At 37.7% G+C, this 144,179-nt stretch overlaps 4 protein-coding genes and 1 long non-coding RNA gene across 7 annotated transcripts; 4 read left to right on the top strand and 1 right to left on the bottom strand.

Moving 5' to 3' along the window:
- Positions 1–41,744: 41,744 nt before the first annotated feature.
- On the top strand, positions 41,745–45,438 carry LOC123878688. Its single transcript, XM_045926005.1, has 3 exons — positions 41,745–42,268; positions 43,486–43,698; positions 45,222–45,438. The coding sequence occupies exons 1-3, from the start codon at positions 41,849–41,851 to the stop codon at positions 45,396–45,398; spliced, it is 810 nt and encodes a 269-aa protein (XP_045781961.1). The 5' UTR covers positions 41,745–41,848; the 3' UTR covers positions 45,399–45,438.
- A 28,987-nt stretch (positions 45,439–74,425) lies between these two features.
- On the top strand, positions 74,426–129,328 carry LOC123881230 (ras-related protein Rab-37). 3 transcript variants are annotated; one of them, XM_045929927.1, is made up of 6 exons: positions 74,426–74,809; positions 78,732–78,890; positions 79,169–79,279; positions 125,111–125,219; positions 127,501–127,611; positions 128,126–129,328. In XM_045929927.1, the coding sequence occupies exons 1-6, from the start codon at positions 74,804–74,806 to the stop codon at positions 128,365–128,367; spliced, it is 738 nt and encodes a 245-aa protein (XP_045785883.1). In that variant the 5' UTR covers positions 74,426–74,803; the 3' UTR covers positions 128,368–129,328. The 3 variants fall into 3 exon arrangements, with proteins under 3 accessions (XP_045785883.1, XP_045785884.1, XP_045785882.1); XM_045929928.1 differs by lacking the exon at positions 74,426–74,809 and adding an exon at positions 74,912–74,959; XM_045929926.1 differs by lacking the exons at positions 74,426–74,809; positions 78,732–78,890; positions 79,169–79,279 and adding exons at positions 122,941–123,267; positions 123,623–123,733.
- On the bottom strand, positions 82,378–84,218 carry LOC123881229. Its single transcript, XM_045929925.1, has 3 exons — positions 83,902–84,218; positions 83,272–83,598; positions 82,378–82,792 (listed from the first exon to the last, which is right to left on the bottom strand). The coding sequence occupies exons 1-3, from the start codon at positions 84,032–84,034 to the stop codon at positions 82,398–82,400; spliced, it is 855 nt and encodes a 284-aa protein (XP_045785881.1). The 5' UTR covers positions 84,035–84,218; the 3' UTR covers positions 82,378–82,397.
- LOC123881232 lies at positions 97,788–112,138 on the top strand. Its single transcript, XR_006799437.1, has 3 exons — positions 97,788–97,912; positions 102,316–102,326; positions 112,128–112,138. It is a non-coding gene; the product is annotated as an uncharacterized LOC123881232 (long non-coding RNA).
- Positions 129,329–132,905: 3,577 nt separating the features above from the next.
- LOC123881228 (zinc finger protein Xfin-like) lies at positions 132,906–141,821 on the top strand. The gene is made up of 5 exons (XM_045929924.1): positions 132,906–133,252; positions 133,907–134,053; positions 134,140–134,220; positions 134,586–134,666; positions 137,317–141,821. Exons 1-5 carry the CDS (start codon positions 133,112–133,114, stop codon positions 141,577–141,579), a joined length of 4,713 nt encoding a protein of 1,570 aa, XP_045785880.1. The 5' UTR covers positions 132,906–133,111; the 3' UTR covers positions 141,580–141,821.
- Positions 141,822–144,179: the final 2,358 nt, after the last annotated feature.

The following is a 144,179-nucleotide window of genomic DNA, read 5'->3' as shown; positions in this document are numbered from 1 at the left end:
GTAGGTAATTTACGTACGGTGGGCTGCATACATTAGCAATTTACAGGATAAATAACAAGTTTTGGCGTGAACACCTATTTCTTTTTAGGCTTTTTATAACTTTCGTACTTACACGGAATGAATTTAAAAGAAGTTACTCGGCAGTTAGGGCTATCTAATGTCCCGATGGTAAAACTTAGCTACTACTTTATAAAAAGTTTCAGTTTCTCCTGACTTTTCTCTCTTCTATTGATATTTTCTTTAAAAAGATGTCGGCCTGTTAATTTTTCATAATTTGACAAAACTTATGTGTAGGGTAGTAGTTTTACGTTCTATGAGGTATCTACCAAATTTATAGGTTGTTTTAACTAGGTACTGGTAGGTAAGTAGGTACCTACTTCGGCTTCGCAACCCGGTCGGTTAGGTACTCAGTACTCTGGTTCTCTTACGGATCACCTCATTTCTGATTTTATCACGTGGAGAAACTCCAAGCATAAAACTCTGCATCATCGGCAGAGAGACTCTGTACTTTCTTATGAGGCCCATCGATACAAACATAATCATCCGAGACAGTCAGACTCATTGTAATATATGTTTTCACTACAAATCATATAAGATTTCCGTAACGTGTAGTTTGTCGTTGTCGTATGGGGCGATATCCTGTAACTTTGATAAGTTTAAGAAGTCAGCCTTATTATTGGGTGAAGGAAAACATCGCGAGGAAACCTGCATGCCTGAGAGTTTTCCATAACGTTCTCAAAGTTGTGTGAAGTCTACAAAATACTTGACCAGCGTGGTAGACTATGCCCAGACCCTTCTCATTCTGAGAAAAGACCGTGCTTATAGTAGTGAGCTGACGATGGGTTGATCATTGAGATACCTACTCTTTATCCATACTTCCATAATATACGGATACTAATATAGATACGAATAAGTATACTGATTTTACTAAGAATTAATATTATAAATGCAAAAGTGTGTCTGTCTGTCTGTCTGCTAGCTTTTCACCGCCAAATAATTTAACCGATTTTGAGGAAATTTGATAAGTAGGTATAGATAGCATTTGACGGCCAAATAATTTGACCGATTTTGAGGGGTAGTACGTACAGAGTTAGCTTACGTCCTGGGGACGGACATAGGCTAATAGCTTTTATCCCGGAATATCACAGAGTCCTTAAATGTCCATCCTTTTAATCGATTAATATGTTTAGTAAGTACTTATAGCTTGCGTCTCGGACGCAACAGGGGCTCGGGTGCATAAGCAACTTTTTATCCCGGAAAGAGTTCTCAAGGCATTCCCCATAGGTAAATGTAAAATTTTAGTAAGGAGTAGTTTGCGTTTGGTGCGATGTCGGTCGCGAGGGTCACAGTACGCTGGCGGCTGCGTAGGCAGCAATCTAAGCGTATTAGAGCGCGCGCCGTCGCGTGACGCGGGGGACGTTGACCGCGCCGCGCAGCAGTAAGCAGTCGCGGCAAGGGGCTCGCATACTGAGCGTTAGTGACGTTATGTGTTTATCTAAACATTTTTAGGATTCCGTACCTCAAAAGGAAAAACGGAAACCTTATAGGATCACTTTGTTGTCAGTCTGTCTGTCTGTCTGTCCGTCCGTCCGTCCGTCGTGTCTGTCAAGAAAACCTATAGGGTACTTCCCGTTGACCTAGAATCATGGAATTTTGCAGGTAGGTAGGTCTTATAGCACAAGTAAAGGAATCAATCCGAAAACCGTTAATTTGTGGTTACATCATTTAAAAAAAATTAAAATGTGTTTCAATTTTCAATATAAGATAACTAGGTATATTAAGACAGACGCCCCCCGGACGGACAGCCAACATCAAGCGAGTCCCTATAAGATCCAAAGGAGTCCAGCAGTGGGTGTCATCGGTTGATAATGATGAATTAAAATCAAATTAAACATTTTGTTTACGTTAAATATCCCTAGAATGATCAATTTGTTTAGTGGCATTATTCCAGTTTACAGAAAAATACGGTTCCGTGTGTGGTCAGCCTTATTAGTTGTTCCATTAACAGGGTTGTCTCTGGCACGATAACCATCCGCGTTGCATCAATGAAACCAGCGTCAGATAATTAGTGCTTTCCACTGCGCAATTGCGCTTTGACTCAGATAAAAGGATTACGATGGATTAACTAAAGTCCCCCCTAGCTGGATAGCTAACTTCAAACAAGACGCGGGGAGCTGCTGGATTCAGGTGGGGCAAGACCGTAGCCTGTTAAAGCACCTACAAGACCCAAGAGAGTCTAGATCGGATATCATCGGTTGATAATGATGACGATGGACGAAAATCTACGCTATTTATACATTTTGTACCAATTACATAGTATCCCTAGCATAATCAATTTATTTAGTGGTATTATTTCAGTTTCCAGAAAAATACCATTTCGTGTGTGGTCAGCCTTATTAATTGCTCCATTAACAGGGTTGTCTCTGGCACGATAACCATCCGCGTTGCATCAATGAAACCAGCGTCACATAATTAGTGCTTTCCACTTCGCAACTGCGCTTTGACTCAGATAAAAGGATTACTGAAGCACTTTCCTCCCTACCTGTAGTCTAATTAATTAATCTAATAAATTATAGTAATTGCATTGCGTAAATCGGGAAGTAGGTCTAATGTCGAAAAGATATAATTTTATCCTAGTTGGATTCTCGTTACCCCATAGATATCTTCAAATCTGTTCAGGCATTTATTAGAAGTTATGATGGAATAAAAAAACTCACATACAAATTACAAACATACATAAACACTGAAAATTTCATTTTTGGGCAGCGTGTAAAGAAAGAGTTTTGCATGATATGATGATGATGAAACCGGTAATGTAATTAATTTATATTAATAACATTAATTGACTTTATGATTGATTTTGACTCACTCCAAAGAGGTTTAGAAGTCGATATTGTGTAACACCCCTGAATCGCTTAGGTAGGTACTTCTTATCCAGTTACGCCTAGTTTGCATTTGCTCACTAGTGCCAAATGTAGTCGTTCACCCTGTGTGTCTATGCGTGTCTGATGCAAGACAGGAGCAACGACCGTCGCGAATCCAAAACGCAATAACGGTTCCGTCGTCGTCGAGTCTTCTAACCTCTAGAATCTAGATTGTCGTCTCAGAACAGATGTGCGAAGTGCGAACCTATGAGTTAAGAGTATGTATGAGTTACAGTATTTTTTTATTCATTTTTTATTTAGGTAAGTATATGGACGACAGGTTACAATAAATTTTGGTTACACAATGATATAAGTACATATTATTGCTATATTATAGACCCACTTAGTGATTACAACAACTTGCGATGTTTTTTTTTAAATAAAGAAGGGGCCTCCTGTGCCTCCGATGTGGCGGTCGGAGACCTTGTGCATCTTATAGGCACTATAGGGTTCTACTTTAGGCTGATTGACTGCGCCATCTAATGTGATTTAGTAAATTAAAGTTTTCGTGAACACATTTTTTTTTTGTGTGATAACCACAAATCCTCATTTTCGTTTTTTTTTCCTTTACTGGTGTTATAACCCTATAGGTTTTTTTGACAGACACGACAGACGGACAGACAGACAGACAACAAAGTGACCCTATAAGGGTTCTATTTTTCCTTTTGAGGTACAGAACCCTAAAAAAATAATGATCCACAGATTTAGGTACTCTACTATTACGTTACACATTTCAACAAAAGTGGGCATGTACTATGTAGGTAGGTATAGATATTAGTTTGTAGGAGTAGCGTAGTTCACGTCAGCACTAACATCACCAAATATTACATAGATCGTGATTTGTGGCAGCAAATGCAGGAGCAACGACCGTCGCGTCGCGAATTCGAGCTGGCAGCACCGTAGTAACGGTGTTCCAAGAGTATACCTAGTTAGGTAGGACGCCTAGATATTATTTTCTCAGATGCAGACAGCGATATTAACGACCGATATTTTATTTTACTTCATAATATCTATTCTAGATGCCTTGACATCTGGCCACATGCACCTTTTTTTCGAGAAGAAAATCTTCCTAAGATACCCGCTTGGGCTATGTGGGATTTTACCCACTAAAACCCCCTCGGCGGCCCTCCTCCGCCTTAATTTACTTTTAACTTATTTTTATTATTAAAAGTATTATATCCGCAGGTGGTAACGTATATACTTACGACGGTCACCTTCATATTAAGTTACTATGATACTACCTATTCTGTGTACTACATTATAGTACATTATAGTAGTAGTATAGTATACTACATTATAGTAACTTTTACTTGTAGGCAAGCGCGCTCCATCTTAGGCTGCATCATCACTTGCTAGCAGGTCTGATTGCAGCTAAGCGCTAGTCTATAAATTAAAAAAAAAACATTAGGGATATTATTGTGTAAATATAGCAATAAGGAGCTGGTAACAAAAACTGTGATTGATGAATTACCCCCTGTCGGAGTCCCGGCCCCGGCACACGCGGGGCACCGTTACCATTTGCATCGCGACGGTCGTTGCTCCGAATTAGCCAGCAATTTTGTACTTCACATTATGTTGCACTAACGATCTTATAAACAAATTCTGCCTTCGTAGGTATATAAGTACCTAAATACAATCGATCTCAGATCCGTTCCTAAATAATTATATCATCACTGGCAAGTAGCAACAGACACTCTGAAGAAATCTCCCCTCCTCATCCAAAATTCCTCAGTGCCTCTCCTAGGGAGGATTAGAGATGAATATGCTGTAAGAAGAGCCTACTTGGATTATTCAAGTTACAAGACAAGCATAAAGTGGCAGCTTTTCGTATCGGAAGCCTAGATTCTTTTTGAGAATTTATGCCCTTTCATATTATGAAAGGTACCCCATTTCTAGTTATCTTACTTTAAAAATTGAAAATACCCTAATTATTTGTTATTTGTTCATAAACACATTTTTTTATGTAACCATAAATTCACGATTTTAGGATTTTTTCCTTTCCATGTGCTATAAAACCTACCTACCTTCCCATGATTCTAGTTCAACGGGAAGTGCCCTATAGGTTTTCTTGACAGAAACGACAAACGGATAGACGGACAAACAGACAGACAGACAAACAAACAAACAACAAAGTGGTCCTATAAGGGTTCCGTTTCGCCTTTTGAGGTACGGAACCCTAAAAATTAGACTGGATACCTACCCGGACGACGGACTCCCCTCATGAGTTTCAAATGCGTCGCAGCACCGTCCTCAATACCAAGCTAAGAAAGAGACAAAATATTCACTTTTCACCGAGAGTAAGCGAGAGAGAAAACACCAGTAGAATCCGAGTAAATTGCTCCATGATTGGATAATTATTTTATTGATACAGTTAAATGGATATTGAAACAGACTCTCAATAAATCGAGGGAACAGTGATGTTGTAATTAAGTAATTACTGGAATACTCATCTAAGTTATTAATAGAACGAGTTACTTACATATCTATATGATTGATGTTGTTGGTTTATTGGTGACATACCTATAATTGAGTTTAAACTTATAATTATTATTAATGTTCCTAATGTTTTTGTAGGGACAGTAACTAATACCTACCCCTATTATCCATTTCCGAAACAAATCGAAAAGTTGGAAGGTATAAATAACGATTAAGTAGAATCTCCATCATTGAGAATTAGCTTAACTAATGCCCAGGCAGACTACACATAATTTTCAGTCAGATCACCTCTTGCTTCAAGATAAGAGTTCTCAACTCTCAAGATTTGCAGCGTGTGAAAAGTTACTCCATCAAAAGTATAGGAATCAAAAGAAAAAGTTGAACATAATATTATACCGTAAGTCGTAACAGATAAGACCATAGCCACATTAGCTTTTCCCTTTATGTTAAAAAGTTATCAGAAAAACAAGATGTCAACTCATAACTCCTTTCATGTGGGTATTTATTCGAGCGGCGCGCAATAAAAATCAAGAAAAACCATCAACTAACAGCTAAAATGAAGCCATGTTTGTGTAACAAAGAACGATACTAATTTGTGAGGCTAATTTTATTGGCATTTAAATTCTGAAATAACGAAGGGATACCGGACTAGATACGAACGAGCACAAGCTAAAATCAGCTTTATACCTGTAGATTCAAAGTGTAATTCCTTTTGCAGGGTAAACGACGGCCCCCATCAACAGAATAGTGTGAAAATTTTAGATTCACAGAACTATTTGTGAACGATCGTAAAATGCTTTCATTAGTGGCTATAATGAATGCGGAAAATTGTTTTTAGCAGCAAGAGAGTGGTAAAATTGCCGAAACACGACAGCAAAGCTTGCTTAAATGGTAAGAATATTGTCTGCTGAAAGAAAGCGATGATTTTTTGGTGAAGATAAAGGGTCTATCAGATCGTATTTTACAGGATATGATAGCGGTAACAACGCTTTGAATAGAAATAAGAAGATTAATAAACTTTTACGTCGTCACTGGTTTGGAATGCCCTTCCTATTGAGAGAAACCAACAAGAAATTCGGTATGGATTGATACTTGATCGTTAGGTATTATTTATGGGAAACATTTATAGCCAGAGAAGAAGATGAAGGAGAGAAGAGAAAGAAGGAGTCTTTGTAGAATACAGTTACTAAAATAGTCATACCAGCAAACAGATACAAAGCAATCAAAAACGATCGTTTAGCTGCAAGGTTGGCCACAAGAAAACCCTTTTCTGATCTGGTAAATTCTATCGACGATTCAAAAGCACTTGAAAAATGTTATTTGAAAAAATCTTTCTATTTCTTCTTCCGTCAGCAACGGATTGCATTCAGCTTCATATTCCTACGCTGGATCCAGGCGATGCAATACCGCGGAGTTAAGATGTCCTCCAAGAGATCAATGTCCAGCATTGGACATCTCTTGATTGACAACGACGTGGACTACCTACCTACTGTCTAGTCTTTGTGAGGTAAAACTGTTCAGCGGCACTTGTGATTCCCTGCACTCTCTTTCAGATTTTACGTAGGACTTTTTCAGCGACCATGGACGCCGACTTTGCCAATTAATCATGATGAGTTGGTATTCTTCTTGTTTGTGTCAGGTCAAGCATACTTTTCGGGCGTAAAGTCCGGAAGCCCTTCACGACGGGGTAGCGGCGATCATGGACAACCCCCGCCTCGTTGTGCAGGGCTTCCAGGCGGTAGACACGGGGAGTCCGGCTTTCAAAAGAAGCCAATCCTCGAGTCCAAACGCGAACCATCGTGTTGCTGAAGCGCATCAGACGGTATGTAGGGATCCTATTGGTCCCCTGGAGGAGGGTCCTCAGCAGACGCTATGGCTGGGTTGCGCGAACGTGTTTGACCCTCGTAGCACAACCACCAGAGGATGATTAGAACACCGTGGGGTTTTAGTCAGTAAGAGTCTGATAATTACCTCCGTGCCTCCCCGGCCGGGTATCCATGAGGATTTCCCCACGAAAAAAGTCAACTATACCTTTCTCTTCACTTCTATTTCTGTGAATCAAGTCAACGTTTTATCCTGCATAGAATGCTCGTGTTTTAATTTTTTTTTAACATTTTAATATTCGATGGCAGCTTTAAATATATTGTAGAAACTTAGACCGTAAGTAAGTATATAGAGGCAGCCCGCACGTTTTACCACCATTTTGTGGTTTGGATGAGCTGTTAAAACTATTTCGGGATGGCACCTATACGGGTCTGGCGTGTTTATACTACCCGTATTAGGATTGAAGCTTGGCAGGTTCCGATGAAGAATTAGGTATTCTATGTCGATGTTGGCAGATGAAAATTATGTAACACAGCAGGTTAGGAAGGGCCGGGGTCAGAAAATTCAGTTTCTCGTCAATTTCTTTAAAGGCAAGGCATCGCTATTTGTCATCACTTATGTCATCTCGTGAATTATGAATGCGTCTATGCAATGAGAAAGATATGGTTGAAATTTATCAGACATAAGGAGATCTGTATAGGAGAACCCGTTACCAGAGTAACCAACATTGCTCAGCAGGTTGCGAAGCTGAAGTGGCAATTGGCAGGGCATATAGTTTGAAAAATCGATAGATGTTGGGATACCAAGGTGCTGGAATGGCGACCTCGAATCGGAAAGCGCAGCGGTGGAAGACTCTTTACTAGGTGGGCAGACGACATCAAAGTGAGCCGCTGGATTCAGGCGGTGCAAGACCGTGGCGTGTGGAAGTGCCTACAAGAGACCTGTATCCAGCAGTGGACGTATATATCGTTTGACGATGACGATGATGATGATGATTGGCGCTGTCAGTATTGCATGGGGTTGCTAACTATGTGTACAGCCGAAGCAGTCAGTCAGTAAGCACGGTAGGATTTTCTTTCTACTGTTGCATCGATGGTTTTCTGTTAAAAACATTAGGTTTCACTTATTCCGATGTTTTAGTAACACTATGATAATAATATTGTCGTTTATGTAGGTAGGTATTTACGGCAAGAGTCCACTACTTAATACAGTTTACGTATAGTAAAGCATTTATCTTATCAACAGAACAGTTATCGGCACTTAAGTACTGACGCACTTGGCACTTCAAATTGATCCGCCTTGTTACGCTGATACTAGGTACGATAAATGCCCTAATCATATCATTGATTACAGTATACTACATTATTGTATACTAGTTGATCCGCCCCGGCTTTGCTCGGGTGGGCTTGCTTATTCCATAGACAATTGAAGCGACAATAAAAATGTTTTAATACAATAGTAAGTACACCTTGGACTTCGTCTGTGGTGGCGTTTGCTGGCGCGCGTGTTGTGACTTTTTGGAGTGTTTTTTGTTAGAAGTGGCCGGTTTTTGTGTTCTGCTGGTATTTATTGGTGGTGAAACTGACTGGGAAGCGCTCTAAAGTATGTCGGCGGGCGCCGGCACAGACGAAGTCCATACATACATATAGTTTCCCTAACTTGTAAATAACTACAAACTTGACATTGGCTAATCAGTGTAAAGCAAGACGAGAGAAAGAAAAAGTAGGTACACCTTCCTCGTGAAACAGCAACAAAAAAAATAACAGAAACATTCACTGATGATAAATTGGATCCCACTAGCAGCAGGGTAGGACCTAAGGTGGTTAAGGTTCCAAAGTCAGGAGCCTCCTCACAATGCATGCTGTCTCAAGAAGAAGGTGCTGTGATCTGTATTCTGCCCTTGATGCGATAGTTTCTTAGGATGTTGGTCAAAACTAAGGGACTATGTAAACCTTCCTCGTGAAATGTTCTGGATGACAATGAAACTCATGTAGATTTGCACTAGAGCTAAAATTAACCTACCAATTTTTGTTTTGCCGAAATCAAAACTATTCCTAGGTAAATGGATCCTCCGAGGATCTTCCGACTACCGAAAGCATACTTGACACTTCCATTAAAAATAAAGCCATTAAGTATAATATACGTAAAATTAGCATGTCGATTACATGATCTTGTAGATTATACCTACTCATCTCAAAATCGGGTGATTGTACGCATCTATAGAAGTTTTCATTTCAAAAACAACCAAGCAACCACGCGCTCAGGGTAGTTCGTATCAAAATGCAGAATTTTCCAGAATAAAATGGCTGTTCGCAACAAAACTGTTTGCACAAGTGGCGGCGGATTATTTTCATTTAGTCACGGCTGTAAGTACCTACCTCGTGTTATGAAACCCGCAATGCGCTCGAATTAATAACAGCATTCATGTGCTTCGTGTGGTGTAAACAATGGATGCAGTTTATTAATAAGCATAAGTAGTTATATCGGTTATTTGGATCGACTGACGCTGCGGCCGGATTGTCTTGTAGTTGTAACCACATCGGAAAATGTTTAGTAAGTAAGTACCTAAACTCAATTTTTGTCCGGTAGAAGGCTTCGACCGTGGTTATCATCTTACCGGCACAAACGAACACGCATCAACGCTTCCTCTAAAATATTATTTGCCTTTGATACCTGTCCCTGGTAGGCAAATTAGGTAGGTATACTATGAAACTGTTCTTAACAGGGCTCTCTCCGTCACTTACTCCGTACAATCGTAGTTCGAATTTCATTGGAATATTATTTCAAATTGGTTGCAAAGTACATGAAATTTTGAAGACATAATATGTAGGCTTTCGGTTTAAAATGGAGGAATACAATCTACGAGTTTCACAATTTCCGAAAATTCCACCGCCAAGGCCCCAAGGGGTTAAATAGACTAATATGAAAGTTTGTATGATTATAAGACCATTCCTCAAGCTACCATGTTCCAAATAGGTATAAGTAGGTAGGTACATATCTATGAAAATACGTACACCTACCTACCTCATTGGGTATATCCCACTAAAAATAAATATCAAATTGATATTTGATATTTTGATTTGAGAAAGGGAAGGGAAATTTAAACGTAATTTTCACAGGCAGGTGGGAGGGATAGATCTAGAAGCCTTTCTTCCCGATCCGTCCAGTACATTTTGAGCTGCGCGTTGATAGATCAGTCAGTCAGTCAGTCTCCTTTTCCTATCGGTAGATAGATTATAGTTTTGTATTCCAAACGTGGTGCTCACAAGTAGTTAATGTAACATCTAGTGTTTTTCACGGGTAAAGGTACCTTACCTACTTAGTTAATTTTTAGAGTTTTCTTTCAACTTAAGTAGGTTACCTATTTGGAAAAAAATGTATATAAATGTATACTTAAGGGGCATGAGGTCGCTTCCACCTTAATAGGGAAATGTCAAACGTAGATTTAGATTTTAGATCATAAAAACAACATCAAAGTAAGCGACACAAAACGTAGTAGGTATTTGTAACGTAAATAAAATCAATTTTTAAATTTTAACGTCTTTTTATTTCCTCGAATTTTACAAACGCCAGTCCCAAACATTTCATTCAGATGCAGTTATTTGAACATCTATTTTAATCTCTCGTTCAATTAAGTTCATTTTGCATTGAAGTAGAAAAATCACAGAATGAAAATTTAGTTGTTTGAGAATGGACTTAATTGTAATTTATTTTATGGTTCATTTTGGTTTGTTTTGAAGGTGATCACGGAATGACTACGCGTGTTGGGCTAATGACGCGTGAAATTGGCCGCCGCTCGATATCGTAGGCAATCTTTTCCTATTTTTTTTATATTTGTTATGCAAATTCAAATCATTTCAAATGTTTCAACCGCTATGAATAATAATATTCATTAACGTACCTATGTTTACAAAATACTAGATGATACCCGCGCTTGGTTTTTAGGGTTCCGTACCTCAAAAGGAAAAACGGAACCCTTATAGGATCACTTTGTTGTCTGTCAGTCTATCTGTCAGTCCATCCGTCCGTCGTGTCTGTCAAGAAAACCTATAGGGTCGTACTTCCCGTTGACTTAGAATCATGAAATTTGGCAGGTAAGTGGTCTTATAGCACAAGTACAGGAATAAATCTGAAAACCGCGACTTTGTGGTTACATCATTAAAAAAATCAAAATGTGTTTCAATCCCTTGTTGAAATCCCTTGGGAACCCTTTCATTTTTCGGGATAAAAATTAGTCCATGTGCGGGATAGCGCGGTTGACATGCGGGTTTGTGTGGCGTCCCTCCCGTCTCATACCCCGATTACCTCGTCGACCTGTCGCGTACTATACCTATACTACCTTTATTCAATGTGGGTACTACACGCAAATGACACAAACAAGTTTCACAAGCACTTTACTGTAGGTAACTACCGCTAAATCAGATAACAAACTCGCCCTCCGTGCTGTTAGGGAGGGTGAGGGGAAACACGTAAATGGGTGCGTTTTATTACTTCGAATATAGGGACTTAATTTATTAAAAAAAAAACTACGATCTAACTTCGATTTTCTCATTTGGAAAAATTACACCCTATATTTTTTTACCTACAACCTCCCCCTGAGGGGACAGAGCAGACTGGAAGAATTCATTTTGCTTGGCATGCACTAAGCCCAACGCATATTACCTATTACATACCTACTAGGTACATTCGTACCACAAACTAGTTAACATTGATACTGTAAAAAAAATTAGAACTTCAAAGCACTTTGATTACGCTTTTCTTCGATTTTTCAGTTAATTACCTACTGTTCAAGCGCATGCCAAAAGTCAATACACTCTCCTATTAATATATTTAAATTAGTTCCTATTAATTTAAGAGGAATGTCCAACATCCACATAAATTCAAGAGTTTCAGGATGTTTAGCGGAATTATGTAACCTATTATTTGGTTCAAATAAAGAAATAAAAAAATTCGCCGTAACAAGGCCGCACGTAAAGGGGTTTCCCTTCCTCGTTCGCTAGGTAGGCATGTTCTTGTTTAGTTTCCCCCCATTGTACGTGTTCTTGGAATAAGAATATACCTACAAAACCATTACAGGCTTTTTTGCTTAATCCATATCCATACTTAGTATTAAAATTGGAGTCTGTCTGTCTCTCAGAGCCGATGATCACTTCCCTCGCGAGGTAGAGATAGGCTTGCATTCTAAAGTCGGACATAGGGTAGGGTATCGTAAATATTATAAATTAGATGATGCCCGCAGCAAAATCCCGTGGGAACTTTTGATTTTCCAGGCAAAAGTAGCCTCTCCGTAATAGCCCGTCCCCAGGATGGTGCCGGGATGCAAGATATTTCTGTCGTAAAACATTTAAACAGATATCCTTTCAAAATCCCGTGGGATCACCAGGATTTAGAAATGCAATTCCTTACAGCATCAGGATTGAGGAGTTGGGTCCTCGAGGTCAACGACAAAGTCTTTAGTTTCTAAATCCCATCAGCATTGGTGGTCAGGTCCCCTGCAGCATCAGGATTGAGGAGTTGGAATCCAAATTTTTTATAGGACAATGTCACAAAGTTGCTCTATCGATTAACAAAAAAATTACGCAAATCAGTTCAGAAATCTCGAACAACTCCTTTTTTGAAAGTTGGTTAAAAAAGTAGTAGCCTATGTTACCTACTCCCTGATTAATCCTGTACTTGTCTGTGAAAGTCCTGTCAAATTCGGTTCAACCGTTCCGAAGATTAGCCCTTTCAACCAGACAGACAGACAGACAAAAATTTTAAAAACGTGTGATTCAGTGATAGTTATTTGAACCATAACATGAGCTTAATATGAGGTACTTAGTTATTTCCAAATTAAGTACAGACAGACACTTCAATTTTATTTAGGTATTAGTATAGATGCGAAAGTGTGTTTCTTTGTTGGTTTGTTGATTTGTCCTTCAATCACATCGTAACGGAACAACGGATCGGCGTGATATTTTGCATTATAATATGTAGATACCTACTTACTAGCTGTTAGTTAGAGACCTTGTGAGTGACAAAGGCTATATCTATTCTGGAAAATTAGAGATTTGACAGACACGACAGACGGACAAAGTACAAACAGACGGATAGATGGACAGACAGACAACGAAGTGGTCCTATAAGGGTTCCGTGTTTCCTTTTGAGGTAGGGAACCCTAAAAAACTAACCTAATTACAGCTGTCCTTGTGCAAGTGGGGCTCTAATACCTACCTACTACCTAGTTTATTTTTAAAATGGCTGCAACACACAGACAGACGGACAGGCAGATAGATGAGCTGGATGACTTTAATGTTTTATCGGAGTTCCCAGATTAACTTTAACTAGTTAATCTAAAATTAAAGGCTTATTCATTATTATTTCACTGACGAAAGCAGAAGTTCCTTACCCGTCCGCCAAAAATGCGGGGTGAATTCCCGGGAGGTAGCCCGGGATAACCGGTAACGTCGCGGCCCGGGAATTACACGCCCGGATGCGGTTACCGTAATTGGCAATCCCGCGTTAAGCTCCCAATTACCAACTTGGATTTCAATTTATTGCCCTTTCTGTCACTGTTTTTGTTAAGCGTAATTTATACCTACTTTATTATTTAGGTAAGTACTATACCTACATGATGGCCGCGCTTTCATCTGCGTGGATATATAAATTTTAAAATCTCGTGGGGACTTTTGATTTTCCGGGATAAAAAGGTAACTTGTATCCCGTCCCCAGGATACAAGATATCTAATGTGCCAAATAGATGATAATATTCGCATCTTTATCCACGTGGATTTAATTTTTCAAAATTTCATGGGAACTCTTTGATTTTCCGGCCGTTAAAGATGTAAGTTTTACTTAGACCATTTTTTGATGGGGGTCAAAATAGACGGGGGAATATGAAATTTCGGTAAATGTATTTAATATGTGCCATACATGATACGATATATTATGTACAATATATGTATTGTATTTAAACAACAAATACTGAAACCAGCGATTTATAAAACAGTTTGTACGTTGCGACCAAAACAAACGAACATTTTTTGGGGTTTTCTTTGACAGTTTATTGCGATGTTCTAGCTCGGAAAATAAATATTTCACACACCCAAAATATGATGTTCATAATAATGTACGGAACCCTAACAGAGCGAGGTCTGACTCGCACTTGGCCGGTTTTTCCTAAAAAATGGAGTAGGTAGGTATGGGTAGGTAAGTATAGAGCTTGGCCGGCACTTGAGTATAAAGGGGAGCACATATTATGAAATTGGTGTCACGTGCCGCATTGTCAGTGACTCCTCACTCAATATTATGGCGAAGTAATGTTATGTGCCTAATGCCTATACCCCAGTTTCTGTTCACTTGCACTGAGAGTTCTTTCATCTCTTTAAATAATGAGCAATTAATAAAAATATTGCCAAGCTGAAAGAAAGAAAATCATTGGTCCCAAATAAGCTTGAAATCACGGTGTAAAAATTAGATCATAATTATTTACATTAGGTATGTTATATTAATAAAAATTATAAACAATCGTATTTTAATCATTTGGATTGTTTTCCTACTATAGAAAATTGACGTGAGCCTGATGATGGAGACGACAGATGGGCACCAGAACTCTCTATTGGCATATGACAGGATAGTCGTATAATATGGAAATTATTAGACATATATATTTTGTTTTCATGCGTTATAAGTTTCAATTATTTTTACTACTTACCTACTTAAAAAACTTAGAATTTAAAACAGTTGTTGATTCACTATCTCAAAAATTAAATGGCCGAAACTTATTGATAGGACATTGGCTATCACTTCCCAATTATGTTTTTGTGTGGGATAGATAAGTACAGGAATTTGGCCAGCACTCGAGTATAGGGGCGCACATATAAATTGATGCCACGTGCCGCATTGTCAGTGGCTCCATAGCTCCATAGCTATCCAATAACATTTGTGAGATAATAATATTTATACTGTGTTTTTTTTTTGTTGTAATAATCTGAAACATGAACCATTGGCGATAATTTAGCTTTAACGTTGAAGGAAAACATTGTGTGGGAATCTGCTTGCCTGAAAGTTTTCCGTGATATTTTCAAAGGTATGTGAAGTGTGCCAATCCGCACATTTGAATTAAGCATTCATCAATTAAAAAATCTAACTGTTATTGTAATATTTCGTGTGTAAAAGCTTAAATGAGATTAGGTGCATTTCCAAAATAATTATTTTGTGCTTCGACACAACTTAAAAAGAAAGCAAAGTGATCGTCGAAGTGGTGAAAGTTAAGAAACATGGTAAACAATCAGAAAACGTTCACTCTTCAATAATAAAGTGTATTTAACAAGCTTTAGCACTTCGTACTGTCAAAAGTTCGACAGCCAAAGTTCCCCAACTCGTAGGAACAGAGGGGGAACAAAAAGTTGCCGAACTTGAAAAAGTTGTGAATGCACATGAACAACTTTATCCGTACAGCGAGTTAGTTATCTACATACCTACCTACCTATTTGTTATCTGTTTTGCCAATTTATATTCGTAGTATCGTCGTAAAAGTATTGACATTTCTTTCTTCATTTTGTGCCATGCGAAATTGAATATTAGTAGATATCATGTACCTAGAACTGATGTATAAACCTTGCAAGTCTCAATTAACTTAAATAATTCATTAGAACAAAATTACTGAAATAGGGGGAGATGACGCCTTTATTTCAAACTAATTGGCAGACAAAAATAAATAATAAGTATGTACTTACAAAAATATAGCTGTGATAGCCTAGTGGTTAGAACGTCCGCCTACTAATCGGAGGTCGGGGGTTCGATCCCGGGCACGCACCACTAACTTTTCAGTTATGTGCGTTTTAAGTAATTAAATATCACTTGCTTTAACGGTGAAGGAAAACATCGTGAGGAAACCTGCATGCCTGAGAGTTCTCCATGTTCTCAAAGGTGTGTGAAGTCTGCCAATCCGCATTGGGCCAGCGTGGCAGACTATGGCCTAAACCCTTCTCGTTCTGAGAGGAGACCCGTACTCAGTAGTGGGGCGGAAATGGGTTGACCATGATGATGATGATGACAAAAATATAATTCGACTTAATTAAATAAATTGCTTACACGGAGCACCAATTAAAAGCGGTTAACTATACCAGTTAATTGAATTAAGCAGTTATAAATTGAAAAATCAAACTTTTATTGTAATAAAGCGTGTGTAAAAGCTATCTGCTTGTAAAATGTGATGAGTCAATTGGATTTACGTTTATTGATGGTCATAATATATTATACGCGTCGAAGTTGTCTCAACACCAAGAGCCGTGTAATGGGGGGTGATAAAAATTTATGGACAGATGTAAAATGATAGCTTTGCACTCAAATATTGTGTTGAAGAGGTGATATTAATTCGATGTACGATAGATAATAAATTGTGTGCTACCTGATGTGTCTATTGACGAAGTTACAAAGAAACATTTAGAACCATCGAACTACTTAAAAATAGGTAGGTAAAATACGCTTTCGAATCTTTAACAAATTCTTCTCTTATGAAATGTATTATACAATTTTATTCTGACTCCATTTCTGTTTTTCCAAGTTTTTACACATTTGACTTTTTTATTGTGATTGAACTTTTTATGATTTGAAAAGAGCAACTGCTGAGTGTCTTGCAGGCTCTTCTCAGTAGAATCTTCATTCTGAACCAGTGGTAGAGTTACAGACGTAGCATAAATAAGGGGCATTAGTTGTCCTTCATGAAGTACCTAAATGATTTTTTTTATTTAGATACAAGTTAAAGCCCTTGACTGCGATTTCGCTTGGTGGTAAGTACCACCGATAATGCAGTCTAAGATAGAGGCTTAAAAGCGCCGTATGGCAGATAGGGTCTGCCTCTAATTGGTTTCCACTTTATAATTCTACGTGGCATAGTAAATCCTTCGGCGGCACCGCTTTGCTGATAGGTGGTACCTACCTACTAGGTACCTACCTATATCATCTTGTTGAATGTCATGTCTTAATATTTTTTTGTCGTAAAAATGTATTATGAGTTAAAATCGAACGGATACTAATCCGGTACTGCCCTTCGAAGCCGTGTTCACAACTGGTTGACGTAGGTGTCTAGTGGCATCGATCGTCCTTAGAGGGGGACACCTTCATACCACCACTCATATGCGTGAAAGAGACAAAAACCCACCTTCCACGAACAAGATAGCATCAAGAAACACGTCGGAAGAGCGAGACGACTCTGGCGCACCATCAATAAAAGATTTTTTATATTTTTTTTGTTCATTGTTGCCTTCTTATTTATTCATAACACCTTTGTCGGCTTTATGTCGCGCTCATTAAGCGGAATCGGTTTAAAAAGGCTTAAGGTGGCTTTTGAAGACGTACTGAGTTGTGACAAAATGATGATCTATTTACTGAAATCAAAACATATATATCTATATGTCCTACCTACGAAATCGTTGTGAACACCAAGAGCTTTAAGCTTTAAAGGACGATAAAAAAGAGTGAACCCAACATATTATTAAATAAGTACTCAGAAATAAATGCTGTATAAACTAAGTAAAACGTACCTAGGCACTTAACAATTATTTATACATTAGCTACATATCAGTAGCCAAGAATATAATAAACATTATTTTTATTGTTGTATGTATTCCAAATAAAAAGAAAAACAATAAAGAAGATTTTTGTTTTGTAATTTTTATATTTAAGTATTTAATAGCATTTGAGATTATTGTGATTGAAACTAGTGAAAATAGATAAGTGTATTCTAAGGTGATAAAGGAGATAGCATATAATATTATTTTGGAATAGACAGATTTTACACCTGGCATTAGAATGAATTCATACCAAAACGTGTTAAGGAATTACTACTACTAATGTCATAAATACTTATTGTTTAATATGCAAAAATGTTTCATTTTTCATGCGATCCATTGTAGGCCATCCTGTCGCATCACTTGATTTCGATATAATGTCTTGATCACCAAACGCACCTTAACGGTAAGTGGTTTTATGACGGTGAAAGAAATTATGACGTTTTTATAGCGCGTGTTATTATATCAATTAGACTGCCGAAGTACCTACCTGAGATAATTAGGCAAGGCCCGTTTTTTAGCACACGTAAAAAGTTACGATTAATTAAACTTTTTTGTTAGATGTGATTTATTAGCTAATTAATGGCATGTGTAATTTTATTACCTACTTAATAATTTTCTAATAATAATATAATGTTCTGTTGTTGGTTTAAAACACACTATAATATTATAAGGGTTGTGTGTATGTTTGTTACTTTTTCACGCAATAACTACACGCCGGATTTGGCTGAAATTTAGAAAGGAGATAGATTATATCCTGGATTAACACATTTTTACTGGCTATTTTTATTCCGGAAAATTATAAAGTTCCTACGGAATTTTTAAATACCTATATCCACGCGAAAGAAGTCGCGGGCATCAGCTAATAAATTAAGAGAAATGATCTTTGATTTTCCGGGATAAAAAGTAGCCTATATGTTAATCCAAGGTATAATCTATCTCCATTCCAAATTTTAGCCAAATCCGTCCGGTACTTTTTGCGTGAAGGAGTAACAAACATACACACAAACTTTCGCCTTTATAATATTAAGTGTAATTACGAGTATCGCTAAGAACACTCTCGATCAAGCCACCTTTCAAACAAAAACAACTGAATTAATCGGTTAAAAAAAACTAATAATCGGTTAATTCGTTAAGGAGCTACGATGCCAAAGACAGATACACAGATACACACGTCAAACTTATAACACCTCTCTTTTTGGGTCGGGGGTTAAAAATAATAAATCACCTTTCTTTAAATCGTATGTCGGAGTTTATTTAGTCACATCGATAACCAAAACGTACCTTAACGGTAAACGGTTTTACGATAATGAAGGTAAAGCTCGTGGCAGACTGGTAAGGTAATTATGACATGTTTACTACACATCACTTTTAATTAGACTGCCGAATTACCTGTTCCTTTCTCGTAATGTTCCTTTTTTGTCGTACGTGGTTAAACTGACCGGGTTAACGAGAAAAATGTGTAATTGACGCGATTTTTATCGTATCACATTCGTTGCAGTCACAAAAATCAGAATTAACGAAACAGTTTTTTTTAGCAAAAATGTGAGAAGGTGTAGTGAACCGAAAAAGAGATGACAATAAATCAAGTTTGCCTCGACGGGAACTTATTTATCTATTTATTTATTTTTATTCTTTTTTGCCATATTGTACTTATTTACCTATAAAGTTTTGAAGTTTTAAGTTTACTTAGAAATGAAATATGCTAAGGAACAAAATTTCATGAGGTTTTTGAAACTTGTTATTGAATCATTATACCTAATAAAAAATAGGTACAAAAATTAATTTTACCGTTTTAAAAATCAAGTCGTTTACGAAAAATTTGGATTAAAGATTCAAAACGCAAATATTTACCTAAATATTTGGTTCCATTCACTTTTAACATTTGAATAGCGTAAATAAGGATGACTGTTTCTGTCCAAAAAGGCAGTATGCCTTACAATTGTCTATGGGTAGGTACCTACCTAACTATAGTTTAATATTTATCCTGTGCATGGGCAGGAACGTGCTTCGGCGAGGCTGTCATAATATTTGCATTTTTCACCCGAACGGGGCATGGGCACCTTGCACAAAGTTAGATTTTGGTCTGACTCAAACAACCTGTTGAGTTATTTTGCTACTACTGATTCGGTGCTGCAATCTTTGCCGCTGTTGTGTTATCTGTTAGCGCTGCTTCAGTGCTAAAAAGTTAGTCGTTGTTGCGTTATCTGCTACTGCTGACGCTTAGGTTCTGAAACATTTAGCCCTAATTCGCACGAGCGTTAAAAAAGCGTTGCGTCAAAACCCGAGGTTGCGCTGAAAATACAAAGTGCGCGTTAAAAAAGCGTTGATGTGTGAACAGATACTTGGGAATGCATTTGTTCTATTTGAACGCTTTTTTTAACGGACGTTAAAAAAGCTCTCGTGCGAATGAGCCCTTACTGCTGTTGCATTATCTACTACTGCTGCTGCTCTTTTGGTGCCGAAATGTTTGCTGCAGTTGCGTTATCTGATGCTGTTCCTTCGGTGCTGAAACATTTGCCGCTGTTGTGTTATCTACAGCTGCTGCGGCTTTGGTGCTGATATTTTTGCCCTATTGCGTTATCTGCTACTGCTTAGGTGCTGACATGTTGCTTTACCGGCTGCTGCTTCGATCCTGAAATGTACAATTGTTGCGTTATTTGCTACTGCTGCTTTGGTGCTAAAATGTTTCACACTGTTGTCTTACCTACTATATGGTACTTGTTAATCTATAAGCTATAGGTATTTGCAGCGTCCTGTGGTTACTTATACATAGTCTTCATTTTTAAATAACTTTCAATAAAAAGGAGGGATAGGCACTCAATTCAGTGCGTATTGTTAAGTAACATCTCAGATAAAACCAGCGACAATCACCGGCCATCTAGTAAGTAGGTAGTGATTAATTCAATATGCAAATGTAAATGTCAGCGGCGTGCCAGCTCTTCCGACATCTATAATCTGGATTAATTAGCCGCCAGTCGGTTCAGTATTCAAAACGCGAACGAGTTTGTCCTCTTCGCGACAATGGAATAATAATGTTCAGGAAATAGCCCTGAGGCTAAAGCCCCGGTCACACTGGCAGCGCGTCGCTACAGACATAATATCATCGCACTATCGTGATAGAAAAAAACTCAAATCATAGTATACTTGGGTTGAAATCTATAGAGCGCACTTTGCTTACACTTAAGTTTCAATTAAAACGAGACAGATTTATGCCAGCGGTATAACGCTGTCGCGTTTTAACAGTGTCTTAAAGGTGCCCACGCACTTGAACTGAACTGCAGCTGAACTGCGCGTCGCGGCAGCGCCCTGCACGATATTCTCTCCAGCCGCAACGCGCGGCAGTGACGCACTACGCGGTACGTGCGTCGCGGCTGGAGAGAATATCGTGCGGGGCGAGACCTTAAATAACAAATTCAAAGTGCGCTTTAGATCTCACCTAAGTCCTAAATGTCCGCGACAAGTCGACAATCGACTTGGCAATTCACTAGAGATGTTACATCACACCAGGTAGTCGATCGATATCGAAAAAAATATTTGATACAAAACAAAATGAAGGTAAAATTAACAAACAAATCACCTATTTATTTAATATATTTTTTATTGATTACAGTCTGAATTAAATATGAAATTAGGGTAATATCGCTACATATTTAAAGGATTTTCTTCGGCACTGGTTTCTTCTACCTTTTTAATAAAATCTTCCAGACGGTTCCATCGCGCGCTTTGTGTGACTAGAGCTTCAATTTTGATCGCATTGTGTTTACTCATACTGCTGGAAATAAGTAGCACATAGACCCAATTAGTATGATTATAAGCTACTTAATTTCTATGATTCCTATAAAATTACCTGCTCTTGAAAGGATAATTCTTAAAAAAACCTAAATCCTAGTAGACAAAGTTGTACCTAGGCATCATCTATTCGGTAAGTACAGAGTTAGCTTAGGTACATATTGGAGACGGACATAGGCTACCTTTATCCCCGCGGGCGGGAAAAGATTTCCCGCGAGGTTTTTAAAAAAACACCTAGTCGCGGGCGTCATCCACTCGTACCTATATGCAGAGTGTAAGCAGAACGCTAGGAAAAACGAAGACAGGCGATAGTACCTACTGATGACTACTGATTACCTGACCTTACCTGATACCTTAAAATTTACGTTTTTTTTTAAGGTAAATTGCAAATATAACATCTGGTTGACGCTAGAGGTCGACGAACGTTCCGTAAATAGGCCACTCGAAGTCAATGCCGCGTCGTAGATCGGGCATTGACCCGAGTTTTGCACGCTATACAACGTGGGTTCGAAAAATACTATCACTCAAACTACAAAATAAGGCAAATGCTTATTGACTTTGATTTGCTTTGGTTATTGGCTATAGGAATGGTTATTGGATTGTGTTATCGTAGTTATATCACTGTATATTTCTTAGTCTTATAATTTATAGGTAGGTACATTGGAAGACAAAACCCGTGGTCTGGTGTTGTAAGAGATATCATTGAAGCGACACTTTCGCGAATGGCGGAGCGAAGTGAAACTCCGCTTTCTCCTGCGGTTTGCGCGGCGCACGCGCATCGACCGTGCACATTTCCATTTGGCAGCATGAAACCCGCGTCACGACTGACGAGCTCTCGTGGGAAACTACATCATATTATCTTACATTAACAATCACTTACATCTTCACTATATCCGTCTCGTGCGTAGGTACCTAGCCATGTCCTAATGTGTCACTTTGTATGTTTGTGTATGTTTTCGGCAAAACATTGGTGGTTTTTCTGGTGCTGAAAATCTGTTCAAGGGCGGTGGTAAGTAATCACTTAACACCAGGTGACTCGCTTGCTCGTTTTCAAAATTCAAAATATTTTTTCAATTAAACTTTTACAAGTAAGTACAAGTCGTCAAGAGCATCTACCACTTTCATTTATGCTTACCACATCTTTTGTTTGCTATATAAATAATGAAATTTATCTAATCACTAATCATGAAAGGAGACACTGACTAACTGATAAAATATCAACATACCATAAGTATAGGTATAGGTATCAAGCCAGAGGGTCTAAAAACTTTTAAATTTTCACATACGAGTAGGATCTCTCTGGAAAGCAGATTCTCAGTAGTAGAAAGAATTTTGAGGAATTCCAACGGCATTTTTAAAAACTAAATCTCACGGACTCACCGCTACACACGGGTCTCCACTCATGCTCTGTAGTGGACCGACGTTAAGCTGATGATGATGTTAGTTATTTAGATAGTGATCTTCGTCAAAATCTTTTCATACTACCCAATCTTTCTAATCCGATCTTAGTATCAGTTTATGTACCTATACCTAATGAAGTAGGTATACCTAATCAGCTAGATATTAGATTTGAAATGGATTGCTCCTCAGATTCTACAACAAATGAAGTCAGTACCTACTAGGTAATGCAGTGATTTGTTTCTTACTGAAAAATAAAGTATACGAGATTTAGGCCATCACAAATAAACACAATTGGTTGATTACAGGCAATTTGTTAAGAGGTTTGAGGTTATTCAAATCGCAAAGGTTAAATTCATTGTGCAACATTTGGGCAACGTGATGCTTAGCAAGTTTTGCGCCACGGCACGACCACGGCGATAGGTTTCTTCATCTGTTAGGCATTTAGGCAATTGCAACAATCTATTATTTAGGCAACTGACGAAAGAAGCTAGTAAAATATTTAAAACTACCTGACTTGCCACGGCTTCGCTCAGTTGCAATTTTTGAAAATCAGAGAGGGATCAGGATTGTCCACCATATTCCAAAAATCCTGAAACAAATGCCACCTACTTTTCTTCATAATTGTCCGAAAGCCCAAATATGTATTAATTTTCATAGAAGATAATTACTTTTAAAATGACGGACTTTCATTCCAACTTTCATCCCTTTTTCCGTGAGAAAAATCCGTCATGGATACCACCAGCCTACCGTATCAACGGCCGTGCTTCTTCTGGGTGTACCTTAGTAGCTTTAATAACAAAGCTGTCCCGAAGTGGTGTAGGCACCGGAATGACCTACCTAGGTACCTACTTACAGTAGTAGGTACACTTACTTAAGTGAAGTAATGCCACGCAGTTCCGTGCTCACCTTGGCAGATATGGGGAGGTTATTTTAGTCCGTGCGAGTGGACACACCCTACCAGCAGGCAGAAGTCCGTAGGGATTTTTTCCTCCCCCGAAGGAAAAAAAAGGTACCTACTTACAGATAAAACTGGTTATGTGTGGTTTCTTTTTCCCCCTACTCATTGGAGACTGCTCTGGTCCACTTCTCCATTCTTCTAGTTATGTTACTTCTTTAAAATCTCCCTGGTCCAGTTGCCTTCTACTACCGAGTCTCGACCATCAGTTACCTATTTCACTTATTATCACTAACATCTGATAAGTACCTATGCGCTAAACTTATGAGGAAATGTTACTTCTAGACTTATGAAGAAAAAGGAGTTGAAATCTCGTCCTCTTAGTGAAAACGATCTGTCGAACTTAGAGAAACAAATTGTCTGGAGTGGTGCCTAGGGTTTCGAGCTTACCGCGTTGTTATCCCTAGAGCGGATATCCCCTCCCGTTACTTACTTGAATAGGTAATACAGGAAAGGGGTTAGGACATCAGCGATAAGGTCTGGAGTGGAGCCTAAAGGATCTGGGAGCCCACCGTACTATTATCCCTAGAGCGGATATCCCCGTTATTTGTATAGCTAGGTAATAGAAAGCGGTTAGGACATATTAAGCGATAAGAGGGTCTGGAGTGCCTACCGCTTTAGTATCCCTAGAACAGAGATCCCCTCCCGTTATTAGAATAGGTAACAGAAAGGGGTTAAAACATCAGCAATAAGGAGGGCTGGAGTGGAGTCTAAAAGATCTCGAGCCCACCGTACTATTATCCCTATAGAGCCGGATATCCCCTCTCGTTATTTGAATAGGTAATAGAAAGGGGTTAAGAAATCAGCGAAAAGGAGGTCTGGACTGGAGTCTAAAGGATCTCGAACCCACCATACTACATTCCTAGAGCGGATATCCCCTCCCGTTATTTGAAAGGGGTTAGGACATCAACGATAAGGATGTCTGGAGTGGGGGAGCTCTCAAGCGGTTATCCCCGTTATTTGATTAATAGAAAGGGGTTCATCAATCAACATCTGCGATGAGGATTACAAGTTACAACGTAAAGATAAAGAGATATCATTCTCACCTGAATAGAAATTCTAAAATATTACAGCAGTTAAAATACTTACAGCCGTAACGAAAATAGCGTAACGAATGATGTAGATACTTAGATAGGTAGGTTAGGTACCTCTCGTAAAAGTTTAGGGTTCGGAGGCAATAAAATGAATTTACGAGATGACGGGTTAAAATAGCTCCACGTAAATAATATTATGGCCGAATGAAGATCTACATAGTGTTTCATTCACGTTTAGGTATAAGTACGCGACACGGGTACGGGATAACCCGGTAGGTACGGCCCGTACGGGTTAGCGCGGGTGACATGCAGGTGTGCGGCGCGTCTCCCCGCCTCATACTCCCATTGCCATCTCGACCTGTCGCATACTATACTGTTTGGTAATTAGTATATAAAGACGACACGTACCCATGCTACTTCGATCTGATAAATACAATGCTGAAGTAAAATGACGAATAAAATTATAAAAATTTCCATACAAAAATTAATATTTCTTTTATGACCAAGTTTTCATGGCCCTAATGTGCTCTAACTCACTGAGATCGTTGTCCTCGGCCTATCTAAAGATGGCCAACGAGCTCAGTGAGTTAGGGCACGTTTTAGGGTCATGGCATAATTTTTTTTTAATTTTGTATGGAAATTTTTATAATTTTATTTCGTCATTGTACTTCAGCATTGTGTTTATCAGATCAAAGTAGCATGGGTACGTGTCGTCATTACATACTAATTACCAAACATCCTGTATATTATGTGCAACGAATGTTCTGACTGTTGACTGACTGTCTGCAGTCAGCGGTTTACGCTGTGCGTTGATAAATCATAATCTATCATAATATCAACACACAGTGTGCACCTACCACTGGCTTAAGAAACTTGAACTTTTTACAGGAGGTTGCTTTTATGACGGAGACGCTCACTAAAAACGATTTTTTGAAATTCTAGCCATTAGTGGTTAAAAAGTGGTACAGTAAGTAGGTATAAGGGTGCCTCGCTAAGGCACGTAAGGTCGTGCCCTTAGCAACTTTATTACCTACCTCCAGAGTCTAGACTCTAGGTATAGACTGGATATAATAAACTTTACTTTTAGTTCGTGATAGCAGAAGTTGTTATGGTGCGCGAGGCCGTCGGGCGCTGGAGGCAAGTCGCTCTGTTTACCAATACGCCGCCATTACCAATGCAAATGACACCCTATTGAGCCCGCGCCAGCTCAGCCATACCTACCGTTGACAAAAAAATAATAAAAAATATTGAAAACGGTTTTGTTATTGTTTACTTAACCCCATTTTTAACCCCCGACCCAAAAAGAGGTGTGTTATAAGTTTGAAGTGTGTATCTGTGTATCTGTCTGTGGCATCGTAGCTCCTAAATGAATGAACCGATTTTAAATTTTTTTGTTTGAAAGGTAAGCCACCTTTCAAACAAAATAAAATAAAATCGGGATTAAGATCGGGAGTGTTCTTAGCTATAATCGAAGAAAATCGGTTCAGCCATTTGAAAGTTATCAGCTCTTTTCTAGTTTTCTTATAGAAGTTTTGTCGGGGGTTTTTAAATTTTGAGTTATTATAATTAATGTAATTGATATAATAGAGTTTATAACAAAGATTACAGAACAGAGAATCGTGATATAGCAGCAGATGCAAGTTGAGATGCCAGCGGACGCTGGAGCCTGGTAAACAACATAGGTACCTACTGCTATCACCAATTCAAAAGATGCTCTATTATCAATATCATATAATTTCAAATCCGCTAGCTCAACTATACCGTGGGAAAAAAATTACCAAAACTTTTTTCAAACAGCCCTTTAACGTTAACTAATTAGTATCTTGGCTGCTATTAGTAGGACAGAGTTTATCCACCTCTTGCAACATTGACTTTACGCACTTCGAAGTTCTTACCCGGACGTAGACAATAAATTCGTCGTGGGAAAATTACTGTAAGAAAAATCACAAGCAGAGCGAAAACTTTGTAAGAAAACCACAGGCGCAAAACAATGTATGAAATCCACAGATGTTCGTAGCACTTGTAATTTCGCACAAAGAGAACGACGTCACCCTCCAAATTTCAAACAACTCTCTATTCCGTGCCCATTTGAACCGGCCACCTATATCAAATCTATTACGCCGCGCCAACGTGCCTCGGTCTGCCACAATGGACTTGATCATGGAACTTTGATGATGGGGATTTAGGCTTCAAAACGAAACACATTTGGTCCACAACTTATCTGACATACGGGAAATACGTCTGCCGTAAGCAGTAAGCAGCTGGATCTAAAAAGTTTTACATGTTCCTATGTCAGTTCGAAATCACTTCGAGGGAAGCCGGAGCAGATGAGCTAATATTTAATGCAAGCACTTTAATTTTCATCCTTGCTATAAAAATTGGCCCGAATAATAATACCAAATATATTATTTTTTTGTTGTCCGTATGCTAAAATTTTCGACAGCATGTTTTGCTTGCGTGTCGAGCGCTATTACTGTGCTATTAACGTCGAGTTGCTATCGCTAGCATTTACATCCATTGCCGCTTTCATCCAGCGTTTTTTTACCTTACTCTATATTTAAACTTGCAATGTATTGTGTGTGCGGGGTAAGTTGCAATGTGTTAGCACGTGATATGTGGAGCTGTGTATGTGTGTCGTGAGCGACGTGTTAGCAATCGGCTCACCTTCGTGCGACCTCGTGTTTCGACACCGGCGGCCGAACAACTAGTTATTGTTCTGCTGAAGGTTCGCGCCGGCTCCGCGCGCGCACTGATTACTGATGAGCTGACGCGTTCTATTTTTAAATTTCAATTGGAGTAAATGCTTTGTGGCATTCCACATTCAAAAACAATCACTTAAAGAAAGAACAAGATCTTGTTGCTTGCAGCTATACTAGCTGCTAGGCAGCTGAAGGCACCACAAAGCACCAATGACTAGTAAATGCTTCAAATTCAATCACTTAAAGAAAGAACAAGGTCTTGCAAAGAAATAGGTAGGCAATATGCATATCTCAAGGCAATAACAATGGCTGAATTAGGCCGTTTTGTCCATATCTACGGAAGGCAAACAGATAGCCACAAGTCACAACCCTTTCGATCGTTGATTTGACTTAGGCCTACTTTATAGGCTCTGTTTATGCTCCATCATCGGTTGAAAACTGGGAAGCAGGTTATATTACTTATAGAGCTGGCAAGAAACTCAAAAGTGGGGTGTCTATATTTTTTCAAAATACCCCATGTGGTAACTCTTTGATTAAATGCATAAAATGTATATAGGTACATAAGTTACAGTATACTAAGTCCGCCGAAGTCCGTGCCAAATACAATGATTTCTATGTATTTAATACAAATATTTCGATTACCACAAGTATTACGTTACAATACGACCTAACTCAATAACTTGATACGCAAGATATAAGAAACCTTTCCAAGTGACTGGTTACATAAATAGGAACGCATAATATTCACATATATGGTAGTGTCTACACATATGGCAAGATTATAGATAATTTGCTGTACTATAAGTCATGCAATGACATACCTATGTGGTTTACAACATCACCTCTACAGTATATCTACCTTAATTTGCGCAATATTATTCAAAATATTAGGTTGACAGACTGAAACGAGTCGCAGGGAGCCACTGGAATCAGCAGCACAATCATAGCGTGTAGAAAGTGCCTAGAAGAGACCTATGTCCAGTCCGGCTGTGGAGTCTATCGGTTGATAATGATGATAATGATGATTTAAGGATCTTTAGGTTTGTGTTATTGAATTTTCCATACTTAATCCTTTCATAATAATTAACTGATCAAAAAAACGTCATACGTCAGGTATGGAATAGATACATTTACCAATGAAAATGATTAGGGATGACAAGAAGGCCATCCTGAGAATTAGAGCATGATAAAAGAAAGTTAGAATCCTCAGATTATGAAGAATTGTAGAATTATTGAAAAAAACACAACGAGTTTCATTCATTCTGGATGTTCTGAAAAGGACTGAAAAGGAATATAACAGAACTGGTCAAAGGAATATACCTAAGTACGTACATATTATGTAACAGTCACAACGGCGTAAGAAGAATAACTCCATAATAATATTTGCTAGAAAGGATTTTCACAAAAATCATCCTGATATTCCATACCTACATTTAAAAAATATATAGGACTTCGAGAATATTTTCGAGTCTTTTATAAGTACGTGTAAGTTATTTCCAGGAACTCCAGAAATTTGAAAATATGGGACCTAGCGCAGAACTTTGACAGTGACAATGTGAGGATGGAAATAGACTGTCACTCTAGCACTAGCTGTACCTAATGGTTATAGTGAATACAACTGTACCTTCTTTAGCCAATAACAATGATTGTGATGGTGACAATTGATGATCACAAAACAGGTCCTGAAAATTTCTTTGAACATAACCAAAACAATATTCGGAATGATCCCAACATTTCCATTTTGAACACGTGAACAAGGAAAGGTCATAATGCATTTAGAATAAGTGTCGTCGTCTATACCAATAAATAAAATTGGAGTGTCTGTCTGTAATTTCGAAATAACTACCGCATATTAAGGTCATATGGTTATTTGAACGATACTATAACTGAATCACACGTTTTTAAAATTTTTGTCTGTCTGTCTGTCTGTCTGTCTGTCTGTTTGAAAAGGCTAATCTTCGGAACGGCTGAACCGATTTTGACGGGATTTTCACAGACAAGTAGAGAATTGACTAGGGAGTAACATAGGCTACTTTTTTAACCGACTTTCAAAAAGGGAGTTGTGTTTTTCAACCTATGTACACCGAAATCTCCGAGATTTCTGAACCGATTTGCGTCATTTCTTTTTTAATCGATAGAGGAACTTTGCAACCTTGTTTCATAAAAAATTTGGAGTCCAACTCCTCAATCCTGATGCTGCAGGGGATCTGACCAATCTACGCGGGCGAAGCTGCGGGCATCAGCTAGTGATAAATAAGTACCATTCACACTTTCCCGTATCAAGTTACCCATTAGGGAGCGCAGTTGAAAAATGACCGAAACAAAGAGATCCGTGAAAATACCGTCTCTTTTAGGGATTTCGTATAATCCGAAGAGAAAAAGGTCGAGTCCTGAGGGTGTCGTTAATTCCGGACCTGTTTAAATTTTGTCTGCGGGTTTTTCGAAGCATTTTTAGACTACAATGAAAATCATTCTCTGATATTATCAAGCACGTTTGAAATTTATATTTTATGCTTTTCAGTTCTTTGTCCACATTAAAAATAAATGAGAATCGAGTGAAATAAGAACTACGAAAGTTACCTGCCTGAGGCACTTATTGTAATATTATTACCTACTTGAACTAGCATAAAAAGCTTGAGTTCAATAGTGTATTAGATAGATGCGTTTTAGGCATTTAATTAAGAAAAAATGTTTTATCACGTCGTGCTTCTAATTCAATACTTTAAAATTCTTCAATTTAAGCAATTTTGTTTTACAAGGCTTATAAACTTTATTTGCTGTTGGGCACTTCTCGTATTCCGATATTTGATAAACCTATTACTAAGTACTTAGGACGTCACAGGCTATACTCAATCCATATGCCATCCATATTATCAACCTAGCTTCTAATAAGATATACTTAGTGAACAACCCACTGCCTTGACGTTTCTTTTATGGCATGGTTAAAAAAATCAATATAAGATCACCATGCATGTAATAATATTACCTACTTTTTACCCTTTTAAGGGAAATTAAGTCAGTGATAAATAGCTAAGTCTTAATGTACCTAAATTTAATTTATATAAAGAGTTATTTAATGAAATATGTAGAACTGAATAATGAAACTGGAGTGCTGAGTGTGTTATGGCTTACGAGGCTTATTTTACCATGTTTATATACGCGGATTCTTTCAATTTCACGGTGGCTTCACCCCCTGGCTTTTTCTTTGTGATGAATAAATTATGTTCGCACCTCGTATATTCCAGTTTCTGTTTACTTTGAGGTTACCGCTTTTAGGGGACGCGAAAGATTTGTTTTCCCTTTTGGAAAATTTGTTTTATCCCCTGTTAAGAGTCTTGATGTGGTGAAAAGTTGAATTTTTATTTGATCAACATGTAGATAGGTACCTGTATGCCTACTACACATACCTACCTATATTGTATCTATCTGTTGTTTTTGTTATAAGACCTACTATCATCGTAGACGTTGTCAATCGATGGGTATCCATACACTTTACCTACTTTGGTCCCTTGTAAGAGTTTCCACCCCCGCCCATGCCCCGGCTTAGTCCCACTTGTGTCTAGCGCCTCTTACTCTTTCGATGACGTCTGCCTACTTCGAGAGGAACCAACTGCGCTTTTCGATGTAAGGTTACCTACGATTATGGTTATGATTATGAAGGTACCTATTTTAGAACTTTGGTAGGCACTAGGCAAAACAACATTCATCTAGCAGCTAAGGTAGCTTTTCGTCCATGATTTTTGCAATGCGATCATCCAAGCTTGGCTGAATAAATTCCCATTGATGACAATGATGGTTAACTTTAGACGAATTCCTAATGGTAGATCGGTAGCCAGTCGAATATCTAGCTTGCGTTATTTTATCCCATAAGCACCTAGGTACCTAGGACCTATTGCATCCAATTTTGGTAAGGAGGACTGGATTAGGTAAGTAGCACTTTAGTGTTATTCTTTGGATAAGTTTTTTATAAGTCTGATTGAATCACTGCTTTACACGTAGACGTAGGGATAACCAAATAGTCATGTAAATGAGATGTCTTACAATAAGTCCTTATATCTGATCGAGCGTGTATAAATATAAATAGGTGCTTAACATTCCACACAAATCCATCTACATACTAAACACATCCGTTCCGATGTTAAATCGATTATCATAGCGCGATATCGATTCCGTCACTAGTTATCTAGTGCGGCACGCTCGAGTTGAGCGAATTGCCCCGAACTTGTTCCTCGTACGATGCCAATTCATTATCGGACTTACACACGTAACGTGAATATCCCGAGGGCAAAACCACCACTCGAATTCAAACTTTAGTGTCTCGTAAATAAAGTTTGTATTCGTGTGGAAAGTGAAGCTGATAAAACAAACTGGAAACGGACATCGAATGATTACTAGTCTCGCGTACACGTTTCTGAACGTCGTATTCATGTTCGAGGCTAATTAAAATGTAACTGTATAAACAATGGGATAAGGTTAATTTTTGTAAATAGGTCGTGAGTGTTAGTTGTTTTTCGTACGCAGTCCGGTGAAGCAATGAGAGAGGGCGGCGATAAATAACCACCTTTGTAGCGTCACCGCTCGGCTATTAAAATATATTCTGAGACTAGATGGTGCCCGCAGCTTCGCCCGCGTGGATTGGTCAGATCCCCTGTAACATCAGGATTGAGGAATTGGAATCCAAATTTTTCAATGTCGCAAAGTTCCCTTAACGATTCAAACAAAAAAAAAATTACGCAAATCGGTTCAGAAATCTCGGAGATATCAGTGTACATAGGTAGAGGTAGAAAAACACAACTCCATTTTTCAAAGTCGGTTAAAAAATGTAGCCTATGGTTACTCTTTGGTTAATCCTCTAGTTGTCTGTGAAAATCCCCTCAAAATAGGTTTAGCCATTCCGAGAATTAGCCCGTTCAAACAGACACGACACTTCAATTTTATTTATTAGTAAGTATATAAGATTGCCTGTTTTTTGCGGCGGGACTTGGCACGATTCCCGGCTTTGCCAGTTATGCGGCGTATATTTTTTTGCTGCGGGATATTACGAAAATGTCTGCGTTTTACTCGAGACAATCTTGGTTTTTTGGTCTGAGCGTGGTTTGATGAAATGTTTAGATGTTGAATGAATACTGTAGGACGAGGGTCTCTAACCGGTCGATCGCGAAGCAAAACCTCGTCGTAATTTTATCCTCCCTTAGTACTTACCCGTCTAGATACTTAGGTAAATACTTACTGGCTTCCCAAACATTCATCATTCATCATTTTTAGGGTTCCGTACCTCAAAAGGAAAAACGGAACCCTTATAGGATCACTTTGTTGTCTGTCTGTCTGCCTGTCCGACCGTCCGTCCGTCGTGTCTGTCAAGAAATCTATATAGGGTACTTGCCGGTGACCCTAGAATCATGAAATTTGGCGGGTAGGTAGGTCTTATAGCACAAGTATACAGGAATACATCTGAAAACCGCGCATCTGTGGTTACATCATTAAAAAAAAATTAATATGGTTTCAATTTTCAAAGTAAGATACCTACGTGGGATATCATATGAAATGGCTTTACTTGTAAATTCTAAAACAGATTTTTATTTATTTTTATGTAGATAGGTATAATAGTTTTTGATTTATCGTGCAAAATGTTGGAAAAAATACCCGAGTACGGAACTCTCAGTGCGCGTGTTTGACTCGCACTTGGCCGGTTTTTTTCTTTTAAACTAATTGTCTAGTGTCTATTACAATAAATTCCAATAAATATATTTTCAAAAATTCATCATTCGGGTGGAACAAAGATAAATATTAAAACAATGATAGAAGCAAAGCCCTATATCAACAGAATATTTGATTTTGCTTGTGGTGTATTTTAACAATTCACATTGCTACTCCTAACGCCATCTAGGAACGGAACTTGTTACGAAGCGCGATGCGGTTGGCTTCCATTAATCATGATAGCGCCACTGCACTCCCAGACTTGAGACTACCGAACGGACATCCGCTAACTCACAAGTCCTAAAGGTCTTGCGAATTCGGCTGTACCCTTTTTGTTTTTGTAACATCTCCACTGTTTACCCATATCCGCTGTAAAGAAGTTGAATTGAATTGAATTGATCACCCTCACCAGCGCAAATTGATGGTGAAGATGATGAAGATAAGATGGATTCATGCATTACAAGGCTTGACAATACGTCACGCACGCTGGAGAGTCTATCGTCCAGGGAGTCCCTGAACCCAACACCAGACCAAGACCACGAGACCCTAAACCAAGACGATAGGCCTTAGCCGACACAAGGCCTAAATAACGTTACCGGGGAAGCATTATTATTATTCGCACCACACCTGGACATACGTCAAGGTCCAAGACCAAAGGCCTTAGCTCACAAACAGCTTCAATAATAGGTATTAGGTACTTACCGAGGAAGCATTATTCTCCGCGCTGTAATTACCCGGACAAGGAGGCACTATTTAACTTGCGGACCGTACCCCTGTCTTGGTTAAACGGAGAAGAATCAGAGCTTTCACCAATATAGGAAGGAATGCTCAGTCATAGTTAAGCTTATCGAACTTGAAGCTTTCTAAGCTATAAGGTAAGCTAAATATTATGTAGCGGAGGGAGAATCTATTAATGTAAACATTAGGTATGAGTTTTCCCTTTGCTAAGAATTCTTGCACACCTCTGGTAGAAAGGCACCCATAGGTATGTAAGATAAGTTCAAAACCAAACCTTTATTATGGTTGCGAGAGCCAGAAAACCCAGAGTATGTACTTGCTTTTGTATATTTTTTAGCCCAATACGATTTCAATCATAGTATCTTACAAAGCAGTCTCCTCAAAATGATGGATTAAAAGATTCGTCATCGTAAGACATGAACCGGTCACAGCCTCTATTGAGCTGATAACCACACACCAAAATTAGCCGACCGACAAGAATTAGAGTTAGAAGTCAGATGTTGTTGAGGCCTCTATGTTTCTAAAGGAGGAAGATGTTTCCGTCAAAGCCGTGCCGCCAAGCGATGCAGGGTTCCGGTACGTGCCGCCTATAGAAACCGATAACACAGGGTTAATATCGCTCCCAAGTTAGCCCGTTTCCATCTTAGACTTCATCATCACTTATCACCAAGTGAGATCGCAGTCAAGGGCTAACATGTACCTAACGGAATAAAAAAAAGTTAAAAGACAAAATATGATAAAAACCAAAACCTGTCGAGTAAGTAATCAATTTATTTAATCCCTCGTTTCGTGCATCGTCTTTAAGTCCGCCATTAAATCTTAATATAAAATCATAATAAATCCGTTGATTTGCTTTACGCAAGAGCAAAAACATGTACACCTTATCTGTAATAACTAATTAAAATCGAGTTTAATTGCCGATCAAGTCGAAACCTTTTACTTTACCTTATTCCGAAATTATTTTTCTGACAAGCAGAGCAAGCATAGTAAGTTGGAACAAAAAAATAGTACCTAAGCTTAGTTAGGTAATTAAACGTCGTTGTCTCGAACGATGGACGTCCACAGCTGGACCTTAGCTGGACATAGTAATTATTTTGTAGGCATAATTCGATTGGATTGAACTTGGAGATTCGTGGCACTACCTGCCTCGCTGTACATATTATGATGATAGATAGATAGAACACTTTATTGTACACAAAAACACATGTAAAGGAACACAACACAGAAAGAAGAAAACAGAAAAAACAATTGTGGCTGGAGAGAATATCGTGCGGGGCGCTGACGCGATGCGCAGTTCAGCTGCAGTTCAGTTCAAATGCGTGGGTACCTTTATTGCTTGGAGCAATCTCTACCAGGCAATTTCCCTATTGATTTTCCAGATGATTTCCCTACTACGGTAATTCCTCTTCTTCGACTCTATTTCCATTCCTTCCTCTATTTCTACATCATTATGGAAATTCGAACCTGCATTGTGATTTGTGTGTGAGGGCGCTGTATTGCCCTCCGCTGGGCTACTCCAGCTTTCCAGAACTCATTACTCATTCCAGAAGCCAAGTAAGTAGGATAACCCAGACCTACGGATACCTACTACTTATTCACTCATCAAAGCGTATCTGAAATCGTCATTATAAAATTCACCATGGATTTTAAGGATGAAGCATGAAAGAGAAGCAATTTTCGCTAATCTCCATGATAGATTATTAAGTATATTATTTCTAGTAAAATATTCTTCGATATCGAAATTCTTGAAGAATTATTTCCCGGATATACCCCTTTCCCGGGCCAGTCTCCGGGGCGGTGAGATATCGGCAGACGGTAAATCACGGAGAGACATTTTTTCCGCCACTCACCCTCTATTCGTGTCGAGAGCTGTCTCGAGAGATAGCGTTGGTACTGCACGCAAAAAAATATTTTGTGTCCAATTAAATTTTATTTTTATTTGTGCTATGAATATTTAACCTTTTTTCTTTAATTATGTTCAAAATAATTATTCATTGGCCCGAGAGAGTTTGAGGAGTTGTTTTGTATAAACTGAAAGTTACTGGATAACCGTATCCAGTAACTTTTGCGTTCAAACTAGACCTGCCAGCTATTCATAAAAACAAACTCATCGCCTTAATCATTCTCATAGGCGTGACAAGAAATTGCTCTGTAAGATTAATACATATCTACTAATTACTAAAAAGGGTATGATATATTTTAGGATGTAACCAGTAGGATGCAAGTGACCTTTGTGTCCCGCTTTGTTCTTTGTTTTGATTAAGCATAGTGTAAGGTGCACTCCAAACAAATTAAAAAAAAAAAAAAAAACAAGATGAACCGTTAAAAAAAAGTGCAGCAGGAAGTGGCTCAATGAGGAAGGGAGAACTGAGAACCGACTGCTGTATTGCGGAAAAACTGCATCAATCATTATTACAATTGCAAATGTTGTTATTGGCTGAATTTGTGATGTTCGTGTTGCAACAATGCATTATAGCCAATAGTGAGCGAACGTCAACCAAACAGAGGTGATTGCGATCGTGACATTATAACTGTCATCCTACTCGATGTAGCTGTCATCCTTGCGGTAGCAATCGAGCACCGGGTATGATGACACTGATTAGGGAAGGTCGATGCTCAGCTGTAGGCTCATACTCAGGCTGGAATGATGAAGAAATTAAAAGAAAGCAGTAAACGTTTTTTGTCAATAAATTCATCTACCTACATAAAAATAAAGCTATGTTCACAATATTTTACTTGCGGACGGTATCTGGGCGGGGCGTCTGCCTCATTATTTAGATATTAATCCGCACCCTCGCCCTCGGCGCACGTTCCGCGCACTAATTAATACACGGCACTTGCGGGCTTTCACCGTTTTACACTTTTGTGCCCAACTACACTTTTTGGGTCACTAAAATTGGAAACTGAAATTTAAGCGTCAGGTTTTTATAAACCTTTGCGAAAAAATTAGACACAGGAAGCCAGACAAATGGATTGTTGAATGGTTAGATAGATAAATTGATAGAAGTAAAGACGGACGAATATGATAAAACTATCGAGGTTGCTTTATTCATTACAAGATTTAAACAGTTTGGCGTTTGTTCTTGTCTCAACTCTCAACAAAAGATTACCATCTAATTAAAAATTTGAAGACGGAATGGTAAGCCATATACTACTGATGATAGAAGACCGAAAGTGATCAAAATATATATATTTGGATCTGCTCGTCATGTGAAAACGTAAAATCACACTAATATTATAAAGATAAAAGTGTGTGTGTGTGTGCGCGTGCGTGCGTGCGTGTGTGTGTCTGTGTCTGTGTGTGCGTGCGTGCGTGCGTGCGTGTGTGTGTGTGTCTGTGTCTGTGCGTGCGTGCGTGCGTGCGGGCGTGCGTGCGTCTGTGTCTGTGTGTGCGTGCGTGCGTGCGTGCGTGCGTGTGTGTGTGTGTGTGTGTGTGTTTGTGACTCCTTCACGTAAAACCTACTTGACGAAAATACGATTTCAAAAAACCTAAATCCACATGGGCGAAGTCACGGGCATCGACTAGTCATCAATAATAATAATATAAATAACCTTGTGTATGTATGTCAAGTTGATCCATAACAGCAATATTTCAAGTAATAACAGCAAAAAACTGAAAGGGATGATTTACTCAAGCGGATTTTCTGCAACAGTTTGGGAGGTAAGTACTGCCAAAAATAACTTTTATAAAGAACCCTCGGGCATTTTGATCCGACGGCACATGGCGGCGCGTGTGTGTGTTTGTCGTTTAGTTGATCGCTCGTAAAATGACGTTGGGGACCATTGTTTAGTCTTCTCTCTGCATCATATTCTTCTTTGCTGAGGGTCTTAACTCTTACCCCTTCCATTAATGTATTTATTACAGCTCAAGCCGCTTGATCCAGAACTTTCAAATTTTTCATTCAGGTTCTCTTTATAACGTAGACTTCCAATAAGAAAGGATTTTCATAAGCTCCATCTGAGCTGAAGTATGTCAACTAGTTACAATGTATTTAACGTTGGGAGTTTTTTCGAGAAAAATACCATGAACTTTAACCAGTACCTTACTACCAGTAGATGTCATTCTGACTATCGCTTAAGGCACGCTTCTGAAGTCGTTGGAGATGGAGACCATGGTTTATGGACTAATAACTGGTTTAGATTATTTTAATGGAGTATTAATTACTACACGATAGCTAAAACATGAAAATGGAACTGGGCATGGACATGTCATAAGGATAGAAAACGATCAATGGAGCAAGAACACTATGTTACAACTTGGTTAGCAGAACAGTTCTTGGAAACAAGAAAGGTCGGTAGCACGATAGAAAGACGATGTTGAAGAATTTGTAGGTAGGTAAATTATGATTCCGCACAGCTCAAAATAAAAAGAATTGGAATTTGGAAGTTAAAAGGAGAAGGGAGCCTTTGCGTAGTACGTAGTGAGATTCTTAAAATATGAATAGGTACATATTAACAAAATTAAATAAAACTAAATTAATAGGTTTAGAAAATACTCCAGAATCAGGGAATAATGTGAACATTGCTTTTGCTACTAACGGGAACTAAAAAAATCAGAAGCGTTTGAATGAAAAAACACTGTGTGTTCATATTTTATAGTGCCTGGCTCGTTGTTGCTATTCCATGCCATTTGTGCAGCTTTGATGCCACAACGGAACTCATGTTCGAAATAACGAGAATGTTTTAATTTTCCCATGTGTGCAGACTCGGAAGAAAAGGGTGGAAAAGCAAAATGAACATCAGATTTTTTAAAAGCAATGTTTTAAAAGCCATATTCATGACTTAGCTACATAATATACCTATTATTATAATATTTATAAGGCAATATGTGTGTAAGTTTATAATGTTCTCAAAGGTATGTGAATACCAATTCGCACTTACCTAGCGTGGTGGACCTACCAAACCTAATTTCTTCTCATTCTGAGAGAACATCCTTGTTTAGTAGTAACTATTGAGCTGGCGATGAGTTGAGATGATGATGATGATAATGATGAATATGAATTTGGAATCTTTCAGAACTTCAAATTAGGTTTTGAAAAGGTCTGGCAACTATGCCAAGCCACGCTTGAAATTGATTGGTCGGGCTAGAGGAGCAATAGTTCAATTTGAAGCTTACTTTATTTGATCAATATTTTGACGTGAATTTGAGGTCTTGCGACTCAGTCGGGGGCTTGATTACGGTAAAATGATAGCTACAATGTGACGATCTCAATCACCTTTGACTGACACTCTGTTGCTATATTGGCTAAAATACGCTAAAGTAAAAATACTATGAATTCTGCCAATCACAGCAATCGATATTGCAGCAATGATTGATGCAGCTTTTTTGTAATCAACCAGCAGTATCACAGCTATGGTTTAAACAATTCAGTAGCTTTCTTCTTCTTCTCGTGTCAATTTTGAGGATCGTGGCTCTCTCGAGATATCACCTTCTTCATGAGTTGCGCCACTTTTCCTCGTTAGAGGCTGTAAGGAAGGCATTGCAGAAGCACATCGATGTCAGAAGGGTGTGTCAAATGCTTCTCTATTCAGCAGGGCCATTCAGAAAACTCGACTCAGTAAGTTATCGTACGATTAGATGTATTTTCAATTAAAACGATAAATTACCGAATCGAGTGTTCTGAATCGCCCTGCTGGTCGGACCAACGTCTCGGGCATCGTTCGCGGGGTCTCCTTCGCCCGATCTTGCAGTAGCATAAGTAGTATGTTATACACTATAGCAATTAAAGTAGCAAACTAGTAGGTAGCAAATTATAGACAAATATGAATGATCACACGTGCAAGCTGTAACTGATAGGATGACGAGCTCGTTAAACGTGTCCTGTTTACAAAACAGCTCCATTCCAAGTGTTTACGGCGCTAGTGCATTAATTTTATTGGAGTTTATCCATTTCCTGGTGTTTTGTAGGTAGGTACTACTTGAGTTTAATGAAGATTGATTATTTCCTGTTTTGCTGTTGCACTAATTAATAAATGATTAATTGGATATGTATGTACTTATAATTAAGTCTACATATAATACTCAACATACGAGTACGTCTATTTATCCCAGATTTCTGGTCCAGCAGAATTTAACTCTTTATCGAACTATATTACAATATCAAGTCCATTTTTACTAGACTTGCAACGAATATTCGGTTACTATTCGGTATTCGGCCTATTCGGCTGCTTTTATTATATTCGGCCGGATACCGAATATCTACATATTATTCGGCCGAATACCGAATACTTAAATGATATATTTTGTCATAGAGAAATAATTGGTAAAATGAAAAATTAAAATCGATTGATTACGTATATATTCATATTTTCATTTCTGTTATAATCATTTAAGTAGTCATTGGTGCATAACACCGGTACATAATCATCTTCTGAATTGGAAAAATGGAGGATTCTATGTATTTGAATTATTGTGGTAATCAAAATTTAGAAGGGTAAGGTTCTCATTTATTTTATAATCATTTATTAAGTAGTCATTGGTACATAAAACAGGTACACATAATTTAATCCAATTTAATAAAAAAAATCCAGCCGAATACTTTTGCCTAATATTCGGCTATTCGGTCAGGGGCCTCGCCGAATATTCGGTATTCGGTATACTGCCGAATATACTATTCGTTGCAAGTCTAATTTTTACCATTATTAATTTACAAACTGAAATTCAAAAATTTTGGTGCAACATTAACTTGCTTGCTTGTTTTGTCTTTTAATAGGTACTAGGTACAATTACGTAAATTAGCAATCAAAAACACTACTGTATGTAATTATGTCTTATCTTGGTATTTTTTTCTTGTTATGAGTGTTAATAGGCTACTTAATTGTACTACTACAATTATACCTACTAAGATCTAGCCTAAGACTGTTATTATCTTTTCTTTTTTTAATCATCTTGGTATGTGCCTAAAATTCTAAAATGTAGGTGAACAGCTGTATACCTAGGTACTCGTATTATCATAAATTATGAGTAAGTAGGTAGGTAGCATACACAGAGGACGGTCGCCGGATGGCTTTGTTTGCCCGTGCTAATGACAGCTAATTCCCTTGTCGCCTCTTTAGCCGTTTAGCACATCAAAGGTAGGTATTATGCAGCACTTTCAATCCTATAAAAACCTAGGCAGCTATGTAGTGCAAGTGTATTATAATATTTAGCTAATGATAAGCTTAAATAATGATAAAAAATTACGTGCGTGTTGGAAAATATACTGTTTTACTTATAATAGTTACTTAATAGTTCTATAGTTTTGTAAGTATAATAGTTGCATTATAAATAAAAACAATGAAAACTTTTTGCTCGCAGTACAAAATTGCCAAATGATTTTTTCACGGAATGAATAAAATTACCTTATAACTTTTTAATTGAAACGCTTTACGTTTTTTGCTAGCGGTACAATATTAAACTATAGTGATGGGAAGTTTTTACGAATACGACCATCGATATAAGTATAAAAAACATACTAGATACCAGCCCAAAGTTAAACCTTCCTTTAGAAAAGTGCAGTAGGTAGGTACCTACCCTTAGTAAGTAGGAACTTCTTTTACATAGTACGTCTGTCGCGACATTTTCTATTTGATCGTCTAGAGTCTAGACTGTAGACTGTAGAGTCTAGACAGACAGGATAGTCCTTGTGGTAACCCTAGTGCGTTTACCGATATCACGCGTCGACTGTCAATACACCGCGTGCGACGCGACGTTGCCGCTCCGCGCGACACCGCTCTCGCCTCTCTCCGGCGATCCCCGCAGTCTCGCTAGATCATTCAACACGCAACTACGCTGCAATTTTCTGACAAATTAACTATGGATTCAAACATTTCCTCTGAATTGACTCCAAAAACAGAGATCGACACTGAAAATGACACATCGAAACGTGTTCAATGGACCTCAGAAAAAACTATAAAATTGATTGAGACTTTCGAAAACGAGTGTCGAGAGCTGTGGGACCCAAAACATGTTTTGAATAAGGATAGATCGGCTAGACAAGCGAAGTTAGAGTACCTTGCGGGTGTATTTGGTACTAATTCAGAGGAAATAAGCAGGAAGCTGCATAACTTGAGGACGCAGTTTAACAATGAGTTACGGAAGATTAAGAGGAGGGCCTCGGGAGGGGAGTCCAGTTCGGGAGTGAGCAGCGGGTGGGAATACTTCGAGTCACTCTTGTTCCTGTTGAGGGAACCCCTTGTTGATACCACTGAAGGCATAGACGCGGTAAATCTGGAGGTATAATTCATTTTAATTAAGCTTTTCACTATATTCTTGTGCTTCAGCTTTTAGCACTGATGTAGCTTGAAAATTTGTATGTAGGTATCTGAATTGGCATTATGTTGTAACTTTATTTATTCATCCATGCTTTTTTATCTAAGCGTGGTTTAGGATATTTTTCTTTACTTCTGCTTTTGTGAAATCTGAATGATGTACCTAATTGCAATATTTTTTCAATTCGCTGATTCATACCTACTACTTACACTCTACTAACTATCAGGCCTACTGCAAAAGTTTTCTTTATAATTTTAATTTCCTAATCTTTTCAACATAGGTACTTATCTACTTACCTATTTATGATTCGAAAACAAAATTTTATGTTTATGTGGGTAGTTTGGTTTTTTTATGGCTATTATGTTTATGCGTCTCAAGCAAGGTAAGCAAGATAGTTCACGGTATAAAGTGCGTGACTGGTACTTCGGTATGAGTTCCGTAATCCGTAGAAAATGTCTGCGTAGCATGAAAGATATAATCGATCAAACAAATTATACCTACACTACTAACCTGTCTAACCTGTTATTGGTATGATCATATTGTGTGCGCTTGGCTTAAAACACAACTCATAGACTGTAGATACTATAAATGTGGAAGTGTGTTTGTTTGTTGGCTTATTAATTTGTCCTTCAATCACATCGTAGCGGAGCAACGAATCGACGTGATTTTTGCATGGTAGCCTATGTCACTCTTCAGATCTTTAACATGCCATATCTTATCCTAACATAGGGTACTTTTTATCCCGAAAAAATCAAAAAGTGTGTGTTACAGTGAAAATTCCAAATATTCACCGAATTTCAAAAAGTCCACTCGAGCGAAGCTGGGTTGGAGAAAAACAAACCCAAACACCAGTTACCAGAACGCTAGCAAAAACCTAGAGTTATTATTATACTACCTAAACACAATCCATTGCAAATTACCATTTGCCTTATTTTGTAGTTTTAGTGATTTAGTATTTTTCAAACCCGCAATGTGTAGCGTGCAAAACTCGGGTCAATACCCCATCTACGTTGCGGCATTGACCCCGGGTGGCCTATTTACGTATAGTTCGTTGATCTCTTGCGTCGGTCAGTTTTTTTTTGCGTTATTTTGTGGTACCTTGACAGTTAATCATCAATACTATCACCTGTCTTCGTTTTTGCTAGCGTTCTGGTTACACCATGCATCAAAATTTGTTACAGCTTGCGGAATTTCAAGCAGATGAGGAAATAGAGTTTGAGAAGGTAGCCCGTGGTCGGCTCCTTGCCGCAACGCCAAGCGTGCCCCCTAAATCACATAAACCAATGATGAGAGTGGCTGCTTCTGCTCCGAATCCATTGCCAGTCAGCTCCAACCCAATGCTGTGGCCCGACGAACCAAGGATTTACTCCACCAACGAACCGGATGAATGTCAGGTATAATTTTTCCCAGATTTGAACAATGTAGGCTCTTTCAAATTACTGTTTGTAATTGTAATTGTCCTTCTAAAATACTGTTTGATTTCTAATATCAGCTTATTTCTTACACGTCAAATTCCTGCTATTTCGCCTACTCGTAATCTGCGATTACCTATTTCAAAGTGCGTAATAATGAATAAATGTACCTACTACCTAAATGAAAATGAAATAAGTAGTTATAAGTATTTTGTTCAACAAGATAGCAAAGTTCATTTTTGTTGCGAGTGCCTAGTTTGAACTCCGTGCGGGCGAAGGATTCTATAACAGAATCACGAGCGTAGCGAGTTTTAAGTTGAGAGTTTTGAGTTTTGAGAGTACAGTGTTCAGTTTAGCCCTAACTCAACACTTCACCTAACTACTATAAGTATTATTATGTATTCTGAACTCTCGACAAGAGAGGCATACATACCTACTTGCGCCGCTCGCCAGTTTCAGCCATTTCTACTGCGGCTATTTTATGTTATTTTTGCTTTCAGTGGTTATAATTAATCAAACATAAGATAAACCGTATCCTGTGGCGTCGTCTAGGTGTAAACAACTGAGCAGTTAGTAGGGGCGACGTTTGAATTGATTACTTCTGGTTCGGGATTAGATTGTGTCATAAATGATGCATGAGCCGAAAATGGTCATAATTCATTAGTTAAACTGATTAGATATTCCACTTTGATATTGATGCGCTTATCTTATCTATTAAGTAACTCATTAATTAAAAATTACTTTTGACAAAAAGTCAAATCCATTTTAAGATTTTCGGAAGGACATATTTTTAGGGTTCCGTACCTCAAAAAGAAAAACAGAACCCTTATAGGATCACTTTGTTGTCTGTCTGTCTGTCTGTCCGTCCGTCCGTCGTGGTACCTACTTATACTTCCGTTACTACGTGATACTTCCCGTTGACCGAACTCCCGTAGAATTATGAAATTTGGCAAGCAGATAGGTCTTATAGCACAAGTAAAGGAATAGGTAAATTCGAAGACCGTGAATTTGTGGTTACATCATTTAAAAAAAATTAAAATGTGTTTCAATTTTCAAAGTAAGATAACTATAGTACCAATTTGGGGTATCATATGAAAGGGCTTTACTTGTTTATTCTAAAATGGATTTTTATTTATTTTTATGCATGATAGTTTTTGATTTATCGTACAAAATGTCGGAAAAAATACCCGAGTACGGAACCCTCAGTGCGTAAGTCTGACTCGCACTTAGCCGGTTTTTACAGTTTCGTACTTCAAAAGGAAAAAGGAACCCTTAAGGATCACTTTGTTGTCTATCATTAACTTGCAGTATTTTACTTAAAAATGTAACTTATAGTATTCTACATAAAAGTGTTAGGTGCCAACTTACCTATATTATCTTGTACGATGCCACGGAACCTACGGACCCTTCGTGTGCGATTCAGACACTCACAAGGCCGGTTTTAAAAAAAAATAAGTAGTTAGGTATAACGTCGATTTCTAACCTAACAACTTTCTTTCCTATAGATATTCGGTGACTTCGTAGCATCAGAGCTCCGCACCCTCCGCTCCAGGACAACCAGGAACAGGCTGAAGAGGATGATCCAGAAAGCCATCCTTCAGGTCACCGAGGAGGAAGATACGCACCTTCAAATGTTACGCGACAACCGAATGGGATCAATGGATTTTGACCCACTGAATTAATACCTACCGTTCCTACCAACTATGTATTCCTTTATAACATCTTGATTATGGTTTAAAAAAAAACCCTTCACCAAAAACTGAGTGTGGTATTTTTGCAAGACAAGTTGCTAATGCCCGGCATAATCCTTACCAGAAAAACTACCAAGAGAGCTGTGTAGTATCTACTTTTCTGGCGATTCCAAAACAAAAAATAAATAAAATCAAAATCGGTTCATATTCATATTCTTTATTTTTCATTTCACATGTAAGTAGACCGTGCATTACACATAAGACCCCGTAATGGTATGGCAAAAATATAGATAGTTCATTCGTTTAGGTGCTACGATGCCACAGACTCTTACACAAACACTCTCCCAGACACAAACTTATAACACCCCTCTTTTTGGATCGGGGGATAACAAATAAAAGACTATTCCGGTGGGGTAATGAAGCCGGACATCAATTAGTCCGTCTGCACGTGTCGCAGATAGCATCGGGGCGGCACTCGGCTTTGTTTACTCGTTACACAATTAGGGATAAGCCCTTTGTTGGCTTGAATTTGTGAATTTGTGAATCCCTCCCGTACGATTGTTAGCGTTGAAGTGGAAAAGGACAAACTTTTGTTTGCTACTGTCACGGTAATGGTAAATAGATAATACCTACTAGCTGATGCCCGCAGCTTCACCCGCGTGGATTGGTCAGATCCCCTGCAGCATCAGGATTGAGGAGTTAGACTCCAAATTTCTTATGAAACAATGTCGCAAAGTTCCTCTATCGATTAAAAAAGAAATGACGCAAATCGGTTCAGAAATCTCGGAGATTTCGGTGTACATAGGTAGAAAAACACAACTCCCTTTTTGAAAGTCGGTTAAAAAAGTAGCCTATGTTACTCCCTGGTCAATTCTCTACTTGTCTGTGAAAATCCCGTCAAAATCGGTTCAGCCGTTCCCAAGATTAGCCTTTTCAAACAGACAGACAGACAGACAGACAGACAGACAAAAATTTTAAAAACGTGTGATTCGGTTATAGTATCGTTCAAATAACCATATGACCTTAATATGCGGTAGTTATTTCGAAATTACAGACAGACACTCCAATTTTATTTACCGTGCTACTGTGGTTATCAGAGTAAAGATCGCTAGGTGCTCTGTAACTGTACTGTATGGTGGGTGATTTATTGTAGCTGGGAAATAGATTTGATAATAACCTAGTTTGCTATAACAATACCTAAGCACAAGCGAGATTCCTTAGACTATTAAGCTGACCGCACTTTGCATGCGTTTTCGTAAGAATTTGACACACTCCAAGTAAGTACCTATGATCGTTTTTAGGGTTCCGTACCCGATGGGTGCCAAATTCCAATGGACCCTATTATTAAGCCTCCGCTGTCCGTCCGTTTGTCCGTGCGTCTATCTGTCAGCGGGCTGTTTCTCATGAATCCTAAATAGGTAGAGTTGAAATTTTCACAGTGTGTACCTACCTACCTACCTAGGTATTTGTATAACTGACGGTCTGCAAATTAAAGTGTTATTTTTGTATACGGGGGTATATGGAACGTATGCACTTGACCAGTTTTTGACCGAAATGTTTCTGGAAAATCTTTCTGATTGGGCAAAATAAAATTCTAAAAACGAAAGTAGGTAACCTAGGTAACTATTTAAAAAATAGGTACTTATCTACGGTATTCAAAATTCATTCATCATCATGATAAACAGCCAATAATTGTATCCACAGATGGATAAAATCTTCTTTTAGGTAAAGCCAACGTTTCACCAACGCAAAAATAGGTCTACTTACCTACTTTATTTATATAAAATTCATAAAGAAAAAGTTTTTTTTGCTCTCGCCACGCGTCTATACAAAAGTCGCAAATCCCAAACAGATTTTCTTCGAGTCAACCCAAACAAAAACAAGAACCCGTGTTTTACTTACGACCGTATTTGCCGGTACTTGTACCATCTATCCCTTTCTCACTCCAAGTATAAGGGATGCTGCATCTCGCTCGCACGGCCGTCGACCCGGCCTCGGCAACACAAGTCCGGCTCACATACAAATATTGAGATTCAACGCTGCTATTGACTTCTTAAAATGAATTTGGATAACTGTAGTTTATTAATTGGTGGAACAAATTGATAGGTTTGTAGTTTGTACCTAAATATTTCGACTGTAAAAGCTCCTTCTCTGAGTTCTTCTTTCCTTATAAGTACTTCCCTAAGGTAGGTAGGTAGAGGTGTGCCTAAAACACCTACCTAGATTATTTTTAGGGTTCCGTTTCGAGAGTTAAAAAAGTTAATTTCAAAATGGCCACCACGAGAATTTAAAAAAAAGTTCCTGTACGATGGATGGTAGGTACATAATATAACATTCCGACTCGCACTTGACCACATTATGTTGCGGCTACAGCGGGGTAACGTCAATGCCCAACAACGCCATAATTATCGCGATAATCAACACGTTAAACTGAGTGGCCACTGAATGCCAATTGAATTGGGGTTAAAACCATAGGTTTGTAGCGAAAAAATCGTAAGTCTATGGGTTAAAATCATCGAACGCCAAACGGTATTGAGAATGTCATTGTACGTACGTTGATTGTTTTTAACCCCCGACCCAAAAAGAGGGGTGTTATAAGTTTGACGTGTGTATCTGTGTATCTGTGTGTCTGTGTATCTGTGTATCTGTGTATCTGTCTGTGGCATTGTAGCGCCTAAACGAATGAACCGATTTTAATTTACTTTTTTTGTTTGAAAGGTGGCTTGATCGAGAGTGTTCCTAGCTATAATCCAAAAAAATTGGTTCTGCCGTTTAAAAGTTTTTAGCTATTTTCTAGTTTTCTTGTAGAAAAGAAGGTTAGATAACCCTTAGGTTCATAATATTCAAGTGTCAATAGACAAATGTCAAGCTGTCAAGATGGACGTTGCCTAGATATACATAATTATTTATTTGAAAATGATTTGTCGGGGGTGTTGAAAATTTTTAATTTACACTTGTTACATCTACGTTTAATGGGAAACGCCGTTGAACATCGGCTGTTGGCCGTTAACGTGGCCGGACATTAGACGTTCAAGTATGGCCACTCAGTTTAACGCGTTGATTATCGCGATAATTATGGCGTTGTTGGGTATTGAGTATTGACGTTAACCTTAATGTAGCCGCAACATGTTTTTAAGGCGATAAAATCATTCTTAGTTAAAGGAAAATATAAATCCTACGTATTATGTACCTACCTATTAAGTTTGATGAAATTCTATTTATTATTTGTCCGCTTCTATTTATTACCACATAATCTCGTCCTAATTACCAAGAGCACAGGAGTGTGTAGAATGTAGATGTGTCGTTAAAGTATTACGCACTAGTGCTAAACAAGTGGTTTTACTTCACTATGACAGACTGACGAATGCGCTAAAGATATCTATCTACCTGCTAAGTGCTACCACGTGCTACTAGCTGGGTAGGTAGTATACTACAGCTACTACTGTCGTTCCATAGTGCTATAATTAGATACAAGTTGCTAAAAGGATTTGGACCTGTTTCTGATAATATATGTAATCAGAATCTCTATACTATGATAAAATCATCACTATGATAACAGTCTGTTTAGGCACCGAGGAAAAAATACTTGAGACAAAATCTATTAGGTAGTTCGAAGAACTACCCCCAACTTGTTACAAAATCAATCCGTTAGAATCATACATTCGAACCATACATAGGTACATTTCACATACATTTCCACGTTGGCAATCAAATTAAATTCTTTCACTCAGTTTCATTACGACTTTAACAGGGCTCTCTCCGTCACTCGCTTCATACAATCGTAGTTCCAATTTCATTTGAATATTAAGCGACCAAAGTCCATGAAATTTTGCAGACATATTCTAAAAACTAATATCTGTGTCTGTGGTGTTTTAGATTTTTCTAAAAATATGTAGTTTTAAAATTACAGGGGCTCAAAGATTTGTATGTAAATTTTTAAGACCGCGTAACTATGAAACTGAATATTTTAACAGAAATCTGGAAAACCACAGACATAGATATTAGTTTCTAGAAAATGTCTGCGAAATTTCATGGACTTTGGTTGCTTAATATTCAAATGAAATTGGAACTACGTTTGTATGAAGCGAGTGACGGAGAGAGCCCTCTTAAGACAGAAGTGTTCACTGTTCGTGAAATATCAATAACGGGTAAACTTGTCCAATCATGTTTTAATCGGACCAAATCCAAGGGGATATAATGAAAAATATTATATATTAATTTCAAATTTTTCGATCCATGCGTTCCTAACTTAATTCCATTTTAGTAAACTTTAGTATCGACGAAAACGGAGACCGCCGCGTTAATGAGAGCGCCAAAGACAAATAGACAAAGACTCAAATAGATAAGAACCATAAAAGATCATACAATTGTGCATAAAACATGCCTTTGAATATCGCATCCCATTATCACATCATCATGATCAACCCACCCATCAACCACATAATTTAGGACGCCGACGGTTTCTCGCTGTTGTATGGTAGAATGGTGAAGGTCCTAGGAACAAGATTGTAGAGTTTATGAGCACAGTCTCCAACATAATAATCCAATACAAGACAGATTGCGACGGAGTTGAACACTGCCGAGTCAAATAATTTACGGGCGCGGCGATCTATTGACGAACGAGTACAACGGTACTAGCAGATCCATTCCAGAGGTTGTTACAGAACCTATTACCTATTCTATGCTAGACCGATAAAATGTAAGGCTTTGGTGTGAAGTACCTACCGCTTCATCTTGAACTTAACTTCTGGTACCTTACTCAGCCTCTCTATTGCGGTAGAATGATAGTTATAATGTCACGATCGCAATCACGTCTGATTGGTTGACGCTCGCTCACTATTGGCTACAGTGCATTGTTGCAACAAGAATACCATAAGTTCAGCCAACGACAACAATTGCGGTTGTAATAATGATTGATGCAGGTTTTACGGAATCGAGCTAAGTACTTATAGGATACCAAGCTTTTTGGCAGCTGTGTTGGGCTTTGACTCGATGCATCTCGAAGGTTAGCCCGATACCAGTGACATCGAAATTGTAATTCATAGAGTAGGTATTTTATCAGTCTTGTAGTCTCTGATACTCGCGGTTTATGATTCAATTATTAAATAAATCAGTGCTTTTCAACGTTTTAAAAAGAAAATAAGTATTAAGTACTATATTTGGAATGATTTTGAGGCTGCCACGGGTTTTGAAGTGATGGATTTTCAGCTGGGATGTTTACAGAAGCTCGAATGGATAGTATCAATCTTAGATTAAAAGGATTGGTCTCCGCTGCGCTGTTGAAGCGCAGACCAATCCTAAGGCCTATGTTTTAATCCGAAAACAAGTTCCTTCCCTTCCCTTATCTCTTGGATCCATGGTACCTTTTGCTAGAAGTTCTAGTATAAATTCAACTTTGCTTGAATCTTTCATCTTTCAAAAACTTCAGGAAAAATTCGTTTTGATATTTCCACATACGCTACATGGCGGATGCACGCACAACTGAGATTAATTTAACACTCAGAGCCCCTAAGTATTACGGTTTTGGAACCTCTGGGATCAGTCCATGATAGTGTTTTTTCTAAGTGGATCTCTGTTGTTATCATTATCACCCCGCAGATGTTTACAATGAAATCTTACCTCCAGCTCCTGATATTGTCAACATCCTTTCAACATCCCGATGGCCTCATGTTACGCAATTAAACCTTTTTTATTATTTTTCATTCATTCCGATGCTACGGCGCATTTTAATCGGCTTCTGAGCCATTCATTTTGTTCGGGACCCGTCAACCGAGACGCTCTTGTGTAATGTTCCGGTCTTTTTGCATTTCATTCGCTCTTTTACTATTTTGTATTGTGTTTTCTCTTTCTAACTACCGCATGGCCCCTTTGTGCGTTCAAAGGAGATTAGGGGACGCACGTTCCTGAGAAAACGGCAGATGTTATTGTGGCCAATGTTTGTGCTGTTGGTTGCGTAAAAGATTTTGATAACTTCAACAATCGGGGCTTAGGAGACTTTCTTGCTTCTTTGGAGGATAATCTGTATTTCTTTTTTCTTGCCAGTTGTTTGTTAGGAAAGTAGGAAACTTTTAAAGTTACGGTTCCTACTTACCTCCTTTATTTGTATCATCGATTATGGATCATCTTCATCACTCAACTAAACTAGTGAATAATGAGGCAAATAATGACCGCTCACCCTTCTCACTAAGTACTTACTAAAAAACAGGAAAAGCAAATGGAAATGGGAGTTGTGGATAGAATAGAATTTTAGCCGAAACGGAATCCGGTTCGGTCAAAATACTAAAATACTAAGTAGGTATTTAAGTAACTTTTAATATTTAATAGGAACAAGGCACGGTCCCTCAAATCGCTATTTCTAAACACATTCCATTAACAAATAGACACACTCTTAGCGATTCGTAAGTTACGAATAGATAAGGTGTGAATCGTAATTCGTAACAGAATCGTTTGAGCAAAAGCGTTTCATGCGAGTGGATGAGAATATGTCGACCACATAGTAAGCACAAGTAGGTACCTACAGCCGAGATGCCAAATGCCACCGCCTTCACGGTTTCTCACTATTCTGTGATAGTGAAGGAGTAACAAGGTTTTGAAATTCCGGTGCATATTCTCCAAAGTGGGTAAGTAGGTATCGAGATCCGATAAATGACCGATAAGCACAAGAACGTGACATTGACCGATAAGCAGAAGAAGGTGACATTGCGACCGTGCTGAAAGCTCTGCACTTTCGTCTGCGCACTTAGGTAACATTGATCGCCAATAGTTATTCGTCGGACGAGTCTATTGAGTCTAATGCATCAAGTTGGTACTTAGCTAGGTACTTGGCAGAGTCAATAGCCATCTCAAATGTGACAATTTAGTAGTAGATACTTAGGCAGATAGGTACCTACTCCTTGCCCGACCGAACCAGAGCCTGATATAGAGCGAGGGATCTTCGCTTAGGTAAGTACTTAGGTATCTGGCTACCTGCAGGACACCATCGCTTCCTCGCTGCTGGCTGTCGGGTGCTCGCCGGAACATCTCCAGCGAGCTCGACCTCGCTGAGCGGCGGGCGTAAGCTCACGGACATACCGCCGCAGTAGCCGATCGCTCGCGATCATTACGCGGGCTCGATCGCACTGCAGCGTGCTACCACCAGATCAGACATCAAGGACCAGTGGTCCAACCCAGTGCCCCGCCTGTAGTCGCAGACGGCACTGGTACCAACACCCTGAACAGTAACCCCGGCAGGGTCCGCGTGGAAGACCTTCCACGCGGACCCTGACGGGATCACGGGAAGTATCTGGTCAGATACTTAAATACTTATGACGTGGTGAGGCGTTGTTTTCGTGTGAAGTACCTACTACCGCTTTGCCTATTGGTAGGATTGCACAATATAATTATTATTAGGTAGGTAATATGTACCTACTTAACTTACCTACTAGGTACATTGGTAAAATTGCAAGAGTTGAAACTGAAGACACTTTCTCATCTAAAATTTAGGTACCTACTTTGTTATTAGCCTATAATAGCTTTTTAAAATGTTTTTATTCACTCGCTCTTAATAGGTAAGTATAGGTAGGTAGGCTTAACCTTTAGTTATTTGTATTGATTAATTTATCTGTCCATACTCCTAACGATATACAAACCTTTATTTTGTTAATCCAATTGGTTTAAATAAATAATGGTTTGAGTAAATAACCATAAAACTGCTTCAATAAATTACCGCCCATCGAGAATAATGTAGAACGCCCACCCACAGGGCATAGTCCCCTCTCAGTACAATACACGGGTTTCCGAGAAGTGTTTATGAGTAAGTATGAATGATTTCTTGGAAATGACTAATTCTCACTAGGTAGGTAGGTAACCAAATAGGATAAGTAGGTACGTATTTTGTGAAGAAACATCTATAAAACATAAAATAAATTCTAATAAAAATAAAATCTCATCTTAACGCAACGTCAAATTCTTTTAAAAATTATGACTAATTACTTTTTTTTAAATTTTAGAATCAAGCATTTAGCTTAAAAATAAATAAAACAAAACCGCGCCGAGTCAAGTGACATTCCCGACCCCAAGTCACGGACGGAGTGGGACAGGCAATGGACAGACAAGAGTTGCCGCATGCGACAGAACTCTTCTATCGTACTGCTGTCCTAGTACTTGTCACCAGTTTCGATTGAGCATTTGTCGCCTCGATTCTAATTAATGGACATGTTTTTTTTCTTTCTTCCTCCCTTAAAAACCTATATCTGTCCCTCTTATGTTCATGAAAACCAACCTATTCAAAAATCGAAAACAGTTTTAGAAACTTTGAATTCGTTTGACGTATTTTGGGGTAATGCGATCCAAAGAAGGCTGTTTAATAGTTATGATCAATCAAAGGTTACATAATATAAACATACTTATTCTGATTAAGTATAGTTTAATTATTAATACCTATATTTAATACGATTATAGATGGCAAGATATGATCGATATTGCTGATTTCATTATGATCTTATTATATACTTAGCTACTTTTATAGGATACTAAAGTAAAATCAGTAGTTAGTTGTAACTTGTAATCAATCACTAGATAAAAAATCGCAAGGTGTCAATGTAAAATCTCTCAATTAGAATTATTAGGATGTCGGATGAGTTGCTGTTAATATTTACGGAATTTACGTAATCGACAACTTAACCTCAAATTAGTCAGTAGGATCTTTGGATCGAGGGCTTGATGAAAACAGTCGAATACAATCAAACCCTGGAATGATACAACACAAAAGGATACGAACTGCACGAATTCGCGTTAGTTAGATAGGTTCGTAGACAATTGCGTTCTAGAACGCAAACAGTGCTTATTCTGTATTGAATTTGTTTTGTGAAATGAAAAGAAATTATAATAAGTAGGTATACCTAATTATAATTTCTAATATAAAATTAATATAATTATTAATTATATCAATAAAATTGACCCGAGGAAAATATTTTAAAGTAGGTACCTACTTACTAGTAGGTAACTAGTTGAAGAAACCGGCCAAGTACGAGTCAGACTCGCGCACTGAGGGTTCCGTACTCGGGTATTTTTTCCGACATTTTGCACGATAAATCAAAAAGCAAAAAAATGCATAAAAAATAAATAAAATCTGTTTTATTAGAATGTACCTACCTACAGGTAAAGCTATTTCATATTATAATACCCAACTTGGTACTTATAGTTTTCTTACTTTGAAAATTTAAACACGTTTTAATTTTTTTTAATGATGACGTGACTAGAAATTTACGGTTTCCAAATTTGTTCCTTTACTTGTGCTATAAGACCTACCTACCTGCCAAATTTCATGATCCTAGGTCAACGGGAACGGGAAAGTACCCTATAGGTTTTCTTGACAGACATGACGGAAGGACGGACGGACGGACGGACGGACAGACAGACAGACAGACCGACAGACAACAAAGTGATCCTATAAGGGTTCCGTTTTTCCTTTTGAGGTACGGAATTCTAAAAATGGAATCTCTTATATTCACGATGAACGCAATTATATCCCCTTTGCCAATTAGCAAAGTACTTTGGAGCGAACTCTGTTTCAATGTCGTGAAATTGCGAACAGCGCAAACTTTGCAGACTCGAAGTTCATTCACAATAACACCTACTCCTTTGTAATGATGACGGGAGAAAAAATTGCAGACGTAAATTTTTCTCGTCTTCGTTCGTTTCACCCACAATGCCTGCCATCCCTGAAAGTTGCCCGTTTTTGTCTCTTTGATATCATCTGAAGACTGAAAATATAAACGATCTCGTAATTTATTTTTTGTTTCTACGTTATTATTGCCGCTTTGGGGCTTATTATTTCGAAAATGATAGTTTTTTTGGAAACTTGTTACAAATCCTCATAATTATTTTAAAATACCAGGCTTGGGCGTCCACACAAGGGGGAAACGCCAAAAGGTACCTACCCTTTTCGTGTGTCAGGTCTTTCAGGTCTAATAGTTTCTTTTTAAAATGACTAACATCACATGGAAAGACGGACAGATGGACTGCACGAAACTGTAATGTAAGGGTTCTTTATACAGCAACCCCAAAAAGGCAGAGATCTGGTCAACCAACCAACACCTGGAGGAGATCCATTGAAGCAGACCTAAAAAGAGTGGGACTCTCGTGGATCCATGTCAAGGCAGCAGCCAAAGATAGGGAGACCTGGAAAACAACTGCTGTAGCCCTAAGTACCTACCACGAAGGAATAAAAGTACTCCATCATCACCAAAAAGTGGACTAATTAGTTTAAAAACTCTAAAATAACCAACTCCCCTTTTCACATTTTCAGTAATGGCAAGGTACTTTGAAAATGAAGTAATTTCATGCACTCAAACTAAAGCCATTACTTGTAGTTCTCGTATAGCCTTCAAACGTTGGCTAGAGAAGTTGGTAATTGACGTCTGCTCGCGAAGAGCCATTTAGTTCACTCAACCACTTCTGTTATGCTTATCAGAATCTCATTCAAACACCTACTTTATGACGTGTGAAATAGGGCAGATAATGGAGTGACGTGAACCACTTGCGTCATTACGCGCCACGAGCGTAATTCGAAGCGTATGGTAGTATGGTTAGAAGCGAGCAAACATATGATTTATATCAGACTTTGGATGTGTGCGTGGTCCTCTGGGGTTTTCATAGTGTGTGTGCGTTCAATAATGTAACGCATGCGTATTGACGTCTACTGCCATCTGTTGGCGGCCACGTGGTCCCGAGGCCGCCGCGCATGACCGATTCCATCGATCCCGTCACCTTGACTGGTTAATAAATTCATGTACACGCGTTTCGTTCCTAGACACACCCCGTCTTTTCCTTTTTGAGTTGGGTTGGGCAGGTTGTTTGGGTGTTTGGAGACAGGTGCGCCGATTCCTGCAGTTGTAAAGCGTGTTCATAAACCTATTTTTTTTAATTTAAGATAATATCTGTATCTATAATGACACCTGGTGGAAAACAATGATGCTTGCTTTGAAAGGATTCAAGTTATACAATACCTAAACACTTGGTTCTTGAATTTAATCCTTAATAGGTCATTTATTAAGTACATTACTCTTACTGCGTTCTTCATCTTCTTCTTTCATCATCATCATGATGATGATGATGATGAAAGAGCGCCACCACACCCAGTCCTCAGCCTTCCTCATCAAGCCCCTTTATCGCCAGCCGCTTTATATCGTCGTTCCATCGTGCTGGAGGACGTCCCACACTACAGTAGGTACGCTTGCTTAAACGCGGTCTCCACTCAAGGACTTTCCGGCCATCGCCTCTGCGACAGGCATGGCCTGCCCACTGTCATTTCAGCTTGCTAATAGTTTCGGCTATGTCAGTGACCTTGGTTCTCCTGCGGATCTCCTCATTTCAGATCCTATCCTTCAGGGAAACTCCTAGCCCTCTCCATAGCTCGCTGAGCAACTTTGAAATTGTAGACAAGGCTATTTGTCGGTGTCCACGTTTCAGCATCATAGGTGAGGAGGGGAAGGACACACTGGTTAAAGACTTTTGTTTTTAGGACATGACTAGATAAATCTATAGATAAATCTCTGCACACTTAGGTAACAATATGACCAAGTTCCGCACGCTGCGCGCTGGCCTATTGTGAGAGGACGACACAAATCCACAACCAAATGTCAAAATGGAACATCATCTCTGCACCTAAATATCAAAGTGCGACATAATATACCTATACCTACACAAATAATAGGTACACGTCTTGTAAACGCAAGACATGAGAATTTTCCAGCCTATTGGCAATTCGTGTAAATAGATACAACTTCAGATCTATACCTAGTCTAAAATATCTTAACATCGACTACTTCAAAAGACAAAACTGACAGATGAATGGGCTCAAGACTTACGATCAAGTCCCGTGGGAATAAATTATCTTAGCGTCATGCTAAGGCTGCTGATGCCGCAAATAGCTAAAAATAACAAAAACTAAGTCCCCATAATCATGAATCGACAAATAGGTACATAATATTATGTATTGGTAAAGAGCACTGAAATTGACATACCTAATTGGTATACCTACCTACGTACGCTAGAAGAGTCTGCCATACACTATTAGGTACCTACTGACAGTTATTTCTGTGCTGAATCAAAACCGAGCAAACTGGGAATCAAAATTGACACTTTGTGTCAAATGATCTGCGTGTTGATACTATTTTGGCCGCTGTCTCATCAGCAAAGCGTGAAACAAACTGTGGGACGCGTCCGTAAGCCGCGCCTGACAGCAACGGCAATGTAAGGTGTGCACATGCACAGTCATTTATTGTTTTTGGAACGAAACTTGTGAGATATTTTTTGGACATCCGAGCGCTCAACGTTACGTCGCGTCCGCAACTTACGTACGACAATTTGCAAAGTTCAGTGTACCTAAGTAGGTAGTGCCTAATTATCCAAATACCTATAAGTAGGTACTTACGTCCGTTGCATTCTTTTGTTTCCGCCTTTAGTTCCGTGTTGTTACGCTCACTGTTATCAGCACCAAAATAGCAAAAATGAAGTTGTTTCAAAACACGTCAGCAATTGCAGGTCCAGCGTACTATGTACTATCAGTAGAAGTCAATGGTAAACAGCTATCATTCATACCATTCAATATTTATCAGTTCTACATTCCTTACCGTCTGGAATCAATAAATCATTCCATATATGGAGACGGTCCGTAATTAAAGCTCGGTCAATACAAGTTATACACCAATGATCTCTTATTGACAGTTATTTCCTTTACGCTTCTTAAATTGTATTTATTATAGGTACTTATAACTCATTATTTTTATTCACCCTAGAAGCCCTAGAAATGCAGTTAGGTACCTACAGCCGCTGACACTTCTTAATTGCATTTTATTAATATTAAATTAAACGTAAATATTGAACCTGTGTAATAATATTATTTAGGAATTCATGATGATAAAATAATTGCATGAATATAACAAAAAACATCCACTGCAGATTAGTAGCAGTTCAAACACAACAAGCAAAACTGAAACATTTGATAAAAGTAGACACACCTACATCTTATACCTAAACTAGATACCTGCGACTTCGTCTGCCTGGTGTTAGGTTTTGCTTACCTATATACCTACTTAATTTTGGTTTTCAAAACAAAAAAAGTTAAAACTGATATTCCATACGCTACGCTATATTTTTACCTAATAGAGGCATAGGTAGGTACCTACCTATGAAGGTACCTAATTACTTACCTACCTACTTGAAAAAAGAATCAGGGTAGTAGGTAGGCACCTAGATACTTATCTAAGTACCTATACCTAGGTAGGTACTTATCTCCTGAACATGAAAAGCGTGAGTCGGAGCTTCCGTGAATAAAGCAGAGTCTTTACTCCACTGCGTCCACATCTCCATTTTGGATGAAGGCATCTCAGTTCTGAACTGAAACCTATTCAATCACGAAAAACATCCTGTTAATCCTACAAATTCACATATGCAAAATGTATATTTTATCACGCTCATTGATTTAGAAGCGCCGCATCTACCTGTAACTGCATAGATAGAGGTGAGGTACCTATTTTTACAACATTTACAAAAAAAAGATTACAATTACGTTGCACCCATCCGTTACAATGTCCAATTAATGTAAACTTCCCAATAGAATCCCTAAGCGGACGGGGCGTAAGGGAGTGGGCGTGTCTAGCGCGGAGCTGTGAGCGCGCCGCTTGCAAGCTATGCTGCCCTGGTCCCGTGACGTCACGAACACCTTTACCGGGTATCCATCCGGTACTAGTTTGGGTCTGGTTATTATTTTCAGCGTCGGCCTTGAGCGAACTTGGCGAATACTGGAATCGCGTCCAAAATTTCGTTATAAAACAAGTTTAAATACCTATTTAAAAAAATTGAAAACATGACTCCCCTTAATTCCCTTTCATATTGAATTTTTTCAAAAAATTATAGCCAACTCGGGATGATATAAGATTTCTATCTGCAAAAAAACCGGCCAAGTGCAAGTCAGACTCGCGCACCGAGGATTCCGTACTCGGGTAATATTTCCGACATTTTGCACGATAAATCAAAAACTATTAAATATCAAAATAAATAAAAATCTGTGTTAGAATATGCAGATATAGGACTTAGGTAAAGCCCTTAGATATTACGATATCCTACTTGATAGTTAGGTATAGGTAGATAGTTATCTTACTTTGAAAACTGAAACACATTTTAATTTTTTTTTTAATGATTTTACCACGAATTCACGGTTTTCAGATTTAATCCTTTACTTGTGCTATAAGGCCTACCCACCTGCCAAATTTCAGGATTCTATGTCAACGGGAAGTATCCTATAGGTTTTCTTGACAGACACGACGCACGGACGGACGGGCGGACGGACAGACAGGCAGACAGAAAACAAAGTGATCCTATAAGGGTTCCGTTTTTCCTTTTGATGTACGGAACCCTAAAAAATGATGTTTGTATTGGATCCAAATCTGTTCAGGCATTTAGAAGTTACTTATGGATATACCTACCTACCTATCTATCCGCCGCCCTGAGTAGGGGAGACCGGAGTTGGTTGTACGTAGAGGCAGATTTGCTATTTGCTAGTTATCAAAAATTCGATCTATTCGAAAGAATTAAGTAAGTAGTACCTAAGTAATATGTCATTCAGTACCTCAGTATGTCATTCAGAAAGTATTAAGTAAGTAGTAGGTACCTAAGTAATATGTCATTCAGTACCTCAGTATGTCATTCAGAAAGTATTAAGTAAAGTAGTACCTAAGTAATATGTCATTCAGTACCTCAGTATGTCATTCAGAAAGTATTAAGTAAGTAGTACCTAAGTAAGTATGTCATTCCAGTAGACGCGAGAAACCGTTTTCCCTCCCTCTCTGTCCGCGTCACCTAAAACGGGGCATCGCCACCGGCATCGTCTAGGTATAAAGTACGAATAGATACCCCACTTTTTGAGAACGCGTTCAAACTTAAAAAATATTAATTTGTAGAGGCATGCAGCCTCTTTTAAGACTGGCAGCTGCGAAGAAAACATTACATTTTGCAGCTGTCACTTAGAACACAATTTGAATTCGGAACGATTCGAATTTCCTGCTGTCCTTGGCGAACCCCGGGCATCACATTTACTTCAGATCATCAAGACCGAAACACCTCGGTCAAGCCTGGCAAGCTCCGGCCCTCGTTTTATACCACAGTTTTTATTATAACTACAGCCATATTGTAAATAATTGTTCATATAATACAAAGTGTAAATTATGTAAGCAGCATTTCATTTATCAGTAACATTCGCTGCTACAAATTTAACTGGAATAATTCCTCTTAGTAGGTATAGTTAGTTTAATCTTTCATATAACCACAGCACGTAACGTCACGACTAGTTTTTGTTTACCTAACAATTACTGCTTGCACCTAGCAATTTACTTACTGCAAACTGGTTTTGCAGACCCATATTTTGGAGAATAGGTAGAAGCCTTTTTGAAGGGATAGATGCCCATGAAAACGGCAAAGTGGATAAGTAGATGGCTTATGGTATAAAATACTTACTTATAAGTTGAATACATAATATTATAAAATGTTTTATTTAAAATCTTTCTTAATTCAAAAGTGAGTCACATAATAATCCTAATAAAACTTTAAAAAACCCTTTCCAACAAAAACTCATTCAACATTTAACGCCTAACGTTCCACACGTTATTTCATTGATCCCCATGTTGTTTTGATCCATGTCTACGAGGGCTGATATTTCGAAATACATAGTTGGTCCAAAAGAACATATAGGTAGGTAGTTACTTACTTAACATTTGAAGATACGCTGACATACCTACCTACTTACTAATTGTAAAATGGTATAGAGGATAGATGCTAAGGGACCCTAAAAAGCCTCTATCCCGCGAAAAATCGAGGCGTCTATCCTTTTTGATAGGGACTTAGATGCCTTTTCATTTTCAATACGAAACAGAGATTACGGTGTAGGTTCTTTATGAACCAGTGTATCGACATAACAAGTGTAAATTAAAAATTTATAACACCCCCGACGATCCAAAGTATTTGAGTTTTCCAAAACATCATTTTCAAATAAATAATTATGTATTTAGGCAACGTCCATCTTGACAGCTTGACATTTGTCTATTGACATAATATTATGAACCTAACGGTTATCTAACCTTCTTTTCTACAAGAAAACTAGAAAAGAGCTGATAACTCTTAAACTGCTGAACCAATTTTTTTAGATTATATAGCTAAGAACACTCTCGATCAAGCCACCTTTCAAACAAAAAAAAAGTAAATTAAAATCGGTTCATTCGTTTAGGCGCTACGATGCCACAGACAGATACACAGATACACAGATACACAGATACACAGATACACAGATACACAGACACACAGATACACAGATACACACGTCAAACTTATAACACCCCTCTTTTTGGGTCGGGGGTTAAAAACAAAACAGAACGGAATTTATTAGTACCTACCTAAGTCCTACTTAAAAAGTTATAATATAACCGTAAATAGGTACTTTTAACTAAGTACTTACTTCTTACTCGTAGTTAGGTAAGTACCTACCTAAGTTTGAAATTATCAGGCGTTAGTCGCATTTGCTGCGGAGATGATCACACGCACAAGCGAAACTCATCTGTTCTGCAAGATGACCTGCGGGGAATAAGGTGTGTGGTGCCTAAGTTACTTATTAAAACGGTTGCAGTTTTGGTTTTTGAAAGCGTGGCGTCTATCCCACCGTAGCATCTATCCGGACTCTACAGTAGCCGCTAAAGGAGGTCTGCCTAATTACCTTACTTACCTATACTTACTTTTTTTTTTAAAGCAGCCATTTAGTAGGTAAGTAGGTACTTACCCAGGAACCTAAGAAATATTAGGTACCTACGCGGCAGGTTGAGATGGCAATCGGGAATGAGACGGGGGGACGCCACACAGTTACACTCGCACGTCACCCGCGCTATCCCGCACCGGGTTAGCGCGGGGGCTGTGCGGGGCGACTCAACCCGTCAACCCAATTGCCATCTCGCCCTGTCGCGTATTCAGTATAATTACCTACCTAACAAGCGGACTGTAAAACCAAGCAACTCCCAAATCCCAAGTTTCAAACGATCAAAGTCAGCCTGCCGACTAGCGGCTACCAACAAAAACAAAAGACATCTCACGAAGATATAAGAAAACGACCAATAAAACGTAAAAGGTTATAAACAATAGTGGTTCCCTCAGGCCCTACGGTGGGAGTGTCGAAGGGCCGCGCGGGGCGGGGCGGCGCGGGGCGGCGCCAGGGCGGGGCGCCGCCGCACGCCCAGCGCCGCTCTCTATTGATTTCTGTTTTTTGTGCTTTGGAATGCTTTTGTGAATGCAATCGAGCTTTGTGATATTTTAGCGTTTAATCTATCGTGACTCGTGAGTGATTTCCATTGTAAATATACCTACCTATAGGAGTAGGTAGGCCTACCTACCTACGCGACAGGTTGAGATGGCAATCGGGGTATGAGGCAGGGGGACGCCCCACACACCCGCACGTCAACCGCGCTAGCGCGTCTGGTTAGCGCGGGCGCTATGCGGGTGTGCGGGGCGTCCCCACCTCGATTGCCATCTCGACCTGTGGCGTACCTACCTACTAAAGATATTATCTACCTATTTCTGGTTGTAAGTACCTAAGTACTACATAGGTCCTCACGTAGGTATGTAGGTAAGTAGGTACTTAATCGACGTAAGCCCGACTAGTTTCGATCCTATCCTTTTTCACATGGACTCAGGTCACAAACGCCTCACGGTTGAGACTGCGTGCCGCACGCGCCGCGGACCGCACGGACCGCTGCGATGGTAGCAGAGGTTGAGATGGTTGCAGATCGTCTCCCGTAGGAGCCCCGTAGGTAGGCTACCTACCTACCAAATACCAATCTGTTCACAGTCGCTTACCTATCTTGTATCATGTTTTTATCAAATATTAAGGAGCATCCACACCTATGAGCTGAGCGGCTCATGAGCAGCTCATCTCGCAGGTGTGGATAAAGTTATACCTACATCGATATGTATCCGCGGCGCCGCGTAAATTGAGCGGCAATTTCAACTTCATCTTACCTTTCACGGAATACTTAGTTTGGTGACTTTCCTAGCGCAGAGAGTTGTACAATCGTAGGTATAGTTAATATCCCAATTAAGTATCTGGTTTACCTAATAGTCGAGGCTTGGGTGAGACTAGTCACCACGCTACAGACAAAGTCATACCTAACGGTTTTATAGTGTTCCAGTACGATTTCTGCGCGAAGAAACGATTACCTGCCTCTGCGCCTCCATCTAAGATCGCAGTAAAAAGGCTAACTTTTCAGAAATTATTGGATAAAAATCGAGCTTATCTTTTGTCAGTCATTAAAAAAGTTAAATAGGTAAGTGCCTATGTAAAAAATTCCCTACATGGTCGGTAGGACATAGACCGTAGGTAGGTAATAAGCCCCTTAATTTATGAGTATATCATAATTAAAACTTATCTTTACCACTTAATCACTAATTAAGTGCTTTATATACAATATTATAATATTTATCACCTATATTTAATATTATCTAAAGCATTTTATTTGTAACGTTATCTTGTTGGGTTTCCGAACGGCGACATAGTGGCGCCAGTCGGGCCGTTTAGGCCTAAACGTAGCCGTGAATCTTTCTGCACGTTTCTGAACGCCTAGTACACGGGACGTGATAGCATGCTGTTGCTGTTCTTGCACCGGCGGCGGCGGCGGCAGAAATTTTCTTAGAGATTTTAATGAAATATAAACGAACTGTTTGATGACCGAAATTAATAATCATTTTATCCGTAATTGGTATCTTACCTATCCGACGTATTTTCAACAAAGGACAAAGGAGATCCATACAATTTTTGAGAAATTAACAACGTATCGTTGTTGTTAAGTAATCTATCGACGGATTACAGATATGATTGATCTTTTAATTTCGGCCGTTAGTAAATAAGTTAGTTAATTAGCTTCCTAAGTAAGAGTTTTTAAGAGCGTTTTTACATTTCGGCCAATGATTTCGGCTTCATAAAATCAAAAGCGCTAACACTGGTAGTACTAATGAAAACCTTTGTAGAAAATTGTCTTTCATAACAAGGCTTAGCAGTAACAATTTTAATGGCGTTTAAATTCTAAATAGTCCAGTCTCTAATTCCAGGGCCTAACTAACGTGAGATTATTGTTTCAGGTTTCTAATAGATAGGCCTAATACTAATATTTTTCATGTTATTGGTAAACATAGGAATTTTCAAGTTATTATTGCACCTACCTACATAAGTAATTTTTGACCCGTTTTAAAGAAATCTCTAAATTTCAGTACCTTTATTTAAACAATAGGTAAGGTATTTAATAATAGGTATAAGGTAAGTCGTTTTTGATGGTTCCAATATTTTAGGTTGTTATTTTTACATTCTTGATAATTTATAATTGCCGTTTGTTTACTTTTGGAATAGAGTATTCAAATAATATGGATAAGTAGTAAGCGAAGAAAGTGTGTAGTTACATTTTTAGGTAGATAGATATCTAAGTATCTACCTACGTGATTGATGTTTTTGTAATTAAATTGTACTTACACCGTTCTTTACTTATCGAATATCAACGTAGATTCCTATTTGCTAAGTACTACATACCCGTATCGTACCTGCTTTTATATACCTACCTAATATTTATTAAGGAATATTTTGGTTTCCCATTGGACTTAGGTACCTACTATTCAGATATTTTCCTTCGGTAGCCATTTTCCGACTATGTAAGTATGTGCCTCTAACCAAAGTGCTTCCACATCATTGTGAATTTCATGACAATCAGTTCAAAGATTTAGCAGTGAAAAGTTTCGTTTGTATTTAACCTTAATTTATTTTCGGTACCTATCTAGTAAAGGAAGATATAGGTACACTACTGAGCTCTGAGCTGAGCGGCTCTAAAGTGCCACACAAACCAGCGGCAACTGATCACGTACGCAGACCTGTGAGCTGAGTGGCTCATGAGCTGCTCAGCTCGCCGGTGTGAATGCTCCTTTAGACTAATTTGCAATAGATCAATTTTTGTTATTATATTTCTTTATACTTATTTAGGTACTTAATCAGCTCGCCTATTGGTATTCGATAGATAGTACAGGGAAGTAAAGTACCTACTTACCTAACCTACTTACGTCATTTCTCAGGAAGGTCGATAGATCATTACCTAAGCAGTAAGCGCAACAGAACAGAACAAAGTGTTCTTTCTGCTTTAATTGAAAATAGGTAGGTACTTACTTAGGTAGGTAGCAGCGGCATGCAGGTCATAGTGGTACGAAAGCGTTGCTTACCCTGATTCAAATACTTCAATGCTCATTTTTCATCATGACCGCCAGTAAAGAGGGAAGGAACTACCTAACTTATGCCTACCCTGCCTTTAAACCCTGTGCACGCCACGGTACTATTAATGTCGTTTTAGCTCGTCTTCTCAATCGACAGACGTCCAGTAGGTAACTAAGTAAGTACCTATTCATATCAAAGTCTCTTGTAGGGTTTTCCACACATACCAAAGTTTTGTGCCACCTAATATTAGTTCAGCGGCTCCCTGCTACTCATTTGCCAAGTCGTCATTTTACCTAGTGCTTGATTGCTTGCTACTTGCAATTCAGCGCCACTGTTTATACACCTTGGGACTGGGAGTTGAAACCCCAATGTCCATCGGTCTCTGAGTTAGATGCCCGTGAATGTAATACATCCACAGGATTGAACTTCTTCTTATCCTTTTCACATAGGTAAGTATAATAATAGGTATGTCGGCTCGGCACAACACGTCTTTTTCACACTTCTGTCATAGTTAGTACGTCAACGCATTTTCCACCCCTTTTTAACCCCCGACCCAAAAAAGGGGTGTTATAAGTTTGATGTGTGTATCTGTGTATCTGTCTGTGGCATCATAACGCTTAAACGAATGAAACGATTTTAATTTAGTTTTTTTGTTTGAAAGGTGGCTTGATCGAGAGTGTTCTTAGCTATCATCCAAGAAAATCGGTTCACCCGTTTGAAAGTTATCAGTTTTTTTCTAGTTACTGTAACCTTCACTTGTCGGGGCCGTGTTATAAATTTTTAATTTACACTTGTTACGCACATAAGTAAGTATCCTCTTTTACGCAATCCATCCACCTAGTCTTTGTTCTTTCTCTCCTCTTTTTTCCTTCCGCACGCATAATATTTAACATTCTTCTAGTGACCCTTCCCTCCGCATTACAGGCCCATACCATACCACATCCACAGGATTGTGGGCTCCCGTGTTTTTACTACCAATGGTAAGTAAAAGGCAAACTTATTCCTCCGGCGTCTCCGCTGACCCAGAGTCTCGAACCGCAGCTTCTGGAGGCCGTGGTCTGCTCCCTGTTCTCATGTAGAGCGGAGCACAACCACCGATGGCTCGAACCAGCGCATTGCCCGACGTGGACAATGACGACGACGTACTTACTTACCTACCCGAAATGACCCCGGGAGGATTGAGAGCAGTGGTGCGACAGCTCCAAAAACCTCGCCCCAGGATCCGATGACATATCTGGCCGTGCTCTGATTCTGGCCTCGAAGGCTCTCGAACCACCATTGATAGGGCTCTTAAGCGAGTGCTTGAGGTGGGGCCAGTTTCCACTCCGTTGGAAGGCTGGCAAGCTTGGTCTGCTTAAGAAGGAAGGGCGTCCGGCGGACACTCCGTCTGCCTACCGGCCCATCGTGTTGTTGGATGAGATGGCAAAACTCTTCGAAAGAATTACGTAGGTAGGTATATCGGAGTGTTCGTATGATGTTCCGCAGGAGTATGTATTGGAAGTTGGAACCACTTCTGTGGAATATCGGCTATATAAGTACTGACTCGGTTAGACTGGGGCCTGTTGCCGAACACCAACACAAGTTTTAGTGGGTGCAAGCCTCTCATAGCACCTCCGTTTCCCCTGACAGAGGGGTACCTATCCATGCGCTCCATGCGTTAGTCATTTCATGTGTTTTAAAAAAAGGAGGAAAGTAGGTAGGCAAGTAGACATTAAATTCAATGACTTACCTACCTAGGTACTATTTTTGACTTGAATAAGGTAGGTACTTATCTAGTCTAGGAAAAAATTATACCTGCCTGCCTACCTATCAATTAAGCCAAGAAAGATTTCCAAAATAAATCGTAAATTCAATTTAAAGCTTTTAATTGCTAATCATCTTCACATAACAGGTGTATAAGAACAATTTAATAACATCTAAAATAGTTTTTAAAAATATTTAGGTAGGTAAATAAACTCCCGTCACGCGATAGGCCTAAATAATCGTTTCAACATTCATCAAGCATACACAATCCGTCCAGTCCGTGGCGCTAGTGAACGTAGTTTATCGCGTCGAATAATTATGTGAATATAATGAACCTTTGCCTTACATCTGAGCCCTTAAAATAAGAAAGAAATAAAATAAAATTGTAAAACCTCCTTTGTAATTGTAAACAATTTCGGCATAGATTTTGGTATCGCCGCTTTCACGCGGGTCACGAGTTGCATGCACACTTCGATATCCGTTCTCTTCGGAATGCACAATGGGAATCGTGTCATCTCTTTCGAACCTTACTATAATTGTATGATGGTATCTCTTTCTCACCATATTGCGACGTTGCCAGCTTGTGGTAAGCAACAAAATGACCTTGTAACGTACTCTGCCGTCGCACTGTAAAGTAGGTATAAAGATTATTTCTTATTAACCCCGGACCCATAAAGAGGGGTGTTATAAGTTTGATGTATGTATCTGTGTATCTGTCTGTGGCATCGTAGCTCCTAAACTAATGAACCGATTTTAATTTAGTTTTTTTGTTTGAAAGGTGGCTTGATCGAGAGTGTTCTTAGCTATAATCTAAGAAAATCGGTTCAGCCGTTTGAAAATTATCAGCTCTTTTCTAGTTACTGTAACCTTCATTAATTGTCGGGGGTGTAATAAATTTTTAATTTACACTTGTATATACTTATTTTAATTCACGGCTATTTTTTTAAGCAAGAAAGTAGGATGTCAAAGATATTCTTTTAATTAAAGTAGTAAATAGGTACCTACTTACCTATTTAATTTTTGAAAAGTTTCTTGGATACTTTCAAGGAATTGGAGAATGAAGGCATTAGAGGGTACTGGCTAAAAGGTGTTTTATACAGAAGACTTGGACAGAAGAATACAGACTCTTGCCAGCCCTTTGGCATTTAGGCTTTGCGGTATCGATGAATCAAAGAGTTGACGTACCTACCTACCTTTAGTATTGCAAATGCTGCCCAGTCCATCTGCATTCTTACTGCCAGCATCCTTATTGAAGTTGTTTCTACCGAGTTACTTATAAGTATAATCTGGACATGGTAGTTATATTATTTCTGAAAGTTCCTGAGGAACTTCAATACTAACATTTTTGACGGTAAGTAACAGGTCATAATCTTAACAATTGACTTTATTCATCACAAAACCATCTTCAAGGCTCATCTGGACGATGTAGACTGGTATTTCAGCCCTTTGGCATCTACTTAATAGATTTTGGAATTTAGACTTTGCGGTATCGATGAATCAGAGACCCGACGTGGTTCTGCAAACGTTACCCAGTCCATCCGAATTCTTCTTTTGTCAGCATCCTTGTCGAGGTTGTTTCTACCGAGTTGTACCCAAGTAGGTACCTATAATCCCACCAGGGTAGAGAGTTAGCAACTTCGATGTTGACATATTCGACGGTAACAGGACATCTTTAACCTAAAATACTTGTTAAACATAATTTTTGATTTGCCTTTCTTCGTCTCAAGATCATCTTCAAAACTCGTCTGGATATGAGAACTGATATTTCAGCCCTTTGGCATTTAATAGTCTTAGCAATGAATCTAAGACCAGCCTATCCGCATACTTCTTTTCTCAGCATCCTTGTCGAAGTCGTTTGTCAGCATCCTTGTCGAAGTCGTTTCTATCGAGTTATACTTACCTTAAGCTTTAAGTAAAATTTTTTTTTTATACACAGGAAATGCCAGACGCATACCCCTCGGGCTATGAGGGGCTTACACCCACTAAAACCTGGCCTGGTACCTATGTTAGCCCTTTGGCATCTAATAGACTCTGGCATTTAGGCTTTATGGTAGCGATGAATCAAAAACCTGACGTGTATAATTCTGCAAATATTGCCCAGCTGAATTCTTCTGTCAGCATCCTCGTTGAAGTATTTTCTACCAAGTTGCAAGTATAATCTGACCAGGGTAGTTATACTTCTGAGCAACTTGATACTGTAATTTTCGACGGTAACAGGTCTTGATGTAACGTGCTTGTAATAAACATGATTTTTGATTCGTATTTATCTCAAGACTACGAGTAGGTAAGTATCTTCATCTAGACTCATTTCAAAGATGTGGAGTGGTATTTCAGCCCTTTGGCATTTAATAGATTTTGGCTAAATGCCTTTGCGGTATCGATGAGTTTTAAAAATTTGTCGTAGTTCTACAAAGTGCCCTGCCCATCTAAATTCTTCTTCTGTCAACATAATTGTCGAAGTTGTTTTCAGCCTCAGTTAATAGATCAAAAGGTATTAGTTCCACACTAAAATATCTTCAATCTTCATTTTTTGGGTAGTTGTAATAATTTGCTGTTAGCTCAACATAGCAGCTAGTTGCACTGTCATAATGTATCCGTAATAGCGCCACTCGACTTCATAATTTGTTATTCCAACATGTACCTAAACAACGTGCTGTACCAGTTTTGAACTATCTAAAATTCCTAAAATTATCAATTCGAAAACCTACTATACAGTCTAAAAGATTAAGTTTAAATTCATTTGCGGGTAGTGTTGAAATGAATCGTTGTTAGTTTTCGAGGTTTATTTTTGGCTGCGGTAGGCGGTCGCTGGATGCATGGGGTTTTTTAATCTTTCGTAGTGTTTTTGTTCACGAAAGCTGCTCTGCATTTAGACTGTGCTTCCGGCTATTGTGCAACAATCATTTTGATTAAAGGCTTTCTTTGAAATTCATTCGGTTAGTGGGAACTGAAGTAGGTCGATAGGTATAGTAGGTGCCTATAGTTAATCTTTTGGCGGTTGAGAGTTACGAGTCCGCGCAATTACCTAGGTACCTACCTACCTAATAGTAGGTTTTTTTTTCCGCTGGTAAAACTGCAGTTACCTACGCATCCCGCTAAGCGGGTCTAATATGGGATTCGCGGGCTATGCTACAGCATACCTATTACAGAATTAAGCATACCTACTAAAAACACAGCGGTTTCGTCCGCGTCAGGTGTGAGGCGTTTCAGGATCCCGGGTATCGTATGAGACGTCCCGACGTTGAACCGGCACAGATTTAGATCAAATTCCTAGTACTTACGGGTATGGTGCAGGTAGATAAAGTTACTTAAGTAAGTATATCGAAATAAAGCTGAACTCAATAATAATAGTTATTATACTCTCGTCGAACCATTCCCCATCACTTTTAGTAGGAAATGCTGAAGTCAGTTTCTCAGGCGTTTTTAGAATCTAGAGACGATCCAGAGAAATCAACATAGGACTCTAACGAACTGGTGAACTAAAGCGTCATTACTGCTTTTTGTTATTCAGTAGGTAAATTGGAAGCGTAGCAAACTCTGGGCCCGTAACTTGAAAAAAAATATAAATTAAACGCTAGCGCATAGCAGAATAAGCGAATTGCTGCTTCCATGCAACAGGGAACACAGCGATTGGTAACCCCTTTTATTAAGTAAGTAGGTATATGAATTGTTACCGATCTAAAGCTGTAAGTTTCTCTGCATATTGCCCCCAACATAGGGAGGAACGATCCACGACTATGAAGTTTGAATTATGGTGGCTTTGGCAGATAACAGGGATCAAAGTATAAAGTGTAATTTTTTTTAAATACCTACCTACTTATTTTCTTCTGAATACTACTTACTTACCTACTTATTAGAAATCACGCCATGCGTTGCCAGACACTTAATAGGTAGGTACCTACTGTGGCAACCTCCTGCCAGAAAACCTTGGTAGGCAGGTAGGTACACCAGATTAAAACATTAAAAATGCCACAGATAAGTACCTAATACTAATTATCTACTTAGTTACATGCCTACTTACCTACCTAATTTAAATAATTTATCTTAATGAATTGCAAAATTATGCTAATTCGTGTTGCAACTTGAGATAATGACTCGGTATTTATTATTAAATCTTATGTTAAATTATTATTAAATCTCTTAATTATTTTAATTATTTGATCAGATTCACCGTTTCATAAAAGAATACTTAACTCGATATACTATACATCGATGACTAGCACTCACTAGTAGTTACTTTGGTAGGTAGGTAGGTAAGTAGGTACATTACATACCTAATATAGTTACTTAATATTATTTTGATCATAATATTATTCACAAATCACAATCCATGTTTCCAATACCTACTTAGTTTTTATTTCAATATGCGACTTGTTTTCTTTGTTCGAGAGTTTTTAATCAAGTCATCAAAGGACATTAATCAACAAGCTCAACAAGTTGATAAATTCGATATCAAACCGCCGCGCATCGTCGCGTCGCGTCTCGAGGAGTAAAATATCACACTAATATTATAAAGGAGAAAGTTTGTATGTGTGTGTGTGTGTGTGTGTGTGTGTGTGTATGTTTGTTACTCCTTCACGCGAAAACTACTGGACGGATTGGGCTGATATTTAGAATAGCAATAGATTATACCCTGGATTAGCACATAGGCTATTTTTTATCCCGGAAAATCAAAGAGTTCCCACGGGAATTTTAAAAAACCTACATCCACGCGAACGAAGTCGCGGGTATCAGCTAGTAAAGTATAAATTCCAAGACTCCAAACAACGCAAAAATGCTGCTGTAAAAGACCACTAACGCCATCTATTAGAACGTATGCGAACTAACACGTTTTCCGTTGTTGCTAAGCGCGCCGCATCAACGTCACGGTGACACTTGACAACTAGAGTACATTGCGTGCGAGCGAGACGGATGAACAACAAACGGTTTTCATCGATTCGCCGGTTGGCGCATGCCAAGTGCGAGTTGCGAGGCGCTACTATGAAAACGAGTCAAACATTTTCGCTTTGAGACTACCTACAGCTGCTGCAGGCGACGTGTTTTTTCTCTCCTGGTTTTAATAATAGAATGAATGATTTTATTTTATTATTCAGCTTTTTTATTTAAAAAATGAAAATGCACTAAGTAGGTATGGTATGATAAAGAACTACATACATACGTAGCCTACCTACTTATCTAGAAAGAAAAAAATCTATTATTATTTAATATAATAAGTAAGTAGAAGTACCTAGGTAGTAGGTACGTACTTATTATTTTATATTTATTCATTAAAATATGTACCTAACTACCTACGTACATAATTGTATCAAAATAATTACTTTTTATAATAAAATTAACTTTGAATAAGTAACCGAAACAGATGAATAAAATAGAAAATTACTTACTTACTTTATTGTACCTAGTAGGTAGTTATGTATTTGTATTTTCTTTGGTTACTAGGTACTAAATACTAAGCTAATTTTATAAGAGTTTATTTTGGTTCACTTAATAAAAACGCCATAGAATAAAATTGACAATAGCCAGTGCAGGTAGTCGGCACCTACCTAATTGCCTTCAATTTACGCAGAGTGCTTTTAAATATAGACACAACAAAGTTATAGATAGACCACGTTCGCTTAAAATAATCTATTTTATCAGCCGTAGTAAATACATACACCTAACGAATTCACAGAGGAAACGTATCGTATCCATAAGTATTTACATAACTCGCACACTGAAGAAAACGTCCTCTCTTACTTTTACATAGAATTTTATATTGCCATTTCACCTCACTTTTACTGCCACGCAACGTCAATCTAAGTTTTTCAAAATATAACATAGACTCTATTACTAGATCAGCAAGTTCCATTTTTCCTTGATAATCAGCGGGAAACAGTGCGTGTATTATGAGGTTGCATCTGTGTGAGTGTTTAATTAACACACACATTAAAATGTCGATAGAAGGGGTGCTACCCTGTTAACTCGCCTGAATTTCACTAGGATAATGTTTTACAGTTTACGAGTCATCATTTCATATGAATATCAAAGACAATAAAGGATGAGGCGAAAACTTTGTGACTTTGGACACATTGGTAACCCTTCCTAAATCACTATGACGATCGATTTTCACGAATCTAAGGTATAAATACATGGATTTATTACATGCGTCAACTTTTACCATCGAGTGAGGCAACAGGGGCACGACAGGGGCTAATTTGTCATAGAATTATTCGTAACTACCTACTTAAAGAATTTTCTTGTGTAGGTATGGAGTTTTCTTCAATAGGGAGATGATGTTCGTAGTTTCGTACCGTATAATTTGTACCCTTGTGCTCGTTAAGTAAATCAGCTGGTGTCTTGTCGGTGAATCACCATTAGGTATCTACTTACTTAGGAAAACTAACTACCTACCTACCTAATTATTACGTTATCAATTTAACTTCTTCTTCTTCCTGAGCTTATCCCACGCTACGAGTACGTGCGGTCAGTACAACATGTGTTCTTCTCCACTCTCTTCTGTCATCCGCCAACGTATCATTCATGATCCACCCATTTTATTCGCATATATCCTCTTTCACACAATCCATCCACCTTTTCTTTAGTCGTCCTCTCCTCTTTTTTCCTTCCACATGCATATTTATAATTCTTCTAGTGATATGACATTTCTCCTTCCTATATGCCCTTACCATGCCAGCGTATTACCATTCATCTTTTCTACCACTGGCGCTAGTTTCAAACTTCTATTTAAAATACTGCAAAGAAATAATTTAATAAATAGTAGAGCCGAACTGTAGCCATAACTGTAGTAATTATAGAATTATATATGTACCTACTTGTTACTGACTAGCTCCCAGAAGTCACAATTATTATTCTGCTTTAGGATTTATCTCGGGATTAGCCGTGGAAATCGCACTCAAGGTGTACCGTGTCTATTGCACACATAAACCAATTCCACTCACACATTTGGACCTCTACGCGACGTAGACATCGAGACATCGTTTCTACAAGCCTTCGCACACTGACACAAAAAGCCACGCGAAAATGAACCCTAAGGTTTGGGCACCCTCCGATATGCCCTACATTCACAGTTTCGCGTGATAACCTCAAAAATTTGAGTTTTTGAGAGGAAAAGACAATGTTTTTGTGTGATACCACTATTTTCCTGTATTTACAGTGTATATTTCAGTGATATTTGTATTTATTTCATGTCAATAGCTTATCGAGTCAGTGTATGGGTGTAAAAGTTTTCGGTGAAAATCCTATAGAGTTTTCGGAGGTGATTTTCGTGTCACCCGGTCAAATAGCGTAAGAATGGGGCGTGCTGTGCGCGTATTATTGCACGGTTATTTATGATATTGCACCGTGAAATTGCCGTGACGTAAATGTGTTACGACTGTGGGCCCGAATAGCGATGAGCGTAAGTAATTTTTAATTTTTTTATTACCGTGTTTATAACTTTTATTCGATTAAAAAGTTATCAAAGAAAAAGTCAGTATCTATCACGAGATCTAACGAACACGGTCATGAACTGTGAAGTCCTAATTAAGACAAAATAATATATTCCCACGTAGGTTATTTCATAGAGCCGGTGTGTATTTCATAGACGGTAAAGATATCTACCTAGGTACCTATTTAGAAGTAGAGTTTTAGGAAGATACCTAGCTTAACGGCCCTCAAATGTTTTCACAACCCACCCGCTTAACCGATTTTGACGAAAATGTTTGCCTTACGGAGATAAACATAGGTAAATAAGATTCTTTTTAACCCGGAAATCGAAGAGTTCTCGTAGATTTTTTAAAAACTTAAATCCACGCGGATGGAGATGCCACCAACATCGAATATCAATTTTTTGTAAATCATTAAAGCCCGACTCATCAGTTGGATTCCGACATTGACCAAAAGTCGATTCTATTCTAGGTTTAATAAAGTACCAGCATCTAGCACTGTAACACACGGACAAGCACTAGCTTAAGTATTAGAGAATAAATTCCATGATCAGGGGTGGTAAATTGATAATCAATAAAACTGTATAGGATCAATTATTCCGTGTCGGCTCTCGACTGTCGTCCCTACCCAGCCGAATCGCCCGACGCACCAGTTGGATAACGACATTGACCGAGAGTTGATTTCATGCTAGGTTCAATAAACTGCCATTTCTGTCCCTTCCAGGTTAGCGCCTCTTCATCTAGCACTGTAACACACAGCCAAGCACTAGCCTAAGGATTAGGGAATAAATTCCATGATCAGGGGTGGTAAATTGATAATCAATAAAACTGTATAATAGGATCAATTAGGTGTCGGCTCTCCCAAGTCCACCCGTCCGACGACGCACCAGTTGAATGCCGACATTGACCTACATAAAATGTAACTAGGTACCTACTTACCTGTGCGTGCCTGTGGTTCATTATTTAAAATTCATATTTCATTATCAAAAAAACTTAAATAAAAAGGGGAATAATCTGCTCAATGCCGGGAACGGTATAGGCATGATTAGGTTAGCCTATGTGTTAATCCGGGGTATAATCTATCTCCATTCCAAATTTCAGCCAAATCGATCCAGTAGTTTTTGCGTGAAAGAGTAACAAAATCCATAAGTACTTACATACATACATATTTTCACGTTTATAATAATAAATAAACTATATCCACGGGAACGAATTCGCGGTCAAGAGCTAGTACCTACCAAATAATACCTAGTTTTTAAAAGTTAATAACCTAATGTATGTATTAGGTAGATATAGGTAGGTACATACATTCTATAGAGACATCTCTCTGAAGACTAAAACATCAAACAGTTTACAAATTATACGAAGTAGGTACCTATTAGTTTGCGAAACACAACTAGAAGTAAATCTACAAGAACGGCATTTTATGGTTCTTGTGGAAAGTGATAAAATCGATGGCGTGGTTCCACGTAGAGTTCGCAGCATCAAATGTTCCTATCTCGAGTAGGTATCTCGTGTCTCATCATTCTGACCGCACTCAAGAGATGGCGCATGGAGACTGAAATAAGTTTAGTCAAAAAAAAAAACCGGCCAAGTGCGAGACAGACTCACGCACCGAGGATTCCGTACTCGGGTAGTTTTTACGACATTTTGCACGATAAATCAAAAACTATTATGCATCAACATCTGTTTTAGAATGTGTAGGTAAAGTCCTTTCATAATAAATGATACTTACTTACATACCCCCCTTAATCTAGTAATCTTAGTTTAAAAATTGAAAATACTTATTATTTGTTCATCATGAACACATTTTAATTTTCTTTTGTGATATAACCACAAATTCACGATTTTCGGATTTTTTCCTAAGTTCTTACTTCAAAATACCCAATCAAAAGTTTTAACCAACTTGAAAACCTTTTTTTCCAAGTTTAATAAATAAAAAGTCTATTGCAGACGCGATCTTAAAAAGGCTTTTATCGCCCAGGTTAATGTATTTAATACGAGAAAGGTGAAAGCCTTTAAAAGATAAAAAGCAGGGGTGAAGCCTGAATGCCAGCCCTAAGGGCGTGTGCACTGAGACAACTTTCCTTCCGATTTTCTTTTTCCAAAAGCGTTTCCATTCAAAAGAGCGAATTTTCCTTTAGCAATTATTTACTTGCGTCTACTTACATCTAGTAAGACTGGGCCCATAACCTGAAGAAATTAATTAAACACGGGCTTTGAGTTGAAAATATCGACATAACTGGCAACATTTAAGTATACTTACATATAGAATGAAAAGAAAAACTAGTGATTAGAACTGTTTTAAAATATGACACTGAAGAATTTGAAATACTTAGGTAGTAAGAGCATGGTTAAATCGTCAGACATGTTGCCATTTCACTGTCGTTATGAGTTTTACTTTTCTAAACCTATAAAAATTACGTAATTTTTAAACACAAGAATTTAACCATGGCAATTTTGTAAAAAAAGAAAATGGTAGCCATTTTCCTCCTGTGAATTATTATGACGTAGGTTGTGCTCCATTTTCCCAACATGTACCTACCCAGATACCTACCGAATCGGGAAACGCTTTTGGGAAAAGAAAATCAAAAATAACATCAAGAATTTTTTCTCAGTAAGTATGTATGCTGACATAATTACCTCACGGTAAGCTTGGAATATAGTGTCAATGTGCACACGGCCGCAGGAAAATATACCTTCTGAAATTATACTTTCTACCTATAGGGTAAAATCATATACTGAACGGTTATTCATTCGCATAGTCGTAGGTATATTAGCTAGATACTCGTAGCATCCTGTTTGTTCTAAATTAGATTGTCCCAATAGGCAGTCACTCATTAATCCCTCATTCAATACCAGCCTAATGATGAAAGCCATTATATGTATTATTACTACCATTTGCTGCGTAGTGGGTACAAAGGCATTGCGCTTGGATAGGTACTATACGATTATCCTTGCATTGTGATTGATCAGTCATCCTAGGTGTTGCGTATAAACAGTTTCATAGGAAACCATCAGATCAATAACAGAAATGGCTTGACTGCCTCAGTCGTTAGTTTAATGGTTTAACTGCGGATGGCGAGGTTTTGGGTTCGATTCCCGGGTTGGGCCAAAAATTAGGTAGGAACGTCTCAGTATTAGCTCGGGGTTAAGAAGTTGGCGGTATATCACCCCCGTGCCTCGGAGAGCACATGAAGTCGTCGGTCCTGCGCCTGATCTGTCTCCGGTAGTGTTAGATTTCCGTCGCAATCGGGCTAACTTTAAATTCGGTTACACAATGTTACAAATAATGTATGTTATTGAAGTCGTTGCGGGGACGGTGTCGCCGGACCTAAGGTCTACTCAGAATATTATCCCTGAATACAAAGTTATCACACTAATATTATAAAGGCGTAACATAGTGTGTGTGTGTGTGTATGTTTGTTACTCCTTCACGCAAAAACCGCTGGACGGATTTGGCTGAAATTCAGAATGGAGATAGATAATATCCTGGATTAGCACATAGGCTACTTTTATCCCGGAAAATCAAAGAGTTCCCACGGGATTTCAAAAAACCTAAATTCACGCGGGCGAAGTCGCGAGCATCGGCTAGTAAAAAATATAAAGAGAACAGTAAGTAGGCTTGCGGTTGGTGGCACGGTCGCTTGTTGCTGTCGCCAGTAGCTGCCGCTTGCTGCAATGGTCTCAGACTCGAGCCAGCGCAGTTCTGTGTGACGTTCTGCCCTGCTGTTTTCGCGCGCTATGCGAATATATTTGAAGCTAAAACTAAACTAGTTGGTTTGAATAGAGGCTCATCAAGAGATCGTCTTTTTTCGAGAGCTACAGTGACCTTTACGGCCGCTGTAGCGCTTGAAAAGTGATCTCTTCTAAAAGAATATTCATTTTTTTTAGCACGTGGGAACAGACGATAGCATGAGTGATGACGTGTTTGAAGATGACACTCTCCGCGCGCCCACCATTAGGAGCACGCCCTCCCCCACGGGCTACAGGGACTACCGACCTGAGTCGCCAGCACGGACTGTCATTGACGATGACATGCCTATACACAAGGTAAGTCTACTCATTATCGTATGACTGGCGCTAGAGGTCAACGAACGTTACGTAAATAGGCTACGGAGTCAATGACGGCCAATGTGGGCCATTGACCCGAGTTTTGCACGCTATAAGTACATTGCGAATTTACATATACCACCTTGTATAACCAAGTAGTTGGTGAGGCAGTGGAAGGTGGAGGGCTGCCTTAGACAACGACACTCTCCACAGCCCCTGGATTGATTGTATTCAGAACGTCTTCTTTCTTTTCTTAATGCACCGGTATTTTGTTGCAGACGATTCTCCTCGGTGACAGCGGCGTAGGAAAGACGTCGCTGCTCGTGCAGTTTGAGACCGGGAAATTCCAACCTGGCAACTTCTCTGCAACCGTCGGCATCGGCTTCACGGTAAGTATTAATTCATATATCTGTCTTAAGACTAAGAGTATAATTACCTATCTATCGCCTCAAATCCACTCTGCTGCGATAGAGACCAGAGAAAGAGTCGCGCGACCGCAACCGTCACTTGGCGAGCGAGACAGAAATGCGACAGTCTTTGTCTCGCCCGCCATCTGCTATATACACAAACACACAGAAAACCATACAGAAACATACAGAAAGCCATAAGCGTAAGTCACGATTGCAATCGCGAGTCTCTGTCTAGTGACTCTTTCTCCGGTCTCTAATACCTACCCCGTCCACACACTGCCCGTGTGGCATGGAAGCAGCGAGGAACGGAGGCAGAGACGTGGTGTGGACGCGTTACTCGCATGTTCCTCGTTCATAGCCATCGCTCTCTATTTTGTCGGTAAGTATGCAAATAGCGCAAAGTTTCAACGTCCATCGCGTTGCAAAGGCAAGCGACCTAGTGCGGCGCACGGCGTCGCGATTAATTGCGCGAGTAGAGCAGTGTGTGGACGGGGGGTAATATTTATTGACGCGAGTACGTGAGTGTGGACCGTCTCTCCTCACACCAGTTCGTAGAAAAACGAAGAAAAATATGCTATCACAATAAAAAACATTAAAACTTTAACTTAAATTAAAACTTAACCCCTACTGAACCGTACTGGTCCAAATTCTGTCTATCGAGTCCTCTTCATCATCTCCGGATAGTCATGAAGGCACATCGCACGAACGAACCAAAAAATGGTAATTATATAAGTAAGTAATAAGTATGAAGTAGGTAACAACTGGGCTCGCATGAAACTTGGAAGGCTTTTGCCTGAACCAGTCTAATGTGAATCAACCCTTACTTTAAAAATAAGAGGAAAATTAGGAAAATTAACTATGCAACACAACTTATTCCACTCAATACTATAGGAATATAAACGAGTAGAAATAGAAAAAGAAACAGAAGGAGAAATAGAAATTATAAGCTGCAGTGTAAAATATTTATGAAATCGCATTACACCTTCATTATTTACATTATACATAGGTAGTTCCGGGTAGAATAACAGTCAAAGTTTGTGTAATTAATTGGTTAGTAGCTTCAAACGGAGTAGGTAATTGCAGTTAAACGGATTCATGGACGAAGGCTCTCTATGAAATTAATTAATCCATAAATTCAGGATATCGGCCTCTTAAAAAAACTTGCCAGATCCGGATGATAAAAGCATACAAACATCTGCCCTACACCTATCTATAATATTACAAAATATGCAAAAGTATGTTTATTTGTTGGGTTTTCCTTCAATCACGCTGCAACGGAGCAACGGATCGACATGATTTTTTGCATGGGCATAATTACTCGTATGTAAAATCCTGGATAGTGACATACCTACCTTGGCTTTCAAACCCGGAATATCAAAGAGTTCCCAAAGGTTTTTTTAAAAACTATAACCACGTGGACGAAGTCGCGGGCATTAGTTAGTACGTATAAGTTGCTGAAGCTATGTTTTTGTAGTACTTAGGTAAGTAAGACCAAAAAGTTTCATGTTGGATAGTAATTTATTTGATTGCGAGTAAATCTAAAACTAATAGTTCATCAGTGAAATCAATCAACCTTTTCTATCCTGAAACCAACTGTAAACAAAATTTAGGCAGGCTTACCTACCTAGATTATTTTGTAAATGATAATCTTTATGCTCAAAACTTCAAACGTAATGACTTGCCGAACCACGAAATTTATCCCAACTATTTACTCAGGTTCCAGCTTTCAAAGGCAGGGTCTTATTTACTCAACTGAATCCGAGAAAATCAATTTGTAACTCCGTAACAAACCTTGAAATGTAATCGGATGAGATCAGGCTGAGATAGATACTTTTAACTTTAAGGCTTGGATCCACGTAGAACGAGACAGGTATTGGCGTCAATTCTGGTCTTTTCTCTTAATATATTTTTAGAGTAAGTACCTATCTGCTTGTTAGGGTTCCGTACCTCAAAAGGAAAAACGGAACCCTTATAGAATCACTTTGTTGTCTGTCTGTCTGTCAAAAAACCTATAGGGTACTTCCCGTTGACCTAGAATCATGAAATTTGGCAGGTAAGTAGGTCTTATAGCACAAGTACAGGAATAAATCCGAAAACCGTGAATTTGTAGTTACATCATTTAAAAAAAAATATTAAAATGTGTTTCAATTTTCAAAGTAAGATAACTATACCAAGCGGGGAATCATATGAAAGGGCTTTAACTGTATATTCTAAAACAGATTTTTATTTATTTTTACGCATAATAGTTTTTGATTTATCGTGTGAAATGTCGGAAAAATTACCCGAGTACGGAACCCTCAGTGCACGAGTCTGACTCGCACTTGGCCGGTTTTCCTCTGACAAGATGGTCGGGACTGTTCTAGGTTTTAGCCTGAAGTACAAACCTCGGTACTGTTTTAGTTTCTTATAGGTATTAGAACTTCCAGAAGATGCGATGAGTAATTTTCCGATGCGGGTTATGTATGTACATGCCCTTATTTATACTTAGTTACTTATCTAATTACCTAAGTAGAGTAAGTACTCTGATTTATTACGTACATATTTGTTTTATTATTTAAGTAAATACAAATTATTTTGTATTAAGTATATTATTTACTCGACTAGAGATAATAACATCATTTTGTAATTTAGTCAAAAGCATTTACAATATCTACAATTTATTCGAAAAAAAAGTACCTAAAATAAGTATTGTCAAATATCAACTAAATAAACTTTTAAAGAATAAGAAATGAGTATTCTCTCTTGTATTATTATATACATAGGTACTAGAGAGAAAAGATTCTTAGTATTTTTTAGTGAAATGTCTGCCTTAGATTTGTTATTTAATTTAATTCGTTAAATAGATGATAATAGGTAGATAATTATAATCAACACTACGGATAGGACATGGGAGCTAATTTGGCTGTACACAAATCTAGTGCTATCATTTTCACAATTTCCCTTGCGCGATTGACACCTCTAAAAGTACCTATAGGTATAGGTACCTTTAGAGGTGTCAAATTAGATTTTTAGATTAGAAAAGATTTAGATTGACATAAAACTAATTAGCACGAATATGGTGAAATAAATACAAATGATTTTGAGGCAAAACATTTATTTAATCGCCAGCTGACTTTTCTATTTTGACGCTAACGTGTGATGTATTTTGTTGCTGTTGCGTTATCGGCCAATTAGTAGTTTGTGGCACTGTTGACGTTTGTGAGATACTTTTGCTGTTACCTGGAGCTAGCTGTTGTATTTCTAACTCAGATACCAAGTTGAATATTTTGTTCTTCGCTATGGCTTGTAAGTATGGCGAGAAGCTTTTGACTGTATTTGATAGGCTTAGAAAGAATAAATCCATTTGATCATGAGTAACTTCTGGTTCTTTGTATTCTTTAGGTACATCTTCTGAGTAATTTGTAGTTACATACGATGAGGGACTTAGTTGCGAGTTCACCCACTTTTGAGAATTCTTCTGTATGCTATTTGCGATATGTGATGGTGAACGAGCTGAAACAAAAGTAAAACAATAAATCGTTAGGTACCGTAGTCGAAATTCGAACCGAATAGGTATACTCGTATTCGACTGTTGAATATATTTAGATAAAATATTAAACTGTTTTGAAATCAGTGCAAAGACATTTTTTTACGTTAGCGGCAAGATGTTGTCTAACGGTATATTTGTTACCATTTCCTTAAAAAACAGTAATTATTGGATTAATTTTGATATTGTGTTTCACATAGACAGTTCACTCTGACATAGATATTATCATCTCAAAAAATATTTTGTCTAAGTATTTTTTATTATTGCAAGACAGTCTTGCACTTGCCTAGAAGATGCCTGTTTGCTGTGACATTGAAGGTATTTAGGTTATCGTCAATCTTTGGTTATGAATCAACGCTGCAGCCGTATTTAACCAAGATAAATGATTTATAATATTATGATGCCATTCATCATCTAATGGTGACCATAGTTTTAAGTTACATACCGAAATTTGCTGGATCCATTGCCACAATGTACTGTTCAAGATTTTCTGGGTGTTCAATTTCTTCTTTTTCATTTTTGTAGCATTCAGAATTTCCCTCAAAATCGGAATTAGAAACTATTTCACTGTCACATTCGTTCTGGCCGTCATTTTCGTTTTGTGCTGCTTTTTTCTTTTCACCTAAATACTTATTTAGATAAGAGATTTCATCTTCAAATTTCCATTTCTTAATTCTCGCCGTGGGCTCTTCTGACATTCGCAGTTTCCTTTTGTTTACTGCCCTTCTGTATGCATCTCTTAGACCCTGCCATTTGTGTTTGCAGGCGGAAGCTGTAAAAAACAGATTTTTTTTCAGTAATTAGTTATAAGCCTTTTAACATTATTTATAATTTTTATGATAGTTTTTTTACCTTCACTTCAAGGAATTTTATTAATTCTTATTAAAATTGCAATTTTGAATAATATAAAAATTAGGGTGTTCGCAAGCATGGACACACACTATCAGCTATATAAAGTACACAGTATAAATTACAGGTACAAAGTCAGCCCACCATGTCTGTTAGTTTGAAAACTTTAATCTCAGAAAGTACATACTTACTGAAAAAACCTAATATTATAAAAGCGGCTACCTACCTGGTTGGTTTAAAAGTTGAGAGATTTCATTCCACGCAGCGTCTTTTTTCGTACTATCCATATACTTTGGATGCGATGTGTCGTACAAAAATACGTAATGTCGCACTAGTCCGATTAACTTTTCTTCATTCATAGTAAATAATTAAGAGTTTATTTTTATATATCACAGGTAGTTAACACACAGTAAATTAATTTTTAGTCATTAATTGGTGTCAACGAAATAAGGTCACTTGTTTTTGTTCTGCGAGGATTTGAAACTGTCGACTGCCGAGCGACGTGGCAACGCCGCGTCGTGCACGGTACTATTGCCCGGATACAACGCGTGGCCGTGGGACGAGTAGGCCCGGGTCGAGTGATGGGACTAGTCACTACTCACTAGTCGAATTAATTATTGTGGTTACTGGTTATAGTCGAGTAAATTATGTCGAATCAAGAATATTGCTTAGGTATTAATATTTAAGGTCCAGAATAAAATTCATTTTGCCAACATAAATTTAATATGAATATGAAATTAGGATTGAATTTTAATTAAATTATCCTTAGATGGATAAGTAGATAGGTATTATATTTGTGTAACAATAAGATTCAACAGGAATTTCGTTTACAAACCACCTACTTACCCATACCTAGGTAGTGGTACCTATGAGGACCGTGGTTTCACTTTGTTCAAAAACAATTTCAATCTTTAAAACCATTCTTAGTGCTACTATGCTCAAGACTGGCAAAGTCATGAGGTTTGACAGTTCTAAATTAAATTAAGTTTGTCTATCCTTTTCTTATTAGGTAGTAGGTACATGAGTAAGAAAAGATGCGAATGTCTACTCTACTTCTAAAAGTTGTCATCAGAATCAGCTGTACCTACCTGTAATGGTCCATCTTACTCTTGAATATACCCGCTGGTAATTGTTAATTGGGCGAGCATGCGCTCACGCTCCGCTTGAAGCGAACATGAAGAGCACTCTTCGTCTTCAAACACTACAAAAATGTTTTGAGTCTCATTAAAACAAACATCACAACCAGCGTCATCGCGTCGCATCACTATTCACGGACAACGCCGCGATATCAGCTGCGCAGTGCGACGGTGTGGCAACGTCGCGTGCCATGCACGGTGCGTCGCACCTCCGCGCGTGATCCGTTCGCCGTCGGCGGCGTAGACCGTAGTTCGTAAAACTGTGATAGTAGCAAGCTTCTAAACTAAATTGACAGGTTTATTGACAGGCTTATTGACAAGCTTATTGACAGGTCTAAATCTAATGCTATCTTTTTTCATGGAGGATTATATTGTAACTAATAGCAATATGAATATTTACATCAATTTTAATTTAGTTTAGAGATTGTGTTCAACAGAATTAGCCGTTGCTAAGTTCCCTAAAAGTTGAAGTTCCCTAAAGGTACCTACTTAGGTAAATTGATTTAACCCTTAAAGAAATTAAAGTTCAAAATCAGATTTATCTAAGTACCTGCTTAAGCACCCGTGAGTACTAATAGGTAGGTACCTACCTTCCAATCTAATTCACTCAATTTATTAACTTTGACTCACTTTTGGCATAGAATAATTAGGTAGGTAATAGGTATAATGCTTTTGGTTACATAAATGATCGAAGGAAATAGGTAGATATTTCCCTTATTTGTATTTTAACACAGCTTATTTGTATTTTACCATGATGGAAAACGAATTAGGTATTCTGAATCAATACAAAATTTCAATTTAACTTTGCGATTAAAATCAGACATCTGATAAAGTCGAAAGGTTTTCGATTGAAGCCTCAGCTGTGTTCAATTTTGAGTGACTTAAATGGGTATTCGAAAAGCTTTATAGGCGCTAAAGCCTTAAAGGGGTGCATTTTGACACACTCCCTTGAACATAAGTACGCTATTATTATGCAAGATTTCTGAGTTTGGAAATGTTAAAACCGCAAAAAAATGACTGAGGTACCTATAGTCCCGACAGATCGACATAGCAGGCGCTAACCCGGTGCGGGATAGAGCCTCATCTCGTACCCCGACTGCAAGATGACCTGCAAGGCATACGGTGCGTTGTGCCTAAGTTATTTATTAAAACTGTTGATGCTTTGTAGACATTGGGAAGTTAGGTTTTTTGAAAGCGTGGCGTCTATCCCACTGTGGCATCTATCCGTACTTTACCCTATAGTAGTGCAGCTGGTTAGCGCGGTGGCTGAGTGGGTAAGCTGGGCGTCCCCACCCCGATTGCCATCTTGATCTGTCCGGTACCTACTTTGTGTATAAAACTATCAATCAATCCATTTATCGCAAATTGGGTTAGGTATATACCTACATTGGTCTAAATCTAAGCTTATAATCTAAGTACGGCCAAATTTAACATTACGGCATGCAATATTTTACACAATTACAATAAATGAAATATAGGTAATGTCCTTGGATGAATAAATACTCGTAATGTCTAATAAAAATTTATTCTAATGTCAAGGAGGAGAATTGTAACAATTATGTATATCTATTGGCGTATTCTTGAATGGTGTAGTAGGTAGAGGTACGCCTTGTCCACTAAGTACCTATTCTTAAGGTCCGTTTAAATACTAAAAAGTTTCTAAAAGTTATTTTCCATTATTACATAGATCCTAAACTACTTAGTTACTTAACTATCTATTAGGAAACTGTTAACTGACAGATGTAAAATGGAAAATCTGTATTACCTTGACACAGTTTACTCACCAATTTGTTCCAATTAGACAAACTACTAGAAACCACAATATTTCAATTTGTCGTTCATAACTAGGGGTGCCAACCGATAAAAATAGAATATTGGTCATAAAATCTTCTTAACATAATTAAATACAGCTGAAATGGCAAGTCAAGTCATTTTAAGAGGCTTTGGCCTCATTTTACTAAGATATTTTGTGACGATCCCAATTGTTGTAGGTACCGGTCTACGTTAAATTAAGTGGCGAAAGAGTTTGAAAAACGATTTAAAAAATTAGGGGGCTAATAATATGATTCAAGTGCATTTAAAAACACGCAGTAGTGAAAAAGGCCGGAAAATTGAAAATTATTTACTTGTGACAATCAGGGTTGAACAAAATACATTCAAAAAATCATTTTTGTTTAAAAGTGATAAAACACTATTAAAACAAATTATTTGAAACTGTTTAAAATTACTATTTTCAAAAATAAAAAAAAAACACTAGCTGATGCCCCGTGACTTAAAAATCCCGTAAGAAATCTTTAAATTTCCGGGATAAAAGGAGTTTATGTGCTAATCCAGGGTATAATTTATCTCCCATCTATCAGTCCATTAATTTTTGCGTAAAAGAGTAACAAACATACACACATACAACCTTTATAATATTAGTGTGATATTTAAAACAACCCAGGTGACACTCCTTGCAATATAGCTCAATGCCGTTGCCCGAGTGACGGGGCGCGGGGAAACATCCCTAGATGGGACAGGAGCTAGGATTTGTCGAACAGTCGCTCGACGAAAGCTCTGTGTATTCCCGTGGGAGCTGCGAATTTCGCGCGGGAACTTTGCGTGACGATCAAAAGTTACAGTTCGAAATTTAAATTGTGTGAATGCGTTCAAAAATTTAATGAGTTTTTAATACATAATTTTCTTTTCTTTGACGCGTTTTTGGTTAGGTAATTAATAAATTATAAGGCTTAGTTTTTATTTCATACAAATAAATTGAATTTTTAACATACTAAGTAAGTACTTGCTTAAAATAATAAATAAAAAACGTTCAAAATAATTCAATGACGTTAAGTATGTGTTTATTTTTGCATTCTTGTGAAAGCATAAAAAGTTGGTAATAATTTTTTAGTTGTACTTAAGTATCTAGTTACAAAAAAAAAACAAGAGTGATAAAGTTAGAGATTTGGTTTTCTTTCAGGATTTCAGAAAAAACAAATGATTGAAAATCTGAAAAATACCAAGTCTCAAAAAACCTATACCTAAGTAGTGTGATTCGCAGATTGCTTTATTAAAAAATAATTCTATTTTATATCATCTAATTACAATTACAGGGCCCTAACTGAGTTAGAACTCTAGGTATTTATCGTGTAAGTAGTCTAATCGGCACTTTATTACTCTTTGCTGCTTAGATATCCAAAAATATTATTGAGAGTTGTTGCTCGCGCGCTCCTTAGATCGTGTCGATGACCTTGCGCGCGCGAAATTTAACCAATGAAGCGAGATTAATTGTAATAATTTTCAAATATTGTGAAAGTTTCATATTTTGACATCCTATGTGAAATAATTCATCTCTATAGTGTAGGAACCTACCTACGTAGTAGGTACCTCTAAAGTCTACTATGAGAGGTCATACGTACCTATACCTACCTAGTTGTAGTGAATAGAAAGTAATTACAAACTGTCACTACCAGGGTGAAATTCCGAACGCATTTTGTAGTTCAAGTCATTCAATAAATTTTGTAAGCAATTAATTTTACAAAGGTGCCTAAATACATTTTCTTGACGACTGGGCATTATTGATAGGTAGGTATAGCCGGTAGGTACATTAAAAGCTTGGGATATGTTATAAAACAACGGGGCTTCAGGGTACGATATTCGATCCATACGCTCCTCTAACTTTTCGTCCGAAAAATTAGAGCTACCCGGGATTGAACTTCTGACCTCCCGATACGAGGTGGACGTCTTTACCGTTAAGCTATCACGGCTGCTGAGGGTCGCAACTCTTATCACATATAATGGTAGGGGTTTCTTGGGCTAATAATGCGTTGGGTTCCCAGATTCTTCCCCATATTTGTGTTAATAACCTAGTGTGTAGATTATGTAGCAGTGTGTCCATAGCAAACAATGTTTATCACAGATCTACATTATCTATTAGTGAGCAGTGAGCTAGGTACCTAGTTTCAGAAGCATGCTAATTAAGCCAGTTTACATAATACACATCGCCGTCCCACAAAGTGAACAAACTCGTTGTCCTAATGTTAATTAAATGTTGATGGATGTTTATTAGTTAAGTATAAAGTAGGTAAGTATATTCCGCGACAGGTTGAGATGGCAATCAGGGTATAAGGCGGGGGGATGCCTCGCACACCCGTATGTCACCCGCGCTCGCTCGCATCGGGATAGCGCGGGGGCTGTGTTGGTGTGCGGGGCGTTCCCTCCCCGATTGCCATGTCAACCTGTCGCGTACTACGTATCTATCTGACAAAATTATAACGGTGCCCTGTTTTATTATGGAAATTTAAAATTATTTGAAAAGTTTTGACCAACCCTAACTGCTGACCGCAGTTAAAAGTACTCATTTTTTTTTTTTAAAGAATGTTAGCCATTTTGAATCATGACTAACATTCCCCTTTCCCCTCCAACTAAGCGTAAAGCTTGTGCTAGGAGTGGGTACAACAATAATGCAACGCCTGGGATTTGTCCATTCCTATAACCGTTGAGCTATTGAGGCTTGACTAGCTAGTCTTTCAATAAAGTGATTGATCTTTTTAATACACCTCCATTCAGTTCAATAGACAGTCGCCCTAATAATCGTCACAATCTAAACGGTCTATCCACGAGATAATAGTAATAAAATAAAAGAAGGCACCTATCTATAAATGGTTATTGTCATAACGTTTCCCGGTAGTTTTTCTCCTCGTTTCCTGTTCCCCAGCTTTCAGGACGAGACAGGTAGGGTAGCTTTCAAAATTGATTACATTGCGCTCGCTACACAGCACTTTTAATATTTTCCGATATCTACGCAGCAGATAATACAGATTGTTTTTTTTTACGTAAAAAAACGAGTCGGCGTACTTTCAGTGATTACAGTTTCAGGATTTTAAAGCAGATTAAAAAATGGGAAGAATATCTATATTTCTTATAGTAATTATGTATCAGAAAGTTACTTAAATCGTAAACTTTAAAAAAAATCGCTGTCAAAATGCCTGAAAGAAGGGTAACTTTACTACTAACTAAGGGTACCTTTACATGCTTCCTAATTTATTTGTTATTTCTCGATGCAATAAAAACTATTAATTCACTTATCCATTCATTCCAAATAGGGACCAAAAGGTGCTTCAGTTGAGGGTTTATTTTTAATTTTTGCTTTGTGCTTTGTCCAAACCATTGTCCAATATGAGATAATATTTACCTAGGAATAAGTTTTGTTTTGACTTACATACCTAATATACCTATTTATTCTATCAAGTTTCCAAAATATAAAAAAGACCTAATAAACCAAAAATAAGCATAGAGCTGGGACCGAAACAGTATTGCAAATATTATTTATTACTAGTGAGTAAGTATTTTTTTTTTTTTTTTAAAGAATATTAGCCATGTTAAATGACTAATATTCCCCTTTCCTCTCCAACTAAGCGTCAGGCTTGTGCTAGGAGTAGGTACGGCAATAGTGCAACGGGCGGGGTTTGAACCGTCGAAATTTCGGTTTTCAGTCCACTCCTTTACCGGTTGAGCTATTGAGGCTCTGTATGTATATTATACCTTATTTTAGGAATTTTACACTAGATTACGTTTCATGTAGGAGAAATATATTACACTCCAGTTATTTTTTCGGCTCAAAGAACATTTCGATATTATTTTTACCGTCTGATGTACGAACATTATGTAAAGCATCTGGCATTATATAATATTACAGAGGTATGAATAAAATTGTAATAACTAAGCCATTATTCTAGAAAAACAAGCTCAACTTTTTCTGCAAGACCTCTCTTTCAACTTAATTAGATAATTCTCCACACCTGTTTCTCTATGAAAACTTATTATGCTGGTATTTCTATTTCTTTTTGTTTTAGTTTTATTACTAATAAGCCAGATTTGAATTTATCTCTTCACTAGACGAGGGCCGAGATTTTGACTGCGTTGCTTTATGTTTATAAAAATCCCGTGGAAACTGATGATTCGTGATAACTGATAACATATTATGTACTTAATTTAAAAAGTTTTTCATGCGTACATTAAATCGCATTGAATCCGCCATTTTGTTTTTTTTTAGAATTTTGTCCTAGCAGCTCCTTTTGGGCTTTGCCGCAGTCAGCAAAAAGTAGTAGTGTAGTAGTAAATCATTACTTAACATCAGGTGTGATTGCCAGGTATGATAAAAAAAAATGATTGGTTTTGTTTTAACAGATTCTTAAGCCAAAGTGGCAATAGAACCTTTTTATGTGACCTCTTACAAAATGTAGGTATTTACGTTAACATTAACAGAAGTCTAAAGCACAAACCTTTAAACGTAATAATTTTCGGAAATATGAAGGCATAGTAAAGCTATTTCAGCGATTTTGAAACAAAAAATATGCCAACAATGCGAAAGATGTAATTTTATCTGGGTTCAGATCTCAATAAGCTCGATCGTTAGCAATAAAATGCGATACCTACTTACCTACTTTTTCAATATCTGCAGACGAGATTCTTTCGTCTAGTAGGTAAAGTTATTCGCGCTCAATGAAATAGGTGTCCTTAACTAAGGAAAACGGGAAGAGATGGGAGCAATCCAAAATTTTTACTTGATAGTATAATATTCTGCCGTAATCCTATATTTTTAGAGTAAGGGATGATTTATGCTAGACCGTGCCACGTTTGAGACACACAGATCGGAAAATGTATGAGGTCAAATCAGACAGGGCCATGTCCAAGTCTTCCGAGCCTCGTCCGAGTCACGTTTCTTTATACAAAATTGCAATCTGTGGATTGTCGGTGCGTCGGACGTACCTAACTCGAACGTGACACGACTCGGGCCCGGCACTGTCTAGCATAAATCATCCCTTAGTCGCACAAGCTACTACCTTCTGGCAACCTCTAACCGAAGCAGCAGTGGGCGCTGCATACTTGTCCTTATTGCAATGTGGCATGTCCTTTGTTTCCCAGCGGATTATAATAATCTATGTAGCTTGTAGGAGTATACCTAATACCTATTGATTGATAAAGGAAAATTATTGAGGTGTTATGGTACAGTGAACAATTATATTATTATCTTAGTTCACTGATTAAAAACTTTTTTTTTTAAAGAATATTAGCCATGTTAAATGACTAATATTCCCCTTTCCTCTCCAACTAAGCGTCAGGCTTGTGCTAGGAGTAGGTACGACAAGTGCAACGGGCGGGGTTTGAACCGTCGACCTTTCGGTTTTCAGTCCACTCCTTTACCGGTTGAGCTATTGAGGCTTTAACTGATGAATTTTGACGTTTTTCACAGATTTCATTTAAGCGAAGCAGCTTTATTGCTCATCAACAGAATTATTACTTCCTACTTCCATGTTCCTCATATTTAAAAGTCACGATCAAAAATCGGCTATACTTGGAAACTGTAATAGGTACAGAGTTCTTTGATCGAAGAGTCAATATTATAAAGGCGGTAGGTACTTAGGTATCGTCCTCCCTGACTCGATGAAGGAAATAGGTTTACGAAGAAATATTAAACTTTTCCAAGGAATGCAAATCGAAGAAATTTCGCATTAACTCGGAAATAAATACGAATAAATTAAGCTTTGTAAATATTTAAAAGTATTTGAATAAAATACCTTTGAAGTAGATAGCGACAGATTTTTTTAAATAAATAAAGTCGCATGTAGGTACCTACCTACTAGCTACTACTTAGAAACTCATATTGAACGATAGCTACAAAGTGATGCCTCGAGGCAAAGTAATATTGAATCTCTGTGCATAATAAAGAGTGCAAATCTCGGAAATTTTCCTGCCATTTCACTGAATTCACACTCCCATGTTACGGAGCCGCGTTAGACCTTAAAAAGATGTACTTAGTTTTAAAAAATGGGCAAGTGTATAAAAATTGGTCTTGCAAAATCCTATTTACAAAACAAAATTATAAAAGCCAATTCTTTGAAAATTAATACTTACAACAAGTTTCATGTATGAATATACCTACATATTGTGCTTTATGGATTTTGTAATCTAAATTCATCATGAAAGCATGAAGTAGAAACAACAATTTGCTTTGATAAAATTTCCGATAACTGGTTCAAATATCTAGATTTTTTAGTTTGAATGGGAAAGGGTTATGAAGTTTTCTGTAACTTTTTTTGGTTTTGTGGATATTAACAGTTTCCAAAAAAATCAGAAAATCTGTTTTGTTTATTAAAACGATTTGGTTTCTTGCTATCGTCTCGCGATTATAATATGCTTTTATTGATTGATACACAGTGACTAAAAGCTCTAGCTAAATCACATCACACTAATATTATAAATATTATAAAGGAGAAGGTTTGTATGTATGTGTGTGTGTGTGTGTGTGTGTGTGTATGTTTGTTACTCCTTCACGCAAAAACTACTGGACGGATTGGGCTGAAATTTAGAATAGAGATAGATTATACCCTGGATTAGCACATAGGCTACTTTTTATCCCGGAAAATCGAAGAGTTCCCACGGGAATTTTAAAAAATCTACATCCACGCGAACGAAGTCGCGGGTATCAGCTAGTCTTAAATAATTGCTGAAAATAATTTTCGTTGTGGCCTCTTAAATATTATATAAAGTAAGTATAGGTACATTTTACTTTTCCTAGAACCATCGACCTATACCTATTGGTGAAAACTAGAATGAAATCGGTTTAGTAATTAAAACTTTTTGAGATTAGTTGTTTTAGACAGACATATTTTGGCGGGCTGAATATTTTAACATACTATGTATGTGTAAGTACCTACTAGGTGTGTAGTAATTTATCTCATTGCAACAAATTGCCAGTCCTTGCATAAAGCTTTGTGATAAAAGCGCCGACATATACCTATAAACTTTTTAATCTAACTTTTTAATGGCCACAATTTATCATACAAGACCAACCTATTATAAACTTTATAATATTATTTGTGTACATATAGGGTTACGTGTGGGTACCCTAATAAAATTCAAGGGGTACGGGGTTCCATCCCGGCACGTACCTTCCTTTAATTTTTTGGAGTTATCTGCGTTTTATGCAAAAAATATATAGGTAGTTATTATTATTTTAGCCTACCTCTAAAAAAAATTATTTATTTTTAATACCTATATTTTTTCCTTTTTTTCTTTTTTCCTTAATATTAAGTATATTCAGGTACATATATTTTTTTCCTTCAAATTATTATTCAAATGTAGAGAAAATTCGCATTTTGAATGCCTGAATGTTCTCCATAATGTCGTCAAAGGTACCTACGCGAAGTAGGTAGGTACAATTCGCACCCAGCGTAGTGGACCATGACCAAAATCCTTCTCATGCCGAGAGAGGACTTGTGCCTAGTAGGCCGGTGATGTATTCAGTCAGTTGATGGGTACAACTGACTGCTAAAATCCCTATTTGAGTACCTACTTACTAGGTAAGTAAATACCTATGTTATGACAAGGTGCTACCAAGGTTCAAACTAAATAGGTAAGTATTTTTAAATTGTTATTCATTTCATGTAGAGTTGTGGTAGAGTTCGCAACACTGCACTTTTTAATTAATTTAATTTGTAATTGACTTTTGCGATGTTGTTCACATTTTAAAGGGTAAACATTTTTGTCAGGTGAACTATATTGACGACCATTTTTCTGCGAATACCTAGTAGTGAGTAATAAAATGAACAAAAACTTTTTAAAAGCACTAAAAGCATCAAACCAATTCACTCTAAATAATAGAAAAACCGGCCAAGTGCGAGTCAGACTCCCGCACCGAGGATTCCGTAGGTACTCGGGTCTTTTCCCGACATTTTGCACGATAAATCAAAAACTGTTATGTGTACCTAAAAATAAATAAAAATCTGTTTTAGAATGTACAGGTAAAACCCTTTCATATTATGACACCCCACTTCGTATAGAGAGACCACCTATTAGGTGAACAGATGACATCATCAATCATAATTATTATTTGTTCATGAACACATTTTAATATATTTTTGTGATGTAAGTAACTACAAATTCACGGTTTTCGAACTTTTTCCATTACTTGTGCTATAAGATCAACCTACCTACTTACCTGCCAAATTACATGATTCTAGGTCAACGGGAAGTAGCTGGTACCCTATAAGTTTTCTTGACAGACGGACAGACGGACAGACGGACGGATGGACAGACGGACGGACGGACAGATGGATAGACGGACAGATGGACAGACGGACAAACGGACGGACGGACCAAAGGACAGACGGACCAACGGACAGACGGACGGACGGACAGACGGATAGACAGACAGACAGATAGACAGACAGACGGACAGAGAACGAAGTGATCCTATACGAGTTCCTTTTTTCCTTCTGAGGTACGGAACTCTAAACTTTCAAACCAATTTATATCTATAGGCTGTCACCGCTTTTTAATTAAACTAGTTACTTAGTAATAAATCTCTTTCAGGTCTTTTGAAGCTGTATTTTCAGTGAACGTTTCACATACGTTGACAATTTTCCCGTGCCCGGTGACCCGTGCGGCTGTTGTTCTAGCCCAATAGCGCGTGACAGCCTCCGCGTTCGTCCCTGACGAATGGCGATAGGGTTCAGTTGACCAGTCATTAACATAGCACTAGCTTATTATTAAGATTCCGTACCTCAAAAGGAAAAGCGGAACCTTTATAGGGTCACTTTGTTGTCTGTCTGTCCGTCTGTCGTGTTTGTCAAGAAAACCTATAGGGTACTTCTTGTTAAGCTAAAATCATGAAATTTCGCAGGTAAGTAGGTCTTATAGCACAAGTAAAGGGAAAAATCCGAAAACCCATGATTTATGGTTACACAAAAAAGAAACTAAAATTTGTATTCATGAACAGTATTTTCAATTTTCAAAGAAGATAACTATACCAAGTGAGGTATCATATGAAAAGGCTTTATATGTACATTCTAAAACAGATTTTTATGCGTACCAGTTTTTGATTTATCGTGCAAAATGTCGGAAAAAATCCCCTAGTACGAAACCCTCGGTGCGCGAATTTGACTTGCACTTGGCAGGTTTTTAATTAAATTAGTTACACATAAATCTCTTTCAGGTCTTCTGAAGCTGTATTTTCAGTGAACGTTTCACATACGTTGACAATTTTCCCGTGCCCGGTGACCCGTGCGGCTGTTGTTCTAGCCCAATAGCGCGTGACAGCCTCCGCGTTCGTCCCTGACGAATGGCGATAGGGTTCAGTTGACCAGTCACGAACATGGCACTAGCTTATTTTTTTTTTTTGGACTTGCTGACGCCTGACTGGCCTCGTCTTACTATAATCTTACTAAACTGGTTCTATAGACTTATGTGAATGTATACTTAATAATTAATATAGGTACATATTATTATATTCATAAACATTTTCAAGAACCCAGAGAAACCACATCAAGAAGTTACCTACTACAAGTTAGGTAGGTACTTATAGCTACTTTGATTGCACACCCACACAAGTTGTGTCATTATCATCTACAGGGAACTTTGGGAACTATTGGGAACAAGTGAGAATCCAAAACTAAACTAGGTACCTAAGTAGGTAGGTACTAGGTATACCTTTTCATGAATTTTTTTTTTACTCTCCACCTTTTTGAGCTGTTGTCCCGATATAATTTATTCGCGCATGGTACCTCTAGGATAAAGAAGAAGAAAATTGAATTTGGAAGCTAATATTTTTTTAATATGAACGAAGGAAAGCGACAAATGAAATGAACGAAACAAAAATATTGTGCGGAAATTGAATGTGATGATAACTTTCCTTAGGAAAATAATTTTCCTCTAAGGATTAGTTCAAGTAGGTAGGTACCTAACAATAATATTTCTCAGAATTTAGACGTCGCTCGGTTGTTTACAAACCTCTGAGTATAGGTAAATCAATAGATCTAAAAGTAAGTACTTACTTAGTGCGATCCTTTTCCGCAAGAAAAGGCACTGAAATGGATAAGTAAGTAATACCTACTTACGTAAGTAGGTACTTTTTTTATCTATTAAATATTTATTACTAGAGGATGCCCGCGACTTCGTCTGCGTGGATTTAGAATTTTATAGATCCCATGGGAACTCTTTGATTTTCCGGGATAAAAAGTAGCCTATGTCCGTCCCCGGAATATAAGCTAACCCTGTACCAAATTTCGTTAGAATCGGTTACACTGTTGGGCCGTGAAAAGGTAGCAGACAGACAGACAGACAGACAGATAGACAGACAGACAGACACACTTTCACATTTATAATATTAGTATGGATTGATGTTTTGGTGTGGTTTAGTGGAATGGTGTAGACTGTAGAGGCGTCTTTATTGATATCAACTAGTATTTATTTACTTTGAGGCAATAAAGCCCGCGGCTCGCCTAGGTACGCTGCGCTGCCTTTGAGCAGAGATAATTTATTTTTGATTCTCTCTCTGAGTGTACTCTCGCGTAGGTTTTGGGAGGACATTCCAATAATTCGTTAAAATTACTTAAATAATACCTGGTTTTCTGAGTGACGCTAACGGTGTGGCTCCACTGTACGAATAATTTGAGTTTGGGCGAGTTTGATGAAAGTTCGGCAAACGGCAAATCTTCTTTCAAGTTGCAATGTGCAAATAAACGATTAAGTACCGCCAGCCGGCCATATCAACGGAGCTTTGCCGAACATTGGCCGAATGTGCGGCAATGGAGCCACACCCTTGTTATATTGTTTAGTTATAACCTATGTCGCTGCACATACCTAAGGCTTCTACCTCTGTATGCGGTAGTAGATACCTACGGGCTACGTGTATCTTTTGTGTGAATCACAAATGAGTTTATTTACAGATATGCTTTTTGTTTATTTATACAGGAAACCCCAGTTTAAAGAACTCTCAAACAACGTTATCTTGTTGTTAATAATTATATCAACAATAAAATATACACGTAGAAAAAGCTTTTTAAATATTCACGAAAGGCACCGAGTAAAGTTTATTTATTTAACCGTTTTCAATTTACTTAATACCTACCTACGCGCATCAGGCAATTTAAAATTCATAAATGCGTCGTATAAGTAAGAACTCTCTTTTACAAAATTAATTGATCGTATACAAAAATTCAAAAATATTTATTTCGGTAGAACAATTTTACATAGAACATAGAAATTGGAGCCATCCCAGTAAGTGACTAGTATTACTACTAGTTCTTGTAGTAGGCGGCGCCGCTCTTCCATAACACAGTAACAATTTGTAATAAATAAGTAGTTTCTCTTATACAGAGAGCCACAAAAGTCGCTAGAGCCGCAAAAAGCTCACGCAACGCATTATTCAACACTGAAAAATGTATGTGGCACAGGTAATACAGAAGAGCGCAAAAGAAAGTTTGTAAAGTAATCTTAAACCTTATAACTTTCAGCTTCCCCGAAACAACTCAACATTTCGTGCAGACACTCGAGTCAAATTGAATTGGGACAGTGAAATAGGGTCCGTTAGTGGAAATAAACGTAGGAATTTTAGGGAAGAGTGAGATCATTTTGAACGGTTCGTTTGATGTCAAAGAGATGCGATCAATATTATCAGCTTCCATGTCCCAATATTACGAACTATGACGTGATTGCTAAGGTGCAATTTTGTAAGCCAATAGGCATGTGGAATTGCCAGCCTTGCTTCAATGATTGTTGGTCTCACCATGGCATTAAGTTGGACACACGCTTCTGGAAATTATATTTCTAAGATTTACTTTGAAGTAATAAATACATTACAAAGTTCAACACATCTTAATCGGGCCTCATATAGTTCCTTGTATCACATTTGATACACGGTTAAGTATGACGTCCTGTCGTGCAGTTTCATTCCGCTTTGGACCTATCTAGGCAAAAAAATACAATCTTAATTAGGTACTGCTTGGTGTCCAACGGGCTTCAGCAACTTGAGATCAAAGACAAAGTCAAATCACTTAATTCAAATTGGGTATATTATTGTACACTTTTTCATGATCAGTTGATGAATTTGCAAGATCACACTAATATTATCACACTAATATTATAAAGGCGAAAGTTTGTATGTGTGTGTGTGTGTGTGTGTGTGTGTGTGTGTGTGTGTATGTTTGTTACTCCTTCACGCAAAAACTACTGGACGGATTGGGCTGAAATTTAGAATGGAGATAGATTATACCCTGGATTAGCACATAGGCTACTTTTTATCCCGGAAAATCAAAGAGTTCCCACGGGAATTTTAAAAAACCTACATCCACGCGAACGAAGTCGCGGGTATCAGCTAGTGTTATATAATTACCTAATTACGGCAACTTAAAACGCAACAAACTCAGATCAGCGGGGTGATTCGCTAACTCAGTGTCTAACAATGAATGATATAATAGCCACCGAGCTATTATTTAATCCATTGAAGATTTTCTACGAAACAATATTTTAGTATGACCCAGTAAAGCAGCAATGTGGATCCAACAAACCGGTGGCTATCGTTCAGTGTTAGACACTGATAGCTGAACAAGATCGGATACTTTGTTCGAAGATGTCACGTGGTTAGGGGTCCCAACTCCCAACACTGCGTTTTTCGGGGCTGGGTCGCCATTTCTGCATGTTGGGATCCCAACGACAACCGGCCCTCTGAGACGGCGCCTTTCATCGCCTCTTTAGCCTCGCAAATTGTTGAGCTATATCGGTTACTCTGGTTCATCTATGTTAATTAATTAGAGTATTCATTGTAAATCAGTGGGCAGGAACAAATTGATAGACATAATTATACCAAGATACTAAGTAAGTAGGTAAATGTCGGAGAGGTGGGAAATCGATGTAAAACATTTAAAATAATCATGTTTGTAAAATATACCCATCTCGTATAACTGAAACATTTTTGGTTCAGGATATGAAGTTATTGAAGAAGTGTATTATGATACTTATTTAAAATATGAACCCACGACATTTGGCTTTCAGTCCACCAACTCAACCATTGCGCTATTTGGGGTATTTTATGTGGATATTTTTTGTATGTTTCTGTTTCACTAAGAAATAAACGACTTAGAACAAACTTTCAGGTTCAAAAAATATACTTAGAAAATAAAACTTTACAAGGGCGAAAACTGGACTGCCATCGGATATGTTTTAATTTGTACCCTCATTATAAAAATATCGTAAACAAAAAGTCAACATCGTCGTGAGCAAGATAGAAATTCTGGTAGTTAAAAGTTACGAAACAAATATTAGAGTTTTCTTCAACTTTTTAGAGTTCCATAGTTAAACAAGAAACCCTTATAGTTTAGTTTCAGTCCAGTTTACGTTAAAATTTTGCCTAACTTTTGTATAAGCCATATTGTCCATTGTCTGTCAACTGTCACTAGGAAATTACTGAAATTACTTACGATTTCCACAAAAAATAATGTCTGTCTTAGTATTCAATTTTTTTTAATATAAAAATATTATAACAGAGCAAACGAGCACGCGGGTCACCTCATGTTAAGTGGTTACCGCTACCCATGAACATTTGCAGCACCAGATGTAGGTACCTACTGTTGATGCGTTGCCGGCCGGCCTTTCAGGAATTTCTTAGTCCACCCCTTGAATAACTCCATGTTGTAATCTAATCTTAGTAAATAAATAAATAAATAAATAAATTAGTGAGAACACCGCCGATGGAGAATGAAAATCCATTGAAAATTTATTGAATAGCACTTCACACTATCACACTTCACATCACACTAATATTATAAAGGCGAAAGTTTGTGTGTATGTGTGTGTATGTTTGTTACTCCTTCACGCAAAAACCACGAGGGATTTGGCTGAAATTTGGAATGGAGATAGATATCCTGGATTAGCACATAGGCTACTTTTTATCCCGGAAAACCAAAGAGTTCCCCCGGGATTTCGAAAAATCTAAATCCACGCGGACGAAGTCGCGGACGTTAGCTAGTTAAAATATATTTGTAGCTAAGACGTCACAAGTCACAACTCACAACATGGCGGATGTTTTTTCTCCTTTTTTATGTTTTTTTTTAACTTTCATAACTTTAGGAACCCTATGTGTTTTGACTTCTGATACGCGCCTGAACAGTTGTTTCTAATTACTAGGTAGATATCCAGTGCCGCTTTGTCATCAACTTTTGCCTGCACCGAACAGCACGACAAAGTGAAACTCATTGTAAACTTTGAACTAGAGTTATACGTGGTTATTCAGCTTCTACTACCTACCTATGTACCTACTTTAGTTTATCATCGATTGTTGCGAGTTGCGATGTCCTAATTAAAAAGATATTGTTCCGAATTCCGAAGTACTGGACTTTTCATTCTTGTTTCCAAGACACCTTTTATCTGAAACACGAAAATGTAGCAACACGTAGTAGGTAGGTACCTAGTACTTATGACCAACTTAAACTTCGCCTTTCAACTTTTGCTTTTTCTTCTTCTCCTAGTAGTTACCTACCTACCATCTTCTGGCTAATTGGACCCAGTGTCAAAATGCACCAAGCATTGACATTGAGAAGAATATGTTTACTTCTTATTATTAATTCAAAGCATGTTCTAATTTTAAACCATTGATAACATTATGGGGAACTCTCATGCATGCAGGTTTCCTCACGATGATTTCCTTTAACCGTTAAAGCAAATGATATTTAATTACTTAAAACACATATACTAACCTATTATTTCTGAAAAGTAAGAGGTGCGTGTCAGGTATTGAACCTACGACCCTAAGAAGGCTAACGTCATCTATCGATGACATAGGGATATTTGTTGATATGTTGAAATATCCTGCAATATACCTACCTATTTATTAATGTTATACCTATGTTATTCACAAAGCCTTTGATTGCAATTAGCGTTAAGCTCGTTGCGATCTCGTGTATGCTTTCAAATGGGGACCTTGTTTATTGACGTCACCGGATATTAAATTAATTACTTGGTAATGCTCATCGCGATCGGGGCTTTTACAAAGGGAACTGCGGCGGTATCACACACAATCTAGGTATACCTCTGTTTTTAAAACTCAATTTTGTTTCCCCTTACCCTAAGTACTCTCTATTGATCTCTATTCTCTACACACAACAGTATGAAACAAGTTAATATTAAAGACTAGGTACTAGGTAGGTATTTACTCGTATATGAATTTCATTCTCGAGAGTGATAGGCTAGTGGTTTAGATGTCAGCATTCTATTCAAGGGGTTTCGGGTTTGATTCCGAGCATGGACATATTATTATTATGTCTTTTCAGACCTCCACGAGTACCTTCCTACTTACTACTACTACTTACTTACTACTACTACTATGTGCATTTTAAGCAATTAAATATCACTTGTTTTAACGGTGAATGAAAACATTGTGAGGAAACCTGGGCTGAGAATTCTTCATAATGTTCTCAAAGGTATGTAAAGTCTGCCATTCCGCATTGAGTAGGTAAGCATGGCAGAATATGGCCTAAACCCTTCTAATTCAGAGAGGTGACCTGTGCTCAGTAGTGGACGGGCGATCGGTTGATCATTGTTAATGATGATGATTAAAGCTCTGCTTACGGCCGGTTCACACATGTCTCCGTTTTACTGTTCCGTTTTATCGTGTACGTTTTTTTTTCGTTGATGGCGTATGTAGTTGTATGAGCGACTTCACACATGGCACAGTATTCTGTATACAGTAAAAAATATCGTTCCGTAAAAAAATTACATTCCGTTTTGTCATCGAATACTGGACGAACGGAAGGGAAATATACGGATACGTAGAATTTTAACGGATAGATCCATCCTTGTAGAATAGCGTCGGTATACTGCGAGTTTTCTGTTCACACATCGCATCCAGTAATGACGGATCCGTTGAACGTTATACGGTTCCTATGTGTGAACACAGCATAAATTTATGACGTATCCGTTAAAAACGTACCAGTAAAACGGACTCCCATGTGTGAACGGGCCGTTAGTACCTACTTATTTGTCAACAGGCTGCAACAAGCTCTCTTGCTTGTTAATTGCTACAGGTCATGGAGACTATTATTGCCAGCCAAGGTTGAGTTGAGTGCGTAACAAAGTAAAAATCGGTTAAGAGCGAGCCGGGCTCGTACACGAAGGGTTTCGTGCCATCGTACAAGAACACTTTTTAATTTTTTTTTAAATTTTCATGGCGTCATTTTGAAATTCTTATTATTTGTTGTTATAGCGGCAATAGAAATACCTACTCGTTCTGTGAAAATTTCAACTCTCTACCTATTAGGGTTCACGAGATGCAGCCCGCTGAGAGATAGACGGACGAACGGATGGACAGCGTAGTCTTGGTAATAGGGTTCCGTTGGCACTTTTCGGGCACTGAACAAAGAACCCTGGTAAAAAAAATTCGCCACCCCTAAAGGCATGATGAATTAAATTTAAAATAAGTAATTTAAAACATTTCTCGTAACACAAAAAGCTTAACCCATTCCGTCCAAATGTTTGCCCATCGCTTTATCGTCTGTCCTCATTAAAAAGGGGCCATTACAAAAACATTTCTACTGATTTCAGTTTAAATTTAGACAAGCTTTATTAGCAAGCTTCCAATTAAAATCAAATTGATGTTTAAATTAATTTGTATAGTCCGGTATCTGCCACGCTGAAATAAAAGTACTTATTGAACTTAACCGTAATTGTAATAATTATAATAAACCTATCTGCACATGATCCAAAAAGTTTGTAAATAGAATAGAAATATTTTTATTCAAATAAATTTTTACAAGTACCTAAGTACCTACCTACTTTTGAATCGTCAAATGCACCTACCACTGATTCAGAATGCCTTTCCTATCGAGAAGAACTAGCAAGCAACTCGAACTACAAAATATTCTTAAGAAACATGGGGTTGGCATTAAACTATACGAATGCACAGATTAATGCCACTACAAATACCTACCAGTTGCTTGTTTAGAGCTCAATATCTAACGTTATTGGAATTGGTAGGTACTTATTAGGTAGGTTTTATTGCAAACGATCGAACTCACTGAAGGACTGCGATGAAATTACATCGCACATGAGCATTGTTGACTCGCTATTGAGGATTTAAATTAGCATGAGCTTTACCCGCGTTTCGATTACGCTGTGAAGGTATGACGTCACATTAACGTGCAAGTTACTTGCAGAAATAAGTTTGCCAGAGCCTGCATCTCGAGTGCAAAGTTTTTCTTACAAGAAAGTATTTGCGTTAGAGCTTGTAGGCTAGTTTGGTTGTGACTTGCATATCACTTGCATGCAAGTTTTACTGTAAGATGGGTTAGGGAAGTGCATCCTTGAGTACGGCACCCCTTTTTGTGGTGCGGTTCAGTTCCACCGCTCACATTCTAGATCTAGGGTTTACTTTGTACCTAAGTTAAAATTAATCAAAGCTTGTTTCTAACAATCCAAAGTCTAGACTATCTATTGTTATTTAAAGAACTTTAAACTTGATGTATCGATGGAACATCAATCAAAAATTTGCTTTATCGAACACCCATTTCTGATTAATGTTTGTTCTACTACGAGTATCTATAAAAGTTCCGAAACATGGAAAACGTTTATTTATTAGTATAGAAATCTACTACATCTGGTGATAGATATTGGTAACAAATCGGTTTTAACCACGGATGACGGAACCCAAACAGGAATAATTTAGAAATGCCAAATTGCCGGGAATCAAACTCGGGACTTCCAACCTACAATGCTCACGACCCATCGACGGGATGTCGTTGAAAATCATCTAAGTATTTGTTACTGTTGGCTACGGATTAATTAAATTGCGCGGTTAACGATAGAATACAAGCCTACGTAGGCAAAGCATACCTATAGGGTTGTGCTTCAAATTAAAATAAAAAGTGTGAAAAGAAATAATGTGATAGATATTTAATTTAAATACCTATGTACTTTAAGGAAAAAAAAACTTTTAGAAATCTAAAATTGAAATCTAAACGAATTTTTTTTAAATCCCTACTTTTAGACTGCGTTGCATAATTAGCAACTCATTTATTGTTGGTAAATTTTAATCGTACCTATACGTTTTTATTATCAGTCTCAAATACTTAGGTAAACATTTTGCAGACGAGTCTCTGGATAAGTTCAAAGTTAGCCTACTGGAAGAGAATAGTTTAATATCAGAGATCTAAATGACAATGATAGTGATAATTAAACGATACCTGTATAAAATAGTGTGCGAAATGTATAAGTAACTTTATGTTTTCATTATGATTTTGTTGTGGGTTTCTTGGCAGACCGAGACCAGGGTGCCTTTACAATCTCCCAGCTTTTTCCAAGCTAAATGATGTGCACTAGCCATAAAACTTGCAGAAGTTAGCTGTCATTGCAATATCAACGTCAATTTTTAGCACCTAAAACATTGATTTGTTGCAGATTTTTGTGTTTTGCTGATGAACACTTGGATCACTTGAATCATTTCCTCACATAAAAGTATTACTTGAATTAAGATAAATTACCATTTAAGTATACGATGTGATTTATAGGTATACTACTATCTCACCTGTAGGTACCTACTACTTTTCCAGGTAAGTATAGGAGTAACGGCATATCTTTCACACAACCATAGACCGTGAACCAATTATATCTAATATAATACACAATATCATATAATATAAACGTAAGTAACATTCAATAAATACGTAGAAATCTGTCTCATGAAATAGAATTTCCTTGAAGACGGAAAATGAATGATGCTTGAATGCTCCCGCGGGTCTACGGAGCTTTATACAAGTGACTCGTTTATTTCGCGTAAAGATTTTTTTTAATAATATGTTGTTGGTACGAGTACTTACGAGCTTATGAAGGTTTATATGCTACTGGCTTTCTCCCACGAGTTCGTCCGTGTAGATTTATAAAGTCTTTTGCAGATTACGTTGTATTTCTTGTCTCGCTTAGACATTTCGTGAAAAACCCACTGCTTTATCTAAATGTCATTTGCATGCATCAAAAAGCCGATTTTTCGTTAAAATGTATATTAGCATCGGATCAGGCGCTTGAACAACTTAAGGTTTCTTGTTGATGTTTTCTTTACAACTTAAATTTTGAGATAAGTTATGCAAAAGCAAGTACCTACACACACTCGTTAAGTTAATAACCTTTGAAAATTTGTGTTTTATGAAACAAATACGTACATATCTACACATTTATTTACCTTTTATCTACCGATTGCTATTATTGTTCTTACGTTTTTTCATTTGTCACAGCCCTGGAAGCACGCTTGTTCCATTAAATATAGACTCATATTCATTGGTCCGATATGAACTTAATTTGCCCTACAATGAACATCGCTCTTTAATCATCGCACCATATAACGTGCTACCTAGTAGGTACCTACTTACTTTAATTTACCTATCGTGCATGACGGGGTGCGAATAGGAACCAAGAAACATATACGTGCATATACGGTAGGTACTTCCCGTTGACCTAGAATCATGAAATTTGGTAGGTAGGTAGGTCTTATAGCACAAGTACTGGAATAAATCTGGAAACCGCGAATTTGTGGTTAAATCATTTAAAGAATTTAAAAATAAGATAACTATACCAAGTGGGGTATCATAGGAAAGGGCTTTACCTGTACATCCTAAAACAGATTTTTATTTATTTTTATGTATAACAGTTTTTGATTTATCGTGCAAAATGTTGGAAAAAATACCCGAGTACGGAACCCTCGGTGCGCGAGTCTGACTCGCACTTGGCCAGTTTTTTAACCCTCGACCCAAAAAGAGGGGTGTTATAAGTTTGACGTGTGTATCTGTGTATCTGTGTGTCTGTGTATCTGTGTATCTGTCTGTGGCGTCGTAGCGCCTAAAAGAATGAACCGATTTTAATTTACTTTTTTTTGTTTGAAAGGTGGCTTGATCGAGAGTGTTCTTAGCTATAATCCAAAAAAATTGGTTCAGCCGTTTAAAAGTTATCAGCTATTTTCTAGTTTTCTTGTAGAAAAGAAGGTTAGATAACCCTTAGGTTCATAATATTCAAGTGTCAATTGACAAATGTCAAGCTGTCAAGATGGACGTTGCCTAGATATACATAATTATTTATTTGAAAATGATTTGTCGGGGGTGTTGAAAATTTTTAATTTACACTTGTTATTATTCAAGTCAAACCCAACTTTCAATGAATTCATATTTCATTTATCTACTAGTAATTTACTTTGAGTATGTTCACATAAATACCTCCCTATCAAGCTCATAGCTCGCAGATAGTAAAGTAAAGCACCTAACCCTCCTCAGTACCGGTCCATTTATAGTCCTCTATAAGTGGAGCCGGCCATCTTATTAGCATTATCTTGTCGTTATCTGCGGACGGTACGTGGCATGATAGATAGGGTTTCCATAATTTTAAGGAACCAATACGGGTTGTTTTGACATTTTCTATACTCAAAACGCATTAACAGAGTATTTTCAACAGAATTAAGTAACAGAGAGACAGGGGTTTGGAAATTTATAATTTCTAAATTTCTGGTCTGGTCTGTGGGAGACTTCGGCCGTGGCTAGTTGCCACCCTACCGGCGAAGCCGTGTCGCCAAGCGATTAAGCGTTCCGGTACGATGCCGCGTAGAAACTAAAGGGGTATGGGTTTAATAGAAACTGCTTCCAGGTTAACCCGCTTCTATCTTAGACTGCATCATCACTTACCACCTGGTGAGACTGCAGTCAAGGGCTAACTTGTAACTGAATAAATAAATCAAAAATCTGTCTTTCAAACCGGTAGTATAGAGTCTTGACTCTTTACGTATCTAGTGGGACAAGTTTTCCTAACTGCAATAATTATCGTGGAATAAATTAATTTCATTTCTGTTCGCATACGTCGGAGCTCGGAACGGAGTTCAACTTTTAACGACATCAATACATGCATGTATAGTTACACAGTGAAAGGCAAACCACGAATTCTGTTAACCCTCGAATCTCAGCCAAAGTATAAAAATAAATAAATGAAAATCTAAATTATTCAAAAATTCGAAGTGGTGTCGTAGTAACAGTTTAAACTGAATTTAATTTTTTTTTTCAAAATTGTTGAAAACCGGAATAAAAAATGGGCACGTACCTACGGTACGCAAACGTCACGGACGCGAAGCAGAAGGTTAAATACGGGGACGGTCCCTTACATACGGGTACGTATGGTAACCCTAATATAGCTCAATTCAATGCTTTATGGAAATAATAAAATTAAATATAATTTTGCAGAAAGGGTTTCGTTTACAAAGTAGGTATATAGATAACGAAAGTATGATATAGGTACCTACTAAAAGAGATTGCAAGTAACAAAACATGAGATCGTCTATTGGACACCGTGAACAAGGTCTGCAGCACGGCAGAACGTCACACTGAAAGCGCGCGTACGCGTGCATGATTATATTTTAATTCAATTATTAGCTGATGTCCGCGACTACATCCGCGTGGATTTACATTACACGTTATCAATAAAATCAAAACATCTATATTAAAAAAATGTAGTTTGTCTGTCGGACTATTCTTCAAAACGGTTGAACCGACTTTGAAGGGGCTTTCGCAGGAGGTGTAATGTTTGCGCGTAATGCAGGCTTCTTTTATCTCGAGAAAACTAAGGGTTTCCACATCAATAAAAAAAACTCGAAAATGGAGTCGCGGGCCAAATCAAATGTTCAGGTATACCTGGGTATACCTGACTACAGAAAACTGTAAATGTTACGAAGTCATAAATAGCCAACTTACAAATTAGTTACTCTTAAGTCTATTGGGTAGGTAAGTACTTGATGTATGATAACAATATTAACGAACACCTCAAAACTTTTGTTGAGGAAAATTAATTACTTAGGAAAAGTTACGAGGAGAACAAGAAAACAAAATTTGAAACCCAGAGTAGGTATTTACTATGTATCTAGGATAAATTGCTTAAAAATATTGGTAGGCAATAGGCATATATTAATATTAATATTGTTTAAGAATAAACATTTCTTAAAAATAAATACATAGGTACAAATAATTGTGACTAGAAAAGTGACTAATGGACTATAGGTATTAACTAGGAACTAAAAGCAAGTGAAATAATTACTATCTATACCTATCTACTTATTGGAAAAATGTTGAAATAAAAATTCTAAAAACTTATGAACATGATACCTACCTATGTAAGCCTGTTGAGAAATTCCTAAGCAATACTGTCTCTGAGAAGAGTTATATCATAAAAAGGTTTAAATTTTTTACAATGCGTACTTTTCTTGTACTTGTGTTTTATTCTTGTTGTTTACTTATAAGTTTTGATAGTGATATAAAAAAGCTTTGTTTTTAATAAAAAGGTTATGACGGATCAGAATACTTAACTTGGATTGCTTTGACATTAAAAACAAGTGTAAAACAAGTGTAAAGTAAAAATTTATAACACCCCCGACAAGTGAAGGTTACTGTAACTAGAAAAAAGCTGATAACTTTCAAACGGCTGAACCGATTTTCTTGGATAATAGCTAAGAACACTCTCGGTCAAGCCACCTTTCAAACAAAAAAAAACTAAATCTAAATCGGTTAAATTAGGCGCTACGATGCCACAGACAGATACACAGATACACACGTCAAACTTATAACACCCCTCTTTTTGGGTCGGGGGTTAATAAGCCTCTATCTGTATTCTAGCTAAGCAAAAATCTTTTCTTTTAAGAGCCGGTCAAGTGCGAGTTAGAGTTGCACACGAAGGGTTCCATTTATTTCTTGTAACATCGTACAAGAAATAACCACCTAAATATTTTATTTTTTAATTTTTATTGCGTCCATTTTGAATTTTTTTTGTAGGTATTTGTTGTTATAGCGGCATAATACAGGTACATAATTAAGTATGAGAACTGTGGTAATAGTGTCCCGTTGGCAACCCTAAAAATAATACCGTGACTATCTGACTGACAGAAACCGTACAACCATCAATGAACTTAGGGTAGGTACTAGGTAGGTACCCGAGGGGATAGGCAGACATAGTTGTAGGAATGAGCTAGTATAGTATATTTTAATAAACTCTACCTATCTAATTTATTATTGAATATTGTTCTTTTGTTTGATCACAATTACCTACATCATTTTAAAGGTAATCCATTATTCAAGTCTGAATTAATCCCCGATAAGTCCAACACATTATTATTATTCGGCTTAGTATGTCGAAACATGAAATTTAATTTTCACGTGTTAATAATTAATTCTACGTAATTGTATCAATAATTTTATCACTGAAGTTTGAATACTTATAAGTAATTTTTAGGGTACCGTATCTCAAAAGGAATAAAGAAATCCTTATATAGGATCATTTCGTTGTCTGTCTGTCTTTCTAAGTAGGTAGGTACTTTTATTCCGGAAAATCGAAAAGTTCTCGCGGGATTTAAAAAAAACCTATATCTACGAACAGACGAAGTATCTATGTAGGTATAATAATACCAATTCTACCTAGTACTTAGCTATCTACAATCTACATGTTATATAAAGTTTATTTCATCTGTACCAGACAGAGCTAGGGGTAGGTACTCGAAATTAACCTGTCAATAAGTTCTGGTCTCGCCATTCATCACCAGAGGCTATACTGTCGTCCACAGCGCAGTTCAAAGGCCTTACGTATGCATGCCTACTGGCGTACAGTCGACAAAAAAATAATAGGTCGTGTAATTCGAATTGGCTGTGGATTTGGCCCAAAATCTTACTACATAGGTACTTACTTAATTAAAATTCAAACCTACTATTAAAAATATTATTTCCAAGGAATTTCCTTTTCTTTTCAATGACGGATAAAATTCAGAATACAGTAACTCTACGTAAAGATATAGATTTTATTAAAAAAACTTATAGGATACTGGATAATATTAATTTACTTGCTTTACCTAAGTAGGTAGGTAACTAGGTACTTACCGAAAATTACGCTTGCATAGTATTGAAACCGTTTATTTTACACACTCGTTTTGCTATCGCTACGTACCATCTATTCACGAATATATGCATAATACTCACACCTAATCCAATAACAAGCCACGCAAAGGGGGATGTGAGCAAAACAGTTTTACCCCGAGTCCCGCAGCGTTAGTATGAAATTTTACATCTCGCTAACGGCTAACGTAATAGAATTCGAGCATCGAAACATTTTTATTTGAAAGCTCAAGTTCGTCCACAGTCCATCTACAGTCCATCTTCAAGCGGAAACCTTGCGAAATAAAAATCGGTAAGTACCTACTTACTTACTGAATGCATGACTTTGAATCATGTTTCTTAGGAGTCTTTGAATTTTTTATGTGAGTGAAAAAGATAAGAAGACAAGAAGTAAGAGAAGCTTCGAAACAGACAGTTCAGACAATATTGTGTTTCAAAGCTTGAATTCTATAAATTTTCACGAGATGTAAAATCTCATACTAATCTTACCGACCTTACACATTGTAAACAGGGATCGTTTGGGGAATCGAAGCTATAGAGTCGGAAGTTGTATTTAAAAGTACCAGTTTCATAGCTAAATTCAAGGAAAATAAATCAAACAAAGTAAAGAGTTATATTTTTGAAAAATTCTGAGGTACTCGTAGGTATGCGTGGTGATTAGAAATTATTATAAGTCCTAGTTGACGATGACTTCATCCGCGTGGATTTAGGTTTTAAAATCCCGCGAGAACTCTTTGATTTTTTCGGGATAAGAAGTTACCTCACTCACCTGGTCTAAATAATAATATCTATAATATCCATGCAATCACATCCACCCGTTGCTCCATCAAACAACAACCAATACCTATGGAAAGTGATATACCTACTCGACGCTTCTTCGGGTTTACTCACGGTTTACTATACCTATTTATTGTAACTTTCAATCTACTGTCAGCAATTATTATATTATATTTCTATCTATTAATATTCAGTAAGTACCTACCTCAGTATGAGATTATTTTTACTTCTCGCCAACGTTGATAGTATTTGAGAGCTGAAATGGCCCTTAACTTGTTTGTTTTAATGCTCAAGTTTTTCATGTATTTACAGCCAGCGCTCCAAGCGGAAACGTTGCGAAATTAAAATCAGTGTTTAGTTTTCGTCGAAAACAACCGTGTCTTAAACGCAATACTAGCAGCGTAATCTGCTGACGCCGCGTCTTCGACCGCCGCGCGCGGGTCGACTGCGTTCGACATAATGACCCAGTTCCGCGTTTTGACCGCGTCAGGGTTATTATAAAATAATTTAATATTAAATCGCAGCTATACTACCTTTATACTGCAACTATGGGTACGGAAATTAAATTAATTACGGAAACGGAGCAAATGCTTTTTAAAGCATTCTCCGAAAAAAAGGCGGAAAATGAGAAACTTCAACTCATGATTACTACTATGCAAAAGCAAATATTGGAACTCCAAAATCAGATAAAATTTCTATCAAATCAAAATCCAATGGATACCAGCCAGAATAACACTACCAAGGAAAACTCACCGCAACCTACGGAATACCAGACGGATGAGGAAGAGCTAGCCAGAGAGACAGAATGGATTAGAGCTAAAAGCAGGAAGAAAAGAAAATTGAACACCTCGCCTGCACAGTCCACATCTATAAATCAGCATGATGATTCCCCTCAAGAAAGGACAAAGAAAGTCCCACCACCCCCGCCAATAATAGTAGACGATGTAACAAACTATCAGTCATTTTATGACTTATTAACAGAAGGTCCATCCGGAGACTCTTTTCGAATCAAAATGTTAAATGGCAACAATGTTAAAATAAATGCCAACAACGAAGATACATATCGGTCAATCACTAAGATACTGACTGCAGGGAATTTCCTGTGGCATTCTTATGAAAACAAGCAAGAAAGGCCCATTAAAGTCATGGCCAAAAAGTTGCATTTTACTTGCAAGCCAGAAAGAATAATCGAAGACCTACAGAATAAGGGGTTTAAGGTTGAAAATGCTGTCAACAAGCTAAGGTGGAAAAATAAGGAACCTCTAAACATGTTCTTGCTTAGCTTTAAAAATGGAGAAGACATCAACAAAATTTATAGAATCACTTCGATTCTTGGATGCAAAGTGGAAATACATCCACTGAGATCATCAAAGCTCATACCACAATGTAAAAGATGTCAAACGTATGGGCACACCCAAAAGTACTGTTCTAGAGAGCCAAGATGTGTCAAATGCACTGGAAAACATACAGGAAACTACTATATACTATATACTGGAGAACATACAGGATACTGGAAAACTGTATTGAATGCAAAAAACCAGCTGAGCAGAAACCTAAATGTATCCACTGTGGGGAAGCTCATCCAGCTAATTATAGAGGCTGCATAGTAGCCAAGGAGATGCAATCCATTAGGAACAAGAAATACAAAAATCCATCTTCTCAAAACACTCAAGCAGCAAGTGATAAAGCAAAACAAACTCCAGCTATTAAGAACAGACTTGCCGAAATCAACAAAGAAAATCCTAATAAAAAGGTAACATATGCACAAGTAGCATCAAATAAAATGTCCGACAGTAATAACACGAGCGATCCTACCTCAAATAAACTAGACGAGATCCTAAAACTATTGTCATCATTTGATGATCGCTTGCGAAAACTTGAAAAAAGCAATAACAAAGCTCCCTTTAAAACCAAATAATGGGAAAGGAACTAAAAATATTGGCATGGAATTCTAATGGACTATTCCAACATCAATATGAGCTACAAGTAGTCCTAGATACTGAAAATATCGACATATGTCTGATCTCCGAAACACATTTTACAAAAGAATCCTATATCAAATTTAAAGGATATAAAGTATACCATGCCCTACATCCCAATAATTCAGCCAGAGGAGGTAGTGCTGTTATAATAAAAGAGAATATTTCCCATTACGAAGAAAGTAAACATGAGGAGTTAGAAATCCAAGCAGTGGCAGTAAATATCAAAACAGAACGATACCCAATTACAATAGTAGCCATATACTGCCCACCACGGCATTCTCTAAAAAAATATGAATACACAAGATTCTTGAGTCAATATGGACACAGATTTATAATTGGTGGCGATTTTAACGCCAAAAATATTTTCTGGGGCTCTAGACTAACAACAACAAAAGGAAAAGAATTGTTGAGTGCGATTAAAGACCTAAGATGCGACGTGATCAGTACTGGTATGCCGACCTATTGGCCTACTGATCCTCGAAAAACCCCAGATCTGATAGATTTCTTTATATCTAAGAATATCTCACCAAAGTACCTAAATATTGAAGGAAAATACGACATGAATTCGGACCATTCGCCAATATTGTTAATATTGGATAAACATAACATTGCATTCAAGGAAAGCAAGCTCACTCTTGTGAATAACAATACAGACTGGGAGAGCTTTAAAATAGAGTTAGCCAATATTATAAACCTAAAGGTCCCCTTAAAATGCCCAGACCAGCTCAATTTGGAAGTAGCCAAATTTATTACAGACATACAAAAATCAGCCTGGAACAATACGCCATTCATTAAAAAATGGAGTAAGGGTGCCACCTATCCGAAGGAAATTATCCACCTTATTAGAATAAAGAGAAAGCAAAGAAAAAAATGGCATGCCTCGAGATCGCCAGAAGACAAAACAACACTTAACAAACTCGCGAAAACAATCAAGAAAGCAATCAAAAGTCATAACGAAAATAAGTTAAATGATTACCTACGAAGCTTGACCAATGATCGAGAAACTGACTATTCTCTTTGGAAAGCAACGGGAAATCTAAAAAGACCCATCACACATATACCACCACTTAAAGACTCAAATGGAAAATGGGCTATCAATAACATTCAAAAAGCTAATAGATTCGCTCAGCATCTGGAAGATATATTCCAACCAAATGAGGGCCATTCACTTGATCTTAGTGAGAATGAAGAAAGACAAGATGATCGGCAAAATATCAGACTTGTGACACCAAAAGAAGTATCTGAAGAAATAAAGTTCAATTTAAGCAAAAAAAAATCTCCAGGATACGATCTCATTACTGGAGAAATTTTAAAAAACCTACCTCGGAAAGCTTTAGTGAAACTTACCAATCTCATAAATGCGTCATTTAGACTGAGACATGTACCTGAGTTATGGAAAGTGGCTGAAGTCATTATGATTGCCAAACCGGGGAAACCACCCCATGAAACAACATCATATAGACCAATCTCTTTATTACCAGTTATTTCAAAGTTGTTTGAAAAATTATTACTCAAGAGACTAAAACCCGTACTAGAAGATAGAAAATTAATACCAGATCATCAGTTTGGATTCCGAGAAAAACACTCAACGATAGATCAAGTCCACAGAATAACTGATATAATAGAGAAATCATTAGAAAATAAGAAAGTGTGTTCTACAGTTTTCTTAGATGTAGCGCAAGCTTTTGATAAAGTGTGGCACGAAGGGCTTATCTATAAACTCAGAAATATGCTACCAAAGTCATTTGCAGATATCCTTGAATCATACATTTCAAACAGATGGTTTAGAGTTCGTCAAGAAGATGCGTATTCTGAACTCAAGGAAATTAAAGCTGGGGTACCACAAGGAAGTGTCTTAGGTCCGGTCCTGTACTTATTGTACACCTGTGATATTCCAGCACTAGAAAATAATACCATTGCAACATTCGCTGATGACACTGCGATTATAGGAACTGGTGAAAGTCACGAAGAAGCAGTGGAAAAAGTTCAAGTTGCCATAAATAAAGTTAACGAATGGACTATAAAGTGGCGAATTAAGCTTAACGAATCGAAATCAATGCATATAGATTTTACCAATAAGCGACCGAAATATCACCCGATTTATCTAAATCGGCAACTTATTCCATATGTAAATACAGCAAAGTACTTAGGTATGACGCTAGACGCAAAGCTTCGATGGAAAGCTCATGTTAAAAAGAAACGCGAGGAGCTGGAACTACGTTATAAAAAAATGTATTGGCTGCTTGGAAGGCACTCAACACTCTCTATAAATAATAAACTTATGCTATACAAGCAAATTCTGATGCCTGTATGGACGTATGGTATACAACTCTGGGGGTGTACTAAATCGACCAATGTACAAGTAATACAGAGATTCCAGAACAAAGTACTCCGGGAAATAACAAATGCACCCTGGTATGTAAGAAATCACGATCTCCACAGGGACCTTAAGATAGAGTTCGTATACAAAGTCATCCAAAAGTTCGCAGAAGCTCACCAACATCGACTTCATCATCACGTTAATTTCGAGGCTGTGAAGCTTCTAGATAACTTGGACATAAAAAGAAGACTCAAAAGAACCAAGCCGTTCGAACTAGTGTTAAAAAGTGCATAAATGCAGTGATTGTGTAATAGTGTTTGTGCTACTTTATTTTTATCTAGGTCGCAATAACATAGTGGACCGTAAGCATATTAGAATAAACTAAGGACAGTTATTGGACTGAAATTAAATTTAGAAATTATTCATAAGTAGAAGTTTAAGCTAGAATAAAATTACTAATTAGCCCATAGGCTAGATCGTAGTAGGAATAAAGCTACCATTATAAAATGGAGCTTTATGGTAAGAAAAAAAAAAAAAAAAAAAAAATGTTGCCTACTGAATTTTTAACTTTAAATATAATAATTTTTAGGTCCATTTTACTTTGACGTTATTTTGTTTCGACTGTCGAATACTATCAAAATTGGTGATAAGTAAAATCACCTTATACTGAGGGTACAGGTCAAGTTACACCAAGCGACTACGCCTAACTTATAATCGAGTTAAAATGCTACTCACAATTCCGACCAAGTCGAAATCGACGCTATGCGACATGACACCCTTGTTTGTAAAAGGGTTATCATAATTCGGTTATTGGTACGATGTTCGCTAAGCCCTCCATAATATCATTATAGATTTAACAGCGTGTAAATAGAAGATTGATATTATGATGTAGGTATCATGTACCTATCTGTGTGTGAATGGGTTACCTAGGTCCTAGGTCTGTCTGTAGGTGTTACTGAGCTAGGTAGTAGGTGTAAAGCTAATTGTCCTCTAGTATTAAAAGTTGCAGAAGTCAGCTGTGTTAATTCCTGCAAGTTTAACTTGCTAAACTACAGTAAAACTAGACTTAGGTCTCATTTAAATGGGAACTTTTTTAACGTCTGTTAAAAAAGCGTCCAAATACATAGAACAAATGTACCTATTCCCCAGTATATGTTCACACGTCAGCACTTTTCTTACGAGTGAACATTACTTGGGAATACATATTTTGTCCTAATTCGACGCTTTTTAACGGACGTTGAGAGGGGTCTCTTCGTCACTCGCTCCATACAAACGTAGATCCAATTTCATTTGAATATTAAGCAACCAAAGTCCATGAAATTTTGCTGACATATTCTAGAAACTAATATCTATGCCTGTGGTTTTCCAGATTTCTGTTAAAATATTCGGTTTCAAAGTTACGCGGTCTTAAAAATTCACATACAAATCTTTGAGCCCCTGTAACTTTAAAACTACATATTTTTAGAAAAATCTAAAACACCACAGACACAGATATTAGTTTCTAGAATATGTCTGCAAAATTTCATGGACTTTGGTTGCTTAATATTCAAATGAAATTGGAACTACGATTGTACGAAGTAAGTGACGGAGAGAGCCCTGTTAAAAAGCTCTCGTGTAAATGAGACCTAGCTTTGAGATTGTCAACCTGACAGTTTTGCGTACATGTTGTGTACGATGATTCTTTGTTTGCGATTCAGAGCAGTGCCTATCATTGGCTATTTAGATAAGACATACGAGTACATAAAACGAAATGATCTAATAAAGTTTGCAAGAAAGATTGTTTTCTCAAGTATATAGGTATTTTAAAATGAATGATGTAAGCACCTAGGTCTTAGTTAGTAATGAAGATCAAAGTGCTTTTCCGTTCGAAGTTCTTGTCAGAATCCCAAGGTGGTAGTCACCAAAATCATATAGGTAAGTAGGTAAATAAGGCATTTATTATTAAGTAATCTAATATAATTTATTAGTAAGTTAGTGTCTGTGGTGATAATGCATCCATACGACCCAGCAGCGTCTTATTTCTTGCTAATAGGTAAATATTTAGTTAAATTTTAAAAGCTAAATACTTTAAAATTTATCAATGACAAATTATTATTTGAGTTTCGAAATTAATCAACCAAAAAGTTTGTAAGCCCCGGCCTAATCCCCGTGTTCATTGGGTTTTATTCGGTGAAAATTAATTTTCAGCGAAGGACCACTGTGCTATAAGCACTTTGAAGTTTGTAATAGCTCTTTAGGTCGCGAGTTTATCTCTTTGTTTATAACAGGGTAGAGGTTAAGGGTCTTGAATCTTGATTTGTAATGAGACGGGAATATTGATTGAAACGTGATTTACGAACGTAATAGTTAGATAAGTCTATACTAATATTATAAAGAGGAAACCTTTGTATTTTTGAATGTTTGTATTGAATAGGCTCAAAAACTACTGGACCGATTTCAAAATTTCTTTTACCATTACTTAGAGGGATTCTTCCGAATCCGTATAGGCTATATTTTATCCCGGAAAATAGAAAAAATAAATGTCCACCCGTGCGAAGCCGGGGCGGGTCGCTAGTATTTAATAATTTTAAATTGTAATGATATTAATCGACTATCAGTTAAAGCTGTAGTTATTATAATCATTACTAGATAGGTATAAAGTAATAAGTTTTTATGAGGCCCATAAGAAAAGCCAGAGTCACTCAGTGGATGATCGCGAGAGCTTCGCTTGGAGTTTCTTGAGAGAAATGAGGAGATCCGTAGGACGACCAGAGTAGCAAAGGTTGCGAAGCTGAAGTGGCAATAGGCAGGGTATATAAGTTTGAAAAACCGATAAACCTCTCCTCTCCTAATGTGAATGGGCTCCTAAGATGAATGACGATCTCGCTCCGGAAAGCACAGAGTTGGAAGGACCTCCACTTGGTGGAAAGACGACTGGATGACATCAAACGGGTCGCAGGAAGCCGCTGGATCCAAACAGTGCAAGACCGTGGTGTGTGGAAGTTATAAGAGACCGGATTTGTCCAACTGTGGTAGTCTATCTATTAGACGACGATGATGATGATGAACCTGGAATCGTACCCGAGACCTCTCTATAAGAAAGATCACAGCACTGCGCCACTGCTCCACTACGCCAGGGAAGTCTTCCATAACACAACAGATATTATTATCATAAAGTCGTAAAATCGATACAAGTTTATGATGCCAAGACTTCAAAGATCCACTTAACTTAAGGCCATGGTTTGCCGTTTACGATCGAGAAACTTTTCTCATTACTTATTATTTGGTATAGTAAAAGTAGGTACCTATAGGTATATACTATATACCTACCTATAACTACTAAGTAGATAATGCCCGCAACTTCTTCCGCTTGATTTTTTTTAACCCCGTGGGAATCTTTTGATTTTCCGGGATAAAAAGTAGCGTATGCCCGTCTCCAGGATGCAATTTATCTCTATATCTAATAAAATTCATCCACATGGATTTGTTATTTTAGAACCCCGTGGGGACTCTTTGATTTTCCAGAACTAAAAGTAGCCTATGTCCTTCCCTGGGATGCAAGCTATCGTCATAAATGGTTGAACATGAAAAGCTAGCAGATAGACAGACAGACACAGAACAGTCCTGTTCTGTGTCTTCCAGTTTAGGTAAATATTATACTGATACATATGGTTTTATTTATAAAGTGATGACATTTTACAAGTTTTTTGTTTTCATAGTCTCCAATTAAATTAAGTTAGTACTTAGGTACGTACAAGTAAGTAGCTTTCCAGTCTTTAGGTAGTTATAATTATTATTTAGAGCGCGAGCGTCTTTATTTATTTATACTCAATTAACTTTTTTCAATGGAGAAAGTAGCTTAATTTTAATTAGTAGGTATGTTTTAATTAGTAAATATGTATAGAGAGCAATTTTTTCATCAAACACTTAAAAGTTTTTAATTAACCGTTTTCAATAAAGAGTATTGTAACTAAATCGTCTAGACTCTAGCTAAGTACATCATGATCAATCCATCGCGATAGATTTGTCATGATGTTGGTACCTATTGTACAAGTATTTTATACCTAATTTATTATTATTAAACAAGTGCAACGAAACATTTGTTTTTTTCGCTGAAATAAATTTCCTGATGGGCAGTGGCGTGCAAGTCATAGACTCATAAAAGTACTGCTTATCCTAGTTGTAATAAATCAGTGCTTATTTTTCATGATGACCTGCCAGTAATTATCGTTCTACCTAAATGCTTACCCTAGCTTCAAACCTCTTGTGCACGCCACTGCTGATGGGTACTATAATACCTAACTATAGTACCTACCTACACGACAGCTCGGGATGGCAATCGGGGTAGGGACGCCCCGCACATCCGCACAGCCCTCGCGCTAATCCTGTGCGGGATAGCGCAGGTGACGTGCGGGTGTGCGGGGCGTTTCGCCAGAGGCCTCAAACCCTGATTGCCATGTCGACCTGTCGCGAACTATACTACTGAGGTATGAGGTAAGGTACCTACTTATCACAATTATAATAATATCATATTAATATCCATACAAAGTTGAAAGTAGGTAGGTACTAAGCTAAAGACGATAATATTGCCACTTCAATTTGAAGCCACAGTAACTGTTGATCTACTTATTTCTTTGAACTTGTTAAGTAAGAAGGTACTAACCCTTTATCGCTATTTCAAGTAAAGCCACAGTTTATCTATTTCTTTGAACTAAATATATTTTCTACTTGTAGCTGAAATTCGAGAGACTTTTATTCGAGTTTCTTTTTCCTACTACCTAACTAGTTAGTTGCAAAGTTAGGTTTCCTTCTATCGTTATTCGTTATAACGAGTTGAAAGTTTGTAGGTATCGGTATATTTTGTTAGCTTATAACGTGGTATTAAAACAGGTATAACAGTAGGTGGTATCTATGCTACCTGATTATCTTCGTTAAACTTTGGATTTCGTCCGTGCGAGTGTATCAAAGGGAAATATAAAAGCTCTCGTCGTCTTCTACGAAGTTAGTTATAGGTAGGCCTATATTGTTCGTGGATATTAAATTTTCTTTTGAATATGCTGGGACGGCTTTGTAGGCTTTCTTATTTATGTTATTAGCAGATTTTTTCCTCAGTTTTATAAAAAAATAATGATTTTAAAATCAACACTAACAGGTAAGTAGGTATAATAAAGAGGTGAAATTTTGGATGTAGGGGGTAATCTCGGGAGGTATTGTTACTTATTATAAATAATATAGTTTTGCTTGAGTCAAGATAATAGATTAGATACCTACATACCTACTTACCTAGGTACTTATTTTAATGAAAATAATAAATGTTTCGTTGCACTTGTGTAATAATAATAAATTATAAAATATAAAGTTAGGTATTACCTACTTATTTCGCAATCCTTAGGTTGCAAATCCCAGTGCTGTCAGACGTAACTTATTTTCTACTTCATTACATAAGTAATTTAACGATGGCTATAATTATGATCTGCCGTATACTCTACCATACGGTAAGCTGTTTAAAAATTAAATAGGTACGTACGGTTATTTCGTTAGACTTGTATGGATACCCAATAATAAGTTCGAAAACTCTAGAACACCTACAAAGACTATAATAATAAATAAAATCTATGATGATGGTAGATCTACCAAATAAATTATTTGTAGATATATAATTAATTACCCTACCTACCCAGCACGTATTTTCATCAAATCTCATCCATAGAAAACTCGAATAATAAAGTCGTCGCGTCTTCCTCCTCTTTCCTTTTTAATTTCCCGGCATGCTAATAAGTAGATAGCTAATATCTCGCGCCGAGACACCTTTTGAATAAAGGTTTCTTTTCTAAGAAATGTCGAAAATTATCTTTTACAAGGCCCGTGTCACCGCCGGCGATTTTTATTAATCCCCAACCCAAAAAGACGGGTGTTATAAGTTTGAAGTGTGTATCTGTGTATCTGTCTGTGGCGTCGTAGCTCCTAAACCAATGAACCGATTTTAATTTAGTTTTTTTTTAAAGGTGGCTTGATCGAGAGTGTTCTTAGCTATAATCCAAGAAAATCGGTTCAGCCGTTTGAAAGTACCTAATCAGCTCTTTTCTAGTTACTGTAAGCTTCACTTGTCGGGGGTGCTATAAATTTTTAATTTAAGTACACTTGTTGTTCTCAGATTTACCTGGCTCATGTAACTTAGTTTATAGATTCAAAGTTGACTAAGTTAAAATGATTTACCTATTTAATCGCACTAGGGTTATCCTGTGACTTCATCTTAATAGAATTTTGGTAGGTACTTAAGTGAGTACTTTGAATAGCTGTAGCTACCTAGCTAAGTAGGTACACGCTTTCGCATTACCTAATGCTTAAGTATTTGCCTATAACTACAAATACGTCATATTAATACATACAGGTGCCTGTTAGGTAATAAGTCTATGTAGGTATGTACCTATATCTATTGGTACTTTTACTACTACCTTCCAATTATTTACCTTGTTTATACGAGTAGGTATATATACCTACCTTCATTATTTCTAATTCTAATTATACAATAATTATTTCGTTCACCTCTCAGGCACAATAAAATTAAACGGTAGAGTTGAATACTTGTTAAGTTAATTGTCAAAGCCGAATAGCAATCAACAGGAAGTTACTTTAACGAGAGATAACATTTCATTCGCATTTTCTTTTGATAAGGGTCGTGACAGCTACCAAGTTGCTCTGACACTGTTTTCAGTCTCTCTACTATTACCTACTGAAATGGACATCAGTGTCATAGGTAGATATACCTATAGTACGCGACAGGTCAAGGTGGCAATCAGGGTAAAGGCGCGGGCAAGCCCCGCACATCCGCATGTCACCCGCGCCCGCAGCCGGTTAAGTGCGAGTCGGACTAACTCACGTAGGGTTCCGTACCTACCATCGTATACCTAATAGGTGTATATTAGGTATACGATGGTAGGTACCTAACACTTTTATGTAGAACACTGACGGACTTCGTAATTTTTGTCACTTGGTAATTTAATTTCTTTGTGAGATAAGTTACCACAAATTCACAGTTTTCGGATTTTTTCTTTTAAGTACTTGTGCTATGAGACCTAAGTATCTACCTATATATATGATCAATTAATACCTAAGTCCTCAACTGAAGCTTATCTACCGACTCGAAACGACCAAAATAACTAAAAAATATTTGAAAAAACTCGTTAAATCGTTAAAAAAACATCATTTTCTACTAATATAAATAATGTACCTAAGACAAAATAGGTAAGTTACCTCTACTCTATAAACAAAAGTGAAAAAAAAACTTAAATGTGAAAAAAAAATATCTACCTAGTTTTTTTTGTCCTGACTTGGCTTTAGATTCTAATTTTTTTGAGCCTTGAAACGACAAAGAAAGGGGAAAAATACAAAACTGAAAAAATTGTGAAAAGACATTGTGTGTTGGATTTGACTACGGTTTTAGGTTCTAGCTTTTTTGAGTCTTGAAAAGACAAAATGTGGAATCCGAACATAGACAATAGACAAATGGAGAAGAGGGTCGTAGTGGGTAGGGTTCGACCGACGTGGGCGAGGAATCTGCCGGAAGTCAGAGATGATGACGAAAAGAGCGAGGACCTTGGCGCTATGCCTCACAGCGACCCGCCATCGCCGACGGAGCAGTGGGACCAGCAGGGGAAGATCGAGGAGAAATATGACGTTTTTGGAAAGGTAAGAGGGTTTCTAATTCAATGTCAAAACCATTCAAAGTAGGTACTATTGTACTCGTTTTGATGGTCGGAATTGTTATATTTGGACGATATAGTGATGATAATCAATTACGTGACTTAAAAGTAAAGCGACGAGGGTTCCAAACGCGCCCAAGTCTGAGAAGAGCCCACAACAAACTCAGCCGGGCATTCTTTTTTTTTACTTTAGCAACAATCGAGTTGATATTTGATTTTCAAACAGCAATCCAACAGTGTCAGGTTTTTTTTGCAATAGTTTTGCGAACTTGTTACTTGAGTTTTGAGGCCGACCGTACCTATCACTATGTCGGTACCTATCCTGTATTTCCATTTTCCAGGTGATGTTACTCGGCGACAGCGGCGTCGGCAAAACGTGCATGCTCGTGCGCTTCCGGGACGGCACCTTCCTCGCCGGAAACTACATTTCCACCGTCGGCATCGACTTCCGGGTAGATATACCCCAACCCCACTCATAGACAAGGATTTTTGAGCAGATGAATTATTAAAAAAGAGGCACAGACATAATATTATACCTACCTATTATATTCATCCTTAATACCTACCTAATTCTGTGTTCTAAAGTTTGTACGTTCTTCACTAAGTATTTGAAAATCGACGGAAAATACCTACTTACCTAACAACTATTTTATTGGTAACTAGGTAAGTAAGTAAGTATAGCTGTACATACCTACCTACCTTTCTCACTAAATGATGCCCACAACTTCGTCTGTGTGGATTTACTTAAGTTTTCAAAAATCCCGTGGGAGCTCTGATTTTCCGGGATAAAAATAGCCTATGTCTACCCCTGCTGTAGGTAGGTTTATATCTAGGTATGTAAGCTTACCTACCAAATAGGTAGGTACGTGGGAACTCTTTGATTTTCCTGAACCAAAAATAATTTGGGTTAATAATGCCCGTCCCCGGGATGTCTAAAGTATGTATTAACTCACAGTAAACCCCGAATATCATGTAGAATTTTCAGTAGGTACCTAGTTAGGTATTTCAGGTAGATACGTCATTACTACGTAAGTACTTAAACACCCAGTACTTATTTAAAACCTTCTAGGTTTTTATTTCAGAAAACAAAGCTTTGCTTTGCATGCCAATAATTGTTATTAGACTCAATCTAGGTAAACTTGCCTAGACAACACAAAATTAGCAATAAAATATTCATTCGTGAATGAATATTTAATTTTTCATTCCTTCTATATTTAAAAATGAAAAAAAAACTAAATGGTCTTCAAGGGTTCCGAGTTCAAACGGGCCAGTCACGGGTATACGCGGACGGTCCGCCGCTACGCCATTGGTGTTAAACTTTGGCGCGCTTTTTCCGTTCCCGCCCCCTAACCGTGACAGCTGTGATTGAATCGGCTTCTCCACTGAGTGATTTATAGCATGGTGTTCTTTTTTTTTTACTTATTTTTTGCTATCTGATTTATGGCATCTGGAGTCGATACAAATAACACCAACCATCATGATAATTTGGGTTCATAAAACTTTTTTATAAACACCTGCACTCATTAATTAACAGATTGGATATCAATTACATATAAGATAAGGGCCAGTATTTAAATAAAAATGCATAAATTATTAATGTGAATCAAAATTATTTTCCTTTTATTACCTACCTACAATAAATTGTTAACAAGTCTTATTCATACACATTTAATAATCCTTGTATTGTGATAGCATATTTTTCTACGTTATTTGAATTATTTAAAGTGTGTGGATTATTTTATATTTCAGATTTCAGATCATAGATATAAATAAATGTTAAAATATTTTAAAATACCCATTGAAAATACAACTAACGCCATCTATTGCAGAACAAAGTAGTGACCGTAGACGGCATCAAGGTCAAGCTTCAGATTTGGGACACAGCAGGGCAAGAGCGCTTTCGTAGCGTCACACACGCCTATTATCGAGATGCACATGGTAATATTTCTATAATTTAAATAAGTGTTTTAAGATTACAATTAATACTCAATTCGGATAAAATAATAATATTCGTAGAATCATGGCTACTAGCGCCATCTCCATCTATGTTTAAACAACACTTGGAACAAGTTTGTTTTGGTTACAACAGTTGGCAGCATTGTTTTTTAGTAAGAGCTTTGTAAACTAAAGTCTAAACTCAATTTCACAAGCAAGACTCATCCTGCAAGAGTTGAGTGATGACTGATGAGTGATAAATTTATCATGCAGAAAGTGTTAAATTGATCGACAGGACTAAAATATACTTAATGTTAATTACTACCCTTTATCGCAGGGAGGATTGTGAAAGGGATTTTAGAGATTGTGGCTACTTCTGTGTTGACAATCCCAAAACTAAATTGACAGGTCGTAATCTTTTTGAGCCCTACCTGGCGCAGTGGTGAGCTCTGTGGTCTTGTAAGTGAGAGGTGCTGGGTTCGATTCCCGGCATGGGCAATTTGGGAATTTATAATTTCTAAATTGTCTCTGGTCCGATCTGGCGAGGTTACGGCCGTGACTATGCTATCACTCTACTGGCAAAGCCGAGCCGCCAAGCGATTTAGCGTTTCGATAAGATGCCGTGTTGAAACTAGAAACCGATAGGGGGTAAGTTATTATAGTCCGCTTATCTTAGATTGCATCATCACTTACCACCAAGTGTGATCGCAGTCAAGGGCTAACTTGTAATGGATTTTTTTTAAATCTTGAGTATTAAAACAAGAATAATATAATATTTACACCTTTTTAGTGTAGTGGAGAGTGCAGTACAACAAGAATTAGTTACCTACTAGAAGGGTACAAAAAACTGAATACAATTATTTTTATATTAGTTAAGGAGTTGTATATAATGTAGGAAATAGGAACACTGATTATTTTAGTAATCTATACTAATAAATAAAATTGGAGTGTCTGTCTGTAATTTCGAAATAACTACCTCATATTAAGCTCAAATGGTTATTTGAACGATACCAACACTGAATCACACGTTTTTAAAATTTTTGTCTGTCTGTCTGTCTGTCTGTCTGTCTGTCTGTATGTCTGTCTGTCTGTTTGAAAAGGCTAATCTTCGGAACGGCTGGACCGATTTTGACGGGGTTTTCACAGACAAGTAGAGGATTGATCAGGGAGTAAAATAGGCTACTTTTTTAACCGACTTTCAAAAAGGGAGTTGTGTTTTTCTTCCTATGTACACCGAAATCTCCGAGATTTCTGAACCGATTTGCGTAATTTTTTTTTTTAATCGATAGAGGAACTTTGTGACAACTTTCCCACGGGATTTCAGACCCTAAATACACGCGGACGAAGCTGCGGGCATCAGCTAGTCTTATTTTATTTTTATTACTAGCTGATGCCCGCAGCTTCGCCCGCGTGGATTTAGGGTCTGAAATCCCGTGGGAAAGTTGTCACAAAGTTCCTCTATCGATTAAAAAAAAAAATTACGCAAATCGGTTCAGAAATCTCGGAGATTTCGGTGTACATAGGAAGAAAAACACAACTCCCTTTTTGAAAGTCGGTTAAAAAAGTAGCCTATTTTACTTCCTGATCAATCCTCTACTTGTCTGTGAAAACCCCGTCAAAATCGGTCCAGCCGTTCCGAAGATTAGCCTTTTCAAACAGACAGACAGACAGACAGACAGACAGACAGACAGACAGACAGACAGACAGACAGACAGACAGACAAAAATTTTAAAAACGTGTGATTCAGTGTTGGTATCGTTCAAATAACCATTTGAGCTTAATATGAGGTAGTTATTTCGAAATTACAGACAGACACTCCAATTTTATTTATTAAATTAGTATATAGATATTCATGAAGTACCTACATGTAAAAGCGAACGAAATAAAAAAAAAAATGCTTGAAAATTCGTCGTTATGCTGCAGCCTAATTGTAAGATTGATCATTTTTCAAAATGACTAATGAATGAATGAATACAATTAGATATTATTACAATAGAGTGATGTCAAAATTTAACTGTAAATTGGAAAATGTAGAGACGAAAGAGGATTAATTATGTTAATTTTACTTTTAATGTGATTAAAGTTGCTTTGCTTATCAGTTATTAATTATGACATTTTTGTCGATTGAGTTTGGTTTTAGTTTTGAACTTTATTTTATTAGTGATGTCAACTTTAAGTAAGTAGGTAAATAATTGGATATTGAACAAAAATATGATACTTAAAATAATTTATTCATACTATTGCGTCATAACACTAAATAATTTAAATATATTTTTGCCCACAGCTCTTTTACTACTGTACGACGTAACCAACAAGACTAGCTTTGACAATATTCGAGCCTGGCTTGGTGAGATCCGGGAGTATGCACAAGACGACGTAGTCATCATGCTGCTAGGTAAAAAGTTATATTTACTTGTAGACTTATGTAATTTTCTTGTACACCAAGGAAAGTGTCCGTGTCCGCAATAAATAATTGCGTTACAGATTTCAAGCCATCCCTGTCGGCATCTACCTATCTCCTAAATTCAGTGACAGCTTATGATATTTAACAACTGTTTTTGGACTCTTTTCAGTGTTCCTACAGCTAAATTACTTATTGCCTCTGAAGTTCACGAAATAGGCCTGATGACATTGTTGTTTAGAACATTTCCACATCTAAATTCACTGCAGGCTTGATAAATTAAATCGGGCTAAGTACCTAGCTGTACCTATTGTATTTTAATAATACAGTAGGTGGGAGTATTATCTTAGGAATATGGTCAGGAATATCAGACGACCTCATTTTTAAAGATAACAGATGCCCTTTCACTTTTAAATTGAAAGAGTCGCATTCGAATTTCGAACATGATCCGCAAGCGCTCAACCTCGAACTATCCGACATAAGTGGAGCGGCACAAATTCTGTTCCAGGAAACAAGTCAGACAGCGGGCTAGAGCGGGCGGTGAGGCGGGAGGAGGGGCAGCGCTTGGCGAGAGAGTACCAAGTCGCATTTATGGAGACCTCGGCGAAAACCGGCCTCAACGTTGAAGCCGCTTTTGCCCACGTAGCGCGCGCTCTCGTCGCGAAAGCGAATCCCGCCGACCCCTCGAGGCTAGCGGTGCGCGCGCAGCCGACACAGGAGCACCGCTCCTCGTGTCCGCCATGTTCGTAGATTCCGCGCCAACTTTCAATACTCGAACGTGTTCGTGGACCAAAGGTTATGCTCATGCTCATGGCAATTTTAATACTTGTCGGGGATTTAAATGTAAAACGTTTTTTATCACAGATGCTATTCACCACGGCTATAATTATTATTGTAGTTTGTTTGATAATTTAAAATTAGGACATCAATTTTTCCACCATCATGTATCGACCAATGGAAAAAGAAGTTGGTGCCTGCCTTGAAATTGAGGCGAAACTCATTAAAATTCAATAATCTTGACCTGATGCTACAGTCAGGAACACCAGTGAACTGTGTTAGTGTGAACGACAAAATATAGCCATTTCGTGTTTGAGTTGGTTTATGGGTTTAGCTGAGTTGGTTTATTATATTTACTTGAATGTGACAAGTCATTTCACCTTGATATTATGATGTTACAGATTGTTCAGCACATGGCGAGTCCAATGTACCTATATGTATCATATAAAAAAAGTTTTACATTTGAAGCGGATAAATTATACTGCTTATTTGTATGAAGATATCAAAAATGAACTATGATTGTGTACAGCACAAAAGATAATTCATATACAAGGCTGAAAAAAATAGCACAATATTTGGAAATCCTTTGAAAACATTGACTTATACTTCCTATATTATACCTATTTTATGCTATTGCCAAAGTTGTACTTTTTTATTATCTCTAGTAGTTAAGCTAACCTTTTAGTATCAATTATTTCTCTCGTAACTTTCATTAAAATGACTTCAGGCCCTCCAGAACTTTCTAGTTCAATTGACCAGTCCCGTAACGGACTTTTATTTTTGTAATGCAATGCGTAAATTAAAAAATCGTCTAGATATACTGTATTGCAACTAAAAAGACTTCACTGAACGCACTCAACAGGGACACAGAGACACACACTGGCCACTGAATGATAGATACCGAGCTCATTTGACATTGTTTGGTTCTATATTGCTTCTTCACTGAGTGATATTAAAGTATTAAAATATTTTTTAAAAAACTTTCAACAGATCAAAAATAAGTATCAAATGAGCTCGGTGGCTATCCTTCAGTGTTAGACACTAAGTTAGCAAATCACCCCCCCAGATCTCTGTATTAGACTATATTATTCCTATGTCTTTAATAAGTACAATTAATTTAAGCTTCTAGCGTCCAACTTTCCTACAAAATAATTTGAGTAGCCTGGATCTACCTTAAAAGAAATAGTGGCAATATGTCTAAAGAAAATTGAATCCAGGAGACAGGACAATCAAACGAGTATTTTAATAATTGTTTTGTAAGTACGTGTAAAGTCTATTGCTAGAAATATAGGATGTTATAAAATAATCAAATCACATAATCCATATCGTATTATTTATAGGTAATACTCGTTAAAAAAATATTTATATAGAAATTTCTAACAAAATCTCATTTCAACAAATAACTGTGACATAGACACCTAAGTTATATTGTTTATTAAAGCTATAAAAAATATGAGATGTTTGAATTACTTTAAAATTAAGAAAAAATATAACTAACATTTACCTAAAGAAGATTATTATTTGTGATTTTCGGGTCTGGAAAGACACAAAGCGTGGCAATAATAGATCTTACGAGCCGAGCACAACGTAAAGTGTATGATCCCTTTAATTAATTTTTACAGACTTTTCCCTATATTACAACTTCTAGGAGCTGTGTTTTGTTGAGAAAGTACATTTTCGTGATACGTAGCGTCGTTGCCGTTATGCGTTGTGTCGAACCAACCCTTTAGCCGGGCATTACTTTTCGTACAACAACACTAAACAAAACAAACATACTTCGTAAACAAAAATAATATTAGGTAGTACTTAAATATTAAGATGCGAAATATATTGTATGAAAGTGAATACCATATAGAAATAAGCAAAATACCTATTATTCTGTATCATGCAAAGTGTCCATTAGCAATTGAACTTGCAGAAATAACTCTGCAAGAAATTGCGAAAGTTACTTTCCAATGGAAAACTTGCAGCGAGTGACTACACTGTGCAAGCACGGTAATATTATACATAATATTACCGTGGTGCAAGTGACTTGTCAAAGCTGTAGGTAAGTTTTTTTGCTTGTGGATGGATACTTTGTATTAAGTAAAATAATGAAAATCTACTAAGTATGAAATTTTAAAACCAATAAGTACCTAATTGTAAAAAATACATAATAATTGATAAATTATAAAGTTTACTCGTTGTGTCATTGAATGTTGCTTAATGTGCGCAAAATAAAATTATTATCAAACACATTTAATGGATTTTATTTAATCATCATCCTGCCTGTTGTCGGCCTCCTCTCAGAATGAGAAGGCTTTTAGGTCATAATCCGCCACGCTGGCCCAGTGCGGATAGGCAGACATCACACACCGTTGAGAACATTATGAAGACCTCTCAGGCATGTAGGTTCTTTTAAAATGTTTTTGTTCACCGTTAAAACAAGTGATTTTTAATTATAATTAATGGCTGACACACAATTGAATATCAAATTGGCAGTTGCAACTCCACAACAGTTGCAGGAAAATGCCATTTTGAATTCAGGCCATTACAAAAAATTGTGATTATCGCAATGTAATGATCATAAGCTTCCGTGTTAGCACTAAAGCTAAAAAATGTTATGGTATGCAAAATAAGTTTTTTAAGAACTAAGAGGAACCGAAACGGAAGTCTGGCAGCCAAAAAGAAGCGGAGATGAAGACACCCCGATTTCCTGGATCGCACTTAATGGGTACAATCTAAAAACAACATCCTAGGTACATAGGTAGGTACCTAAACCAAATAGAATACAGCTACACAACCTTTTAGATTTAAATACAGTTCCAAATTATTGCCTTCCTGGACGGAGTCCACAACGCAACAATTCGGATTTCGCCTGTAACATGTTACCTGTACATGTTACATGTAACCTGTTGGTTGCCTGACCGATTTGTCTACCTACGAAACCCATCGACAACATAATCAGTAATGAGATATCACTTAAGTACCTATATTCTGTTGCTGAGGAATTTGCCGAGTAGAACTATTTTGTTTTGCTTAAAAGGCTGACAGCAAATAATACTCTTGTCTCAGACTTTTGTTTATCTATATGATGCCATTTATCAATTTATTATTTATACTTTAATAAACAAATATCAAGGTTATATAAAACACTTTTGCTATATTAACAAAACAAAAAAAATACAAGTGTAAATTAAAAATTTACTATAACACCCCCGACAAGTGAAGGTGACAGTAAGAACTAGAAAAGAGCTGATAATAACTTTCAAACGGCTGAACTGATTTTCTTGGATTATAGCTAAGAACACTCTCGATCAAGCCACCTTTCAAACAAAAAAAAACTAAATTAAAATCGGTTCTTTAGTTTAGGAGCTACGATGCCACAGACAGATACCCAGATACACAGATCAAAACGTCAAACACAAAACATACGTCAAACTTATAACACCCCTCTTTTTGGGTCGGGGGTTAATAAACTACACCGAAAAACTTCACATAAAATTTCTTTCATAATTCAAAATATCCCGCCATAGAACATGGCAACTGACAGTTTGACAAGTTTGTCGAAGTTTGAATTTGGCGCCGTACTTTTTATGTACACAGACAGAGATGGAGGATGGTTGTCAGATATTGTAAACATTTTAAGCCTGTGACTTGTAAAATTAAATTCAAATTTTATTTTTTTACAATTATACTTAATACTAATAATATACAATAATAATTACAATATAATATACTTACTAATAATATTATTTTTATATTAAACCAGCAGCTCCTTTTTTATCCACACTAATATTGTAAAAGTGCGAAGTGTATAGACACTTCGCACTTTTACAATATTAGTGTGGACAATCTTTCAGTGTGACACAGACAGACAAATGGTCTGTCTGTCTGTTCCCATTGCACGGCTGTGCCGCTTTACCAATTTTGACAAAATTTGGTATAGAGATAGTTTGCATCCTAGAAATGAACAAACCCCTTATCCTGAGAAATAATTTATCCCAGAAAGATGAAAAAATTCCCATGAGATTTTCAAAACTTAAAGCAACAGGGACCAAGTTGCAGACATCATCTAGTTTTAAATATTTTACGCAGCACAAAATATTGTAATATTATAATAGTAAAATGGATTTTATTTTTCTTGTAAGACTTTATTTTTCTTACTTTAAAAAAAAAGTATGCGCAACAAAAAGGCGTCCAAACCTCAGATCGTCTTAGAAAAGAAAGAAGTCAAGAAAAGTCTGCGCTTTCTGCCTTGAAGGAAGGATTTAATAATGTTGATGATCATTCATCATGGGCTTTTCACTGTGAAATTAATTTACTGAGAATATCTGATTTCATGAATACCACGAATTTCCAAATCCATTGAAATCTAGTGTTGAGCCAAGTAGTAATAAGTAATTTATAATATTGGTAAGAAAACAAAAAAAAAAACTTTGGTATTGTAACTTTTTGGGTTTGAAACACCTGCAAATAGTTGTATTTCGTTGGCTTGATGTTGGTACGCCTGACGCCAGATTATGCGCACATGCGCAGAACGACAGGTGGTCGCGAGTCGAGCCAGCTACCCCGAGGCCCGACCGAACATCGACTTCTCATGCTCATCATCAGCCGCTATCGTGTTCAAGCAAGAACGATATGCAGTGCTTTGTGTTCAAGTGGTCGTGGTGACATGGCGTCCGTGTTTTAAGTGTTTTAAAAGGTGTTAATGCGTTAAAAGTTGTGTTTATTTACAATGAATGTGAATTATGACCGTGTTTGTAGACTGTGCTTGTCATCTCGATGTGAATTACTACCGATATTTCCTACCACCAGTTCGGATGACTCGGATCCTCCTGTCCTCGCTTCGAAAATAAAAGACTGCGTGTCAGTGCAGGTACGTAGTGCATAAAATAAGCGTAGGAAAGAAGTTTCGAGTGAAAGTAGACCCTCGGTGTACGTGAGAACTCGTCATCCGGCTCAGTTCGCATAATGACAGGCAACGCTGCGTCTAGGTGAAGATGTCGTAAGAACGTCCACCATTTTGTAATGCTCCACAGCTATCGCTCGACTCGTGGCCGTGTCGCGTCGCGTTCCGTGCAGCCGGCACGGGGCAGCCCGCGTGATGAGGGTCAGCTATTCGCATAATCGCCGGGGTTTGGCGAGGCGGGGGTCTAGGCATCGCTAGCCGGGCACGGCGTTGGGCAGCGGGCGTATTGATTTATCGGACGACCAGGGCAGTGCAGCTCGTCCTCGAGCGAGCGTCGGTGTCGGCGTGAGTGTCGATGTGTGCGTGCCTGTATCGAGCGGTAACCCTCGAGGGGCTCTCGTCGCTGGCGGCTGGTTGCCACTCGGCTCTCGACTCGTTCCTACTTACGGGCGAGAGTCGAGAAGCTGGCGCTCTGCGTCGCGCGGATATACCTACGCCTACCTACTTAGTTTCTCCTCGCGTATCTACACATGAGGCGCGGTTCGGCCCATGTGTAGATAGGCGATGGAATGCGCGCGTTTTCCTCCTCAGTACGATGAATGTCGCCCATTATTTTTTCAGATAAGCGAAAATGACGTTCTGCCAACCAATGTCTGCAGGAAATGCATGGATAATGTCAACAACTGGCATATATTTAAGGCTGTGTGTGAGAGGAGCCAAAACAAATTACAGTCTCTGACTAACAAGGAAAGCAGCCAACTTGAAGAGGTGGGTCATTGTTTTTTCTGGAATGGGTTTAGTATTGTCAGCTGTCAAATGTCTATGATCACAATATGTTTATTATGTTTTTTCAGTTGAATATAAAAAATGAGCCTCTATCTGATGAAGCCTATGATGATGGAGTGGTCATTGATGGATCATACCCAGACAGTGAGGTGTGTATCTGGCAACTTTAATTTTTATACTTTATCAGACTTTGTAAACACAGTTGCACATTGATAAATAAGTATGAAATTGTATTGATGGAGTTGACTTGTTTTAGTGTCAAGGACATTAACAGCAGATGCCATGTCATCATGCTGGCATAGTAACTAACTGAATAATGAGTCTGTTCTTTTACAATATTCTATTTAGAACAATCATTCATTCTTTAAAATATTACTAAGACTTGAATATTTGAATTTAAAAAATATTCCTAATTTTCTAGGAAAGACAGAAAAGTTTTTTTTTTCGGAGCATCTTGATAAACCCACTTAGTTTTTTAAATAATAATTCTTATATATTTTTGTATAAATTCCAGAATGCTGGCCCATCAAATAAATTGCAGCCAGAGGGTCCCCCGATTTTGGCTTCACTGGGGCTTACGCCAAGAAGTGATAAGGTAAAGATTAAGTACCCTATGTTCTTATCACTGAATGAGACACACTTTTAATGTACTGATATGGTATTCCAGTGTTTAATATGGCACTGACTCTTTTTTGTTTATTATTACTTTTACTTCAGTGTGCAAAATATTTAGGACACTAGTGTGAGAATGGTTCAATTGAATTAATTTGGTCCACAGAAATATATAGATCCAAGAATGGACTGGCAACGCGTACATGCTATATTGGACCTGGTCCAAGAAGACGAAGTTATTGACTCTCTGCAATCAATGGAAGAATGTGATGTCATACATCAATCAGACCACGACTCTGAGACTGAGATAGATCTCTCGTATGAACCAGTGGCTGACGACTATGTTGATTACAAGAATGGGTATTTGTGTAAGAACAGGAAAGTTATATTGAAGAAACCCAAACTAACCCCGGAGGACACAGTCGCTAGAATCAAAGAGGTTTCCAAACTAAGCAAGCGAAGCTTTGTATCCAACAAGCATTGTACTCAACAAAGAAGTGCTTGGCAGATGCTCTTCACTGATGACTTGCTAGAGCTCATAGTAGCTTCCACAAATGAAAGAATAGACACAAATAGTAAAAAATCAAAACCCACAAATCTGACTGAGATTAGAACATTGATCGGAATATTGTATTATCATGGAATTATGCGACCAACACATCCAAAGATCAGCGACCTCTGGCATGAGGAATATGGAGCTATTTGTGTAAGAAATGCTATGACATATGAAAGATTTAAATTTATTCTTGAAAATATGAGCTTTGATAGTGAGGATGACATCATTGTCCAGTTTGATGTTATGAAACGTTTGCGAAAAGTGTTTGAAATATTCGCGCTCAACTGCAGAACTTCCAAAGAAGTGAGCAACATGGTTGTCATTGATGAAATAATATTACCAATACACGGCCCTTGCCCATTCCGATATAACATCAAGAAAAAGAGTTTAAAAAATGGTATTAAATTGATGCTTTTAATAGATCCCGTAACCTTTTACGTCACGAATCTCGATGTTATAACAGACCCGTATTTTGGTTGTGATGAAATAGCTGCAAAGTTAGTGCAACACTTAGCAGGAACGGGAAGGACGATTATCATGGACAGCTGGTTTACATCCGATTCATTGATTAACCGTTTGAAAAATGACTATAACTTGTTTACAATAGGTGCTCTTCATCCAAACGATGAGAATATACCACCCCTCTTCTTATCACAGTATAGAAAGAAGAAGACTTTCATAAGTGGATTCATGGACAAAGATAAGACATTAAGTTCCTATGTGAACCAGAATTTGAAAGTTGTCAATGTACTAACTAATGATCCTAAGTTTTATAAGAAAGGGAACAGCAGCCATACATCAGTGGTTTCTTTTTATAAAAAGTATCATTCTTCTGTACAAGTGGTAGATGTATTGATGCATTACTATACCACGATGCAGCACACAAATGACTGGACGCTTTCCTTATTCTTCATGCTGTTGAACATTGGTTCTGTTAATGCTCAAGTCATATGGAGTGCGCATGACCAATCCCACGTAGTGCAACGCCGTTTATTTATAAGAGAGTTGGCGTTAAGTTTAATGGGGACTAAGGAAAATATTATGTATACACCTACGATTGACCTCAATTTTAAAAGACCGAAGTTTTCACTACCCGAGCACTCAGCGCCGTTTTACAAAAATCGACGTCGGTGCAAAATTTGTTTCAAGTCGAGTTTCAAGAGAGATCGCAGAACAAAACAGTTTTGCATTAAATGTGGAACATTCATTTGCAAGGAGCATACTGTCAATCTTTGTACGATTTGTGTAGCTCCTTAAAAATACTTTATCTTTAAAATACTTAAGTAGTATAAAGCAAATGAATCAATCAATTCGTTTTCCAATTCTGTGCAATTGCGGTTTTTAGAGTTAGAAGTGAAATAATTAATATTATTAAGTATATAATGTATATTAATAAGTGAAATATAATATACTTAATATAATATGCTTAAGTGAAATTTTATATTGCATCGTTATTAATCATTGGTATTTAGAAGTGATGGGTAATTTAAGAAAGTTTAATGTATTGGTTATTCATTGGTAAAGTATAGTTTATTATTTGAATAAAGAACATAATTTATACTTAAACTTTTTATTTTTATTTAACAACATTAGTATAAAATAAAAGTTAAAGTAGATTCTACGAGAAGATCCTATAATAATTACATAGTCTTAAAACTAAATGTACTGACTAGCCAAATATTAGCTAATGCCCAGCATGCATTGCAATGTCTCTTTATTTTTTTTTTGTGGCACCTTTTGTAACTTTCACGCAAGTGCCAACAACAACTACACAGCTTCAACTCAATCGGATGAACGATGCGCGAACGCAAAGTATACGAGCACACAAACATTAATTTTTACATACATACTCATATTTATAAAATTATTTTGTATAAATTAATCACTGAATCTCTTCAAGATTGTAAATAATAATGCATTTATCATAATAAATGAGTTTACAATTTAGATTACTTAGATTGAATTTCTAGAGTTGTAGGTATATTCATTCATGGATCTGTAATTCTTTATTCTGACCAACATTTTTAAACTCGAACGTGGTTGAGGTTTCATGTCGTATATAATTTGATTATTTCAGGGCGTGGATAGTGAAAAGGACGAGGATTATGAAGAGGAAGAAGATCGCGAAGAAATGACCGAGCAGCAGTCTTATAGAAGTGTGCCTCAAATGCCTGAAGTTTCCATCACCGTCATGCGCCCAACTGGGGAGACTCTTCACGCTCGTCAAGGTATTCAACAGATCGCCTCTAAGGACTGTCTGGTTTGCGGCCGCTCCTACAGATACTCACACAATGCACGCAGACATGAACTGGGTGCCCACGGTTTCGACAGATACACTAACAAAACCACAGCAAAGAAATCATCCTACAGTCATATGCTACCCAAATTTAGGCCCAATCCTTTCAACCCTAAAGCACGTTTGATGCCGAATCCAATCAACCACAAAATGCAATACATACCAAAACCTGTCCCAACTAAAATGATGCCCCAGAAAGTTGTTGCACCACCAAAACCTATTCCAATTAGAACCCCTAAAACTCAGCAGAACAATTTACCATACCCCCTTCGCATTAAAGCTTTAAAAGACCTGCAAATAAAGAAAAAGGAACCACAAATATTGAAAACTTTACTTACATCGAAGCCTGAAGTTTTAGTTTCCGAACCTGAAATAATAAACTCTGGTCCAGAAAGTCCCGAGACATTGATCTCCGAACCAGAAATAGCATCCTTTCAAGTGGAGACAATTCTATCAGAGCCAGGTGGCTTTATCAATCAACCCCACGAAGACGATGAGATGGAAGATGATAATAATCAAGAGCAGAACTATGACACTGTTGATATGGAATCTGATAATGAAATAGAAATCGCTCAGAAGCAAGAAAACAATATTGATATTGAAGAGAATCATATTGGAGTTGATGCTGAAGAACAGGCACAAGAAGACGAAAACAATGATGAAGGTGATCATGAAAAAGAACGTATGGAAGATAATGTGGATAGTCAAGACATGAGTATCGAGAATAATATTAATGCAGACCTTGTAACAACCGCTAAAGAAGAACAGGATGAAGATAACGGCGAAAAGGAAAATAACGACCAAGATGCCAATCACGAAGACAATGAAGATGACGAAGATATGCCCCCAATGAGCATTGCTCCTGTGGTCGAGATTAATGAAGATTTACAAAATAACTCTTACAACAGTGAAGGTAATGAAGATGAAGACCTCGACGAGACAGTCGATCCCAATGACACTGTTGATGGTGATGAACCAACAGCAAAAGAGTTAGATCCAAATAAAGTGTATGTTACTAAATCACAAAGAGATTTCATTTTGCAATATCGTGATATTATTGAACAAATCAACACGAAGCTTTGTCTCTGTTGTAATAAAGAACATCCGCGTAGAAAAGCGGTAATACAACATTTACAGAAAAATGGGCATAAAGTTCCTAAACATACATGCTATAATTGTGTGGTTACATTCACTCACATCGGAGCTTTACTCAGCCACATGAGAGCTAACACTTGTACCAATCTGTGGAAAATAATTTACGATGAAAAAGGCATCCCTGATGATATGGTAGTGGAAGATGATGAAGAACCAAAAGACGTGAAAGTTCAATATAAAGACATTCTCAATGCAAGATCTTATGCATGCAAATTGTGTCCAGCCAAATTCCAATTGAAGCAGTTTATAATGAAGCACGTCCTAGACGTTCACGAAGATGGCCAATCTCGAGTCCCTCATTCCTGCGTTCATTGCGGGTTACGATTCAAAGAAAAAAGTATCGGCAAGAAGCACATTCGCAATGGAGATTGTACTGTTTACATCGCTTGCGATTTATGTTCTGAGAAATTCTCGACTACACACGAGTTTAACGAACACGCCGTAGCCGCCCACGCGGGCAGCTTCGACCCGGACAGCCAGAGCAAGTGCGTCGACGGCAGGCCGACGGACTGCCCCATCTGTGGAAAGAAGAACAGCAGCTATCCTAATTTGGTCAAACACTTGAGAGCGATACACGACGATGAAAAACCTCATCACTGTCAACATTGCGATGCCAAGTTCGAACAAGCGTCCGAAATTAACAAACATATTTACATGGAGCACTCCAATCGAATGCTGGGTATGACCACCGAGCCCGACATGTCGCTCGTGAAGGAGGAAGCCGAGGAGTACCACTACTCGTGCACGGAGTGCAACGCCATCTTCGAAACCGTCGACGCGTGGACCGACCACCAGGTCGCGGAACACAACCAGATCGCTCACCACTGCGACCAGTGCGAGAAGAAATTCTTGCGTCCGTCAGAACTCGCCGAACATAAAAATACACATCTCCGAGTTAAATTCTACCCATGCAGTATTTGTTCCAACTCTTACAGCTCTCCACAGAAACTGTCCGAACACCTCCAACAGGCTCACCCCAGTGGTGGTCGAAATTCGGATAGTGAATTTTACTGCGATATATGCGTACGATCGTTCAAGAGCCGTCAGGCGTTTTCTAATCATATGCGTATTCATGCTAAAGTGCCCACAACTAATAGGAAACCTGGTGAACCGAAGGGCTTTCCACCTCAAATAATAGGAAAGCCCATTAAACAATTTTCAATGCAACCCGGATTCAGCCCATTTGTGCCGAACGCCCCTTACTGCTGTGACATTTGTGGAAAAGGATTCATGCATAAGAAAAACATATGGAAGCATAAGAAGGTGTTGCATGCAGATATTCTCAATGACAGAGTCGATAGCGAAGAGAATACTATGCACGCGTCTACCGAGGAAGACGATTACAATGTGGACGAAAATGGCGCAATTCTGTCTACTCCGCAGTTCAATAGTTTCAACTTTACAAACCTTTCCAACAATATGCAACAGACATCACAAGATGCGCTCCCATACTCCTGTGACATATGTTATAAGCGCTTCCCGCTTAGAACGAGTTTGTGGAAGCACAAGAGAGCTAAACATGGAATCGCGTATGGTTCAAACGCAGGTGGCTCTGAAGGCCAACCGGCACCGACGCCGTCAGAAGGCAGGTCGAGTTGCACCATATGTAAAATATCATTTCCCGATAAGAAGTCTTACTACCGTCACAGAAAAAACATTCATAAATCTTCCGTACAGATGTGCAAAATTTGTGGAAAACCACTCAGCTCGACCTTAGAACTTTACGAGCATTTGAAGGCAGCGCATGCTCGTGAATTGTTGGGTTATGACGCCAATCAAGGAACGAGTAAGCAAGAGGCCGTACAAGAGGCGGAGCCGGACTACGATGCAGAACAAGATCTGGTCGACCCCGGTGCTGAGTTCCAAGCGCGATATCCATGTGATACTTGTGGCAAACAGTTTGTTGGCTTATTGGCTTTGCAAAACCATCAGTGTATCAATCAGATAACATCGCAGCCGCAAACCTTCGACTGTGAAATATGTCACAAGAGCTACACTTCGATCGCCGCTTTGAAGAGCCACCGCGGCTGGCATCTGAGGTCTCCCGACGGTAAGGCGGCCGCGAATAACACGGGACTCTGGATGCCTCAGAATAAAGTTACGACGAAAATAAGTAAACACGAGGTTACCGAACCCATACCGACTCGCGCGTCCCAACCGACGCCGACCACCAGCGTGCCAAAGAGGAGGTTACCACCGGAAGTGGAGGTCACAGTGGTTAACCCGAATAAGAAGTTACGGTCTGATGATTCTATCGAAATGGAACACCAAAATAACTTGTCCGGTGGACCCGAAGACAGGTACTGTAACATTTGCGACAAAGAGTTTACCAAGCGAGCTGCATATCAGCGTCACATGGACGAGGTGCACCAACCTAATTCTGTGTTCTGCCCAGTCTGCGATAAGAGCTTCACTCGAAAGTCTACGCTCATCGTGCATATGAAGAAACATTACGAAGGAGGGGAAGGGACGTCTAGTTTGGGTCAAATGGAGGATGACGGGCACGCGTGTGACGTTTGCGGCGCTCAGTTCGACAGCGTGAAGGATTTGAGTAAGCACAAGGCCTTGCATCACGCGGAAGACTCCGGCGGCGACTCGGACGACGACGGCAGCATGCCGATGCCGCAGCCCGGGGAATTCACGTGCGGCCAGTGCGGCGACGGCGTGGCCACTCCGCGCGACCTCATCGCGCACCGCTCGATGCACGCCACGCCAACCAAGTTCTTCTGCAACATTTGTAAAGTTTACTTCGCGCGCGCCCTCGACCTGTCCTCTCACACTCGAGCCAGGCACTCGGACAACGAGAAAGTTTTCTTCCCTTGTGCTATGTGCGACCGATTTTATATGAACAAAAAGAGTTTGCAACGGCACATTGAAATGATGCACTGATTGCTTTAAGTTGCAATCGGTCCTGCTTTAAGTTCAATTATATAGAGGGACATTGACCGTGACTTAAATTGAATGAGGTTTCCTTAGAGTGGCGAGTACAGAAATAAGAATAAAAATAGAAATGTTATAAGAGTGTGAGACTGTGGCTAATTCTGTTCTACACAATCTTTAAACTAAACTGCATTGACGGGTCTAAATCTAGCGCTATCCTTCTCGGCAGGGAGCATTACGAAAGGGATAGCGTTCAGTTTAGGGATTGTGCACAACAGAATAAGCCACGTTGTTGTCCATTTTATAGCGTAACAGCTTAATTTGAATAGCATTGGACACTACATTTATGTACTTTCTCATAATTATTTTTGTATGAAAAATCATAAACACGCTGTCTCGGTATTAATACAGCAGCCGGGCGATTCACACTCGATTCGGTAAATTACCGAACGATAATTATCGAATCGAGTGTTCTGAATCGCCCGGCTAATAACATTTCTATTTCGTTATTTAGATTTCTGTGGTGACGAGACTTACGTGATATTAAGTGTCATTTCTAATAATTGTAAATACGATTGCCAGTGATTCTCGCGAGTCCAGTACGCGACGCGACGGTACTGAAGTATCTTTTACTATACGTTGTCATTCCTTGGTTGCCATCGGGCAGATAGAGTTATAATGATTCATCTTAAGAGGGGTCTCTCCGTCACTCGCTCCATACAAACGTAGTTCCAATTTCATTTGAAAATTAAGCAACCAAAGTCCATGAAATTTTGTAAACATATTTTAGAAACTAATATCAGCTATGCCTGTGGTTTTCCAGATTTCTGTTAAAATATTCGGTTTCGAAGTTACGCGGTCTTACAAATTCACATACAAATCTTTGAGCCCCTGTAATTTTAAAACTACATATTTTTAGAAAAATCTAAAACACCACAGGCATATATATTAGTTTCTAGAATATGTCTGCAAAATTTCATTGTCTAGTTGCTTAATATTTAAATTAAATTGGAATAACGATTGTATGGAGCAAGTCACGGAGAGAGTCCTGTTAATTACTATGTTAGGTCTTTGCTCATGTATTTTGTTATTTATTTTTTCAATCCATTAAATAATTATTGTTAAGAAATTTGTTTTTTCATTCACAATATATGGCTTACTCAGAGCTGGTTCGGAAACAGTGAATAGGTTAGTTACTATTATCATTATAAAGCTTCGGTAATTAAGTGAAATGATATTTTATCTTTTCTATGTTTTATTAAATATTGGAATTGGGCCAAAATTTTAAAAATAGTCAGTATCAGTCACTATAGTGTTATACTGTTTACGTTTGTATGACATGTCGTCTATAATAATATTATGATATAATTTACTTAGGACTTGAGTTTAGTTGTAATTTCATTTCATTTTAGTGTAAATATTTACTTAATTGAAAGCTAATTAGGAATTTGATAAGTTTGAAAAGAGGAAAGGATTAATTAAGTTTTATTAAAATGTACTGATTATTTCATAGCAATTTCAAATGTATATTTTATACAAACTAATTTAACCACTAAAGGTGTATCCTCATCTATGGTTATTCTTCAACGTGGCCTAAATTAATGGACTTTTTACTTTTTATGTCCATCTTAATGAGTACTACTAGAAAAGCACAAATTGTTCAAGCAACTAAACTGACTTGAAATACAAAACCTGGTCAAGTCCGAGTCAGACTTGCACAGAAAGGGTTCCATACCATCGTATAAGATAAACCTAACATTTTTATGTATAAAGTTTTAAAGTTCAAAAGCAAGGATTGATCTAGCAGTACCCGAATATAATATCGCTTATTATACCAAAGTTATTTTACCTTCGAAAACTTAAAAAGATCAGTTTCGAATTTTAATATTTTATGTAAAAACCGTGCCAAATTCTGTTAATATAACCCTAGACAAAAGTATGTATTTGCAACACCTCTGTCTTTGAATAATAAAAAATATCAATGGGTTTTATGTAAATAATACGAGTCTATTTTATCCTAAAAATGCTTTTAATACAATTTATTATATTGTAAAAGTTACATCAAAATAGCTGTTAATCAGATGATTAAATTAAATTAAATAAAATCTGAATTTAATACATAATATAATACACTACTCTATTTAAATTATGTATTTATAACTGGCTTACTGTATATTTCTATCATCATGTATACTGATGTTCTATTTCACGAAGACCGTTTGGCGTTGCTTGTGTGAGTGCACACATACACATGATTGTTATAGTGTGCTTGGCGCTCAGTTTACGTTACGCACACATATGCATTAACGCTATAGGTACACTCACTACTACAACCGATGCTGAACGGTCATCATGAAATAAGACATATCCTAAAGGTCGTCCGGTCGTGTACAGTGCGCGCAAAACAAGTAGACCAATCTGAAGTTGCAACATTGCGGTTTGCGCAGCGCATAGAGTATAGACAAAAGATTAAATACAAAAGCTAAAATCTGTACTTTTTGTACAATGCGCAGTCGAGTTCTGATTGGACTACTTATTATGCGCCATTTATAATAGAGAATAATAATATTAATTGAGTGTTTTTTTAATTCATAAAAAAATATACAACG

This window comes from Maniola jurtina, chromosome 3 (assembly GCF_905333055.1).
Source record: "Maniola jurtina chromosome 3, ilManJurt1.1, whole genome shotgun sequence".
In the NCBI taxonomy this organism is placed as follows: domain Eukaryota; kingdom Metazoa; phylum Arthropoda; class Insecta; order Lepidoptera; family Nymphalidae; genus Maniola; species Maniola jurtina.
This window is presented reverse-complemented; position numbering and strand designations above follow the sequence as displayed.

Coding starts and splice junctions, on each gene's coding strand:
- LOC123878688 (XM_045926005.1), top strand. CDS start 41,849: ATGGATTCAAACATTTCCTCTGAATTGACTCCAAAAACAGAGATCGAC. Junction 42,269..43,485: donor TAGACGCGGTAAATCTGGAG/GTATAATTCATT, acceptor AATTTGTTACAG/CTTGCGGAATTTCAAGCAGA. Junction 43,699..45,221: donor ACGAACCGGATGAATGTCAG/GTATAATTTTTC, acceptor TCTTTCCTATAG/ATATTCGGTGACTTCGTAGC.
- LOC123881229 (XM_045929925.1), bottom strand. CDS start 84,034: ATGAATGAAGAAAAGTTAATCGGACTAGTGCGACATTACGTATTTTTG. Junction 83,599..83,901: donor TCAACTTTTAAACCAACCAG/GTAGGTAGCCGC, acceptor TGTTTTTTACAG/CTTCCGCCTGCAAACACAAA. Junction 82,793..83,271: donor AATGGATCCAGCAAATTTCG/GTATGTAACTTA, acceptor CTTTTGTTTCAG/CTCGTTCACCATCACATATC.
- LOC123881230 (XM_045929926.1), top strand. CDS start 123,055: ATGTGGAATCCGAACATAGACAATAGACAAATGGAGAAGAGGGTCGTA. Junction 123,734..125,110: donor CCGTCGGCATCGACTTCCGG/GTAGATATACCC, acceptor CATCTATTGCAG/AACAAAGTAGTGACCGTAGA. Junction 127,612..128,125: donor CGTAGTCATCATGCTGCTAG/GTAAAAAGTTAT, acceptor ATTCTGTTCCAG/GAAACAAGTCAGACAGCGGG.
- LOC123881228 (XM_045929924.1), top strand. CDS start 133,112: ATGAATGTGAATTATGACCGTGTTTGTAGACTGTGCTTGTCATCTCGA. Junction 133,253..133,906: donor AAGACTGCGTGTCAGTGCAG/GTACGTAGTGCA, acceptor TTATTTTTTCAG/ATAAGCGAAAATGACGTTCT. Junction 134,221..134,585: donor GATCATACCCAGACAGTGAG/GTGTGTATCTGG, acceptor TATAAATTCCAG/AATGCTGGCCCATCAAATAA.